Genomic DNA, 121,896 nt, shown 5'->3' with positions numbered 1-121,896 from the left:
GCTCTTGGGTTTCGGCTCAGGCCATGATCTCATGGGTGGTGGGAGCTCTGCAATGTGGGGGAGGGAGGTCAGCTTGAAGATTCGCTATGTGGGGGAGGGAGGTCAGCTTGAAGATTCGCTCCCTGTCCCTCCCCTTCCCCCTCACGCTCTCTGTAAAAACACACACACACACACACAAACACACAGTCTCTATGGAGGTCAGCTTGAATTTCGCTCCCTGTCCCTCCCCTTCCCCCTCATGCTCTCTGTAAACACACACACACACACACACACACACACACACACACACAGTCTCTATGGCCCATTCTAATTCTCCTAGTCAAACACCCTAGCTAGCTGAGCATTCTAGCCTTTAGCCCTATACCATCACTCTAATTTTTTTCTAGATTTTCCAAGAATCTACAGAGACAACACTCACATAGCACACATGTAGTTCCCTCTAAGGACTGGCAATGATCAAACAGGTGAAAGGCAAAAGCAATGCACAAGTAGGTGGAAGGTAACTTTCCTCCAGTTTATTTGCCTTCTGCCTTCCTCAATGGTGGTGTGACTCTACATTCTAGTTTGGAACCATAACCAGAAGACTGAACTTCAGAGATCCTAAAATTCCAGCGTTCAGCTTACAGTTTATCAAGCCTTTGGGTACTGGAAGAACAAGGTAACTGATCTTTCACATTCTTAACCTAGTTTAAAAAAAAATCTAGGGGACTGATAGAAGAGATGAAGACAAGTGAACAGATTCAAGAGACACATAGAAAGTAAAATCTATAGAATTTGGTAAGTGATTGGATCTGTGGTATGAAGAAAAAGACATCAAAGGTTACTTCTCATTTTCTATCCTGTGCAATGGTGTGATTATACATACTGTTTCCTGAGTAAAGGTCTGCGTTAAAGTTGTAGAAGTATATGAAGTGAATGCCCAAAGACAGATGAACACTTAAGAATATTACACTAAGACCATAGCTATTGAAGAATACAGTTGCTACTCTTGGGAAACTCCTCGTAATTTTGTTTTGTTTTGTTTTGTTTTTAAAGATTTTATTTATTTGACACAGACAGCAAAAGAGACAGAGCAAGCACAAGCAGGGGGAACAGCAGGCAGGGGAGAAGCAGGCTCCCTGCTGAGCAAGGAGCCCGATGCAGGCCTTGATCCCAGGACCCCGGGATCATGACCTGAGCCGAAGGCAGTCACTTAACTGAACTGAGCCACCCAGGCACCCCTCTCATAATTTTGATTGATAGCAAGGGAACCCTAAAGTGGAGAGAGGTAAAGTATTATTGAGGTCTTTGATGGAAAATATCACAGCAAAATCCAAGATGAGCAGGTAATAATTTTCCTAAATGGAACACATCATGATAGTAAAAATGTCAGCCATAGTTATAATAAACAGGGCTAACTGCGCTTGTTGGCATTGACTAAATTCTTTGGCAGCTTAACAAACACCCAACTCAGCAGTAGGGTCCTCTGGCTTCAAGTGGAATCTCAGAAGAGATTCAGTTATTGTGATCACCAAACATGCCCTGAGCTGGGGAAAAAAAAAAACAGTAGGAGCGTGTTTGCACCAACCTTTTAACAATTCATTTTCTTTCTTTCTTTTTTTTTTTTTTTTTTGAGAGGGACAACAAGCAGGGAGAGGGGCAGAGGCAGCAAATCTTAAGCAGGATCCAAGCTCAGGGCAGAGCCCTAGGTGGGGCTCGATCTCATGGCCCTGAGCCAAAATCAGGGATGCTTAAGTAACTGAGCGACCCAGGCGCCCCTTACCGATTCATTTTTTTTTTTTTTTTTTTTTAAAGATTTTATTTATTTATTTGAGACAGAGAATGAGAGAGAGAGAGCACATGAGAGGGGGGAAGAGTCAGAGGGAGAAGCAGACTCCCTGCCGAGCAGGGAGCCCGATGCGGGACTCGATCCTGGGACTCCAGGATCATGACCTGAGCCGAAGGCAGTCGCTTAACCAACTGAGCCACCCAGGCGCCCCCGATTCAGTTTCTAAGTGTGTGGGCAGGGATTACACACTCATTTGTGGGCGCTTACAAATAGCATGCATAGCTTCCTGAAGGAGTCTGACTGGGGAAAAGACCAGTAATTGTACTTAGTGTAGCTAAAGATTGAAGGTATCAAGTAAGTGTTGTGAAGGAGACACTGAGAAAGAAATCTAGGCACTGCCCAGCCAAGTGCCTCTCAGGGGAAGAGTAACTTCTAGTGTTGCTTCCACAGGACATTCCTAAAACCGAAATGATACCTCAGCTTGTCTCAGTTATGTCATTATTCAGTTAAGTACCTTCCGATTCCACATAGGTGTGCCGACAGGAAGAAATATGCTTTTGGTTTTTGTTCACAAGCATATCTTCAGTGCACAGCACAGTATCTGGAATGTGGTGTTGATGCAGTCTAGAAGAAATTCATCTTTCTCATCATACCATAAATTAGGCTTCTACGGAGCAAATTCAGTCAGCAACCATGCCAACGTGATTTCTCATGGGATATTTACCAACCTGTGTGATTTCTCATGGTATAGTTACAAACCGGTATTCCAGTGACCTTCGTTCATTGGAGTCCAGATGCAAGCTGAGCCTAAAAGGTCAGGACCCTCAACTTCAGTAAATTCAAGGAAAACTTCCACAACATGCTTTTGCCCCTGGTGCCGAAGAATACTCACTTGGTCCAAGAAACAGGAAGGGGCCCATCTAATTTCTGAAGGGATTTCCCCCTTCCCACTCCTCTGGCCCTGCAGAGGCAGGTGGCTAGAGCCAGAGCATGGAAGATTAGAGGACTTCTTAGATGATGCTTCTATGGAAAGAATGTTGTGATGTCAAATCCTACTCATAATGGGTTCCTATTATGAGGAGATTCTTTGGAGGAAGAAAAGCAATGAATCTTGCTTCAAAATCAGTTTCCCCAAGTCTTGTCTGAAAAAGCACACTTCTCAACCAACAGATTTGCCACCTCTCATTAGAAGACTAAGTCCATATCTACCCATTTAGGGGGAAGAGGTGGGTACATTTTGAGAAATAGCCATTCACATGTTTTAAGAGGCCAACTGCAAAAGGAATCAAGCAACAAATAATGACCACGATAAAGAGAGGAGGCTCAAAGTGTCACTGTCACAACTGGGCTCTATCATTTATTAATTTGTAATCTTTAACATGGCTCCCCCTCCATCATTCTGGATAAGAAAGTTATTTGCCTTCTCTTTGGCTATACTCAGCACATAAAGCTGTCTGACATTAAGATGAAAAACATCTGGGGCTCCTGGGTGGCTCAGTTGGTTAGGCATCTGCCTTTGGCTCAGGTCATGATGGGAATGAGCCCCACATCAGGCTCCCTGCTCAGCGGGGAGTCTGCTTCTCCTTCTGCCCCTCACCCTGCTAGTGCTCTCTCTCTCTTGCTCTCAAATTAAATCTTTTAAAAATTAAAAGTGAAAAAATCTGTAATTATGAAATATGTAAATATTGAATAAACTTGATTACTTTTAAAAACAACAGAGACTAGGCTTTTTCCAAATATATTTATTTACCACATTCTTCACATATGCAATATTTTGCCATTTTGTATGTAGATTTTAAGTTAACGCTAAGACAATGCATACTGAACAAAGTGATAGTACCAGTGATTAGATAAACAGGGCAGGGCGTGGGGGGGCAGGTCATGAATAGAAATTCTGGAAAAGAGCAAACACGACTGAATTAGAAAAGACATCTTTAATTATAGAGAAACTTTTAAAACCACCTCAGATGTCCATGACCCCTCTGCTGCGCTCAGAACACAATGGATTTAAAGCACAAGCTGGTCGAGTGTAGACACAGGAAGGAAGCAGCCACACGGGCCCAAATGGCGGAGCCATGGCTGGAGAGGGAGCGTTCTTCTCACCCAAGAACTGGCACATTTGGACACAGGAATTCAAACTGTATCCCTAAGTGACTGCATGCACAAACTGCCTCATGTCTCAGAGTTAGTTAGAACCATGAGAAAGCACACCTACCACTTCACTAAAACAAACGAACCCCACAGCACAGGGGATAACCTGCTAGCTTAAAGGTTAGCACTCCCTTGGGAGTGCTAGTAGAAAGAAGGAAGCATTTAGAAAAAAAGGAATACAGAAGAGGCAGCTTTAGTTGTTTGGTTTTTTTTTTTTTAAACTATCACTTCTGAGATTAACCCTTTTTCTCAAATCCAAATTAGCTATTAAAAAGTCTTTATGCGGGGCACCTTGGTGGCTCAGTCGTTAAGCATCTGCCTTCGGCTCAGGTCATGATCCTGGCCAGGGTCTTGGGATCGAGCCCCGCATCGGGCTACCTGCTCAGCGGGAAGCCTGCTTTTCCCCCTCCCACTCCCCCTGCTTGTGTTCTCCCTCTCGCTGTGTCTGTCTCTGTCATATAAAATCTTAAAAAAAAAAAAAAAGTCTTTATGCTTTACAGAAAAAAAGTGGGAACTTTATTAAAAGGACTTTGTAGATTATATAGATTGGACAGCTTTCCAGTTTTATCACTACTGATGTTCAAGCAGGGCATTAAATTTAGGGTGAGAAAGAGCATGGGCGGACCAAGCAAGAAGGACTCCATTCTCCCCATTTCAACCAGAGTTGAAGCCATGTTTTACCTCCTTTATAAACAGGGTTCCAAAATTCTACTACCTGATAGAAACTTTAGTGATGTTAGAAACTACTCAAATGCTTATATAAGCTTTACTAGTAATACTCATTTTATTCTTCAGAACCTTTACGTCCCAGTTTCTTCAATTTCTGAGCCATAAACATAAAGCTTACAGCTTAAGTAAAACGGTGACCAAGACAGATCCTTCTCCGATAGTATATATGCACACATATATAAACTGTATTATAAATCTATGTAAGTCACATAAAATTTTGCACAAGGTTAGTAAGCAAGTCCATTACACGTTATTAACAAAAGTATGAACTATCTTCCATTAAGACTATAAGCATTGTTTATACTGGCAAAATTAGGGCCTCATTAGTTTTTCCTCTTCATAAATTCTAAAATTTAACTATAAAGTATACACACTAGTTCTAACACTTAAATACCTAGGCAAAGGTAGACATGCTTTTCTTTTAGAAGCCTACCCTTATGCTAAACAGATAAATATGAAAGTAATTTTGGAGGTGGAAACATAAGTGCCTTTAATAATCCTGTTAAATTCTAGTTAGTTCCATTATGGGAGTCTTATTGTATCAGTCCAGGTACGATGGGCATTCACATCATCGCAAGTCTATTTAAAAGCACATAGTCTCAGGAGTGTGCATTTGAAACATTCACATTTTTAAAACATTCCAATGAGATAGTAAGGATTCAGAGTTAGAATTTATGGACGATAAGAAGATAATGAGGCCCTTTTCCTGCCAGGGCCAGCGTTTTCTAACAACCCTTTGAGGTAGCTATTGCCCCCATTTTACAGATGAGTAAAACTGTGGCTCTAATAAACAAAGCAACTGTGCCCATTGTCACACTGCTAGTAAGGATGGGGCCATCTTAAACATCTGTGCATGCCTTTTTGCTGCACCAGTGGTTTTCCGACTGCGTATTTGGAGATAGGAGAAAATGGGTGTCCCAAACAACAGGACTCCAGCCCTGCGTCCCAATCTCAACCAGAAGCAGCTATATTTTACCTGTTTTGCATGCTGGGCTTAAGTGTAACAATCTTTTTTTATGGTTTCATAACTAAAACATACTCATCAGGCAAACCCGGTTACTACAGTTGTGTTAGTTTACCTTCATTATTTTTCCCCATACAAAATAATGAACTTTACTCAAAATTACTCATGACCACAGAAAACAAACATCTTTTTGCATAAAAGACCTCAACAATTTATAAATTAAATCTTTTTAGGCTACATAACCCACATGACCAACCTTTAAAATACATAATGTTCTATTAGGCTTTCTATAAAGAATTCAGGATTCCATTTTTCATGCCAAGTATAATTTTAAAATTCAATGAAAACTGCCTACACTAAATCAATGACTTGTACAATATGATCTGTGTTTGCAATTATAGAGTATTTACCGTACCTTCTTCACCTGCCAATGTCACCCACTCTTACCCTACAACTAAAAGGAAAAAGCATTTCCCCCACTCCTCATGCTTCCAAAAGCAAAAAGTAGTTACTGAAAGGTTAAAAGCAACCTGAATTTTCTAATTAAATTCTAATGTAAAGCAAGTAATTTCACTTAGGCAATTTTAGGAGATTAATCCACCAAAAAAAACCAAACAGCTCCATTTTCCTTCACTATCCAGGACTGAGAATGAAACCATCTAACAGATTTAAAACAAAGTCTGAGATATAGCTGTTGTCTTAGAGAAAACACCCACAATAATGGCTACTATCATTAATACTTCTTACAGGAAAGAAGTTTTAAACTCTTTTCTTTTCAGAAGGAAAAAAAGTTATCATCCTGTAACTAATTTTCACCCCTATTAGCAAAAGAGGGGAAAAAATCAATAAATCTTCCTGAAACACATCAGAAGTTTTAATTTATTTAGGAGTGTAGGCAGTGGTTTAAATAAAACGATTTTTGCTAAGAGCGGCTAGCAGTAAGACCATGGCTATCAAACTAGTTTCTGTCACAGAAAGTAGCTATTCCTTTAAGTGTTTGTGAAAACTTCTTAGGGCAGTCTTATCATTCTAAAGAGTCCTTAGTTTTAAACATTTTTTGTTGTCACCTCAAGGTCTTGGGCAGGGGGAAAAAAAAAACACTAATAAAGGGAAGATGAGAGCTAAAACAAACAAAAAAACTCACCAGCCTTCATCAGTCCTACAAATATTCAGAATCAATACAGAGCAACAAAATCAATGAGCAATGAGAACGTAACATTTACAGCACTTAACAGAAATACAGATCAAAGAGTTCCATTCTCTCCCTTCAGTCGATGACTTATTCATAAAACAGTCTTAGACCAATCTGGTTTTCTTAACTCCCTCCTTATATTTAAAATGTAGTCCCATAAATTCAAGTGACTGAGTCATTCTGATTTTTAATAAAAATACCAGAGATTACAAGATGTACGAAAGCAGTCTCGTTTGGAGGTTATGACTCCATCACAATTACACCACCACTGTCCAGACAATTACTGCTGCGACCATGTGAACTACTTTTTAAGAAATGACCTCGTGTCACATGCACTTCTGTCTGTTAAAGTTGGATCTTATATTTGAAAATTGCCTAAACTCATCTGGATCAAAGGTACTAATGAAAGAAAATGGGTACTTGTGGTACAAATTAAGTTGTGACTACTAAGAAACTCGATTCTCCTCCTTGTGACACTCAAACTGACTTTAAAACAATTCTAAAAAGATGTCCCAAAACTTTTTGGATGGAAGTAGGGCTATTAGAATACCAACAAAGCTTCTCAAGTTGGCTACTCCAAATGAAAATCACCTTTTGGGTAATTCTTAAGTCTCACTTCTCTGGGTGGAAAATTCAACTCCACGGTCTCTGATAGGCCATTCAATGCTCCATCTTTACAAACATAATCACACCTCACACACACAAACAAAATAATTCCTGCACACCACACTGTATTAGCAATGGGCATCTTATAACATGGAAACATCACATATAGAGTACATTTTCTTGAAAATGATCACATATTAATTTGTTTCACCTAACGTATAATACCATTAAAAGTGTAATAATTGAGCAGTGCAGAAGCCAGCTTCCGGATCTTTAAAAATCACTTTAATATTAATGGAGGTGATTAATACTTATATGTTACAGACTTACTAGCCTGCCAACTATTTCAAGTCAGTATTTATTAAACAATAAGTTTACCAAAGGGTACTTCTAAATAACTTCCCAAAAGTTATTAAAGTTTAAACAACAAAAAAAAGTTATCCTCCATATAAGTTCCACGATAAAATAATTTAAACATACGATTGGCTCAGCAAGTCTTTTTTAAAAATTACTTTGGAAGTTGTAAAAGGAAATGTCTTTTCTTTGTCCTGTGCCACTTCTTTCTGTTCCCTCACTATGTAAGATTTCGGATGTAAACTCAAGAATTCAAGGTGAAAGATATAATCTTGCTTCACAAAAATCATGACCTACACTTTATAGAGAAAACAAGGTAAAAATTGAGTAGAACTGAACTTCTTTCCAAAAAAAAATACAATTAGGATGTATAACGAGATTATCTCTGGAAACGAGAGATTTTCGCTCTACTAGAGATAACAAAATGTTCCACATTATTTTCTTTTCTTTCCTAAGTACATAGTTAATTAGCATACATTCCAACAGTGTGCCTGAAAAAAATTTCTAAGCCTGAAATATTTAAATGATTTCTTCATAAGTGTTTTGGCTAAGTCAGTGGCCAAGGAAACATGCTGTTTAGTCACAATGTTTAGATGGGAGTCAAAAAACAAAAACCCAGCAAAAATCTGTCATTATGTCAGCTATGTAAGTCTCCCTTCTCCCAAAAAGGTAAAAAAAAAAAAAAAAAGTACTGCTTTAAGTGCACAAGATTCCAGTAAACTTGCAACATTTCAGCTGACCTAGGAATGGAGCAAGCCATCTGTAAAGCGCAGAGTGATCCAAATACCACAGATAACTTCAGTAACAGCTGGAAACAGATGCTGGCCCCAAATCAGGCAGAATACCCATCTTCAGTGTCAAGGAATGAAACAAAGTTCAAGCTTCTAAAACACGTAACGACAAGTCCAGGAACGTGGCCGGATATAATCCAGAAATGTGGGCTTCAATGGGGAAAGAAGAATGGAAGAGTAGTTTATTTGCACGCACGTGTGCACAAGGTGTCGGGGTAGACAGGGGGTGTTAATTTTATAAACTGCACACCTCTACAATGCCTCCCAGCATGTCGGTAACCTTTAAGCTATAAGCAGCTTGCTAATTCAAAAGATGTTCATTATTTTTATCTACAACACAGATTATAGTGATTTAGAAGTTTTACACAAAGCTTTCAAAGTCCTGTAAACTCTATACAATTACACGGACTTCTGACCAAATTCCAAACAGGCACTACCTCTCTTTTGGATCTTGCATTTTATTTTAGCACAGACCTACTGTTAGTGGCCTAACATCTAAATTGTAGTAGGGTAAAAGGATAATAAAATATATATACAAACTATAATACAAGGTTTAGAATTACTAAATTATCTAAATGAGAACAGATGAAGCACTATGAAAGTTCAGCAATAGGAAAAAACTGGAGCAAGAATCTGAAAAAGGTGGGGCGCCTGGGTGGCTCAGTCGTTAAGCGTCTGCCTTCGGCTCAGGTCATGATCCCAGGGTCCTGGGGTCGAGCCCCGCATTGGGCTCCCTGCTCAGCGGGAAGCCTGCTGCTCCCTCTCCCACTCCCCCTGCTTGTGTTCCCTCTGTGTCTCTCTCTGTCAAATAAATAAATAAAATCTTAAAAAAAAAAAAAAAAAGAATCTGAAAAAGCTGGAAGATGTTGCATCCAAAGTGGATTTTGAGAAAATAAAATCTGACAGGTGGAATCCGAGTGCAGAGAGCACCATAACCAGAGGCAGACCAAAGCAGCTAGCTCAGATGCACATAGAGGAAATAAGGAGGGGGCATTAGGGCAACATAAGAAAAACAGGATAGACAGTAGGAGAAGATTTGGGAGAGAAACATTAATTTGCCTATAGGTGTCTTCAGATACCTGTGGTACCTGTGAGAAATAGTCAGATATACCAAGAAGGCACCCCCTAAATATTTGGGAGTTATCCGTATGCAACTAAAAGTTTTAAAAATGAGACTCTTACATAATTACAAACAACCACAACAACAAAGATCAAGGGAAATGGGATCTTAGGCATATGAGTGTAGCTGGACATTTTTACGAAGAGTTTATTACTTTGGGAAGGAAGAGGTAAGAAATATATATCTGTGTAGGTGGTGGCAGGGAGGATACACATGCCACTGAGAAGACCCTGCAGAACATCTACATTTTCAGGACACAGGAAGGAAATTAGAAGATACTTCAAAAAAAAAAAAAAAGTGGAAAAGGAAAAAAAAAAAAAGAGAAAAAAGAAAACAAGAACTAGGAGCATTCAGTGTAAAGAAAACCAAAGAAAACTTTCAAAGCCAGTGCAGTAAGATCAGGTAATAAGCTAATCCTTTTACTCCTTATTTCCCTCCCCTTAACATTAATTCAGCATCATCTCTACTACTCTTCTTCTCCTTAATATTGCCTACCAAGCCTCATAATCAGGGAACAAAAACGTTACTTTTCCACTCCAGCCTAACCAAGGACTCACATTTTTGAGAGGACAATGCTGACGTGCATACCACTCTTGGGAATAAAAGCACAGGATGACTCCATGGCCCGCGAAAAGGGAAGTCCACATCATAACGTTCCAAATTGGCCTTTTCCAACTGTCATTGACAATGAAGTTGAAAGCCACTAAAGTTAGAATGATAAAAAAAAAATATATATATATATATATATATATATATATATATATATATAGTTATCAAAACATCATCTATCAGGAAACAAGGGGCCTTAGATATGTGCTGTAATTATGTAATTATCACAATGAGCATCAACTGTGGGTATACAGGTTTTATTCTGGCCACTGATTCTGTAAGTAAAAATGAAGCTTCAAGTGTTGAAATTTATCAATCGGTGATTAACTGGAAATCAGAGAATATCCAGAGCAGGTGAAAATATGTCATGGAATCATTCATATTTGAACTTGTCCCTCCCTCCACCCACCCAAACAAGGGTCCGCGTTTTTCAGGGGTGAACACTGACAGAGTGCGGAAGTTGTTTATAGTCTTCATGACCTCCCAAATCGGTGTTATCATTAGTCTTCAAGAGGCTATTTAAGTTCATTTCTCTACTTCAAAGGATGAGCATCCTGCGACAGAGCGTGGTTTAATTACTCAAAGTCAATGCTGTGACCATCTGATAAACACTGCCTTGAAATGGTATTGCTACAATCTAGCTGTCCACCCTGCCTTAGGCTTCATTTTCTATAAATTTCTCTTTTAGCCTGATGCTCGGTACTCACAGCACGCCAAGATACTTACTTCCAAAGAACATGAAGAGCACGAAAAGCACTGGATAGAAAAAGCTCAAGCAAACAGCCAGGGCATATTCATGCACTACGGCAGAAACAGCAAAGACTGCTAACATGGCAGCCCACTTGAATCTCTTAGTGAAAAACTAGGGTAAAAGGAGAATATGAAAAAGTAATTTTTTAAAAAGTAACTAAGCCCAAACTAGATACAGCTGACCCTTGAACAACAGGGGTTTGAACTGCATGGGTCCACTTATTCAATTAATATAGCACAGTACAGTAAATGTATTTCTCCTTATGATATTCTTATCAACATTTTCTTTTCTCTAGCTTACTTTATTGTAAGAATGCAGTATATAATACATAGAACACATAAATTGCGTGTTAACCAACTATTTACCTTATCAGTAAGGTTTCCAGTCAATTGTAGGTGATTAGTAGTTAAGTCTTGGGGAAGCCAAAAAATTATATGTAGATTTTTTTACTGCGTGGGAGGGTGAGCACCCTTACCCCCTTGTTCAAGAGTCAACTGTATAAAAGACTTATAATTATCACATGCTAAAGGCACCTATTTAATTATGTTTATATTTGATTTTTCCAATCTACTCCTTGGATTAATCCAAATGTAGTAAATAATTACAAAAAACATCTATGCTTTCAAATCCTTATTTTACTAAAATGAGGCATTGTCAAAACCATGAATGTTGAAAGAACTGGGCATATTTTCAAAAACCTATTTGTAACCTATGTCTGTAAGTCACTACAGTAGACAAAACAGTTTTCATATATAAATGGACAATCGAATCTCAACCTTTAGAGTAACACCGTATGGTGGATAAGGCAGGCATTCTCTCCATTTTCACTATGATTTAGAAAGAAGCAACAGGCCTTGTCCGTAAGTGACACTACACTTACAAATGAAAGAACACTCGACTACAGCACCATTTGCACCATGTCTTGCTATCACTTAGCCAAATAGTGACTTACTTAATAACTAAAACCTGCAATCCAGAGGGATAATCATTCATGACAGTCACCAGTCAACATACATTCTGTTCTAAAGAATGTCTCAAAGACACGTATCACCAGTTGGAAAGATATAAATCCAAACTTAAGTGTGTCCTACTTTAGCAAAGAAACCAAAAAAACAAAAAAGCTAGAGGGAGATTATTTACTGGCATTGAGAGTCATAAGAAATGATCCATTACTGGTGGATCATTTCACCTTCTCTGGATGCCTCCATGCGTTCTTACTTCGTAATCATGTAAAATACAGCCCGGAACACAACTGTGGTATTAGATCTCGTCACCGTACATACTGTTCAAAGCATAAGCTTTCTTAGGCAGAAATGGCCCAGAGAGAACTGAAGACCACTTCCAGCTGCACAATAATAATACTTTCTGGAAAAGGATCTCCATTTCTTGAACATCAACTTTATCTTGCCGCTTACCCAGAGAAAGTCCTTGTAAGCATAGTAATACAACCAGTCATGAACCACCACATTCCAGGTCCTGTAATAGTTAGAGTATGATGTAGAGTTCCACCAATCCTGAGGAAAAAAAGCAAAGATTTAGAACTACACATATACACATACACACACATATACACACAGAACCAATGCAAAACCCCCTGAGTATTCCTAAAGAACATACACACACAACATAATATCCAGAGTGTGTCATGATAATTTGTTAGTCCATACACTGAAGTCAGAAAAATCTTAAATGGCATTTTGGTTATTAATGCTCAATATATGACACGAATTTTGGATCTACAGATGATGAAATCTGTAACTTCATTCTGTCTCATTATCAAAAAAGTTATGATGGAAGATACAGAACATACAGAATCATTAAATCTAAGGTTCATCTAAATAGCAATCAGTAAATCCCCTCACCTTGCTAAAACACAGGGAGAGAAATCTAAAGTCCTATAGGCTTAACGTGCTAAGCCTAAAGAGCTGTCCCGCTGGTACCATAAACGACAAAATTTACACTGTACAATGAGTGAGACAATGGTTACCTGCAACAAATCCCTCCCTACTTTAGGATCAGACCCATGGAATCAGACAGCTAAAGTTTGCAACCCACACCCCCTGTTTCTCTGAGAAAGGAGTGGAAGGCTTTGGGTGTTGCCAGACCACCACAAACAAACAAAACCCTAGAGGGCTTTAGACAGGATTACAGAACACTATGAACACCCTGGCTCTTGTCTAGAACTTAATTCCAACTATTTTAAGTATACTTAATGCCTTTCAAAATAAAGGAGGGAAAAGTTATTTCCTGTATGAACTATTCAACAGTCTTAAATAATTTGCTAAGATCACTCCTATAGCACCAGACAGCCAATTTCAAATGAATGATCAGCAGAGTCTCATGATACCCTCTGGACACATGCTTTCCCACCAATACAGGATCCAGTAGAAACCATATGCTTTATTAAGGGAGCAGATATTAAGAGGTAGAAGGTAAGGCTATGAGGCTGTGCTAAGTATATCAACATCAGAATCTCAGACTTAATATTGATAAAACTCATGGAAAAAGAACTTTGCAATGTTTATGTTAAACATGCTCAACAATGCTCAAATACTTAACAATGAGGACATAAGTGCATAAATAAAATGTGAAAAGAAAGAGAAGGCCAAGTATACATCACCTTATAAAACATCCTGTCACCAAAGCGTAACATCTCAGCAAAGGCATTGAGCCAGCAGTGCAAAAAGGCAAAAAACATGAGAAACAGAATCAGCACACCTAAAAATAAGATTAACAATATTAAAGGCCTTTCCAAATAGCTCATGCAAAGCAGTTAATTTTATGTCATCATATGCTTAGCTGGAATTATTCTGTAAAATAAAAGTTACTGTTCCAGCTTACCCATTCAAGAGATGACACCATGTTCTTTTGAAAGTTATTTTAATTTTAGAAAGCACTAAATTCCTTCCAAGTGGGTTTTATTTTTTTTTTTTTTTAAGATTTTATTTATTTGACAGAGAGAGATATAGTGAGAGAGGGAACACAAGCAGGGGGAGTGGGAGAGGGAGAAGCAGGCTTCCCGCTGAGCAGGGAGCCCGTTGTGGGGCTCGATCCCAGGACCCTGGGATGGTGACCCTAGCCGAAGGCAGACGCTTAACGGACTGAGCCACCCAGGCGCCCCCTAGTGGGTTTTATAGATAACAAATGACCCAGCCTGTTTTTAATAGAAATGCCTAGCTATATGGCTTAACTTGGTACCCAAGGCCCTTTAAAATCTGGCCCTCATGCATTCCTCTAAACCAGTTGCTTAAAACTGTGGGAGATTTTGCCCCCTAGAGAACATCTGACAATTCTGGAGACATTTTTCGTTGTCACAACTCAAGGGGTAAGGGCTGTACTACTAGTATCTAGTTTTTAGAGGCAAGAAGATTGGTAAATATCCTATAATGCACAAGACAGCCCCCCAAAACACAGAGTTATCCAGCCCAAAATGTCCAGTGACAAAGTTAACTTATCTCTGACTCTATTCCCAGTGTTGTAAACATCATCCATAACTGGACTTCTGCCATTCGAAAATACTCTATGCCTCTGCTTCCATCCCACTACCTAGAAGCACGTTTCCACTACACTTCTCTGCCAAACACCTATTTTTCAATACCCAATATTAAATGTCATGTCCAATATGATACAAAGTTCATCAACACTTTGTTTATCCTACTTAAGTAGTATATACTATACTACATTGTAAATATCCATTTATATGCCTATCCCTTTCATTCACCTGTTTATTAAAAAAATATCAAAGAATATTTATGGAGCATCTACTATGTATTAGACAATATGGGAAAGACTGTGGTTGGCTGACTGGCTGTAACACACAATCCTTGATCTCAAGGAATTTGCAGCCTAGTGAGGAAGACATGCATTTAATATATATTCTATTAAAGGGACAGATAAAATAATTTATTGGAGTGAATCTTGGGGGGGCAATCAGGGAAGGTTACCTAGGAGTCTAGGAGAGAGGTTAAGGAAGAAAGAAGGTAACAGAAAACACGACCAACATTTGACAGGTAGAGAAAAAAGAAAGAATAAGTAAAGGAAACTAAACTAAACTGAAAGCCTCCAGAGAGTAGAGAGCATCTATGTCCTCTTCACTGCTAGGTCCTCAGCACCTGGCACATAATAGGTACTCATGTATCTCTAGAAAAAAGTAAGTGGAATGAATGAAGTTAGGAGACTGAGGTATGGCCAGAAAGACAGGAGAATGAGAATGAGTAGCAAGAGAGAGATTTCAAAATGCGGTCAACAGCATCCAAACAATGCTTCATGGAGATGAAATAGAATAAGGGCTAAACCATCTACCGGATTTAGAATCAGGAGGTTACCAGTGATTTCAATAAAGGCCACATTAGTGGCCTGGTCGGATTAGAAGCAAGATTACAATGAACTGAATAGTGAACAGGAAGATTAGTCATGAATATGGACTACCCACAGTCACAGAAAGCAAAACTTGGGTGAAAGTCAGAAGACAAACAGAAAGTTTGTCTGGGCTGAAACTGGAAGTATACTCACTTATGAAATAGATGGAAAGAAGTCGAGATGAGTATAGATGTAGAGATGACTTCAGAGCAAAAGGCAGGAAAATCAAAGGTGTGCATGTGCAACAGCTCTTTTTCCTTATAACTTCATGAATGGCCAAATTAACCAGTACCCATGTTACCTGGCAAGATGGAGTTAAATACACACAGGACCAGAACACGAGCGCTGAAGGGCTCTTGTTTGATATTCCGAAACAAGGGGGCACAGAGCCTTTCAAAGATGTAGTACACATAAAAAAAGCAACCAAAAACCTGGAATATAACAGAGATATAATTATAATACTGATGGCTTGATAAAGAAGATAGATATGTGACCCTTGGACTAATGTTCACATATATATTCCATTAATGCTAGTATATAAGATTGCCAAACTGCAATCCTTCAGAGATATTACACAAGCTAGTTTCTATCATACCTTCTTCTCTCCCAACCCTTTATCAAATGGCATACTAAAAGATGAGACTCTTGGAACCTGCTTTTCCTGCTACGTGAAACCCAGCACAAAAGAACTTATTTCATAAAGGGGTATTTGACTGGGACAAGAGTTTAAAATGAGATCTTCTGGGATTTATGATTCTGATGGGGCAAGGCAGTGGGTGGCGATGGGGAAGACATCAGACCATACCCACACATATGTATCCCAAAACAAAAAACCATAAGGAGAGGGGGAAATTAACATAGATGCTTACTAAAGTAACCAAATGGAATGACTTTAATTAAATTCTTTTACTGAAGGAAATTACTTTTGATGTTTGCAAGACAAATACCATCTACTGTACTGGTAAAGAGTTTAAAAGACTTCAGAAAGAGGTCTAGAGTTCCCAGTAGACATGAATTTACCAACACTTTAAATAGATTAAATTATTATTATAAATTTGAATCCCCATGTCCCACTAATCAACAAACCTTAGGTAAAGAAAAAATTCACCTGTAAAAACTGCACAGCAACATAACCCCACCTTACAGTGGGAGTCCTAAAAAGGAAGAAACAAAATAAGTTTTCTAAATAAAGTAAGTAATTGAACTTTAATAAAGACCCTCACAATATTCTCCCCACACAGAACATATCATTTTTGGCATATGGAATGCCTGTATAATTCTGTCAAGAATTACTGTAATCAAACTGGATTGCTAGAATCACCACTTGGGACTTTTCCGTGCCAGCAAGAAAGTTATAACTCATTTTATATTCTTTGTAACCCTATATGAACTGGCCCCTGCCTACCTATCCCACCACACTCATGCTACACTTCCGGTGCTCAACACATTTCTGCTTCACAGAACAATTACCTGGGATAGTTGTCACGGTAGATGAGGGTAGGTGCAAACAAAAAGTACAAGTACTGGTTGACTGTGGGTATTGGAATCGTCTCTGGAAAAGGAAAACTCTGGTTAGATCAGGCACTCTTCAATTTCTCCTGGCAAAACTAAAAGGGAGAAATAAGAAAGCACACAACAGGGAAGAGTAAAAGGACTTCACTTAGCCCATATCATTTCTTCCTGATCTCCCAGAGTGACTTCTTATCCTTATATTGATTCAGTATTACCAATCCCTCTAAACTAAGCTATTCCTGTGACTTAGAAATACCTTCTAGAGTTTGAAGCAGCAATTCAAAGAATAAGCACACATGGGGTAATGAGTCTATTAACATTACAAAAATAAGGCAAAGTTTTAAGACTCTGGCGATCAATGTTTTTAAATTGTAGGTACAAAGGCAAAACAGGAACAATCAGGAAACAGTGAGATAGTCTTCCAAATCAATATGGATCCTCCATATTTAAAATCAAATATAATGTCTATAGAATGTAAAACGCCATCCCACTAAAGACCAAAGGTTAAAATACGCTATTGAATAATCCTTGACCTAACGAATTTACATACTTGATTTCTCCTTAGCTGAATTTAGTACCCGAGGCACATTCTCTCTGACAAATGAATAGGACTTCATTATGAAACGAATCTACAAAAGGAGGGAGGGAAAAAAAGATGAATGTTCTACCATTGTCTTATAAGCAACCCCAGAACAGCACTGGATCATATAAAGAATTTCCTAATTTTGCATATACCAACTCAAGTTCACATTTATGGAATAAAACAAATGAAAAACAAACTGTAAAGAAGGACATGTTATTATTCAAATTATTTTGTATCTAACAGTATTATCTATTGCAAGTATATTACAGTAAGAAATTAAAAGCCTGTTGAAAGAGAGTCTCCTGAAACAGTCCTTCCCATTAGTCACACAGAGTAAATTAACAGACAGCCAACGTAAGTCAGAAAATTCTGAAGGCTGTATGAACAAAATAAATCCTTTATTCAGATGGGACCAGTTTATATGACAAAACAATGAATCTGATAACCTCAAGGGTAGAGTTTTTATTTTTTTTTATTTTTTTTAATTTTTTAAAGATTTTATTTATTTATTTGGCAGAGAGATAGCGAGAGCAGGAACACAAGCAGGGGAAGTGGGAGAGGGAGAAGCAGGCTTCCCGCGGAGCAGGGAGCCCGATGCGGGGCTCGATCCCAGGACCCTGGGACCATGACCTGAGCCGAAGGCAGACGCTTAACGACTGAGCCACCCAGGCGCCCAGGGTAGAATTTTTAATTACAAAAATATTTTATCTTTTAAATGACTTCTACAAAGTGTTCAAGAATAAAATCTGAATTCATCCTAAACAGCTCAATATAATTTCATTACCAAGAATCAGAGAACACTGAAGCTAGTATGAATTTTAAGACATGAGATGATCTATCTTAAAACTTCAATTTTATAAATAATAGCACAAAGAACCAGATAGAAAAATTGACCCAACTAATACAACTAAAAATAACAGAATGTCAGTATTATTATTTTAACAAAACATAGCATTGCATCGGGCAACCTTCAAAACCTTACCTGTTCAAGTATAACAATGCAGCGGGAAGCTGGTGGTAGGGTATATGCTAATACAACATATGTTGGTCCCAAACCTAGAACTCCAATCTGGAAGACCATGAAAAGGAAGCAATGGAAGAGAGAATAGACCACTGGATGAGAACTCTTGCTGTAGCCTCTGGCCCAACGTTGGAAGAGGAAATAGGGAACTACAAGTGTACTCAAGAACATAGTCCACCATGTCCACATAACAACGGGAAGTTTGCCAAAAGCATAAGACAAGAGATTGAACTCAAGCACCAGCCTAGGGAGAAAAAGCACAGAGAAAGAGCACAGAAGTGAATTTTTAATATGCACAGACTCATAGAACTGAAAACTTTTCACACCTAAAACTCTCAACCTTAGAAAACACAGCAACATTAATCCATTGTGGTCATGAGGGTAATAGTTGTGCAAGAGGGAGAGGTGCTTCTAAGCCTCTGCTTCACAATATATCCCAACAATAAATCTTCTAAAAGCCCTAAGATAATATAGTATTTGAACATAAGATACCCAAGATAACCTAAAATAATAAAACTTTAAACTTCGCAGTGATTAGATTCTAACATTAATAAATTTTAAACTCTAAGATACACTAATACATAAAGTATTCAAATAGCAATCACTGTTATGTCCAAAAGATGATTTTTCAGAAGAATAATTCAAAAATCTATTAATACAGTATGATACCATTATCTCAAAATGTAATTTGCTAATAATGCACATAAGTTGGTGTATGATTACCACACTGTCATTTATTTTATTTTATTTTTAAGATTTTATTTATTTATTTGACAGAGCACGAAAGAGGAAACACAAGCAGGAGGGAGTGGGAGAGGGAGGAGCAGGCTTCCCACTGAGCAGGTAGCCCGATGTAGGGCTCAATCCCAGGACCCTGGGATCATGATCTGAGCCGAAGGCAGATGCTTAACAACTGAGCCACCCAGGCACCTCACCACACTGTCATTTTTAAAGTTAAATTTCATTTTTATATTAAAAAGAAAAGTTTTCCAGGGCGCCTGGGTGGCTCAGTTGGTTGGGTGTCCGACTGTTTCCGCTCAGGTCATGATCTCGGGGTCCTGGGATCAAGCCCTGAGTCAGGCTCCACGGTCCGTGGGGAGTCTGCTTGAGACTCTCTCTCTCTTCCTCTCCCTCTGCCCCACGCCCCACTCATGCACACATGCTCGTGCTCTCTCTCTCCCTAAAAAATAAATCTTTTTAAAAAAAGTTTTTCAAGCATTAAATTCTAATAAGCTATTTATTTTCACTAACAACCTGAAATACACACCATAGTGGGAAAATTGGTAAATTGTATATACAAAATTCTCCCATTTAGGAAAATTACCTAGAAACTACCAATTATGGACTACTAAAATAGACCATTTTCAAAATAAAATGGGGGCGCCTGGGTGGCTCAGTCGTTAAGCGTCTGCCTTCAGCTCAGGTCATGATCCCAGGGTCCTGGGATCGAGCCCTGCATTGGGCTCCCTGCTCAGCGGGAAGCCAGCTTCTCCCTCTCCCACTCCCCCTGCTTGTGTTCCCTCTCTCGCTGTGTCTCTCTCTGTCAAATAAATAAAATTTTTAAAATAAATAATAAAATAAAAATAAAATGAAACTTCTAATATTCCTTTTAGTTGTGCTTTTAGGGAGAGGAGAATATCACCCTCCAATCAGCTGCTTTGGGATCTTCTGAAGCAAATTTACCCAAATCACCAAAATTTACCAAAATTTAAATACCATGAAAACTCCAACACCCTATTCATCAACTAGCCAAACATCCTTTCTCGTCTTACCTTCCTTCATCAATGTAATCTACAACAAGTGTGCTGAGGATAAAGAGAATGAGGAGGGCAATAAACATGTGATATATTGTTCTGATGTGGTCCACCTCAAACAGCTCACTGTAAATACAGTTCAAACAAATACAATTAATTATATTTCATTTTAAAACACCATATATTAAAGCCTTTAAGGCAGGTCAGCAGATGCAGACCCACCCTCAAATAGTAATCATGAGCAAACATCTCCAACAGGAATCCCAGAATATTAAACCTGAAGCACAGACCGTAAATGACATGACCAAGGTAAAAACTTAATGTAAAAGCTTAGGATAAGGCTCTTTCCAATAAAATGATACTGTCCCCTAGAAAACAGCATGGATATCAAACACTTAAAACAAATGGGGAGCATTCTTGAAAACCTGCCAAAAGTGATTGCTTCTTAGGTAGGCAAAAGGCACTGAAAACAGGAAACACAAAAGCTATCCCAAATGTTAACAAGGTTTTGTCTTTAATCCTATTACATTCTACTCCCTATACTTAACTACTATTAAGTGCTATTTCCAAGATGTTAAGATTCACATGTATGCTTTTCTATAATGCAACTACCACCCTACATGTCTATACACTTAAACATTTACAAATGTTTTTATTTTCTATCCTCACTGATCTTTATATTTGATTAAAACAGGGCTACTTCCAAAATATAGCAACAACTTTCCAGATGATGTTTTCTTAAAGAGGTATTTTTTTTTTATTTAACTAAAACAAGTTTTTTTAGCTTTGCTTTTGCAAAGATGTATGTTTACATCTTCTACATACCTTTTCAAGGATATCTTAGATTGCCCTGAATCAACGATCTTCAAATTCTAATAAAAACCAACCTGAGCCATAAAATATGTGTTTTATTTCCTTGGTTAAAAAAAATGTTTTGTGGGATGCCCAGATGGTTCAGTTGGTTAAGCATCCACCCAACTCTTGGTTTCAGCTCAGGTCATGATCTCAGGAGTTGTAGGATCTAGCCTTTCTTTTTAGCCATTCTTTTATTTTTTTTTTAATTTAAATTCAATTAGCCAACATATAGTGCATCATTAGTTTTTGATGTAGTGTTCAATGATTCATCAGTTGTGTATAACACCCAGTGCTCATCACTTCACTTGCCCTCCTTAATGGCCATCACCCAGTTACCCCATCCCCCCAACCCACCTCCCTTTCCACAACCCTCAGTTTGTTTCCTGGAGTCAAGATTCTGTCATGGTTTATCTCCCTCTCTGACTTCTTCCCATTCAGCTTCCCCTCCCTTCCCCTATCATCCTCTGCACTACTTCTTATATTTCACACATGAGTGAAACCATGTAATTGTCTTTCTCTGACTGACTTATTTCGCTCAGCATAATACCCTCCAGTTCTATCCATGTTGATGTGAATGTTAAGTATTCATCCTTTCTGATGGCTGAGTAATATTCCATTCTATATATGGACCACATCTTTATCCATTCATCTGTTGAAGGACATCTCAGCTCCTTCCAGTTTAGCTATTGTGGACATTGCTGCTAAGAACATTGGGGTGCAGGTACCCCTTCTTTTCACTACATCTGTATCTTTGGGGTAAATACCCAGTAGTGCAATTGTTGGGTCATAGGGTAGTTCTATTTTTAACGTCTTGAGGAACCTCCACACTGTTTTCCAGAGTGGCTGTACCAGCTTGCATTCCCACCAGCAATGTACGAGGGTTCCCCTTTCTCCACATCCTCGCCAACATTTGTTGTTCGCTGTCTTATCAATTTTAGCCATTCTGACTAGTATGAGGTGGTACCTTGTGGTTCCTTTTAGCCTTTCTTTTCAGCAGGGCCCAGGCAGGCCTCCGTGCTTAGCAGGGAGTCTGCTTCCCCCACTTCCTCTGCCCCTCCCCCAACTGGCACACACTCTCTCTCTCTAAAATAAATAAAATCCTTTTTAAAAAAGCTTTGTAATTAAAGTACACTTGAGGGGCGCCTGGGTGGCTCAGTCGGTTAAGCGTCTGCCTTCAGCTCAGGTCGTGGTCACAGGGTCCTGGGATAAAGCCCTGCATCGGGCTCTCTGCTCAGCGGGGAACCTGCTTCTCCCTCTCCTCCCTGCTCCTTCTCTATCTCTGTCTCTCTCGCCAATAAATAAATAAAATCTTTAAAAAAAAAAAAAAAGTACTTTTTTCATATAGTGCAATTCTATCATTAAAATCTTAATTATAATGTTCAAAATAATTTATTTTCCCCTGCCTGCATTTCCCCTCCCCACCAGATACAGATTTTAAAAGTTAAAATTTCTTCAAACAATAGTGTGGCAAAACACTAAAACTGTAGGATACAAGGTAATATGTTCAGAAAATTTTGGCCTTCTCATCGAATATAAAGTTGGCTCACAGAAAGTGAGTTTTGATAAGCATAAAATGTATTGTTTTAAAAAAGCACATTAAGACACTCAAGATAATTTTTCACCAGCCCAACTATTTCAGATGACCTATCCTAATGCAGGTGAAATTACAGCAGTATTCTGAGGAATGACTGAGTAAATAAATAAATGATCTACTCAGAGAACATCACAAAAGAAATATTCATTACCTACCTACAGCACACCTATTTCAGTTCACAAGTGAGGTCACCATAAGTAATTTACTGTGCCTAATTTTCTTCATAAAATTCACACAATCAGGGTTCTAAAATATGTAAATCTGAGAAAACTATCAAGTTTCTAAGCTGGCTAGCCAAAGAAGAGATGAAAAATATGTAATATACCAAGAAGGTAGCAACACCAAAACACTTGTGAAGGGGTTTACTTAATTAGAAAACTTTTGTTCTAGCTTTTTGGGTAATCAATTCTCTGCATTGCAACTTCAAGAAATTTATCAGAGGACAGATAACCATGCTCATTCTAACTCCTCCTTTGAAACTAGATATAGAACCAGAAGATCACAAAGGAGGACCAAGAGACAGCAAATGTACAAGAAGTTCCAAAACTAATGATTTCTATGAATTCAGAACTCATTAAACATGCATAAATTAAGCAGTGATTTTAGTAATCAGAACAGTTTTTAATTCAAACTAATAATTAATAAAAGCAACTAAAAATACTCACTCTAAGAGAGACTGCCTTAAAACAAAAATCTTTCCATGTTCTGGAGGTGCTCTCAAATCTCTGGGAAGAGCAAAAAAATAAAATATAAATACTTCAAGTATTTTAAGAAATTTAAACCTATGGATAAGAGAAAGAATATTACCAACTACAGCATATAACGTTAATAAAGCACCTCTCACTCTGACCCGGGTACTATGTGAAGGGTTTTGTGCATGTTATCTCATTTACTCCTGAACAATGCAATGAGGTAGATACATGCAGGTCTGGTGAGAAGGAAGAGGTGCTAGGCACACCTCGGGAGAGCAGCGCTCAAAGGTACTCCATAGCCCAGCCCCTCTGGAAATGCATTCCTGGCATCACACATTGACAACCCCTTTTCCTTCTCCTAAACATCGCTAAGGTCAGAGAGAGGCCTCTAGCCATACTCCAGTTCACATGCTGTTATTCGTCTGTCCTCTGCACTAAAATTTATGAGACCCTCACCCTCCCTAATGTCAAAGGACTTCCAACAACCCCCAAGAGCTTCCTGATCTTAAAGGTTGCCTCCAGTTCCTAATCTCTCGCATTCTAAACATCTAGCAGTATCATCATTTTTAGGGCTTTCTGCACAATCACCCACACTTCTGTCAACTATTAGTGGTCAAAACTGTCCTCCGGAATAGAAGTGACTGCCAGAGACCACTGGGGCATAAAACTGAAGAGAGCACAGAATGGCAAATTAGCACATATGGGCCTCTGATAGCTTTCCCTCTGCTGCTCCAGATGCCTGACCAATTAGAAACATAGACGCTAACTGTTGTGCTTTATTACAGGTATTGGATAGAGTACAACAGGGAGGCACTACAACGATGTGGTGAAGGGCATGAACTCTGGAGCAAGGCTCTGGGTTCCAATACCCACTGTGTGATCTTGGACACGTAACTGTCCCACACTTCAGTATCCTGATCTGTAGCATGAGACTGTTATGGTATCTACCTCACGGGGTCATTGGTTCAAATGCAGAGCACTCAACAAGTGTTGGCTCTTTTATTTTGTAAGTCAGCATAGTCTTAGATGAGGTACATGCTTGTTATAATCCTCATATTAAGATGAAGAAACCCACCTTTCAAGTGGCTAATTTGCCCAAGGCAACACAGAGCTAATAAAAAGTGGTGCCAGGGTGTGAATCCAGGCATTTTTACTGCAGTCCAGATTCTGACCGCTGAGCATTATCAGAGACATGTTTGCACTAAAAGAAACTAGTATCTATACTTACTTAGCTCTGTGGTTGTTCTCTCCTTCAAGAACGGAAAAGCTTGTGATAGCACACCCACCATTGTCTAATGATGCTGATTTTTCAATGAGATTGGTCACAAAATCATCAAAGTGACTGCCAACTTCCTTCATAAAAAATGGCTTCAATTCCTAGAATTTTAAAACAAAACAAAAAAACATTAGGAACACATGGATTATTAACATTTTTCCAAAGGATTCTCTTAAACGGAGCTAGATCAAAAGAAATCCACGTTAAGTCAGTTTACAGAAGTAAAAACAGAAAAATGATTTCTACAGCTAAGCTGCAGTTTCAGAAATGGCTACTGAAAAAGCAACATGCTGATTTAGGTCTTTTCAAGAATTTAGACCCTTTTATGCATAAATCAAAATATCAAAGTAATCTCCTACTAAATGAACTCCAGGAAAGATACATAAAAACAAAGTAACAAAAATGGTAAAACTGACAGTCTTATTTCTCTTCCAATTTTCATCCGGAAAAGAACAAAAAGAAAAAGGTATTATATCACCATTATATAACTGAAGTCCCTTTTCTTCTCAAGCCAACCCTACACCGCACCCCCCCCCCAAGTACCCACTATTTATATTTTAGGTCATGTCATTTCTGTATGATACCAACATTTACACAATGTTTACTGCTACCTCCACAGCTATATATTTATCTAGCCATAACACACACACACACACACACACACACACACTTTCAAAACATAAAATTATTATATTTTGGTCCCAACCTATTTGTAACATCTTAAAACTTATATAGCCACAGTTTTTTAAAAATGTGAAGCAAAAAAATTATTTCTTCAGGTTTTAACAGGCCACCTACTATAGGTATTCAAATTGTAAAGTTGAGTATTTTAGAATTGGTAGGACTCATCTACATAAAGGAAAACGAAGCCTTTCAAACGTTTTAAGAAATAAATGCTCATTTCTCTAAATTGTTTAGATTGAACCTAAACAGAACCTCTAGGTTCTGTTATACCAAGAGTTTGACTAAGTCTTTTAAAAAGTAAAGCCTAAAAATATCAATATAATTAATGGAACTACATGAAGGCTTTTCAAACTGAGACAAGGGAACTAAAGGACCCCATGAAAAACTGCTTTTTTGCTCTTTTTCCTGCTTCTGTTCTTGCAAGAACCCACATCCCTGCCTCACACATACCTTATAGAACAGATAATGTACGTCCTCCTTGTGTAGGTCAAGGAGTTAATGATTTCTTTGGAGTTTTCCAGCACAATAGATAACACCTAAGGAGTGACCTGGTGGGGTCGTCTACGAACATTTTTCCAAGACCATTGGGCTCCAGGGCATAAGTGACTTAGGACACCTAAACATGTGTTCCTGAAAGCCTGAGAAGATATGTCACCAGACCACAATCCTCAATAAAAACCCCAGGCCCCTGGGGCGCCTGGGTGGCTCAGTCGGTTAAGTGGCTGCCTTCGGCTCAGGTCATGATCCCGGGGTCCTGGGATCGAGCCCCGCGTCGGGCTCCCTGCTCAGTGGAGAGTCTGCTTCTCCCTCTCCCTCTGCCTGCCTCTCTGCCTACTTGTTCTCTCTATCTCTCTGTCAAATAAATAAATAAAATCTTTAAAAAAAAAAAAAAACCCCAGGCCCCAAGCAAAGACAAGACTCACTCCTTTTTCCTTTCGGAGTCTCCCAGACACTTTGTACCAACACTAGGAGATGACCAGAAGTGTCTTTTTTGAGCTGGGAGTTGAGCTGAAACCTCAAAAACACAGGAAGAATTAAGATTAAGTTAAAAGTGGTAGAAAGACACAATGTGATGAAAAGCAGAGATAGGAAAGTATTAGCTAAAACAGGAAATGTGAACATAGGTTGGTTTTAAGGACAAAATATAGAGGACCTATGTTCCCCAGAAGAAAGAATATAGAGTTTTTATAGTTACTTTTTCATATTAAGGTTACCTAGTAATATTTTATTTTACTTCTTTTGCCTGTTCCATTTCAATTATATGTCTATCCTCACATTTTGAAATTTTTCAACAGGATGCTTCCCCAACAAAAAAACAAAACAAAACCAAAAAAAAGTGACAAACAAAAAAAGGTGCGTTCTCATTTAATCTCTAGAGTTGGATGGATTAATAAAGCTCCCCCCCCCCCCCCCCCCACAGCTTGTTACGAAAACATTGTCCCACGTAGAGGGCAGTGCTAGTTCTGGGCACAGTTGTTCTAGGCACTAGAGATATAACAATGAACAAAACCAAGTCCCCGTCTTCATGGAACTTAAAATTCCAATGAGGGTAGATAGGACATACAGAATGCCAGAGGGTGTTACAGAAAGAAATAATGCAGAGGTATGGGGGGTGGGGAAGGTGTTTTTCACAGAGGTCAAAGGAAAGCCTCAAAGACAGCATGACACTGGAGATTTGAAGAAGATAGGAGGGTAAGTTAGTGGATATCTGTGGGAAAAGTACCAGGAAGGAAAAAAAGCATGAGTGTAAAAAGCCCTGAGGCAGGAACCCTGGACAGGTCTGACAAACTGTAAGGAAGGAGGATGTCAAAGCTGAAGAGGAGTGGTAAGAGCTGAGGTCGGAAAAGGAGGAGGGGATGTGGCACCCGGCTGGCTCATTTGGTAGAGCAAGTAACTTTTGATCTTGGGGTCGTGAGTTCAAACCCCACATTGGAAGTATAGCCTACTCTAAAAGAATAATTAAAAAATAATAAAAATAAAGAAGGAAGGGGTAGAAGGAGGGGGGGCTAAATCATGTAAGGTTTTAACACTTTGCTCCCTACTCCCATCAGTCCACTGAAATTTTACTCAGCATTAAAAAAGAGGCCTGGAGTCTTGAGACGTGGCAAAAGGATGTCAAACCTTTTCTTTTAGCTAGTATTCCTCATACTCTGCAACCAGTCTCCTTCCCAATTAAGTACTGGCTTAAGCAGACCAGAAGCACGAAAAAAAAAATCATAATGTTACACAGATGTCAGTAAAAGCTGTCAAAAATCAGGTCCTAATCCATCCAACTCCAGGTGAAGAGCACACAGCCAACATCTTCCGCACAAGCTCCTGGCCTTCCTCACTACTCACCTGCACAGGAGCCTTGGCCTTACACTCCAGAACTTGCAGCTTCCAGTCCTGTAGTGAGAACACCTACAACAACCTCCCCACCCTCACCCTCTTTATCAACTGTACCCTTTTCTCTTCCCCTTCCTTCTATTCCCTTCCTTTTGCTCCATATTCCAAAACTCCTATCTTTTCTTCTTTTCCGGTCACTCCACAAATAAAGAGTATCCGTTGTTATCCCAACCCACTATACAATCCCAGGAACCACACAGATCTGGACAACAAGGAGTATTTTTATTCAGCACCTACGGTGGTGACCAAGATACACACAGCCCTGCTCTCACTGAGCTCACCGCCCATCAATGAGGAAAGACAAATTATTCATGGTGCAGGGAATGCCACCAGGCATTCAGAGTGACAGAACGGAGAAAGAGAAGAGAGAAAGTAAAAGAATAAAAATTACAGGCGTCTCAATAGCATGAGGGACAGTATAAGGTGGTGCAGACGTCAACTCTCCTTGTAACTTCCTTTCACAACTGCCCCCCACCCCCCATCTATGACCCCAACCTCTCACACCCGGGACAGGACAGAACACTTCTCAAGGTCGCTGAGCTAAAAAGGGTTCTATTTTAATATGATTAATTTGTGTCTCCTTTTCCTGAAGTAAAATTTATATGCAGGAAGGAAAAAGATGTCTTTAGTGCTGAGTAATAAAGTAGTAATAAAAGAAATACAAGCTTTTGGGGCGCCTGGGTGGCTCAGTCGGTTAAGTGTCTGCCTTCTGCTCAGGTCATGATCCCAGGGTCCTGGGATCGAGCCTGCTTCTCCCTCTCCTCCCCACTCTTGCTCTCTCTCACTGTCTCTGTCGCGCTCTCTCTCTGTCTCTGTCTCAAATAAATAAATAAACCTTAAAAAAAAAAAAAAGGAAATACAAGCTTTCAGCCAGGCAGACCTGGGTTCAAATTCTACCTCCACCACTTGAGTGTGGCCTCAGGCAAGCTATTTCACTTTTATGAGCAGTTACTCATGTGCAAAGTTGAGATGGTAAAATCTAACTTACTAAACTGTTGTGCAAATTTTTTAAAAAGCCCCAAAACAAATGCCCTGCAAAAAATGCCCAGCACAGTACCTGACATAGTTATCACCTCATAGCTATCTGTTGCTCCAACCCAGTCAGAGCCAACCAATGAAGAAAAAACAATGTACAATAAAAGTCGTGCTATAACTATTTTTATGTATATTTTTATCTAAATTCCAGTTAGTGGGGGCATCTGAGTCGGGGGCTCAGTCGGTTAAGCGTCTGCCTTCGGCTCAGGTCATGATCCCAGGGTCCTGGGACTGAGCCCCGCCTCGGGCTCCCTGCTCAGCGGAGAGTCTGCTTCTCCCTCTCCCTCTGCCTGCCACTCCCCCTGCTTGTGCTCTCTCTGTCAAATAAATAAATCTTTAAAAATAAACAAATAAATTCCAGTAGTTAACATACAGTGTAATTAGTGTCAGGTATACAATATAATGATTCAACATCTCCATACAACACCTGGCGCTCATCATAAGCGCCCTCCTTAAACCCCATCACCTATTTAAACCACCCTCCACCCACATCCCCTCTGGTAACCATCTGTTAAGAGTCTGTTTCTTGGTTTGCCTCTCTCTCTTTTTCCCCCTATGCTCATTTGTTTTGTTTCTTAAATTCCACATAAATGAAATGCCTTTCTCTGACTTATTTTGCTTAGCATAATACTCCACCCATGTTAAAAGGTAACGATTCAAATCTACCATATTCCCGTACACAGCATTATACTAACTAGATGCCTGATATTCATTTCTTAACACTGAGATTTCTCCTCTTTTTCCAAGCAATTAAATGCCGGAGTCCAGCTCCAGCCGGGGTGGGTCTCTCGTAGGAAAGGACGGCGTTGGCGAATGAGGAGACACAGACACAGGATCAGGTTGCAAGCATCTCCTCCTGACAGCCTCGGAGGAACTTTATTTATATGTTAGGATATTTTTGTTTTTCCAAATCTTAGATCATTTTCTGGATTACAGCCATAGCCTTCTTTCATTTTTCCTTTGTAATGATTAACATGACCTTTATTGATTTCTGCTTATTGGCTTTCACTAAAACTAAAAAACAGTATGCAAAGAGAAAGGTGCTAGACAGAGCGTGACTGTCTTGTTATTTTGTTCTATAGAAACTAATTCTTCGTGGAATTAGTTTCATTATGATTGCTTAGATAGGCGTAACTAAGATGAGTAGTCACTTTATCATGAAACCCCAGAAATATTCCCACAATTATAAAGATTGCCATAAATAAAATGAAAAAGAATAGCAGGAGCCAGCCCAGAAATATTCCCACAATTATAAAGACTGCCATAAACAAAATGAAAGAGACTAGCAGGAGCCAGCTGTGGAGTCTCCTGTTTTCAGGATCGTCCCCCATACTTGGACTTTGTCAAACAGCATGAGTAGCTTGGCTCGCGCCAATTAAAGTGCACAGAGCTGCTGCCACTAGGACACAAGGAAGAACTCTGTTGTGGGCACCGAGTTTCCTTAGCTTCTCCTTTCATGTATCTAAATACTGATGAAAATAAAGAGTGACTGCTTATTGCTATCACTCCCCGTATAAGAGGAAATATAGAAAAATACAGGACAAACAGTGCTCCACTCCCCGTATAAGAGGAAATATAGAAAAATACAAGACAAACAGTGCTCCACTCCTGCCTTTGCAGTTCTTCCATTATATGAAACTGTCATTAATCAGAACTTCATACTGTGATCATTATAAATCTGAATAATCTGGTATTAGTCACCTGAAAAGGAGATTGGAGTGTTACAGGCTTTCTAATTTGCTTATCTTCTCTACCTTGTCTCTATTATTAATTTCATTCAGCCCATGGATTATGATTGTCCAAGCACGATGACAGATGGACAGAAGGACGACCAAAGGAAGGAGGCAGGCAGTTAATTAGAAACTAGAAAAGCAGGTGCTTAATCACTATATTTTAGAGCTCAAAGAAACCTCTGACACAGGGCTCCATTGCTCAACCCTGAAATCCTGAAACCATGAGCTGAGACAAAATCAAGAGTCAGACACCCAACTGACTGAGGCCACCCTGGCGCCCCAAGAAACCTCTTTAAAAAAAAAAAAATATATTTTATTTATTCATTTAAGAGAGAGAGAGCAGCGGGGAGGGACAAGCAGACTCCCCACTGAGCAGGAAGCCAGACGCCATCCCAGGACTCCAGGATCATGACCTGAGCCAAAGGTAGACGCTTAACTGACTGAGCCACCCAGGTGCCCCGAGAAACCTCATTTTAAAAAAAAATCTTTTTTGAGTAATGTTACATTAGTTTCAGGTATACAACATAGTGATTCAACAACTCTATACGTTATGCTGCCCTCACAAGGGTAGCTACCATCTGTCACCATACAACACTTCTACAATGTACCACTGACTCTATTCCCTACCCTGTGCCTTTTATTCCCATGACTTACTCATTCCATAAACTGGAAGCTGGCATCTCCCTCTCCCCTTCACCCATTTTGCCCATCGCCCCACCCTTCTCCGCTCTGAAAGAAACCCCATTTTTTAAATAAGCAGCTGAACTGGACAACCTCTAATATTCTAAGAATGGGGAACAATAACCATGAAGCAAAGATCCTACGGTCCAAACACTTAGTGAAGGCACTCACAAGTGATCAGAGATGAGGCTGAAGAAGCAAATGGGCTACAACATGACAGACCTTTAGGCCACTTTAAGAATTCTTCATTTTCTCCTAAAGGGCAACTGGAGACCAATGATGTTTTAAACACAAGTTTTATAAACATGCTCAGATCTGCATTTTAGAAAGATAATTCTTCTATAAAAAGCCTTCCAAGGAGAGGTTACCTTGAACTGAGTCTTAAAATGAGAAAAGAGGAGAGTCATTTATGAATAGATAAAATCATCCTTTCAAAGGCACAGAGGCATGAAAAAAAATAAAAAAGTAGATTGAGGGGGGAAAAAAGTAGACTGAGAGAAACACAAAGTAAAAACATATACTGAGTACAGTGTATAAAAATTTATACTCTGACTCCACAAGGTCATATTACTTGCTAGGCCATGAACTAACTACTTGTTCCTCTGACTCACTGCCTGGCTTTACACAGAGAATCTTTTAACCCCACAGTGGCATGGAACCAGAAACCAGACCTTTTTGGGCAAAACAGGTAACACAATAGAACAGGTAATACACTGTTTAGGTCTTAAACTAATTCAAGAGAGGTTTCCCCTAACAATTCACTCTAAAGCTACTGCATCTTATTCATTTCTTTCACTGCACCTAATACCATCTGAAATTCTATATATTTCTATTTTTTGATGTCTTAATGTCTGCCTCCCCCGCCTGACTTTAAACAGCATGTCTTTTTGTTAACCACTGTACATCTAGTTCTCAGCAAAGCAACTGGTAAGACCGTAGATGTTAAGTATATTTCAAAACAGCTTTTGAAACCAACCCCTGGCACTGAAACTCCTACTCACACTCCTGCTGACTTTACTCAACATCTATCATAAAGCGGAAAGTACTTGTCTAAAAGAACTCCCTAGCCCTGATTTCTTTCTAAAAGCTATGAAGGAAAAGAGCCTAAAAATCACTACTGTTGCCATTGTTGGTAATGGCTGGGATTTATTCAATGTCTGTGACTGCTAAATGCCTGTTTAGGGGCTTTTATATATTAGTGCTAGTCCTAAACAATCTTTGTGAAGTAGGCAACATAATTCCTGTTCTACCGAAGACAGATCCAAACTCGAACAAATCAAGTAATGTGACTTGCCCAAGGTCACAGAACTTGTAAGCTGTCTAACTAGGATGAGAACCCCCAGTCTAGATGACTCCAAGTTCACATAACATTATACTGCTTTCCACTGTACTTGATCCAAAATATTTTCTATATCATGAGTACCATAAGCAAAAAGTAAAACCTAAAAAAAAAAAAAAAAGTCAACAATGTACGTGTAGCCTGAAAATGGTAGGTAATCTAATAAATTAGTCCTATCACAAACATTTCATTTGAATGCATCAATGTAAAAGAGGTTTACAGTCATAAATAGTGCATTGTAATAAACTCCACATTTAAAAAAAAAAAAGACACACTTGTTTGGAAGTTAAGTCTTGAGCATAACTATTGCATAATCCTTAATACCCTTAATACAGAAACCCAAAGGTTCAAGATAACCCAGCGACTAACGAAATTAGAGCTCTAGGGGCGCCTGGGTGGCTCAGTCGTTAAGTATCTGCCTTTGGCTCAGGTCATGATCCCGGGGTCCTGGGATTGAGCCCCACATCGGGCTCCCTGCTCGGCAGGAAGCCTGCTTCTCCCTCTCCCACTCCCCCTGCTTGTGTTCCCTCTCTCGCTGTGTCTCTCTCTGTCAAATAAATAAATAAAATCTTAAAAAAAAAAAAATTAGAGCTCTAAATTATAATCCCTCTTTACTTAAAATAAAATTCATCCTGAGCTGTCTCCCAACTTAAGTTAGACTACGATATTCCTGTTATCATATTATTATCAACAAACTAAGCCAAAACACATTTATCTTCATCTATTCAGGAGCTTCCCCATCTTACCTAATTGATATATTCTGCCATTTCTCATCATCTTTACCAACCTCCTTCATTTAGCCATTGTTAAATGTTAGAAAACCAGGGAGTGGTAAAAATACATTCCTAGTAATTAACAAATGATACATTCATACAAATGATGATCATGAAACATTTTATATCACATTTTCAAAAAATATTTTAACACAAAAAAACCCCACAAAGTAATGTCTAAAAATATATAACTGAACATATAAATGGATGCTGATTTTGCCGATATACCTATGATATACAAGCCTACATGTGTCTACATTGTCCACGTGAATCTGTGTGTATGATGGAAGAAGGTAAACAAAATATTGGGGGTGGGGCAGAACCAAAATGTCCCTCAATCAGCGATATGCAGAGTATTACCATCTGACTAGTTTTGATGTTTTAGATTCTCGTTAATGTAAAATAGAGATTAACTATCACCTGTAAGGTTCTCGATAAAGCTCTAAAATTATGTAATTTCTTATCACTAATACCAAACTACACTGACATCACTTTTCAGCTTTTAAAGAACATTTTTAAAGTATCTAATTCAGTCGTTGTTCCTCTTGTTTATCCATTTTACACATGGTGGTCTCAGCTAGCATGAGGACAGAAACCGTAACTTCTTCAGAATCCCAGCACCTAACACAGTGCCTGACAAAGGAACCAAGTAGGTAATTCATGGAGCCAGATTACTGAACACTCCTAACAGGGCAATGTGACAGGCACCTTCCTGCATTTTATAAGTGATGAAATCATAAAGAACAATAAACTGATTTTCCCAAGGTTCATCGAAGGAGATTGGAGACTGATACATCTATGTATTTAGGCAAAATGAGAAAAGGCAGAAAGGGAAATATCAGAAGGATACAATCACACGGACACAGTCAAAAGAAGACTTGACCAGAATGCCAAGGGCAGGAAAGCAGAATGGACAGTTGTAGTAGAGGCTATTAGTTGTCAACCCACTTCTTTTCCTAACTCAATCCTGCTCCCTGAAACTCAGATGCAATGGCTGGAGTCATCTGGACAGTGAAAAGGACGATCACAGCCTACAAAATGTGAAGTACAGAGGTAGAAGGGACCAGGGTCCTGGGAGGACCACAAGAGTCACCATAACCGTTCTAGACTTCCCACTTCTAGATCATTTACATGGAAGGGCAACACACGTCTATTGTTTAAGCCACAATTATCTGTGTTCATCTTATATTTATCTACTCCAGCACAACCTAACCTCAATGTATACAGTAACCGAAGAATTTCTGGGCAGAAAAGACCTAGACTTATCTCTCCAGCAGTCTGCCAATAAATCAAATAGATTGGCACTCTCCAAACACTTTTTTAGAAGAGGTTACGTGGATGAGCAATAAACCATAAAGAGAAGTCCTCATTTGCAGACATGCCATCTGAGCCTTACTCATTACAGTTTGCTCATTTAATAGTTAGGCAACAGCATAAGGTACTGATGTGTAAAATAGGATTTTAAATGCTACATCAGAAGGAAATGAAATATGTTGCAATAAATCTGTGTTTTTAAGAAACAGAAATAGGAAGTAGTTTTTCATCCCCCTCACATGAGACCTAGCATTCCCTCTATAAAGTTGTGTGCATTAATAAAAGTTCTACAAATATTCACAGTATCAAGGCACTCCTTTTTAACTCTTCTCATACTCATTTTTCTCTGGAAACTGTCCTCAAAGGTTAAGGACAGGTACCCAGTGTTTAGGCCAGGGCTGTACTATATGGCCCTGCCCTTCTGGCCAAAATCCAATTCTCTCTCTCATAAATCTGAAACTCTGAACTTAAAACAAGGGACTGAAAATCTGATTAACTGAAAAATTCAGAAATACATGAACTCTGGGGCGCCTGGGTGGCTCAGTCGTTAAGCGTCTGCCTTCGGCTCAGGTCATGATCCCAGGGTCCTGGGATCGAGTCCCACATCAGGCTCCCTGCTCTGCGGGAAACCTGCTTCTCCCTCTCCCACTCCCCCTGCTTGTGTTCCCTCTCTCGCTGTGTCTCTCTCTGTCAAATAAATAAAACCTTAAAAAAAATAAAAACTTAAAAAAAAAAACTACATGAACTCTTGCTATTCAAGCGTTTCCATTTCCAAAGCTTAAGTGTTCAACTTCTGGGATTCTATGAGATAGACTAATATCTTTCAAATAGGTTTCCTTTTATACTTAAATAAGCCGAAGTAGGTGTCTTTTATTTGCAACCAAAGAAACTGTTTCAAATAGTTTCATTAACACAATGTTAAAACAAAGTTATTTATCTATTAACATAAGTTGGTTGGAATTTAATCACTTGAGTCTCCCCTGGACTGTTCCAAGAGCTTTTAAGTCTTGTTACAATACAATTCTAAGGATTTCAAAAGGTCCTAACTAAGGGTTACACAATGTGTATAATCCCACTAGCACTGGATTTTTTTTTTTTTTAGTTCAGTATTTAAAATTTTTTTTATGAGAGATAGCATTTGGACCTAGACATGACCTTAACAGACTCAGTTCAACCCACTGATCTCATCATCCGTCTCTCATTTGTTTTCCCCTCAGACTAAAGAGCTTGCTCAATACTTGACAACCTTTTCCACCATTCTTTAATATGAGCTCTTCTATCTATATATCTCAACTTTCAGGGAGTGCTTTGTTGGTTGCCAGATTTTGCAAATAAGCATACAGGACAAAAGTTAAATGTGAATTTGATAAACAAGTGACTTTTTTAGTCTAATTATATCTCAAATATTGCATGATGACTAAACAATTATTTGTTGTTTATCTGAAATTCAAATTTAACTACACATACTGTATTTTATCTGACAACTCCAGTTCTGTGGAGCCGAAAGAGTTGCCAATAAAATCTACAGATTACCCATTTCCTTTACACCAGGAAAAGAGTGAATTAGGAGCAAAAGTTTAGGTTAGTTACGCAATGACATAGACTACTGGAGCTGAACAGAACCCTGGAGATAGCTAGTCCCATGTTCTCCCCTTAAAGATCAGGGGAAGGTGGTCCAATGTAGTTGAGCGAACTAGTTCAGAGTGACTCCAAATTACAAATGACTAGATTGATTTTCATTTATTTTAAAAATTATTTCTAGGGGGCGCCTGGGTGGCTCAGTTGTTAAGCATCTACCTTTGGCTCAGTTCATGATCCCAGGGTCCTGGGATCGAGCCCCACATCAGGCTCCCTGCTCTGTGGGAAGCCTGCTTCTCCCTCTCCCACTCCCCCTGCTTGTGTTCCCTCTCTCGCTGTGTCTCTCTCTATCAAATAAATAAATAAAATCTTTAAAGAAAAAAAAAATTATTTCTAGGAGGGTTGCCTGGGTGGCTTAGTCGTTAAGCATGTCTTCGGCTCAGGTCATGATCCCAGGATCCTGGGATCGAGCCCCACATAGGGCTCCCTGCTCAGCAGGAAGCCTGCTTCTCCCTCTCCCACTCCCCCGCTTGTGTTCCCTCTCTCGCTGTGTCTCTCTCTGTCAAATAAATAAATAAAATCTTAAAAAAAAAAATTATTGGGCGCCTGGGTGGCTCAGATGGTTAAGCGTCTGCCTTCGGCTCAGGTCATGATCTCAGGTTCCTGGGATCGAGTCCCGCATCGGGTTCCCTGCTCAGTGCAGAGCCTGCTTCTCCCTCTCCCTCTGCCATTCCCTCTGCTTGTGCTCTTCTGTCTATCTCTCTGTCAAATAAATAAAATCTTAAAAAAAAAAAAAAAATTATTTCTAGGAGCAGCTGGATGGCTCAGTCTGTTAAGCAACCAACTCTTGATCTCAGCTCAAGTCATGATCTTAGGGTGTTAAGATCGAGCCCCGCCTTGGGGTCTTTGCCAGCACAAAGCCTGCTTAAGATTCTCTCTCTCCCTCTCCCCCGACCCTCCCTGCCCCTCTCCCTCTCTAAAAAACAATTATTTCTAAAAACCCACAAAAGAACAAGTAAATTTCATGGCTCCAAACAATATTCACATACCCATCAACCTCAATGGTCATTTCACATTAGTAAATATCAACCCATAAAACAACAACGAAATGTAACCACTTAGAGATCACTCTTGTAAATGGGATAATTTAATAAAATTACGTATGTAAAGCACCTAGTACATGGCCTAGTCCGTAATAGGACTTCTAAGTGTAGTTCTCTTCTCCTCCCTGCCCGTTTACCCTGTCTAGAATACTAAAATATTACAACAGCTTCCTATCTTGTCTCGTCTCCAAACTCTATACTTTATCTTCAACTTTGCTATCAAAATAGCGTTCCTAATATATCTCCCTCAAAAACATTCCAATTAATTAACAATGGCAAGATGTTCAATCTCATTAGATATCAAATTGCCAATTAAAACATTCCTAAGTCAAATCACCTATAAGTTCACAAGAATTTGTTATACACAGAAGCACTGTGTAATAAATACACAGTATATACTAAGAGTATATGCTAAGTTCTTAGAAGTATAAAGGAGGAAGGAAGGACATCATTTCAAGCTGAAATTTAGCAAATTGTAGAAGCAGGAGCATTTGAGCTACAACTTGATGGATATGCAGTATTTTGACTGGTGAAACAGGAAGTTCAAGTTTCAAGGAGAAAGAGCTTTATGAACAGGGCATAAAGGCAGAGAAAAAAATGCTTAACAATCTAGCCCTGGTTTTCCAACTGTATTTTTCTTTCTGTCATGCCCCAACAGGAGCAGAGATGCCCATCAAGTGAAGTGGCATTTCCAAGAGATAAGTCTTACGTTTCCTCTCTCCATACTTCTGCTCAAGCCATGTCCTCCCTAACAACAGGGATCTACTTTTAGATTTACTACTGAGCCATTATTCACTATGAACCACGACAGGTGGTGATATAACCTTCCATAAGGCACTTGCACAGACATTCAACTATATCAAGGTTCACTAAAACCAAATTCTGCTGGTATAAGCCAGAAAATAAAGGACACCTGGGTGGCTCAGTCAGTTAAGTGTCTGCCTTTGGCTCGGGGGTAATGGTCCCAGGGTCCTGGGATCAAGCCCCACATCAGGCTCTCTGCCTGGCGGGGAGTCTGCTTCCCCCCCCCCATCTCCCCCCCCCCCCCCCCGTTCATGTTCTCTCTTGCTCTCACTCACTCCCAAATAGATAAAAATCTTCTAAAAAAAATAAAAATAAAAGCCAGAAAATGAGAGTGGTGGACGGGATGGGAGAGAAAAAAGCAATGTGATTCTTACATGTAGGATGACAAAGTAGCAGGATAGTTTTTTTTTTTTTTAATTTTTTTATTGTTATGTTAATCCCCATACATTACATCATTAGTTTTAGATATAGTGTTCCATGATTCATTGTTTGTGCATAACACCCAGTGCTCCATGCAGAACGTGCCCTCCTCAATACCCATCACCAGGCTAACCCATCCTCCCACCCAAAGTGGCAGGATAGTGTCAACCGATAAGAAAGGTAAATTATTCTTTAAGAAACTGAGCATTAAAAATTTTACTAAACAGGGACACCTGGGTGGCTCAGCTGGTTAAGCGGCTGCCTTCAGCTCAGGTCATGATCTCAGGGTCCTGTGATCAAGTCCCACATCCGGCTCCTTGCTCAGCAGGGAGCCTGCTTCTCCCTCTGCCTGCCGTTCCCCCTGCTTTTCTCTCTCTCTGACAAATAAATAAATAAAATCTTAATTTTTTTTTTTTTACTAAACAAAATTCCTTACCCTAACTCTACATTCTTGTTTCTTGAACAGGAAGCTACTTACCTCTGCCTCAGCTGTCAACTGTATCTTCTTTGCCATCAACTGTTTTAGGTTAATCCTACCTAAGGAAAGAAAACAAGGTAACTTTTGAGTTGATGGATATGGCTACTAACCAGCACTATTTAAATCATGAATTTGAAAAACAAGCAAGAAGATGACTATGTGAATTATAATACAACCACAAAACATGACACAACTCTTAAAAAAGGAAGCATGGGCAATATCAACAGAAGGAAATTTATACATAAAAATGTTAAGAAGATAAAAACAAAACTACTGTATGTACACACAGTAATCACAACTGTATTAATCATATGATGCTGTAAGATCCAATTCTGACCATATGAGAAATTAGACTATCTGAATGGATCTTGCAACTGTGACTACAAAAATGCGCAAGCAACAATAGAAAACTTGAATACACTGGACTTCATCAAAATTTATTTTTAAACTTTTTTTCCTGCAAAGGACAACATGAGGAAAGTAAAAAGACAACCCACAGAACAAGAAAAAAAAAAATTGCAAATCTGATCAGAGACTTGTATATATAAAGAACTCTTACAACTCAATAATAAAGACAAGTAATCCAATTTAAACATAGGCAAAGTATCTGAACAGACACTGCTCTCCAAAATATATACAAATAGCCAGTACCACATGGAAAGATGCTCCACCTCCCTGGCCACCAGCGAAATACAAATCATAACCATGATGAAAACAGCACTTCACACCCATTAGATAACTATAATCAAAAATAACAAGTGTTGGCCATTGTACACCATAAATTTATACAATGTTAATGTGTCAATTTGATCTCAATAAAGCTGGGGGGGAGGAAAAAGAAGTTGTACATGCAGGAAACTTTGAGAAGAGTGTTATTTCAGGGACTGGATATGATAACTCTTTTGTGATACAATTAGTAAGTGTTTATAAACACCTGTAATAAGAATATTTAGAAGAATGGTATCCACTTGGTAAGAATAAAACAGAGGTTTTGCTTGTTTTTTGTTTGGGGGGGGGCGGGGAGTAAAAAAGGTGTTGGCCAGAACATGAAGAAATTAAAACCCTCCTACACTGCTAGTGGGAATGTAAAATGATGCTCTGAAAAACAGTCTGAAAGTTCTTCAAAAGGTTTAACACAGACCTACCACATGACCCAATCCCAGTCCTAGGTATACACACAAGGGAAATGAAACATGTCCAGCCAAAAGCCTGTATATCAATGTTTATAGCTGCAATATCCATAATAACAGAAGTGAAAACAACTCCAATATCCATTATCTGACAGATTAATAGAATGTTGTTGATCCATATAATGAAATATTATCCAGCAATAACAGGAGAAAAACACTGACACACACTTTAATATGGATGAAACTTGAAAACTGCTAAATTAAAGTCACAAAAGACAACATATTGTAGGATTCCATTTACATGAAATCCAAAATAGATGATCCTATACAGAAAGACAGAAGGTTGGTGGATGCCCAGGGATTGGGGGTAGAACTGTGAGGAATGGGGAATGACTGTTAATGGGTACAGACTTGTTTTTTGCTTTTTTGGGGGGGGCAGGTTACAAAAATATTCTAAAATTCATTTCGTTCTGGGATGCCTGGGTGATTCAGTGAGTTAAGCGTCTACCTCTGGCTCAGGTCATGCATTCCCGCGTTGGGCTCCCTGCTCAGCGGGGAGCCTGCTACGCCCCTTGCTTGTGCTCTCTGACAAATAAATAAATAAAATCTTTAAAAATAAATAAATAAAATCCATTTCGTTCTCATTTCCGTATTCTGAAAGATTCCTTTCTGTATACTAAGTCACATTAACGTAGCTTCCTAATGTTTAACTGAGGTTTAGAGTCAATTATTAACTAACATGAGCATCTTTTTCATGATTTTAAAGAAAAATTGATTTTCAAGATATTAAAATGTTTTTAATTAGAATTTGTTGCTCTGTTTGACTCCTATATACATTGTATATTTTGATTTATTACTGTCACAGATTTGCAGACAGTTCCTTATTTTCATACTGAATCATAGTACTATTATAATTTAAGCAAGCAGCTGATTGTCTGCCCTTTTAATATGGGTAGAGTTCATTTTGAATGAAATCTGCCTTCATTTATCAGTTTGTCTTCACACATAATATCTTGCATAACAGCCCAGCTAGATTTTAGTTTTTGATGTATTTATTAAAAAATTTTAGGGACGACTGGGTGGCTCGGTCGGTTAAGAGTCTGCCTTTTGGCTCAGGTCATGATCCCACGGTCCTGGGACTGGGTCTCGCATGGCTCCTTGCTCAGCGGGCCGCCTGCTTCTCCCTCTGCTTGTGCTCACGCTCTAACAAATAAGTAAAATCTTCAAAAACACTTTTTTTTAAAGTTTTGTTGGTAAAATTTCTAACTTGTATCCTTCCTACCTGGAGAAAGAAAGTAAAATTCTTTAAAAAAAAAAATTTAAGTTTTTCTTTGGCAAAACATTCACAGCTTAAAGCAATACCTTTAACATAATTGGACAATTATGTTAAAGGCAAAAGCTAATGTCCATCCTATTAAACATGGTGCCCATTAACAGCCACATACACTGCTCATTTTGCTTGCTAAAATAATCTGTTACTGGAGCTTTTTGTTAAGGTTAGATTTTTCTTTGAGTTAGAGTTTTACTGGAATTCATTTAAGTTCAACATAGACTTACTGATCTTGAAATAAAATGGTATATTTCATTTTATATTTTTTCAAAGCATATCTTCAAATATTAGAGTATCTTCTAGAAAAGGAATTTTATAATCTGACAGCAAATGTTATTTTATCTTTTTAAGTGAAATGTCAAGTTTCCTGTTATACTATGGGAACCAAGAATATCATCCACCATCCTGTGTAGAGACCTTCCACACAAATGAATGAATAAAACAGAACAGACTGAGTGTTGAAACACATGAAGCAGAAGACTACAACTTCTAGTTCCCAGTCTTTGTAAAAAGCTGTAAGGTAACTTGGTGTCATCTTAGTAATAATTTTTTAATGAGAATTTATATTTTCTCATCTATTCTCCTTGGCAAAATTTACTTGAGTATTTTTGTTTCAGTATCAACAATTGCTACTGAATATTATACTTACAAGGAAGAGTGAAGGGCACTCAAAGTTTTAAGTAATTTCCCAGAAATATTTACTTTGCCAGTGCTAAAAAGAAAACCACAGGCCCAAAATGGAGTTACATATGCTAGGACAAGTCACCAAAACCAGGAACCTAACCTAATTAAAGTTGCAACCACTTCCAGAAATGTACTTTTAACCAATCTGGAATTTTAGGGTCAGCATCAATGAGGTAATCTGTCACATGGCCCTCTCCAACCCCCTCCCTCAACCAAAGGAAAATAAGGTAATCCATCCTCAAAAGACCTTTCATTTAAGGGAAGGTGGCCTTGCCTGAAACTATCTTTTCTTTTCTTTTGCTAATTGTCCTGCCCTGTTTCTGCCTATAAAATCCTTCCATTTTGTACAGCTCCTCTGAACTCCCCTCTACTTGGTAGATGGGATGATTTCCAATTCACGACTCAATTAATAAGGCCAATTAGATCTTCAAGTTCTCCCAGGTGAATTTTTTTTTTTAATTATTTATTTATTTTATAAAGAGAAAGAGAGAAAACAAGCAGGGGGGAGGGGCAGAGGAAGAGGGAGAGAGTCCCAAGCAGACTCCACCTTAAGCACAGTGCCTGACGTGAGGCTCAATCTCATGAACCTGAGATCACTACCTGAGCTGAAACCAAGAGTTAAGAGTTGGTCACTTAACTGACTGAGCCACCCAGGCGCCCCCACCCAGTTGAATTTTTGTTAACACCAGAATGAACTCAAAATGAACTGCGGGGGCATCTTTGGGCTAATTTAAATTTAGTAACTCCCTCTCCCTATTCTAAAAGTAATCTTCATTACAGAAAATTAAAATCCCAAATGCCTTCCCTGAAAAGAACTCTAACAAAACCACCCATTATCCTATGGTATCCAAGTAACTAACATTAATATTTTGGTAAATATCATGTGTCCTTCTACTTTGGCAAATGTACATATTATAAATACACATATGACAAAAATGGACTCATACATGCAGTTTTGGAACTTGCTTTTTTCACTTAATGTATTGTGAATATCTTTCCATGTCATTACATACTCCTCTACATCATTTTTATTGGTCTGTTAGTCTGTTTTTATGGCTGAAATATAATTTATTTAATCCCCTATTGGACATTTGGACTATTTATATCCTTTCACAGTACTGCACTTGGGAAAAAAAAAAAAACATGGAGAATGAGAAGGTCCAAAAATGCATCCTATAATGAGAGACAAAAATAAGTGATAAGGGCTGAGATGTTTCCATAATTGTTGAAAGATGCCAATCCTCAAAGTTAAGGCCAAGCAGGATAAATAAAATCTACACTTAGATATATCACAGTGAAACTCTAACACACAGGTTTATTAAACACACACACACCTCTTAAAAGTAGCTAGAAAGCAAATACCACCTACAAAAAAAGTGCAATTATTCTGGGTACCTGACCTACCAAACCAACAACAGAAGCCAACAGATAGTGGAATAGTATCTTCAACTGCTGACGGTGGTGGAGCTGTCAACTGGAAAGGAGGCTAGAGGTCATATCATGAAGAGCCTGTTTATTCTAACAAGGGCTCTGAGGAAACTAAGAATTTTAAGCAGGAAAATAACTGATTTGATACCAGAAAGCCCACTCTGGCAGGATGAGAAGGACCATGAACAAGAGAAATGCAATAAATCCAGATAAGAAATGATGTCATAAAACCAAAACAAATAGCAGTGAGGATGAGCAGGAGAAGATAAATGTTGAAGATAATCACAAACTGGTAACTAAATAGGTAAGAAATAGAGTAAGACAAATATTAATTTGATATTTCTATAAACCGTAAGAACGCTTTTTTTTAGTTCTCTGTTATCTACGATAAGACCATGGTTTCATAAATAAGCTATTTCATAAATAAATGAACACTGAAGCTTCTTCCCTTCAACTAATTCAGTTACCATGGGGGATGGGAAAAGAATGATTGTAACAGATTAATTCTCGCTACTTGTGCATCACTTCCAAAAGGAATCTGTCTACCCATAAATAACATAACCAATGTTACAAATTGGCTTTAATGAATTGAGGACTGGAAAATAAGGAGAATTTTTGCTCACAGCTAGACTCATCTCTGAAGGCCTCACTCAAAATGACATCAAAGCTATATAGTGGAATGGGGCACCTGCCTGGCTAAACTGGTGGAGCGTGTGACTCTTGATTGATCTCGGGGTTTTGAGTTCTAGCCCCATGTTGGGTGTAGAGATTACTTAAAAAAAAAAAAAAAAAAATTAAGGGGTCCCTGGGTGGCTCAGCTGGTTAGGTATCCATCCGGCTCTTGGTTTCGGCTCGGGTCATGAGCTCATGGGTTGTGGGATCGAGCCCTGCATGGGGGCTCCTCGCTCTGCAGGAAGTCTGCTCTAAAGATTCTCCCCCTCTGCCCCTCCCCCTGTGTACCCATGCTCTCGCTCTGTCTTTCTCTAAAGATAAATAAACAAATCTTTAAAAATTTTTTTAAAAAGCAGCACTACAAAGCTATACAGTGGAAGAAAAATATATTAAGGGCACCTGGGTGGCTCAGTTGGTTAAGCGACTGCCTTCGGCTCAGGTCATGATCCTGGAGTCCCTGGATCGAGTCCCGCATCGGGCTCCCTGCTCAGCAGGGAGTCTGCTTCTCCCTCTGACCCTCCCCCCTCTCATGTGCTTGCTCTCTCTCATTCTCTCTCTCTCAAATAAATAAATAAATAATCTTTAAAAAAAAAAAAGAAAAATATATTAAAAAGCCAATTCTACTCATTTTCCTTCACCTTAAAATTAATTTCATGTAACATTCAAAAGAAAATTACTTTCTTACTACCCCAAAATTTAAAAATTAAATGTCATAAAAGCCAAAAGAATAATGCCCTAAAAGCTAACATCCAATGATTTAAAGAACAGACATCCAGGGGCACTTGGGTGGCTCAGTCAAGTGTCTGCCTTCGGCTCAGGTCATGATCCCAGGGTCCTGGGATCGAGCCCCGCATCGTGCTCCCTGCTTCTCCCTCTCCCATTCCCCCAGCTTGTGTTCCCTCTCTGTCTCTGTCAAATAAATAAATAAAATCTTAAAAAAAAAAAAAAAAAAGGACATCCAACCACGTAAGTCAACTCAAGGTTTCTAAGTTTCTAAAACATGACCCTGAAATAGTGATAAGCCAGGACTGAGAGTCATGCAATTTCTAAAAGATCTGCCTAGGTCTACTAATATCACTAACTGATAATATCTAATTAGTAGACCCAAGGATAAATCCATAGAAAAAGCTAATCTACATTTTGTTTTCTCCTAGCCCTCTCATCTCCAACAAATCAGGTGTACAACATTTACCTTTGTGAACATTACCTAACCCTTGTAAAGTCTACTATATTTATTTATTTTTTATTTTTTTTTTTTTTTAAAGATTTTATTTATTTATTTGAGACAGAGAGAATGAGAGAGAGAGAGCACATGAGAGGGGGGAGGGTCAGAGGGAGAAGCAGACTCCCCGCCGAGCAGGGAGCCCGATGTGGGACTCGATCCAGGGACTCCAGGATCATGACCTGAGCCGAAGGCAGTCGCCCAACCAACTGAGCCACCCAGGCGCCCAAGTCTACTATATTTAAATTGGAATATTTAAAATTTATTCCCTGAATTATCAAAAATCTTATTTTAACCAATTTTTTAAAAGATTTATTTATTTTAGAGAGAGAGAGAACACACACATGCACGCATGGCGGGGGCAGAGGGAGAGAGAGAGAAAATCCCAATTAGACTTCCCGCTGAACAAGGAGGTAGAATCGGGACCTGAGCCAGTATGGGGTGGGGGGGGCCTGCTCAGCGGGGAGTTTGCTTCTCCCTCTGCCTGCCGCTCCCCCTGCTTATGCTTGCGCACACACGCACACGCTCTCTCTCTCTGAAATAAATAAAATCTTAAAAAAAAAAAAAAAAAAGACTGTATCTTACATAATTTTTATGTGGAATAAAAGTGATCATTTACTGTACTGTGCTATCATAGCAATACCTTCAGTAAAACGGAAATGAAAGCAATCAGGACTACAATAAACAACTCCAAGGAGTTGTACCTTTCAACTTGGGCTACCTCTTCATGGCTTTGCACCAAATCTGCTTCCTGTAACAATCCCATATTTATACTACTCTGCCAAAGTCACCCAGAAGGATTTATTCATTCTATTATATATTCGACTCATTAAATAAAAACCCACTGAGTACTCAGTATATAGAGAGAGTAGTACACATGTATTCCAAACCCTTCCTTTAGGATCTCAGAAGAAATGTGCAAACATAGATAATTACAACATACAGAGGACTGTGGGTGGAGGCAGCTTTTGCAGAGTAAGTCAATATTTGAGCTGGGTCCCAGATGATAAAGGAAAATCATGGTGAACAGGTGCTAGAAAGATTATTTCAGGCAGAGGAAAGAAGACTAAGACTTGTAAAAACCTGGGCCAAATGTCTCTCTGGGTGCCATGCTTGCTTTGCTTTATAAAACTAATTTTAATAGGCTTTTGCCTAAGGTTAGCTTTTATCTACTTTTTTTTTTTTTTTAAGATTTATTTATTTGTCAGAGAGAGAGAGAGCACGTGCACACAAGCAGGGGGAGAGGAAGGCAGAGGGAGAAGCAAACTCCCCGCTGAGCAGGGAGGCCGATGCAAACTCGATCCCGGGACTCTGGAATCATGACCTGAGCCAAAGGCAGACCCTTAACTGACTGAGCCACCCAGGCATCCCATCTACTCACTTTCAAAGTGACCGGTCACTTAGATCAGTGCCGTCCCAGAGAGATATAATGTGAACCATATATGTAATTTTAAAGTTTCTAGGAGCCACATTAAAAAGTAAGAAGAGGAGCACCTGGATAGCTCAATGGGTTAAGCATCTGACTCTTGATTTCAGCTCAGATCATGAACTCAGTGTTATGAGATCGGGCACTGCCCTGAGCATCAGGCCTGCTGAATATTCTCTCTCTCCTTGTCCCTCTGCCCCTTCCAGCTCTCTAGTGCGCACTCTCTCTCTCAAAAAAACAAAAAGAAAGAAAGAAAGAAACGGGTACAAGTGAGTCCTTGAAATGTGATATGTATTTTATAATTATGTTATCTCAATTCAGACTAGCCACATTTCAAGCGCTTAGCTGGACCATATTGAAGTGTAGGTCTACTGGGTCCCATACTGAATGGTGTAGTTCTAAAATCAGGGGTCAACTAATTTTCCCTGTAATGGGCCAAATAGCAAGTATTTTAGGCTTTGCGGGCCATATGGTCCACTTACTACAAACACAACAAATGAACATACATGTCTGTGGTTGCCAACTCCTGTTCTAGATGGCAAACTAACTGTAAATTTGGCTGACAAAGCTGACAGATAAGTACACGTGACTTTTTACATACTAACACAACGATGGTGAACGCTGTTGGCTGCTTCCCCAGTAAGGGCATGTGTTTCATTCCCCTTGCCAGAGACTGATTTAAGAATGGGCACAGGGATCTCCCAGAGTGAGGGCAGCACAAAGATGACCCAGAGGAGCTAGTTTACTGAGAAGAGTTTAAAGATGGCCCTTTTATACATGTGTGGGCAGAATTTAAGAAAAGCAAAAAAGGACACTGTGGAATTCTATGGCTAGTAGCAAGTACCAGGAAAGCCGTTGCCACCCCTAGGCCTCAAAGGACAAAGGAGGGAAATGGTTACAGAAACCCAAAGAGAATCCCTTGGAGAACTGTTAGACAGGAGTGATGGTCCCCGGCACAGAGGAAACCAACCATATAAACACACTTCCCTTACTCTCTCTGCTGGCCCCTCCCCACCCCGCCCCAGCCCACCCCCCCATGACCACACCTTACTGATACAGTCCATTACAGTCAGTCTTCTGGGACACAAAATAGGGGAGAAGAGTAGAGAGACAAAAGGAAAATAGCTAGCATAACCTGTAATCCAATTATGGCCAAAGAGACATAAAAAGTCTCCTGGGGAGTTTCTAGTTAAAATTTCATTGCTCGAAAGAGAAACATACGGAAACAGTTTCTCTTCTTCTGATGAAAACTGTTTTTTATTTAGGTTGTTTGCCTACCAGTTTTCTCACCCAGCCTAGAGTTCTAACCCCAATCATTATGTCACCACCACCAATTTCCCGGACCCACCACGCCACAGCCCAATCCCAGATACTGCCTGCTATTTGCTTTCTCAAATTTCAAATTGTCGCACCTACGGAAGTAATTACCATGTAAATAAGTAAGAAAATGGGCCACTCTAAACTGATACTGTCAAGCCTTAACCAGTCCTGCAATAAAAAATGAAATCCGCATCTTGGCCTCTTGATTAATTTAACAATCCTCACAACTGTAGCTCCATATATTTTCCACCTTCCGCAAGCCCCAGCCCTAACAAGCAACCTTCGGTTGATCACCTTGGGTACTAACTCCTTAAGTGTCTTCTTTCTTAATTTTCACTATCTCCATGGTTCCTATGTCAGAGGAAGGCAGAGGCCATCTCATTTTCAATACTAACTCTTCAAACTACTGCCTTGATCCACATCCTTAGAGAAACTGTTCAAATTAGGATGCATGGGTGGCTCAGTCAGTTGAGCCTCTGCCTTCGGCTCAGGTCATGGTCCCACATCGAGCTCCCTGCTCAGCAAGGAGCCTGCTTCTCCCTCTGTCTGCTGCTTCCCCTGCTTGTGCGCTCTCCCTCTCTGACAAATAAATGGATAAAATCTTTAAAAAAGAAAAATAAGTAAGATTCAAAGAAATTAAACATCTGGCCCACAATCACATGGCCAGTAACTGAGCCTGAACTAATACCCATCTTCTAACCCCTATTCATGCAACAAGCAGCACAAAAATAAAACTTACATTAAAAAAAAAAAAATGAAAGCCTACTTATAGTGACTACATTCCTAAAGACAACTAAGTTCTAAGCAGTGACTAATAACCATTTTTTCAAGTTTCAGTTCTTTTAACAAACATTTTCTTCGTCTCTTTGTGGCAAGTACAGAATTAGCTACTGTGTAGGCACCGACTAGCAGGTTTTTATTGCCTAGAGAAATTCAAACTCATTTTAGAATCCTGGTTATTTTGCGGGGGAAAAAAAAAACCTCTCATTGACTATGCCTTACATCTTCATCCCAGCTTCACTTTGTTCTCCACAGAGAAGTAATCTAAAAGAGTAAGTCAAAGTCATTTCAAGTCCATAGGATGGTTATGGTTACAAGTATTCCTTGAAAGAAGCAATCATTTATCAATCTTTTTCTTTTAAAGATTTATTTATTTAGAGAGAAAGAGAGATTGCTTGAGGGGAAGGGGCAAAGGGAGAAGGAAAGAGGGAATCTCAAGCAGACTGCAGTAAACTTAGAGCCTGACATGGGGCTCAATTCCACGACCCTGAGATCATAACTCAAGACAAAATCAAGAGTCTCAAGAGTCAGATGCTTAACCAACTGAGCCACCCAGGCGCCCCAACCATTTATCAATCTTCAAAGCAAAAGGGGAGAGGGGCACCTGGGTGGCTCAGTTGATTAAGAGACTGCCTTCGGCTCAGGTCATGATCCTGGAGTCCTGGGATCAGTCCCACATCAGGCTCCCTGCTCAGTGGGGAGTCTGCTTCTCCCTCTGACCCTCCCCCCTCTCATGCGTTCTCTCTCCCTCTCTCTCTCAAATAAATAAAATCTTAAAAAAAAAAAAAGGCAAAAGGGGAGCTAAGATAGTATAATCCACCTATCACCTTTTCTACTGCTCCACTGACCTCAACAACCTTCTAAAATTCTCAACTAATTACATGTCTGTACTAACTGCACAGAAATGAAATATGAACTAGAAATGAGGATCAGTATATATTTATACAGAAAAGTGATTTAATAGATTAGATAATGTTGAAAACTGGCTAGCCATTTTGGAAAACTATAAAATTAGACCCCTAATTCATTTATTATTCAAAATAAATTTCATATGGATCAAATATTTAAGCATAAACCCCCCCCCAAAAAGTTTAAAAATTCATGTTTTCCTTCTTCATAATCTTGGATGACTTCTAAGCATGACAAGAAATCTAAAAGCAATAAAAGAATATTTGATAACATAAAAACTAAACATGGCAAGGCACACCATAAGCAAAGTCAAAAAACAAGTAGCTACTTTAAAAAATATTCACAGTACATGACAGTCAAAGGATTTATTTCCTTAAAATATAACTTATTTAAAAGAAGAAAAATAGGGGCACCTGGGTGGCTCAGTTGGTTAAGCGACTGCCTTCGGCTCAGGTCATGATCCTGGAGTCCCAGGATCCAGTCCCACATCAGGCTCCCTGCTCAGCAGGGAGTCTGCTTCTCCCTCTGACCCTCCCCCTTCTCATGTGTTCTCTCTCTCTCTCTCAAATAAATAAATAAAATCTTTAAAAAAAAGAAGAAGAAGAAGAAAAATAGGGGTGGGTGCCTGGGTGGCTCAGTCGTTAAGTGTCTACCTTCAATTCAGGTCATGATCCCAGGGCCTGGGATCGAGCCCCGCATCAGGCTCCCTGCTCGGCGGGAATCCTGCTTCTCCCTCTCCCACTCCCCCTGCTTGTGTTCCCTCTTTCGCTCTGTCTGTCTGTCAAATAAATAAATAGAATCTTTAGGAGGAAGAGGAGGAGGAAGAAGAGGAAGAAGAGGAAGAAGAGGAAGAAGAGGAAGAAGGAAGAAGGAAGAAGAAGGAAGAAGAAGAAAAAAAATGGGGCACCTGGGTAGCACAGCTGGTTAAGCGTCTGTCTTCAGCTCAGATCATGATCCCCAGGTCCTAGATCGGCCAGCATCCGGCTCCCTGCTCAGCGGGAGTCTGCTTCTCCCTCTGCCCCTCCCCCCTGCTCATGCTCTCTCTCTCTCTCTCTGCCTCTCTCTCAAATAAATAAAATCTTTGAAGGAAGGAAGGAAGGAAGGAAAATAATAGCCACCAGGTAGGGAACAAAAATGGGCAGAATATGAATAAGGTTTTTAAAGAAAAAAATAAAGTCAATAAATGTATGAAAAAAGTTCTCTACCTCACTTATAATTTATGAGAACAAATTTATGCTATACTGTTTGTCACCCATCAAACTAGCAAAGCTTAAAAAAAGACTGGTAAAGACATATTGGTAATTGTATGGGAAAACAATATACATGTGAACTGGTACAACGTTTTTAAAAAAAAATTTAATAAATTTTGAATTAAAAAACTCTTTGATCCAGAAATTTCACTTTTAAGTGTCCTACAAGCACACCAGCACAAGTAAGCAATGATATTGTTTCAAGAATGCTTCCTGCAGGGGGCCTGGGTGGCTCAGTCAGGTAAGCATCTGTCTTTGGCTCAGGTAGTGATCCCAGGGTCCTGGGAACAAGTCCTGCATTAGGTTCCTTGCTCAGTGGGGAGTCTGCTTCTCCCTCGGCCTTTCTCTCTCCTTCTCTCATGAATAAATAAAATCTTTAAAAAAAAAAAAAAAGAATGCTTCCTACAGCACTGTTTATGATATTGAAATGCTGGATGCAACTGAAATGCCCATCAATAAAGGATAAGTTAAATAAATTACCAAGCATTTGTGCAACAGAAATACCCACATACATACTCTCAAAAACTTATACTTACGTATACTAAATAAAAAGACATCTAAGATTTATTAAGTTTAAAAAATGCAAACTGCAAGAGAGATCCCAAATATGATCCTACATGCAGGAAAAAGAAAATGATCACTTAAAGGAAAGAGAATTATTACTTTATAACAGTCTCCAATGTTTGAATTTTTTCACATATTACTTTAAATTTAAAATTTTATAAGCATATTCCAGCAATTTGTTTTTTAATGAAACCAAACAATCTTGTATTTCGAATGGAAGACTAATAGCCCCAAATTATTTAGCATGGGGACAAAAGATTGAGATTTTAAAGATGTATTCTGGCCAATCTACAAAAGCAATAAATGGACATACCAATCACAATTGGTCTGTAATTTTTTTAAAGCTATAAACTGGTTTCTATTCTATAATCAAAATAATCTAGAAACTCTATTCCTCAACTAGAGTTAACTTTGGTTTATTTTTCTTTTATCACCATACCTGTTATCAACCGTGTGGGTGGGTTGCCACACACAATAAGAGAATTGGGTGGGTTGCCACACACAATAAGAGAATTCGCCTGCTTATCATTATACTTTTACAATGCCATATCTTATTTTAAAATCAGGAGATAATTTGTGGTTAAAAAAAAGAAAAGATTTCACGTAGATTACAATTCTCAGCTGATGTATTATATAATGATGAATTACAAAGCTTCCTTAGGACCTGGGACAGAAGAGTCCGCAGCATCATGGAGAAGGTAAGATACTTTAATGAACCTAATGCTATTTGCTCTCCATGGTTTTGCATGAGGGAAAAGTTAAGCACTGACAGGCAGTCTGTCAATGACTGAATACAGAGTAAGACTTAAAGCCCCACTTTGACTTCCTCCTGCCTTTCCAATTCTCTTCATATCCATGAAAACAAACCACAAACCCGTCTATACTACCTCCCCGACCCTCACCTCACCAATCCTCTCTAAAAGTAAACAAAACACCAAGCACTTAACAGTTTACTGTCTTCAACTCCATGCCTTTGCAAACTCATTCCCTTCTTCTGGCTTGAAGCCCTCTCCCAGTCTCTTCTTCAAAGGCCAAACACAAATTCTACTTCTGTAAGACACTTCCCTCCATTTTAGAGCAAGCCTCTTCCCCAACCCCATTAGTGTCCTATATCGTTTAGTTACTATTAATTTACTTAACTATTATTTATAACATGGAACTTTCTGTTTTAGTATTTTATTCACCCAAACCCCCCTACTAACAAACCTGGTACAATGCCTTATTTATACATCAAAGGTACTTAACTGACATCTGATTAACCTGCTGGCTAGAGGGCAATAAACCAGACTTTAATCTCAGATATATATGTGGATAGGAGGGCATAATTAAATGACTGCTAAGAGCAATTCTTTTTTTTTTTTTTTTTTTGAGAGAGAGAGAGAACGGGGAGGAGCAGAGGGAGAGGGAGAGAGAGAATCTCCCGCAGACCCCACACTGAGCACAGAGCCCCAGATGGGGCTTGATCCCATGGCCCTGAGAACATGACCTGAGCCGAAACTAAGTCAGGTGCTTAACCAACCGAGCCAACCAGGTGCCCCTTGCCAACAGCAATTCTTACTCTAAGAACTTTGAATTCCAAGATTGAAACTTCTGATAAAATTATTAAAATTATTTAGATTCCAGAATGTTCTTGATAGAACAAAGATTTAAAAATGCAAGCTTTGAGTGCCTGGCTGTCTCAGTCAGTAGAGCATGTGACTTGATCTCAGGATTATGAGTTGAAGCCCCACGTTGGGTGTAGAGATTACTTAAAAATAAAATCATAGGGAAAAAAAAAAAAGCAAGCTCTTCCCTCAAACTTTTCATCTCTACACATTTCTAGCAAGTACACCTTAAAAACTGTCAAAGTTGATTGTTTTATTTTCCCCATCAGTACATTGTTACAATTTGCAGTTCTATTCCAGTTCCAGGGCTTGACAACAAATTTCATTAAAAGCAAAAGACAAATGACCTTATTTTTCAAAATAGTTAAGTTGTACTTCATACCCCATTATTTAAAAATGAATGGCTCAGTTGGTTAAGCGACTGCCTTCGGCTCAGGTCATGATCCTGGAGTCCTGGGATGGAGTCCCGCATCGGGCTCCCTGCTCAGCAGGAGTCTGCTTCTCCCTGTCCCGCTCCCCCTTCTTGTGCTCTCTCTCTCAAATAAATAAAATCTTAAAAATAAATAAATAAATAGATAGATAGATAGATAGATAAATAAAAATGAGTGTACCTGGGACGCCTGGGTAGCTCAGTCGGTTGAGCAACCAACTCTTTTTTTTTTTTTTTTTTTTTAGAGAATGAGACAGAGAGCATGAGAGGGTCAGAGGGAGAAGCAGACTCCCTGCCGAGCAGGGAGCCCGATGCGGGACTCGATCCAGGGACTCCAGGATCATGACCTGAGCCGAAGGCAGTCGCTTAACCAACTGAGCCACCCAGGCGCCCCAAGCAACCAACTCTTGATTTTGGCTCTGGTCTTGATCTCGGGGTAATGGGATCAGCCCCATGTCCCACTCCACCCTCAGCACTCAGAGTCTGCTTGCGCCTCTCCCTCCGCCCCCCCCCACATGCTGTTTTCTCTCTTTCTCTCTCAAATAAATGAATAAATAAAATCTTTTAAAAAAAATAAAAATAGGGGCTCCTGGTGGCTCGGTCAGTTAAGCGTCTGCCTTTGGCTCAGGTCATGATCTCAGGGTCCTGGGACCCAGTCCTGCATCGGGCTCCCTGCTCAGCAGGAAGCCTGCTCCTCCCTCTCCCTCTGCTCCTCCCTGCAGCTTGTGCTCTCTCTCTCTTGCTCTATCTCAAATAAGTAAATAAAATATTTTTAAAAAATAAATAAAAATGAATGTTCCTGTTATGTCCAGGCAAAACTGTATTCAAATGATTTTTACCAATTGTTCTCAAACACAAACTTGCCTAAGCTACATTACAACTCAGAAAAGAATGATCATTAACAATATTTTGTTTGCCCTCTTAGAATCTGAAACCTTTTCAGGATTATTTTTAGCATGATTTTTTTTTTTATGTTAAAAAGTTGTCAAAGTCTCAGCTAGTATTTTCCATTTCTTTTGACTAATCTTCATGTAATGAACTAAGATATTCAAACTTACTCTTTTGACCTTAAAAGCTATTTTAAAAGTACTAATTAATATTCAATAAATTTATTGCTGCCAGCAATTGTTATGTCTCATTGTACAAAACATTTTTCAAGTAAGTGGAATTTTCCATCTCTCAAAACACCATATAACTTATTTAAAAATTCCTATCATCTATGATGGGAAAAAGTTCAAAGTAACTGGCACTCACATACGCTACTACGAGTGCATTATTTCCAGAGAGCAATTTGGCAATTCCTACCCAAAAAACCCTCAGAAATATGTATTCCTTTGGCCTAAAACAATTTCTAGGAATGTACCCAAAGAAGAACTGTAAACACTTGAACTTTTGCTTATCTGCATTTTCTAAAGTAAACATGTTTTGCTTTTACCTTAACGAAAAAAAAATGTGCTCTCAACCTACTGAGTTGTTCAAAGCTCTGTGTGGACTGGCCAGTTTTAGGATTAGATGCTTATATTGAACAAAGAGGAATGATTATAGAATAACAATATTCAAAACTTTTTTTCATATATTTTTGCCAAAGGATTCTCAAAATCTGTTAAAAAAGGCATGTTCTCCCAATATTCAGATAGATATATGGATCAAAAATACTGAAACTGAATAGAACTAACATATGTCGACTGAGCTGTTATTTGTAAAACACTTAAAACAGTGCCTGGCATATGATAAAACCTGATGCTAGTGATTAGTAGTAGTAGTATATTGGTAAGTTATGCAAGTGAACAAAACAGCAAAATAAAAGGTAGTCAAGAATAAGCACTACCTGTAAATTGGAAGAAAGGTAGAGAACTTCCTCACCTGATAAAAAACCCCACAGCTATCATAATTCATGGAAAGACTTAAAGCTTACTCCCTAAGATCAGCAACAGGTCAAGTTTGTTTACTCTTGCCAATTCTATTCAATATTGTACTGGAATTTTAGCAAGTGCAAATAGGCAACAAAATGAAAAGGCATGCAGACTGGAAATGAAGAAGTAAAACTAACTCTTCTTTGCAGGTGGCATGATCTTGTACATAATAAATACTACAAAAACCACATAGGCAAAAAACTATTAGAGCTAACAAATGAATTCAGCAAGGCTGCAGGATACAATATCAATATACAAAACTAGCTGCATTTCTATACAGTAGCAACAATCAGAAAACGAAACTAAGAAAAAGAATCCCCATTTACTTTCAGAAAAAAAAAAAAAAACGAAAAACGAAAACAACTCCTCTTACAATAGCATCAAAAGACCAATATACTTAGGAATAAATTTAACAAAAAAAAAAGTGCAAAACTTACATTCTGAAAACTATAAAATACTGTTTTAAGAAATTAAACAAATGGATATTTAGAAGTCAAATTCACAAAAACAGGGCGCCTGGGTGGCTCAGTCATTAAGCGTCTGCCTTCGGCTCAGGATCCCAGAGTCCTGGGATCGAGCCCCGCATCGGGCTTTTGCTCTGCAGGGAGCCCGCTTCTCCCTCTCCTCCCCGCTTGTACTCTCTGTCTCTCCTTCTTTCTCTCTCTTTCTCTCAAATAAAGAAATAAAATCTTAAAAAAAAAAATTCACAAAAACAGAAAATACAGAACGATGGTTACTAGGGACTGAGGGAATGAGAAGTTATTTAATGGATATAGTTTCAGTTTTATAAGATGAAAAAGTTCTAGAGATCTGTTGCCTAACAATGTGAATACACTTCATGCTACTGAATTGTACACTTAAAAATGGGTAAGATGGGAAATACTGTTAGGTACATTCTTACCACAATTATAAATTTAAAATAGAATAAATAATTTTTAAATAGGCAAAACACTTAACAGACATTTCTCCAAATCAGATATATAAATGGCCAACAGCACATGAAAAAATGCATTACACATTATTCATCATCAGGGAAATGCAAATCAAAACCACAGTGAGAGACCACCTCACACCTGTTAGGATGGCTACTATCAAACAAGCAGAAAATAACAAGGGTGCTGAGGATGTAAAGAGATAGAACCCTTATGAGAACCCTACTGGGGAGAATGTAAAATGTTGTAGCTGCTGTGGAAAACACTATGGCTGTTCCTCAGAAAATTAAAAATAGAATTACCATATGGTCTCACAATTCCACTTCTGGATATATACCCATAAAAAATGAAAGCGGGGGGGTGCCTGGGTGGTTCGGTCGTTAGGCGTCTGCCTTCGGCTCAGGTCATGATCCCAGGCTGCATCGGGCTCCCTGCTCAGCGGGAAGCCTGCTTCTCCCTCTCCCACTCCCACTCCCCCTGCTTGTGTTCCCTCTCTAGCTATCTCTCTCTGTCAAATAAATAAGTAAAATATCTAAAAAAAAAAAAAAAAATGAAAGCAGGGGCTCAAATAGATATTTGTACACATGTTCCCAACAGCCAAAAAGTTAGAAGCTACCCGGCTGCCCATCAATGGACGAATAAAGAAAAGGTAGTATATACATGCAAGAGAATATTCTTCAGCCTTCAAATGGGAATTTTTATTTTCTTTATTGTGATAAAACACTTCACATGAGGGTAATGAGAGTTACCCTCTTAAATTTTTAAGTATAACAGTACTGTTAACTATGTAAGCACAGGGCACCTGGGTGGCTCAGTCGGTTAAGCGTCTGCCTTCAGCTCAAGTCATGATCCCAGGGCCCTGGGATAGAGTCCCGCATCCAGCTCCCTGCTCAGTGTGGAGTCTGCTTCTCCCTCTACGCCTCCCCCTTGCTCATGTACAGGCGCACTCTCTCTCTCTCTAATAAATAAATCTTTAAAAAAAAACACAACTATGTAAGCACAATGCTATACGTCAATCTCTACAGCTTATTCATTTTTCATAACTGAAATTTCCTACCCTTTAAACAAGAACTCCCCATTTCCTCTAGACTCTAACCATCATTCCTACTGTTTCCATGAGTTTGACTACTTTAGGTACTTCATGTTAAGTGGAATCATACAGTATTCGTTCTTCTTTAACTGGCTTATTGCACTTAGTACAATGTCCTCTAGGTTCATCCGTGTTGTCCTAGATGGCAGGATTCCCTTCTTTTTTAAGGCTGAATAATACTCTGTTGTATATACATGCCACATTTTCTTTATCCATTCATCCATCAGTGGATACCTATCTTGGCAATTGTAAATAACGCCACACTGAACACACAAGTGCAGATACCTCAGAGATCCCGATTCCAATTCTTTTGGGTATGTACCCAGAGGTAGGATAACTGGATCATACAGTAATTTTATGTTTAAATTTTAGAGGAACCACCATACACTTTTCCTTAGCAGATGCATCATTTTATAGTCCCATCAACAGAGTGTAAGGGTTCCAAATTCTCCACATCCTGGCTAGCACTTATCTTTTGTTTGTTTTAACAGGTGTAAGTGGTATCACTGTGGATTTGCACTGCCCTGATGATTAGTGATGCTGAGTGCCTTTCATATACCCACATTGGCCATTTGTAGCTCTTCTCTGAAGAAATGTCTATTCAAGTCCTTTGCCCATTTTTAAAATCTGGTTGTTATTCTGCTATTGAATTATAGGAGTTCCTCATATATTGTGAGTATCAATTCCTTTTTTTTTTTTAAAGATTTTTTTTTTTAATTCATTTATTTGAGAGAGTGAGAGAGAGAGAGAGAGAGCACATGAGAGGGGGGAGGGTCAGAGGGAGAAGCAGACTCCCTGCCGAGCAGGGAGCCCGATGCGGGACTCGATCCCGGGACTCCAGGATCATGACCTGAGCCGAAGGCAGTCGCTTAACCAACTGCGCCACCCAGGCACCCGTGAGTATCAATTCTTAATCAAATACATATCTGGCAAATACTTTCTCCCATTCTACAGGTTGCCTTTTCACTCTGATTGTTTTGTTTGCTGTGCAGAAACTTTTCAATTTAATGTAGTCCCACTTGTGTAAATTTGCTTTTGTTGCATATACTTTTGATGTCATATTCAAGAAATCATTGCCAAACCCAATGTCCTGAAGCTTCTCTTCTATGTTTTCTTCTAGTAGTTTTACAGTTTCAAGTCTTACATTTAAGTCTGCAACGCTTTCTGAATAGATTTTTGTGTGTAATATAAAATAAGGGTCAAGAAATTCTGACATATAGGGGCTCCTGTGTGGCTCAGTCGTTAAGCATCTGCCTTCGGCTCGGGTCATGATCCCAGTCCTGGGATCGAGCCCCACATCAGGCTCTCTGCTCCGCAGGAAGCCTGCTTCTCCCTCTCCCACTCCCTCTGCTTGTGTTCCCTCTCTCGCTGTCTCTCTCTGTCAAATAAGTAAAATCTAAAAAAAAAAAAAAAAAAAGAAATTCTGACACATACATTTAACATGGGTGAACCTTGAGGACATTATGCTAAATAAACTAAGGCAGTCACAAAAAGCCAAATACTTTTTCCAAGGGATTCCATTTATATGAGAAACTTAGAACAGTCAAAAATCACAGAGACAGAAAGTAGAATGATGGTTGCCAGGGGTTGGGAATGAAAAGTTTTAGAGATGGATGGTGGTGACAGCTGCACAACAATGTCAGTGTATGAAATACTACTGAACTGTGGATTTAAAAATGGTTAAGCTAGTAAGTTTTACGTTGTATTGTACCATGATGAAAAATAAAACCATTTTTAAATATCTGTATGACCTTGGATTAGGCAATGATTTTCTTAGGACGTCTAAAGTACAAGCAACCAAAGAAAAAAATAAATCAGATTCATCAACATTTTTAAAGATTTTATTTATTTATTTATTTAGAGAGGGAGTGTGCAAAAGCGGGGAGGGGCAGAGGGAGAAGGAGAGAGAAAATCTCAAGCAGACTCCACACCAAGTACCGAGCCTGATGCAGGGTCCCATCTCACCACCCTGAGATCATGACCTGAGCTGAAATCAAGAGTTGGACGCCCAACTGACTGAGCCACCCAGGCACCCCAGATTCATCAACATTTTTAAACTTTGTACTGGAAGGGATACCATCAAGAAAGTAAAAAGACAACCCCCAAAATGGGAGTAATTATTTGCAAATCATTTATCTGATAAGGGTCTGGTATCCAGAATAAAAAACTCTAACAACTCTATAAAAGGCCAAATTAAAAAATGGGCAAGGGGTATGAACAGGCATGTCTCAAAAAAGTGCAAATGGCCAATAAGCACACGAAAAAGCATCCAATATCATTAGCCATCAGGTAAATGCAGTTCAAAACCACAAAAGATACCACTTCACACCCACTAGGATGTTATCATCAAAAGACAGATAATAACAAGTACTGGTGAGGAAGTAGAGAAACAAACCCTAACACATTGCTGGTAGGAATATAAAATGGTATAGCTGCTTTGGAAAAGTTCAGCAAGTTTTCATAAAGTTAAACATTAGAGGTACGGTACCTAGGTGGCACAGTAAGTTAAGCATCCAACTCTTGGTTTTGGCTCAGGTCATGATCTCAGGGTCTTGAGATGGAGCCCCACATCAGGCTCTTGCTTAGCGCTGACTCTGCTCGAGATTCTCTCTCCCTCTCCCTCTGCCCCTCCCCACCACCATGCACATGCACGTGCTCTCTCAAACAAATAAATAAATCTTTTTTAAAAAGTTAAACATTAACATACCATATAACTCAACAACCCCACTTCTAAGTATATACCCAAGAGAAGTAAAAACATTAGTTTACACAAAGCTTATACATGAATATTCATAGCAATATTATTCCTAAGAGCCAAAAACTGTAAACAACCCAAACAATCAAATATTCATCAGCTAATAAACAGATGAATAAAGGTTTATTCCAATACAATGGAATATTGTTCAGCCTTCCAAAAGAATGAAGTATTAATACATGCTAAAACATGGAAAGCTTTATGCTAAGTGAGAAGCCAGACATAAAACATCACATATGCTATAATTCCTTTTATATGAAATGCCCAGAACAGGCAAATCCAAAGTGACAGGAAGTAGATTAGTAGTTGCCAGGGCTGAGAGAAGGGGAGAATGGAGAGTGACTATTATGTGCACAGAGTTCCTTTCTGGGGTGATAAAAATGTTCTAGAAGCAAGCAGCGATGCTGGCTGTGCAGCCTTGTAAATATACTTGCAACCACTGAATTGTATCCTTTAAACTATTAGTGAATTTTATGGTATATGAATTATACCAATAAAAAATTAGGAGGAATAGAAGGAAAAAAGAAAGAGGAAAAAGAGCTATAAGGGGGAGGAGGGAGTAGGAAAATAAAAGAGAAGAAAATGAGGAGGAGAAAAAGAAAAAGAACCTAGACCAAGCTCTACTCAAATCATGTTTCCACATTCAGCATAAAGACAGAACTGGTGGGCACACGGCTGGCTCAATCAGTTGAGGTCCCGACTCTTGGTTTCGGCTCAGGTCATGATCTTGGGGTCATGGGATCGAGCCCCACGCCAGGCTCCAAGCTCAGCAGTAAGTCTGCTTGAGATTCTCTCTCCCTCCTCCCCAGTACTGCCCCCACTCATGTGCACATGCACACTCTCTAATAAATACACAAACCTTAAAAAAAAAAAAAAATAGAACTGGTAACTGGCAGAGCTAATACTGGGTCTGGATAAGACTCTAAATGTTATTAGCTTTTTCTCTTAAGTTATACAGAGCTGTCATTTCTCTGTACTTCTAGAAGTGAACCATTCCACAGCATATTACAACAATGCAAATCAGAAAGTAAAAGCAGAAACAAACAGCTGCGGATACGGTCATGAAAAGAGATAGTAAGGGAGAAATAGGTTTTTTTTTAATTTAGACATAGTAACAGCTATGTAACAGGGAAGGATAAGTTTACAGAGTATAAGGTAAATGCTGCAACCCAGTACAATATATCAAAAAAAATTTTTTTAAATAACAACTTTGACCCTGCAATTGTACCTTAGGCATCTGAGGAATATGTAAAAATGTTCATTACCATTTGTTTATAGCAGAAAAAAATATTCATCAGGGAAACAAGTAAACATGACACATATAAAATACTTTGTAGCCACTCATCTACTACTTGACAATGGAAAGAGGTCTATCATGGGGTACTTGGAATCCCAGTTACTAAACAACTTATAAAACTATTCTATTTATGTGAGACATTAATAATTTATGGGAATGAAATGTCTGGACAACATATACTCATTTTTTAAAATTTTTTATTGTTATGTTAATCACCATACATTACATCATTAGTTTTTGATAACACATACTCATTTTTCCATGACAGAATTTTGAGTCACTTCTGCTTTCTTATTTATCCTTTTCCGTATTTTTGAACTGAACACTTTAACTGCAGGTACATCATGGCACAATAACAACTTTTTTTTAGATGATGTATTACTTTTAAAATCAGGTAATGTTAACATTTTTTCAATTTAGACAGAAAGTTGTTACCTTCAGAACTGGTATTTCAAACAAATGCCACAAAATACAAGAAAGCTAATTAATCGTAATTTCACCTAATAGGCCCTGGATAAACTAAAGATACTTTTGTGAAAATGTGAATACTATAAAGTCACAGTAATGGTCAGTATTAATTCAATAACCCAAAAGTTGGGTGACACTTTATCAAACTGGTTCACCTCTGAAAATGCAAGGGGGCACTATATAAAGAATTAGGCTGGACACAGGTAACCTGTGAGACTAAACTGAGCAAATTAGGGCATAAAAGTCATCACATCCATAGCTTACTAGATTCTGAACTGCAGAGTAAGAATTCAAGAGGGGAGATGAACCATGAGAGACTATGGACTCTGAGAAACAAACTGACGGTTCTAGAGGGGAGGGGGTGGGGGGATGGGTTAGCCTGGTGATGGGTATTAAAGAGGGCACGTTCTGCATGGAGCACTGGGTGTTATACGCAAACAATGAATCATGGAACACTACATCAAAAACTAATGATGTAATGTATGGTGATTAACATAACATAATAATAAAAAAAGAATTCAAGAATTTACGCCAAGTTGAGGGTAATAAATCTTTAGAGCAATGTCAAAATGATGTGTTACAAGACAGTTAGGTGTGAGTTCTTGGTAACAGTGGGTCTCAAGTGGCGACACCAGTCAATATTATCCAGCAAACTTTCAAACCTAACATTCCTGGGACCCTTCCTTTGAGATTCTGATTGAGTAGATCTATAATGGGGTCTAATAAGCTGTTTTTGTTGAATGATTTCTTTTCATTCTACAAGTTAATTTTATGTGTCAACTTGACTGGGCTAAGGAATGCCCAGACAGCTGATTATTTCTAGGTGTGAGGGTGTTTCCAGAAGAGATAAGCATTTGAATCAGGCTGAGTAAGAAAGACCCCCCCTCCCCAGTGCTGGAGGGCCTGAGTAGAACAAAAGGCAGAGGAAGGGCAAATTTGTGCACCGGATTAAACTGGGGCATCCGTCTTCTCTCTCCTTCCCTGGTTCTCAGGCCTCAGAGTAAGACTACGCCATCGGCCCCTGGTTGTCAGGCCTCTGAAAACTTTGGATTCGGACTGGTACTACACACTGGCTTCCCTGGGACTCCCACCTGTAGACGGAAGATTGTGGGACTTCTCAGCCTCCACTTGATAGAATACCTCATAATAAATCTTTCTATGTATCTATATATATCCTATTGGTTCCACTCTTCTGGAGGACTCCAATGCACACACCAATTGAGAACTGCCCCTCTAAGAACTGCCCCTCAGACTTGAACCTACATATCACCTGGAAATCTTATTAAAATAAAACCTTATTCGGGGCGCCTGGGTGGCTCAGTCGGTTAAGCGTCTGCCTTCAGCTCAGGTCATGATCCCAGGGTCCTGGGATCGAGCCCCTCATCAGGCTCCTTGCTCAGCGGGAAGCCCGCTTCTCCCTCTCCTTCTACTGCTTCCCCTGCTTGTGCTTTCTCACTCTCTCTGTCAAATAAATAAAAATCTTTAAAAAATAAAATAAAATAAAACCTTATTCAGTAAAGGTGAGGTGAGGCATTTCTAACAAGTTCCCAGTGGTGCAGATGACCCTAGTCCTGGTTGGTAGGCCACACTGATTGGCCTGGCTTACTCGCAAAGGCCACATTTTACCCATCCGCTTCTTCCCCAAAGTGAACAAATGTTAAATCAAGTGGAGAAACACATTCTATTTTCTGATCAGCATTACAACCAAGGAGGTAATACTTCTTAAGCTAAACAATTCAATTTTTAATATCTGCATTAGAACATGGAATGTTTAAAATTTAAATTAACTAAGACAATAAGAAGTACTGAAAATATGCAGAAATTAGAGTAATTTAAAAGCTTTTTACAAATTGTAACATAAAGAGAAAAATCGTATCTGGCGACAGAAAGTTTCAATAAAAAGGGATTTTTCTGTCTCCAAGACTGACAACATGGATTATCACCCCATCCCAGGATCATAGAAGGAGAAGGTTTCTACTCAATGCTGACTCACCCTTGTGTACAAATTTCACATTTTAGGACACCTAGGTGGCTCGTGGCTCAGTTGGTTAAGCAACTGCCTTCGGCTCAGGTCATGATCCTGGAGTCCCAGGATCAAGTCCCACATCAGGCTCCCTGCTTGGCAGGGAGTCTGCTTCTCCCTCTGACCCTCCCCCCTCTTGTGCTCTCTCTCTCTCATTCTCTCGCTCTCTCAAATAAATAAATAAAATCTTCAAAAAGAAATTTTCACATTTTATATCACATTAAAACAATACACAAAATAAATACTTCATAAATAGCTAATGAAGAACCTAACAATCGATAAACTTCATCATGCAAAAATAAGCAGCAACATTTATATTCCTATATATAGCTGCTGTATTTACAATTAGATTTAAATAGGAAAAGCAAAAGAATGTTTCTCTATGAAAGAAGTCTCACGATGCCAAAGACAACCTGTCTCAGAAAGTTCCATCCCTATTTGTTAACCAAACAAGGCTCAAATTTCAAATCCTTCTTGAAATCAAACCTATACAAATGTCATTGCAAAAATAGGCTGATGCAACAGATGACATCAGCTGGAGTTGTGTTTACAGGTCTATCAATCTTAAGCATTAAGCCTTGACCTTAACATCAAGCACTGTGTCGTACTCTTTGTATTTGTGTGTTAAGCAAATTTGGATAGAACTAATAAAACTCCCTAATCTCTCCCTCCCCCAAGATTTATAGCCCTGTACTGAACTAAGTTAGGTACCCTGCTAATTAGTCTCACTATGCTCATTACATCCACCAGGAGTAATTAGTAGCACTTATTTGTAATAATCTAATTACGTTATTTTTTTTTTTTTTTAAGATTTTATTTATTTATTTGACAGAGAGAGACACAGTGAGAGAGGGAACACAAGCAGGGGGAGTGGGAGAGGGAGAAGCAGGCTTCCCGCGGAGCAGAGAGCCCGATATGGGACTCGATCCCAGGACCCTGGGACCATGACCCGAGCCGAAGGCAGTTGCCTAACAACTGAGCCACCCAGGCGCCCTAATCTAATTACGTTATTTGGGGGAGGGATTCTCATTCACTTAACATGGAACTCCATAAGGGCAAACACACACGTACTGATCACTGCGGTAGCCCCAGTGCCTAGCAGGGCACCAATAATTATTAATAGGTTAGGTGGCTGAAGGAATAAATATATGGATGGTGTCTAAAACACAGTACATAATGTTCACTGAATTCATTAACAAGAAAGGGCTTATTTTCTCATTTCTTTGTTACCAGATACAAGAAACTCTACGTAACATAAATCCTGAAGTAGACACTGCTAATTCCACTTGCATCAATAAAGCTCACCTCTGACATGTGCAGCAATTTACACACCAGTGTCACCAGTATAATGCGGCTGTGACCGGCACTTAAATCACAATGTTCCTTTCTATTCTCCTTATCAATTTATTTTTTACCTCTGTACCTTCACAATACCAGCATACGCACTTATAATAAAGAGAGCTAAAGAGATGGCAGTCCCTTCTCTAAAACACTGCATTTGTTATTGCATTAACTCACCTCAAAAATATTACAAGTCCAGGGCGCCTGGGTCTGTCAGTCATTAAGCGTCTGCCTTCGGCTCAGGTCATGATCCCAGGGTCTTGGGATCGAGCCCCGCATCGGGCTCCCTGCTTCTCCCTCTCCCACTCCCCCTGCTTGTGTTCCCTCTCTCACTGTGTCTCTCTCTGTCAAATAAATAAATAACATCTTTAAAAAAAAAAAGTATTACAAGTCTCTCTCACAGCTGCTGTAGCTCTTACTGATCTCTGAATCAAGTTAGCTGCTTTTTCTTTAGAGCACTGACTAATGAACCTATCGCATGGGCAAAGACCCTATCAATATCGTCGTCCTTAGCCACGTGGACTCTGGCAAGTCCACCCCCGCCAGGCATCTAGCTCATCTACAAGCTGGGGAGCACTGATGAAAGAACCACTGAGACGTTCAAGGAGGAGGCAGGAGTGATGAGCAAGGGCTCCTTCAAATATGCCCAGGTGCGGGACAAGCTGAAGGTGGAGGGACAGTGTGGCATCACCACTCCCATCTCCCTATGGAAGTCAGACTAGCCACCATGCCATCACCATCATCAGTGCCCCAGGCCCCGGGGACTTCATCAAGAATGTGACCACTGGACATCCGAGGCCAACTGTGCCGTGCTCATCATGGCGGCAGCATGCTCAAGTTCAAAGCCGGCATCTCCAAGAAAGGCACATCTGCGAACACGCACTGGGGCCTACACGCTGCGCCTGAAGCAGCTTGCAGCTCATGGCGGCCGTCAATGAGAGCGATGTTGCCGAGCCTACCTCAGCACCATGCACTTCCAGATCACTAAGAAGTGAGCAACTGCCTGAAGAAGATCGGCTACAACCTGGCCGCCGTGGCCTTTGTGCCCATCTCAGGCTGGCACAGCAACAATGTGCCCTGGCTGGAAGGTCAAGAGGACAAATGAAACGTCACCAGGGTGACTCTGCTGGAAGTCTCTGGACTCTACCCTCCCACCCAGTCGACAAGCCCCTGAGGCTGCCTCTGCACCTGGGATGGTGGTCACCTTCGTCCCCACCAGTGTCACCTGAGCTCAAGTCTGTGGAGATGCCCCACGACGCCTGTCGGAGGCCCCGCCTGGTTGACAATGTGGGCTCCGACATGAAGCATGTGTCCGAGAAGTGGCCGGAGACAGCAGGAACGACTGCGGAGGCTGGCCGGGCTCTGGCACAGGTGATGGTCCTCAACCACCCCAGGCAGACCCACGCTGGCTACGGCCCAGTGCTGGACTGCCACACGGCTCACATCCCCCGAACGGAGGGAAAACACTAACCAGCACTCGGCCAAGAGGCTGGAGGACAACCCAAAGCCCTGAGGCCTGGGGAGGTGGCCCCTGTGCAGACGGCCCCCAGCAAGGCCGTGCGTGTGTGAAGACCTTCTCTGAGTACCACGTCTAGGCCATTTTGCTGTGCAGGACATGACACAAACGGCGGTCCTTGGAGTTATCAAGGCAGCAGATAAGAAGTCATCCCCTGCCAGCAAGGTCCCCGAGTCCATAGTAGTGAAACATGTCCTCCGCAGTGTCCTCCGCAATCTTCACTAAAAAATTACTCCACATCCTACATATTTACTGAGTAAGGTTAATAAAACTTAAATAGCTAAAAAAAAAAAAAATTAAAAGCCTCACCATTACTAGGTGTCTCTAGGGACTCCTTTGAAGGGCTTCTCTCGTCTTGCTTTTCCTCCGAATTTTCCCTGGACTTTGACAGCCGTTTTCTTAGAGACGTCTTCTCTTCACCCACCATCGTGTTATCTAGGAAGTAAGACATAAAAAGCTTTTGTGGGAGAGGAAAACTTCTCCTTTCTTCCCTTCATACTGGGCTGGTCTGATAATCATACTGACGTTAAGACGGATTAACTGGAGAAAAACACATTTAATTTCATATGTAGGGGAGCCCATAAAAATATGGGACCAAAGCAGGCAACGCTGTATCTTTTCAGACAAAGAAACAATAAACATGTGAAGAATTGCTAAAACAAAGGGATTTGGAGTTGGGGTAGTAGTAAATCACTGAAGAAGTTACAAGGTTTGTTAAACCCAGCCTTCTCAGCCCTAAATTCCTTCTGTCTGGTGATAGGGATGTCTTCTACCCTCCTGGTACAGGGAGGGTATATTTCACATGGGAGATTTACTTCCTGTTTTCAGGAAGACAAAGGAGGCTCAGAGGGTCCTCCCTGCACTGGATGTTCTTAAGTAACCTTGATTCAAAATAATCAATATGCCAAAGTACATTTTTGGGTGGCATATTTTGCGCCCCTTCACTGTGAAGTATCTGACTTAGGCAAATGTCACAATATCACCATATTTAGGGGAGGTGAAAAACGACATATCCTGTTCCTTTTGTTTTACTTTAATCATGTTTAAGCATTTTCTGAGTACAATATACTATAACAAATTCAAAGAAATTAGTCCTTATAAAACAATTGGTTTCAAAGGTCCTTATTTAAACAAAGCCCCCATCCTAAAAGAACAATTTAGTTGAACAAGGCATAAGTATATGAAAAATTCAGAATTAAATAACAGGGGGCGTCTGGGGGGCACAGTTGTTTGAGCGTCCAACTCTTGGTTTTGGCTCAGGTCATGATCTCAGAGTCGTGAGACTGAGCCCCAAACAGGGCTCCATGCTCAACAGGAAGTCTGCTTGAGTCTCTCTCTCTTTCTCCCCCCGCCAATAAATAAATAAATCTTTAAAAAGAAATAATTAGATAATAGAAGGTAAGTACAAAGATGCTACAAAGTAGGGTAGAATTAACAGTCAAGTCAATGGTAAAAACAATACCTGAAGTTCAGAGATAAAAGAGCTCATGAAGAGATGCAAGGTTTCATAGAAAAGAAGGTATTTGAACTGAGTCCTGAAGGATGAGAGCAGAGCACTCCACGGATGAGACAGGGTTAAAACAAGGTCCTTCCAAGCCCTGTCAGGGGACCATGACTAATCAGACTACTTTAGTAGAGGACAAAAAACAAGCTTTTGTTGAGTAGCTAAAAGTTAGAGGACTCCACTGGGTGCTTTACATTTTCTCATCTAATCTTCGTAACTCTGCAAAAAAAGATGTTATTAATGGCAGTTCATATATTAAAAAAAGGCTCAAACTGTACTGTCAATGCCCTCTGCCCACACACCAGGAACATACCTATAGTTGAACAAGTTGAATTTATTAAGAACACGCACCAAGGGAAACTATGGGGAATCTCAGAATATCAAAAATGACTTACTTAGGATTTGGGAATTGGCTAGGTGATTTTTTGGAAGAGTTCAAAGAAGAAGGGGTTCACTCTAGTTGGGTACTGTCAGAAAGTGGGAACAATTCTATGACTGGGTATATCAACAAATCTCTTTAGGGAGGCTAAAGCTGTAACCAGTAGAACAGCAATAATCATTCACATTATAGCCTGGAGAAAGGGATATTGGCTATTTTGTGACTTGGACAATGTTCATGTTTTATCTAGGTCAAGACATGATTATGGCATGTTATTTTTGTCTTGATCCATTTTGGTCACAGAGTAGCCTTGTCTGATGCTGATATTCAATGAAATTGTTCATGTTCAACCCAGGAACACCAGGCTAGCTCACAACATCAAGGCCAGCTGACGGTACCAGCACAGCTCCAGGATGCCAAGGGCTGTTCTTCTCCTGACAGTAACTTGCCCAAGACCACACAGGGCCAGATTTGGACCTGGCTCAGATCCAAACCACAAACACCATTAACTCTCTGAATTTTTTTTAAGTTGGTAACAGAGAAATGGGAAAGGGGAAAAGACTAGAAAGGAGAGCCAGAGTTAAACTATAAAGGTCTAAGAAAGGAGGATTTTTTTTCAGCTAGGCAGTGGTGAGCCATTCTAAGCACTGAAAAATAGGATCACAGTCAAATTTTAGGCAGATCAATATCAACACAGCACAAGGTTGACTCCAAAGCAGTGTACGACTATGTTTTCATTAGTCTGAGGCAAAAAGAAAAATAATGAAGTCCTCATACATAATTTTTAAAGCTACATATTCTTAAATTCTAATATTATGGTCTTTCTAAACTTTTAAAATGTCCTTTCCAGTATGAAATGTAGTACATGGTGAGTTTGTTTTCTTAAGTATCCCTCCTTAGCAATGTAAACATCTGACTAATCTAGATCATTTCCCTTCTAATTTTTTCAGAAATCAAACAAATGAAACAGAATTATGGATCAGGTTGAAATTTTAGGAGACCAGTAAGATCCAATTCAGAGGAACCTAGGAAAGAGGTCAGGGCAACTGATGAAGTTAAAAGTGCTTTGTTAACAGTGGCAGAAGCCAGAAGAGCATCTAACCTCTCCAACAGAAAAGAGAAGTGACAACAGACAACTAAACTCTGGGGGATGCGCTCAAAGAAAGACATCAAGAAGTAGAGAAGAAATCAGGGAAGAAAACAATAGAGATACAAAGATGCACAAAAGAACCAAGATGTTCCAGGAGGCCTGGGGTGGTTCAGTCGGTTGTCTGCCTTTGGCTCAGGTCATGATCGCAGGGTCCTGGGATCGAGTCCCGCATCGGGCTCCCTGCTCAGCGGGGAGCCTGCTTCTCCCTCTGCCTGCCGCTCCCCCTACTCATTCTCTCTGACAAATAAATAAAATCTTTAAAAAAAAAAAAAAAAAAAGAGCCAAGATGTTTCAAAAAGGAAGGAATTATACAGGGGATAATGAGGAATTAAAAAATGATTGTACTTTTTTTTTTTTGCATCTGAAAAGGGACATGACGGGGACTATACTTTTGCATGTTTATGTGCTTCATGTGTATTTTAATCTCAATATAATCTGTAAGGCAGATATGTTATTTTATTCCCCAAATACGGTCTTTGGTCACCATGTCTCTCCCTATAGTCTTTCCCATCTCTAGAAGGCCGTTTCCCCTGTGCCCTTTATCTAGCTAACCCAACCCGCCCAGCAAAGTAAGGGTCACAGCTGCAGCAGTAGGAACACCAGTAACAACACAGCTTTGATTTAATGAGCAGCTATTACGTACCTACCAGATACTGCACTGCCAAGTCCTTTACGCTGTCAATCTTTACAACCGTAGGTGGCAGGTATTAGCCTCATTTTACAGGTGAGAGAAATAAAGTTTAGAGGGAATTTAACTTGCCCGAATCATATAATTCTCCAACAGCAGAACTGAGATCCAACACCAAACCCAGGGATTCCACAGCCTAGCCTGTAATCAGCAGATGACCTCAAATGACCTCCCATGCTGAGGTTTCTCTGACCACCATCTCTCACGTCACCCCCTCCTCTGCGGTCCCACTACACTCAGCGACACTATCTGCCTCTTACACTAAGCATAAGCTTCTCCAAGACCAGGACGAAATGGCATTTTCTCTTTGAAACCCTCAAATCCAGTGGGGGAGTATCTGGAGCATGACAGGCATGCAGTAGTACAGAGCTATCAGTTAATACGACCAGTTATTCTGACAGGATACAGTGCTCCTCACAGAGAATCAGGAGGAAAACATATGCTGGGGGGATGATAACAAGCATCATCTTTACTGTGAACAGCTTTCTACATCCTACTCATCAAGATCTATGACAACTGTTTTTTTTTTTTTTAAGATTTTATTTATTTATTTGACAGAGAGAGAGAGAGAGAGAGCGCGCACAAGTAGGCAGAATGGCAGGCAGAGGGAGAGGAGAAGCAGACTCTCCCCTGAGCAGGGAGCCAGACGTGGGGCTCAAACCCAGGACCCCAGGATCATGACCTGAGCCGAAGGCAGCCGCTTAACCAACTGAGCCACCCAGGCACCCCTATGACAACTGTTCTTAATCGGGGGTGGGGAGGGGTCCCCTAGACTTCTAAGGGTATGCAAAAACTTCAAATATTTCAGTAATTGAAATAATTACATATTTTATCACATAAAACAAGTTGTACAGGCTGACTAAAACAATGTTACTTTGCTTTTGGCTGATACTATATCATGCTGATTACATGTCGATTAAAAGCACTATATCAACATGATTACACGTTGATTAAAAGCACTAATTAATGGGGCGCCTGGGTGGCTCAATCAGTTGAACATTCGACCCTTGGCCTCAGCTTAGGTCTTGATCTCAGGGTCATGATTCAGGCCCCGCCGTAAGCTTCACGCTAGTTGTGGAGCCTACTTTAAAAAAGGTGAAAAAAAAATACTTAATAAAAGGGGCGCCTGGGTTGCTCAGTCTGTTAAGTGTCTGCCTTTGGCTCAGGTCATGATCCCAGGGTCCTGGGATCAAGTCCCACGTCGGGCTCCCTGCTCCGCGGGGAGTCTGCTTCTCTCTCTCCCTCTGCTCCTCCCTCTGCTCGTGCTCTCGTTCTCTAAAAAAAAATACTTAATAAAACAAGTTTGACAAATAAATGCTGTTTAACAGGCAAAAAAAAAAATTTAAGCCTGGATACCCTATAGAATGAAAACATTAAGAGAGTTCTTGGTGATGAGACTAGGAGCCAACAACCCAGTCTAGAGAAGAAAGCCTTCTTTCAAAAGCTAAAACACAGGTACTGAGCCTGCACAATTACACTGCCATAGTTTAATATCATTTTTTTTTAAGATTTTATTTATTTATTTGAGAGAGAGAGAATGAGAGACAGATAGCAAGAGAGGGAAGAGGGTCAGAGGGAGAAGCAGACGCCCCGCCGAGCAGGGAGCCCGATGTGGGACTCGATCCCGGGACTCCAAGATCATGACCTGAGCGGAAGGCAGTCGCTTAACTAACTGAGCCACCCAGGCGACCACACTGCCATAGTTTAAATCTACTTATTTTAGAAGTGAATACTAACTTCTTTGGCCTCAATATCCTCTACTTTGCAGGGAGTGAGAATTTCGAAGGCACAGGATTTGGTATCCCAACACTAAGAGGTAGTTTACACCCCTGCTCCGTCACATCGCTGTGTCCTCGGTAAATCCTCCAACCTCTCTGCGTCGGTTTCCTCATCTAGAACATGAAGATAAATACTACTGCACCGAGCTACAACAAAAGAAGACAATATACACTAAAGTGCCATCGTTATTAATAACCAAGTTTGCAAAATTAACCAAGTAATCTGATACCTACATATCTATCTCCTATATGATAAATGGCAGTCAAACAAACCATATCATCCCTCAAATTCTACTGTGTTTGCTTTTATGATGTACTAGATGAGGACAAATAAAGGGCCGTATTTATATACTTTCTCAAATGCAGCTCAAACACCATGTGGCTTCCAAGAAAATATTAACAAATTTTATTATTGTCATATATACAGACGTTAGGAAGGACAAATTACTTAAAATGGTTCACCTCAGGGCACCTGAGTGGCACACTTGGTTAGGCGTCTGCCTCTTGGTTTCAGCTTAGGTCATGATCTCAGGGTCGTGAAATCGAACCCTACAGCAGGCTCCTTGCTCAGTGCAGAATCTACTTGGGGGTTCTCTCTCTCTCTCCCTCTGCCCTTCCACCCCATGCTCTCACACTTGCTATCTCTCTCTCTCTCTCTGGAGTAAATAAATCTTAAAAAAAAATAGCTCACCTCAATTTTGATCAAATCCTCAGATCATGTGAATCATAAGATTATGAGGGTACATCTGAACCTCACTCACTTCCCCCCCACCACCACTAATTTTTCTACACTTAACTTCAACATCCATGTACAAAGATCCATCCAATACCCTGGGGCCTCCCAGCTCCTTGACTTTCTGTCTCCAAAAAGCTGTCCTTATGTTCCAGTCATACCTTCCCCTAGAACTTACTGTTAACCAACAATGGCACCATGTCCATAATTCTGATTCCCAGCAACTGAACCACTGATGTTCCCTCCAATTCCATTCTCGCAGTCTTCCCCATCTCAGATCATGGGACTAGCAGTCACTCTGCCCAGATTTGAAAAAAAACCTAGGAGTCATTCTTAATTCTTGACTTCCCTTTATCCAATCCAAAAGCAAATCCATCTTACTCTGCCTTCAAACTAAATCCCCAACTGTGAGGTCTTCTCACCACATCCACCACGTTCACCAGTCTAAGCACAGTCCTCTCTCACTGTAGTAGCCTCCTAACTGGTCCGTCTTCATTTTCTCCCTTCTGCTCTATTTTTTAACACAGCACCCAGACTAATCCTTCTAAGATAAGTCAGAGCAAATCATCCCCCTGATCAAAACCCTCCAAACAGTGGATTTTAAGTCCTCACCATTGTCTAGTAACTCTTCCATGATCCGCCACTCACCTCCGTGCCCCTCCCCCAGCACCCTCCACTTCCCACAACTCTCTCACTTGCTCTGCTCTAATTACTTTGGCCTTCTGCTGTTTCTTGGACAAGCCAAGCTCATTCCTACTCACAGGTCTTTGCCATTTCCTCTGTCTAGAGTATCTCCCCCCAGATACTGTCAAGGCTCTCTCCTTCACTTCATCCAAGTTCTCTGCTCAAACATCCCCTCCTCGGGGACTCCCCTCTCTACCATGACTAAACACTCTTGCACCCTCTTACCCTCTTATCCCTTACTTTGCTTTATTTTTCTTCAGAGCACTTACTGCCCAGCACCTTATAGCATTTATTGTTTATCAACCCCACAAGACTAGAATCCCCCAAGAAAAGTAGAATTTTGTCTTGTTCATTATTTTCTCCAAGTATCTAGAACCATGCCTGGAACACCCTGCACTTAATACACCTTTATTAAGTGGATAAAGTATTACCAAGCATTTTCACATATGTTAAGGGAATGAAACAATGGTCCTTCACGCGTCCGTGAAGAACATGAGAGTCGAAATGATGTTCACTTTTATTTCTACCTTCACCTATTAACACTAAAAGATAAATATAAAACAGTTTATGAGGACATTTACCCAGCTTGGGATTTAAATTATCTATATACACACACATAAAAATGCTCTGTTCTAGAGCTTCAGACTTCTCATCAGCATCTGCTTTCAGGACCCAATTCTAAACTTAGGTTGCCTAAGAGACTCTGAAAAACCATTTTCTGACAAATGCCAGGCTCTTTACTCCACTAGAAAATCTCTCAAACTTGAGAGATTATTCTCCTGAAATGATTCAAATAATTAGAAAAACATTAAGAATTGTGAGTTCCCTTTAGTGGGTACTTACTATTTGCTATACTCTCTGATAAAACCTTTGTGTACATTTGTGTACATTCCCTCCTTTAATCCTAACAATAACCCTATGAGGGAGGTAATCCTGTCTGGCATCTTCAAACAGAAAAAGGCAGTGACTGCCAGAGGCATAACTCTAGACGACAGTAAAGAAAGAAAACTTTATATATTTTTTTAAGATTTTATTTATTTGTCAGAGAGAGAGAGAGAGAGAGAGAGAGAGAGAGAGAGCACAAGCAGGGGGAGGGGCAGAAGGAGAGGTAGGCTCCCTGCTGAGCAGGGAGCCCAATGAGGGACTCAACCCCAAGACCCTGGGATCAAGACCTAAGCCAAAGGCAGCCACTTAAACAACCGAGCCACCCTGGCATCAGAAGAAAGAAAACTTTAAAAGTAGGAATCAACATTAAAAAGACAGAGCAAGAGCAGGTCTTTTAGTGAAGGACCGAAAGGGTTATGTTTCCTATAAGGCCCATAAAACATCACTGTATCAAATCAGACCTTAAAAGTTCATGCTCCAATGACCCTGGCACCTTAAAAAGGTTATGCTAGTTTAAACTTAGAAGGCAGGAAAAAACTTTTTAATTTGCAATGAAAAAATTTTTTAAGTTCTGACACTTAAAAGGTATATGCCAAGTATCTGAAAATTCATGTAGATTAAGCATCTCTTTCTACTATATTAGATAAATGTGTTGCAATAATACAGAGGTCTACCCCATTACACTGTTCACATGCACACGCACGTGCATGAGCACACACATACAGATATACACACCCTGTATCCAAAGAAGGTATAACATACCATTTAGGGAAGTCAAACAGGTCCTCATGGAGGAGGTGATATTAGAGTCAGAGTTCAAAGAAGAAACAGAAGTTTCTAGATATCAAAACAGGATGGGAAGGAGAGCACTCTATGAAAAACGTAAGTTCAGACCTTGGTGATGGATTCACTATTTCAAATATTTTATTGAGGTCTACTACAGTACCAAGCCCTGGGATGCAAAAATGACTACATAACAGCCTGTGCCCTCAAAGAGTGAAAACCTAGTGGGCAAAAGACATAAAAACATAATTATAACACCTAGCAGTATTACAGAACAGTAACTGAGATGTACAGGGTATTAAAGAAATACAGGCCTGGCGCCCAACAGAACTTAGGGGCAATTAAGAAAGGTTTCCTGAAGAAAGTAAAATCTAGGGGCACCTGGGTGGTTCAGTTGTTAAGCGGCTGCCTTCAGCTCAGGTCATGATCCCAGGGTCCTGGGATCGAGCCCCACATCGGGCTCCCCCTGCTTCTCCCTCTCCCACTCCCCCTGCTTGTGTTCCTGCTCTCGCTGTCTCTCTCAAATAAATAAAATCTTTAAAAAAAAAAGTAAAATCTAGGTTAAATCTTAAACGAAGAGAAGGTGTAAGGTTGGAGAACAGGGTACATGGAAGGGCATGAACAAAAGGTCAAGGACCCTCAGGGACTGATTAAAAGGAGTTTGCAATTTAACACACAAACAAGGAGCTACAGAGGTTTTTAAACAAGAGGCTGGGGGCGCCTGGCAGGCTCAGTCGGTGCAGTATGCGACTCTTGATCTCGGGTTATGAGTTCAAGCTCCACGTTTGGGTGCTGAGATTACTTAAAAAAAAAAAAAACTTTTAAAAAATTTAGAAAAAATAAACAAGAGGGTGACTTGATATTTGTCTTTTAGTAACATAATTGAGGCAACAATGTGGAGGATGAGAGATTGGCAAGGACAATTAGCACACACACAAAAAAGATAAGGGCCTGAAATTAGGCCCAATCGGCATATGATTATTAAATGAACAAATGATTTCACAAATTAGAGATAAGGGAGATAAATTTACAAGCATTAGCTGAGGCATCTAGGATATTCAGGTGGCTATATCCAGAAGGCATCTGGAAATATAGATCGAGTTTTCTAACTCAGCTGACTAAGGTTATGGGTGTGCCATTAAGCTAAGTAACTACAGGTGGAAAAAGGTGTAGATAAGATCAGTATGATGTGCCTGTGGGTCAGCCAAGTGATGATGAAAAAGCAGACAGGTGAACGTACAAGTCTGGACTAGAGACAAAGAACTGGATTCATCAGTGGCAGCAGCTATGGCCAAGGCACAGGAAGGAAATCTCCCGGGGAGAGACCATATATCAAGAAATAACTTAGGAAGTAATAAAGCTAACATTTCCCTAGTACTTACTATGGCTCCATTCAATCCTCACAACAATCTATGCAGTAGATACTATTATCCCATATTACAGGTTAAGTGATTTTCCCAATATTACAAGACACTTAAAGAACAGTGAAAAAGCAAGGCCTAGGAGAGATTGGAGGAGAACTGGGAGCAAGCAATGTTAGAAATCCAGTTAAGGGGCGCCTGGGTGGCTCAGTCGTTAAGCGTCTGCCTTCGGCTCAGGTCATGATCCCGGGGTCCTGGGATCGAGCCCCGCATCGGGCTCCCTGCTCCGCGGGAGGCCTGCTTCTCCCTCTCCCACTCCCCCTGCTGTGTTCCCTCTCTTGCTGTGTCTCTCTCTGTCAAATAAATAAATAAAATCTTAAAAAAAAAAAAAGAAATCCAGTTAAAAGATTCAAGAAGTTATCTGATCAATATCATGGAAAATTCAAGAAAGACAAAAAAAAAAGAAGAAAATAAAGGAGGGTGAGACCTAGAATATTTCACAATTTGGGGACATTAATAGTTACAATTTACTTTACTTGTACAATTTGTTTCAGGAAGGACAAAGAAATATACTGGATTAGGTTGCAAAATGAGTTGAGGAAGTAAAAACAGTGATCATAAGACTAGTCTCTCAAAAGGGCCCAGCAATAAAGGAAGCAGGAACTAATGTTTACTAAGCCATAACATTTACAGTGCTGGGCAGCAGGGCAGGTGCACCACATATCTCATCTAACATTTGCATTTTAAAAGATGCAAAAGATTCGGAAACACTATAAAGCCTGTTCAAAGTCACACAGCCAGTAAGTGGCAATGGAAACATTTATACTCAAGGTGACGTAAAGCTGACCAGAGACCTATTTTAAAATACAACATACAGACTGGAAAATTATTTAAGATTCCAATCTGTGCATTGGTTTTGTAATGTTTGGTGTGATAGTATCTAATTTGCCTTAAGAAAGCAACACAAGGGGCACCTGGGTGGCTTGGTCCAGTAAGCATCTGCCTTCAGCTCCGGTCATGATCCTGGGGTCCTGGGATCGAGCCCAGCATCGGGCTCCCTGCTCAGCGGGGAGCCTGCTTCTCCCTCTCTGCCTCTCTCGCTCTGTCAAATAAATAAAATCTTTATTTAAGATTTTATTTATTTGACAGAGCGAGAGCGAGAGTGCACAAGCAGGGGGAGTGGCAGGCAGAGGGAGAAGCAGGCTCCCCGCTGAGCAAGGAGCCCGATGTGGAACTCGATCCCAGGACCCCGGGGATCATGACCTGAGCCGAAGGCAGATGCGTTTAACCGACTGAGCCACCCAGGCATCCCTAAATAAAAAAAAGAAAGCAACACAAAATTGACTTGAGAACAAATGAACCATGTTGGAAAGAATGTCAACTTTAGCCTACCCACAGTGTACCTATTAAAAAAGCTTTCAGGGGTGCCTGGGTGGCTCAGTTGGTTAAGCAACTGCCTTCGGCTCAGGTCACGATCCTGAAGTCCCAGGATCGAGTCCCGCAGCAGGCTCCCTGCTCAGCAGGGAGTCTGCTTCTCCCTCTGACCCTCCCCCCTCTTGTGCTCTCTCTCATTCTCTCTCAAATAAAAATAGATAGGTAGATAAACAAACAAGCAAGCAAGCAAGCAAGCTTTCAGGGATGCCTGGGTGGCTCAGTGAGTTAAGCGTCTGCCTTGGGCTCAGGTCAGGATCCCAGGGTCCTAGGATCGAGTTCCACATCGGGCTCCTTGCTCAGCGGGGAGCCTGCTTCTCCCTCTGCCTGCCACTCCCCCTGCTTTGTGCTCTCTCTCTCTCTGACAAATTTAAAAAAGCTTAAAAAAAAAAACTTTCAAAAGAACCTATAAATCTATAAAACAAATAGAGTAACCAACTTACTCTCAGTGACCAACTTTGCTATGTCACTCTCACCTTCAGTGAAGGAAAAGAGAACAATTGCCGATGAATTTACAATTCAAAAGATAAAGTTTCTCCCCTTCCCTTCCAAGCAAAGACTTAACCAAGTACAACCCTACACTTATATATCATTATATCATTAAGTCATTAAATCAATTAGCTAAACTAAAGAACCCAAAATTTCATTCACATCTGTATGGTCAATATAATTATTTACCCTATGTGATAAATTTCAAAAAAAAAAAGATGTCATTAACTGGCTTTTGTTAAAAACTTTTTTCCATTTCCTTCCCAAAAGGAACAGGCACTCTTTCCTAGTTAACATTTTCCAGTCAAACAAGTTCCTTCCTCTGTTCTCCAACTCATTCATTCTTTCATTGTGCCAGGTGCTAGGCCAGACTGCAGTAATTAAGACATAAATAAGATGCACTAGCCCAGCCTTCATGAAATGTACATGCTAGCAGAAGAAACAATTAAAGCATCTAAGTGACATTACACTGCTGCTAAGGAAAACCAAGTACTAGGAGGGCTTCACAGAGACAGGTTGGATTTCCTACAGTGATATTTGAGGAATGTGTTGGATTTGGGTAAAGGAGAGAATGGTGCATTACAGGTGGAGGAAACACCTAAAGACCGTGAGATAGTAAAGAGGCTTTCTTAGAACAAAAATAAAACCAATGTGGCTTGAGCCTAGAGAGCCAGGAGGAAAGTGGCCCAAAATGAAATGGAGAAGAGGGGCAGCAGTATTTTGGTCTTTATTCGAGGAGAATGTGAAATGTTTTGAGAGTTCTAAGCATGTGAGGCATTGAGACACATGCATTTTTAAATGATTACTCTTGAATATATCAGAGCTCCTCCCAAAAGCCATTCTCATGCCTAGACAACACACAAACTTCCCTAACAAGTCATTCATGGAGATTACCCACATAAAGGGGTACAAAAAACCGCTTCAAGTTGAATTCTATGTCAAAGGAAGATACTCTGGGGAAAAAAAGAGTAGTTTAAACGATGGCAGTGACTTAGAAAGTGACCTGTGAACTTCATCTACATATAAATACGAAAAATAGCGTTTACAGTTGTTTCTCGGTTACAAATATCTTCCAAATACACGTATCAGAGAAACTGAATGGCTATTAACATTTAACAGTGACAGAAAATTACACTTTAATATTTAAAAATAAAATAATGAGCCTGATTAAAGGCTTTGGTGCCCAGACAGCTTTCTATATCTTGAGGTGCCATCTATCCCTTCACACACTTTTTTCCTAAATCAATTCCAGACTTCCTGAGCCCATTTTTGGTTTCGCTTTTTAAAGAATAAAATGTCTTCTGATTCATAACTTTCTTTACTACCAGCTTGAGAGATGCCACAGGATCTGGGGGGCACGTAACAAACCCCCAAGGTTTAAAGGGCTGCCAGCCATGCGGGCGCCCCACGGTAACTTTCCCGCCCTCCCCATCCCCCAAACTCCCCAGGACTCGCGGAGCCTCCCCCTCCCGCGGCTCCCGGCCGCCTCCTCCGCCCTTTGGCCCAGGGCAGCGCCAGGCCCGCCGGGCCGGAGATGCAGCCGCCACTTCTTTCCCCTTCCTCTCCGGCTGAGGCGGGTGGACCCAGGCGGGAAGTGAGGAGCGGATCCGGGAGCATGAGCATTACCTGGGGCCGGAGCCCGATAGCGCGGACCTAGTCAAGAAAGGCAAAGCCGGGTAGCCCCCACGGCGCGGCTGGTAAAAACGTGGGCGTCGGGGAGCTCTCCGGGTGCCCAAAGCCAGCAGCGCAGCCAGCCAGCCCCGCAGCCAGCGAAGATAAAGCTCCCCACTCCCCGGCCTCTCCGCCCCCAGCCTTGCAGCCCGCTACGCAGCGTCACGCGCACGGCCAGCGCCGGCTCGGGATTTCATTGGCGGTCCCTGTCGCCACCAGGCTCCGCCCACCGCCCACGGCCGCCCGCCCCTTCCCGGGCCCGCGGGTACCCAGAACGTAACGCCTACCTGGCCCCGGTGCCCAGAGCCGGGAGCTACGCGCGAGAGGGTAGTGACACCGTTTTGCGCCAGCGATCCAAGGTGCGGCAGAGAGGAGCCCGAGATAACTTCCTACAAGTCCGAAACGGCACCCGGCGTGATAGCTCCGGACCGGCGAGTCTGGAGCCTCTTCCAGAGACTCTCAGAAGCCGCCTCTAGAACCGTGGATCTTTGAAGTTGGAACTGACCCTCTAGGAACAAAATTGAAGCACTAGCCAGCAGCGTTCATCATGGGTTGCTTTAATGCTTTGTAAACTATACTTGACTGTGTCCTTCAGCACAGGCGAACTAGACAAGCAACCAGTGAAATGATGGGGCAATTAAGAAATTAAAAAGGAGACTTCGTAATCAAAGGAAAAATAATGATGCAGAGAGATTTAGGACGTAGATTAGTTGCAACAGTTAATCCGATTTTGCGAAGGCAAAGATGTAGGTGAATTTAAAGTAAAGGTAGGTGAAAAGGGAATGATGAGAGCAGCAGAGACTGAAGGGTCACACTCAGAGCCTGCAAACCAATGCGAGCTAACCTAGCCTGCCTAATGACTGCGACCCTACTCCAAACAAGCTGAGAGGGCCACCCAGGACCCTGTCAAGCTACCCTGAACAAATGGATCACCTATGCTTGAACTGACTACTCTGTGAACCTTTAAACAAAGAGGATTTGTACAAGTTACCCTTGCAGCACTGTTCACCCCAAAGCGGAACTGGCCTCAACAGTCAGTCAGATTCAGAACTGGCAATCATTGGCGGACTTTACAGTTTGCCTCATGTACCATTGTGACTCCTGCCTGCCAACTAGATGGCAAAAGGAGCTGGTAGATCCCGTGGCCTCTGTGCTTCACCTCTTCCCTCCCACCAGTTAAAGAGCAGTAGGAACAGAGGGATTCATACCTGATCGGACTGCTGGCCACTTCATATATACGCCTATAAGACTGTTGTCTTTTCCTTTATTTCCTTTATTTATTTTTTTATTCCAAAAAACATGTGTACAGAACTTGTTCTGGTTGCTAAGGATATAAAGATGAATAAGAACAACTATCTATTAGGGAGATAAATAGTAACTAAGCCATTTCAAAACAATGGGACAAGTGTTGAGGCACCTGAGTGGCTTAGTCAGTTAAAGCCAATGGCTCTTGGTTTCAGCTCAGGTCATGGTCTCGGGGTCCTGGGATCCAGCCCCACATAGGGCTCCACGCTCAGCACAGGGTCGGCTTGTCCCTCTCCCCACCCCACCCCACCCCATCCCTCCCCCGACTCGTGCTCTCTCTCAAATGAATAAATAAAAAAAGGACAACAGGCCAAGTGTCATAATAAAAAGAAGTAATAAAAAGGCCTACCTAACAGGGCCATTGTGAGGATTAAATGAGTTGTTAATACCCAAGAAGCTCCAAGCACAGATACTGGCATATAGAAGTGCTCAATAAATATTAACAGTTATTTTACACTTTCTACCCCGAGATTTGTCATTATTGTTGATGTTGCTATCTTCTGGATACAGTGGGAGCAGTTGGAATGATTATCACAGCCTGCAGCTCTAGGAAAGGGAAGGCTGAATAGAGGGCCAACTCCAGCTTTCAAAACCAGAAGGGGGAGGGGCACCTGGGTGGCTCAGTCGTTAAGCGTCTGCCTTCGGCTCAGGTCATGATCCCAGGGTCCTGGGATCGAGCCCCGCATCGGGCTCCCTGCTTGGCGGGAAGCCTGCTTCTCTCTCTCCCACTCCCCCTGCTTGTGTTCCCTCTCTCACTGTGTCTCTCTCTGTCAAATAAATAAATAAAATCTTTAAAAAAAAAAAAAAAAAACCAGAAGGGGGAGAAGTTTAGTTGGCAGGCAAGGGAAGAGGGACATCCCAACCAAAGGAAAAAACAAAGTCAAAGGCCAACAGACAAGAGGGAGCCAGAACCATCTAGGAAAAAGGAAGGCAGTTTGAGTGTTGTTGAATGAGAAGCGGCAGGTGATAAAGTTGGTGTTAGGGCTTAAGAAGTTTGTAGGTCATACTGGGACAATCTGACTTAGACTCCCACAGACAGTGGGGAGCCAGTGTAGGATCTTCCGTAGGGAAGAGACACTATTTATGAGACTGAACTCAAGGGAAATGCAACTGGACGTGAAGAGCTCAATTAGAAGGGCATTACAGTAACATAGGATGTATCTAGGATATCTAGCTTAGCAAACTGAATTGCTGTTTTTTTAATTTTTTTTTTTAAAGATTTTATTTATTTGTCAGAGAGAAAGAGAGTGAGAGAGAGAGCACAAGCAGGGGGAGTGGCAGGCAAAGGGAGAAGCAGGCTCCCTGCTGAACAAGGAGCCCGATGTGGGACTCCATCGCAGGACCCTGGCATCATGACCTGAGTCCAAGGCAGACGCTTAACCAACTGAGCCACCCTGGTGTCCCTGAATGGCTAAGTTAATGAGTTAGCCAACTTAATGCTAACTGAGGTAAGAAAATATATCCTAGACAAAGAGCAAGAATAGCTTTACTTGCCATATCATCTGAACTAATCCATCTCCTATTGAGACCTAAAGGAACTAAACAAGAAGTAATCAAGTTTTGTTTTGGTTTCAGAATAAAATCCCTTCAACATTTTTTTTTCTGGTTGTGTCGATAATGCCTACTTACTGCAGGAAATAAAATCAAAGGTAGAAAAGGACACAGTTAAAAGCCATCTAACATCCGACCACCCAGAGATATACCTAAATTTTGATGTGGGGAAGGAAAAGAACAATGGTCTGAGCCTGGGACTGAGCAAGAAGGCACTGGGTTCTACGGGGAACCAGAAAGCAAAACTGAAAAGGAACCAAACCAGGGTTTAAAATGCAAACATCTCAGGGCACCTGGATAGTACAGTCAGTTGAGCATCCAACTCTTGGTTTCGTCTGGGGTCATGATCTCAAGGTCGTGGAATCAAGCCCCGAATCGGGCTCCACACTCAGCAGAGTCTGTTGAGATTCTCTCTTTACCTCTCCGTCTGCCCCCCCCCCACTCATGCTCTCTCTCTCTCTAAACAAATAAATAAAAATAAAATAAAATACAAACATCTGAATTCTTCAAAGGCTCACATCTCCCTTGATGATACCAAACAAGCAATAAATATCCCATCCCAAGTTTGTGTAATTTCTTCATTGGCACTTAGGCATAGCAAAACATAGATTCAACTGGAGTTGAAGTTTTGTGACTAAGCTAAGGACAATGAGTCAAGAGTGTAAATGAGAATGACCTGGACTGGTATGTCCCTGAAAACTCTGGGAGAGCTGGAATCCTGCTTTGTTTATGTATTCCAGAAGCACCCAGCACAGTATTCCAGAGCCACCTGATAAATACATTGAATGTGTTAATGAAGCCCACTGAAGGCATAAGTCCCTAGATTATGGGCAGATCCCAAACAAAATAGATGTCAGGCACAATTTCATTCCTTCTCTTAGGGTTTCAGTCATCTTGCATGCTATGTCATCATCACTTGTTTTTCTACAAACAGAAGGGTTTATGTATAAAAGGTGAGCACCCGGAGGCGTCTGGGTGGCTCAGTCGTTAAGTGTCTGCCTTCAGCTCAGGTCCGAGTCCCGCATCGGGCTCCCTGCTCAGCGGGAAGCCTGCTTCTCCCTCTCCCCCTTCCCCTGCTTGTGTTCCCTCTCTCGCTGTGTCTCTCTCTGCCAAATAAATAAATAAAATCTTAAAAAAAAAAAAAAAAGGTGAGCACCCTCCATCCCAGTTAAATAGGCAGCCAACTTGACTCCATTGATTCTCTCTAGATCAAAACAGCAAAGCACATTTTGGGCGCTGCCATAAATATAATAATAGTTTGAGGGATATATACATAAGAGGAAACACCCTCAAGAGTTCCTGAATCACCACAGATGATTTTTTTATCTCACTGAAATTAAGTGGATATAAATCTAAAGAAGATTATGATCATTTAGGACACTATGTTAAGCCCTAGAGGAATCACTAAGAAAATGACTCTTTAAAAAGTGAAAAAAAATAACTAAAGGAATTTAAATGTTACACTAGAATATATTCACTTAATGAAAACAAAAAACAATAAAGAAGGAAGAGAACAAAAAGGACGTGAGACATAGAAAAGAAAAACCTAAATGGCAGATAGAAGTTCAACTACATCCATAGTAGTAACATTAAATGTGAATGAACTGAGCAATCCAATCAAAAGGCAGATTGTCAGATTACATTAATAAACAAGATCCAGCTGTATGCTATCTTTAGGAGACACTATTTTTTAAAAAGATTTTATTTATTTATTTGAGAGAGAGAGAGAACGAGTGGGGGGAGGGACAGAGGGAGAAGCAGACACTGCCGAGCAGGGAGCCGGCTGCAGGACTCCATCCCAGGACTCTGGGATCATGACCTGAGCCCCAGGCAGACGCTTAACCAACTGAGCCACCCAGGCGCCCTAGGAGACACTTCAGATTGAAAGATACACATAGGTTGAAATTTAAAAAACAGAAAAAGATATATCATGCAAAAAGCAACCATAAGCAAGATGGAGTGTCTGTGTTAATATCAGACAAAATAGACTTCAAGGCAAAAACGTTTAAACGCAGTAACCACTTTGCAAAACAGTCTGAAAGTTAAACATAGAGTTGATGAAGGATAGTTGGAAGGCAGGCAGTCAGGGAAAAGGGCTCCGCCCCTGCCTTAAGAGGAAACCACCCTTAAAAGGATTTTACACCCACTCTGGAAGGAGCCCTCCACCCTTTCCCACATGATAGATAGATGACAACAACCTGATTGGATGACAGGTGCAGGGAGGGTTAATTAGATTAAAACAGCTCACCAACAAGCCCAAAAACCCTCTTGGGTCCCTTCCCTCTGCAAGAGCTTTGTGCTATCACTTTTCTATGGCTCAATAAACTTTGCTTTGCAGCCCACCACTCTTCGTTTGGTCTACCTCTTCATTCTTCAAAGTGGCATGACCAAGAAATGTGGGCACCAAAGGAGAAGGAAATCCTGTAACAGAGTTACCATATGACCCAGCAATTCTACTCTAAGGTATATACCCAAGAGAAATGAAAATCTATGTCCACAAAAATCTTGTCCCAAAATGTCCATAGCAGTCATTCATAATGGCTAAAAAGTGAAAACAACCTAAATGTTCACCAACTAATGAATGGATAAATAAAATGTGATATGTCCATATAATGGAATATTATTGAGCCATAAAAAGAAATGAAGTACAGGGCACCATGGTGGCTCAGTCAGTTGGGCATCTGCCTTCAGCGCAGGTCATGATCTCAGGGTCCTGGGATCGAGCCCCACATCAGACTTCCTGCTCAGCAGGAAGCCTGCTTCTCCCTCTCCCTCTGCCCCTTCCCCCCTGCTTGTGCTCACCCTCTCTCTCTCTCTCTCTGTCAAGTAAAAAAATAAAAATTAAAAAAAAAAGAAACGAAGTACTGATACATACTACAACATGGATTAAACTCAGAAACATTCTACTAAGGAAAAAAAAGGCTGTCACAAAGGACCACATATTATATGATTCCATTCATATGAAATGTCCAGAATGGGTAAATCCATAGAGACAAAAGGTAGTTTGGTGGTTACATACAGCTGGAAGAATTGGAGGGAAATTAAGAGTAATGCTAATAGGGCTAATAGGGGCACCTGGCTGGCCCAATCTGTGGAACATAAAACTCTTGGTCTCTGCATTGTGAGTTCGAGCCCCACGTTAGGGGTAGAGTTTACTTTAAAAAAAAAAAAGAGTAACTGCTAATAGATAACAGAGTTTCTTTGGGGGGTGATAATAATGTATTAAAATTAATTGTGGTAATGGGCGCACAACTGTATGAATACACTCAAAACCATTGAACTGTAAACTTTAACTGGCTGGATCATAAGGTATGTGAGTTATATTTCAAAAAAACTTATTTTTAAAAACAGGCCATACTAATATAGAGGTCTGAATGGTGGTTACCTTTTGCTATGTTATCAATTGAAAGAAGGCATGAGGAAGGCTGCCGATGTATTAGAAATGTTTAATATCAGGACACCTGGGTGGCTCAGTCGGTTGTACATCTGCTTTCGGCTCAGGTCATGATCCCAGGGTCCTGGGATGGAGCTCCGAGTCAGGCTCCCTGCCCAGCAGGGAGTCTGCTTCACCCTCTCCCTCTTACTGCCCCACCCCCCGCTTGTGCTCTCTCTCACTATCTCTCTCTCTAATAAATAAATAAAATCTTTAAAAAATGTGTAATATCTTAATCGGGGTGATGATTACATGGTGTACACAAATGTGAAAGTTTTTCAAACTGTACACTTAAGATTTGTGTACTTTACTATATATAATACTGCAGGCAAAAAAGAAAAACATTTTTAAAAGTCTTTATTTAGTGGCGCCTGGGTGGCTCAGATGATTGGGCGTCTGCCTTCGGCTCAGGTCGTGGTCTCAGGGTCCTGGGATCGAGCCCCGCATCGGGCTCCCTGCTTGGCGGGGAGCCTGCTTCTCCCTCTCCCTCTACTGTTCCCCCTGCTTGCGCTCTCTCGCTCTCTCTGTCAAATAAATAAATAAAATCTTAAAAAAAAAAAGTATTTATTTACATAATTTTGGCTTAAAATATTAATATTCATTAGTTACATTTTTCTGTGTAATTTAAAAACCTATATTAATTTTTATTTTACATTTATTTTTTTTAAGATTTTATTTATTTGACGGAGAGAGACACAGCGAGAGAGGGAACATAAGCAGGGGGAGTGGGAGAGGGAGAAGCAGGCTTCCTGCTGAGCAAGGAGCCAGATATGGGACTCGATCCCAGGACCCTGAGATCATGACCTGAGCCAAAGACAGATGCTTAACGACTGAGTCACCCAGGCACCCCCTTACATTTACTTTCTTTCTTTCTTTTTTTTTTTAAGTAGGCTCCACACCCAGCATGGAGCCCAATGCAGGGCTTGACCTCACAACCCTGGGATCAAGACCTGAGCTGAGACTGAGTTTGACACTTAACTGACTGAGCCACCCAGGTGCCCCTACATTTACTTTCTTAGTGAAACTATATTCAACACATTAAATTTGCAAACATTTTTAAATACTGCTACATTTTGTGTACTAATACTTTAGATGATTACTGTAGATAGAACATAAATAAATGAAAATCTTAAATATTTCTAATAATTAATGATTTTGTTCAAATAATAGCAAGATAGGGGCGCCTGGGTGGCTCAGTCATTGGGCATCTGCCTTTGGCTCGGGTCATGATCCTGGGGTCCTGGGATCAAGCCGCGCATCGGGTTCCCTGCTCAGCAGGAGGCCTGCTTCTCCCTCTCCCACTCCCCCTGTTTGTGTTCCCTCCCTCGCTGTGTCTCTCTCTGTCAAATAAATAAATAGAAATAAAATCTTTAAAAATAAAAATAATAATAATAGCAAGATAAAAGTTATGGAATAAATACATGATGATATATAAATAGCATATGTTTTAATTTTATCCCTCATCCAAACATCATTAGATCATCAGCAAAAAATCTAGACAAATGCAATAATATTTAAATTGTCATTTTTGACCTTTCACTTCTTCACTCATATAAAAAGCCATAGCATTACACGCATTCTCCTATTTTATTCTTATAAAAGTAGGAGGATATATTTTGATAGTCTATGTAAACTTGATTTATAACTTTTAAAGGATTAAAACTTAAGGCATGTGGGCTTCAATTTGTTCTTTTGTCCTCTATCCTACAAATGTTACTGCTGGGCCTACAAACAGCTGCCTTGTTTACAGATATCTATATACTTTTTAAACGCCTTCTCCAACTTGCCACATATACCACACACACACACGCACACACACACACACACACACGCACGCAATTCTGTATTGCTTCTGAAGATCAGAGATGGTCTTAACCAATTCTTGATTCCCCTGTATGGTGTCTATCACAGTGATTATAGGCACCAATAAGTAGGTTTTGAATTTACCTGGATCACATGTATAGGAAGTAGGAGGTACACTTCTAGAGATTTCTCTAGATATGGTGGATTTAAGAAATCCAAAAGCAGGAGGGAGTGATAGGTATGAAGAGTCAAGTCCTTTGCCCTCGGGACATGTAAAGCATAAGCAATACAGAAAAAATTTACCCAATCCTCGTCACTACCGTGCATCCTTTGGCACAGTGAGTAACTTCTATAGGTGAAAAGTTCACTGACTCAGAGTTGGACTGACCAATGAGTAGTAATGAGACATGGGCTTCTTGGTATGTTACTTTAGAAGGAGAGGCAGGAAAACATTAAACCTCATCATCAGGGATTTAAAAAAAAAAACAACACTCTCTCTAGAGCTATAAGATCCGCTATGCAATATTCTAACTGTCCAGCTTTTATTTTCATTGGAATCTAACTCTGTACAAATTACCAGTAAAAATTCAAGCAATAATTGTGGTGGTTTTAGCAATATATTGAATAGCCATCTACTACAAATTTGACTAAGATTTCCTAATAGGTTGTTGGGGCTGAATTTATTTGTTTTTTAATTTAATTTAATTTTATTTTATTTTGGGGGCACCTGGGTGTCTCAGTCAGTTAAGCGTCTGCCTTCTGCTCAGGTCATGATCTCAAGGTCCTGGGATCAAGCCCCATGTCAGTCTCCCAGCTCAGCGGGGAGCCTGCTTCTCCCTCTCCCTCTGTAGTTCCCCCGGCTTGTGCTCTCTCTCTGTCAAATAAATAAATAAAATCTTTAAAAATATATATTTTTTAAAAGTAATCTCTACACCTAGTGTGGAGCTTGAACTCACTATCCCAAATCAAGAGCCACACAGTCTACCAACTGAGCCAGCCAGGCACCTTGGGGCCGAGCTCATTTTAAATAACAAAACTAAGGGGTGCGTCGGTGGCTCAGTCGTTAAGCGTCTGCCTTCGCCTCAGGTCATGATCCTGGGGTCCTGGGATTGAGCCCCACATCGGGCTCCCTGCTCAGCGGGAAGCCTGCTTCTCCCTCTCCCTCACTTGTGTTCCCTCTCTCGCTGTGTCTCTCTCTGTCAAATAAATAAATAAAATCCTTAAAAACAAATAAATAAATAAATAAATAACAAAAATAAGATGAAGCAACAGTTAATTTCACTGAATACCTCTCAGTTCATGCTGTTCCAGGATTAGTATGAACCAACGGATGCAGGCTTTACATTTCAGGTCATAAGGCAGACTTGCACAAACACTAGAGGATTGTCTCCTTTCTACAGCAACATAGAATGTAAATTAAAAATTGTGCTGGGTCTGGGCAAGAACAAGTTGGCTTGTCATCTCCTCCATCTCACCAAGTAAATTTTGTGATTTGAAAGGTTTATATTAGAGACAATGGTGGGAGCAAAAGCATAGAAGTCAGAAGATACAGTATGTGTTGAAATAATGAGTAATCAGGTTGGCCAGGAGACCCAGTGCTTCTCAAACTTTTCTGTCGAAATATCTTACAGAGGAAGAATAAACTTGAATGCCCCACTCACCAAGAAATCTAAGCATTTGTCCCTGTATCTCCACCCAATGTCTCTGATGTCTTATGTTTTATCTTTAAAATGAATGCAGGATGCCTGGGTGGCTTAGTGGGTTGAATGTCTGCCTTCAGCTCAGGTCATGATCCTGGGGTCCTGGGATCAAGTCCTGCATCTGGCTCCCTGCTTGGTGGGGAGCCTGCCTCTCCCTCTCCCTTTGCCACTCCCCCTGCTTGTGCTTTTTCTCTGTCAAATAAGTAAATGAAATCTTTTTTTTTTTTTTTTTTAAAGATTTTATTTATTTATTTGACAGAGAGAGAGATAGCGAGAGCAGGAACACAAGCAGGGGACTGGGAGAGGGAGAAGCAGGCTTCCTGCCGAGCAGGGAGCCCGATGTGGGACTCGATCCCAGGACCCTGGGATCATGACCTGAGCCGAAGGCAGACGCTTAACGACTGAGCCACCCAGGCGCCCAAGTAAATGAAATCTTAAAAAAATAAATAAAAATAATAAAATGAATGCAAATTTTGTATACCAGTCCACCATATGAGTGGTATCATATAAAAATAATGTTTTAGGGGTGCCTGGGTGGCTCAGATGGTTAAGCATCTACCTTTGGCTCAGGTCATGATCTGAGTCCTGGGATGGAGTCCCACATCTGGCTCCCAGCTCAGCAGGGAGTCTGCTTTTCCCTCTCCCCCTGCTCATGCTTTCTCTCTCTCTCTCTGTATCTCTCTGTCTCAAATGAATGAACAAAACCTTTAAAAAAAATGTTTTAAAGATCTATTGTCAGGGCACCTGGGTGCTCAGTCGGTTAAGTGGCTGCCTTTGGCTCAGGTTGTGATATCAAGGTTTCGAGATGGACCTGGCATCTGGCTCCTTTCTCGGTGGGGAGCCCGCTTCTCCCTCTCCCTCTGCCTGCCACTCCCCCTGCTTGTGCACTCTGTGTCAAATAAATAAATAAAATTTTTAAATAAATAAATAAATGAATATTGTCAGAGGAAAAACAGGATTCCTATTTCTATCTTTGGCTAATACACTTTCCTACTGGTTTTATTCCATCATACATATGACAAAGCCTTTTATATAAATGTATATTTTTCAAAGTTTGTGAGAATTATCATAACTACAAAGGTATATTCAGTATATGCATATGTTTTAAAGATTAATAATAGACCGGGGCGCCTGGGTGGCACAGTCGATTAAGGTCCGACTGTTGGTTTTGGCTCAGGTCATGATCCTCATGGTTGTGGGATTGATCCCTGAGTCGGGCTCTATGCTCAGTGCAGAGTCTGCTTGAGATACCCTCTCCCTCTGCCCCTCCCGCTCATGCTCTCTCTCACTCAAATACATAAATAAATCTTTTTTTTTTTTTAAGATTTTATTTATTTGACAGAGAGAGAGACAGTGAGAGAGGGAACACAAGCAGGGGGAGTGGGAGAGGGAGAAGCAGGTTCCTGGCCGAGCAGGGAGCCCAATGCAGGACTCGATCCCAGGACCCTGGGATCATGACCTGAGCTGAAGGCAGACGCTTAACGACTGAGCCACCCAGGCGCCCCTAAATACATAAATAAATCTTTAAAAAATAAAAGATTGGGGGCGCCTGGTAGGCTCGGTCCTTAAGCATCTGCCTTCGGCTCAGGTCATGATCCCAGGGTCCTGGGATCGAGCCCAGCGTTGGGCTCCCTGCTCAGCGGGAAGCCTGCTTCTCCCTCTCCCACTCCCCTTGCTTGTGTTCCCTCTCTCACTGTCTCTCTTTCTCTGTCAAATAAATAAATAAAATCTTTAAAAAATAAATAAAAGATTAATAATAAACCAAACGCTAAACAACTACCACTAACTTAAGAAATGGAACATCCCAGAATCTTAAATCTTCTAATATGCCCCTTCCAGATTGCTTCTCTTTCCACTTGTTCTCTATTCCTGAAACCACTATCTTGACTTTTATGTTAATCACTCCTCTGTTTTTCTCTGTAATTTGCTAGTTTAACACAAATGTAGATATTCCTAAATAGTATAACAAAGTAGCATAAACAACTTTATTTGTGACAGTAATATAAATGATATGTATTCCATAATTTGCTTTTTCAGTTCCACATTGTTTTTGTGATTTGTCCATGTCAATTGTGTGGCTAAAATTCATTCATTTTCATTTACAAAATAATATCTTTTTTTATGTATCCATTCCAGTATTGCTGGACATTTTGATTATTTTCGGTTTTCTGTGATTACAAGGTGATATGTCTCCAGATGCACATGGAAAGGAATTTCTCTAGGGTAAACATCCAGGAGTGAAATCGTGAGTCATAAGGTACCCACCTTCTTATTTAGTAAATAGTGCCCATGGCAGATAGTATTTTCTAAAGGTGCCTACAAAAATATCTTCCATTTGAGGCACCTGGCTGGCTCAGTCGGTGGAGTGTGCCACTCTTGATCTCAAGATTGTGAGTTTGAGCCCCACATTGGGTGTAGAGATTACTTTAAAAAAAACTTCCATCCACATGTTCTTTTTATAATGTGACCTTGACATACCTCCCATTAAGAGGTAGAGTCGATGTCCCCTTCCTTTGATAGTGGGTGAGCTTTTTTAACTGTTTCAACCAATAGAGTATGGCAGAAGTTACTCTATATGGGATGCCTGGTTGGCTCAGTCAGGTAAGCGTCTGCCCTCAGCTCAGGTCATGATCCCGGGGTCCTGGGATCAAGTCCTGCATCATGCTTCTTGCTCAAGTGGGGAGCCGGCTTCTCCATCTGCTTGCAGCTCTCTCTCTCTCTCTTTATGACAAATAAATAAATAAAATCTTAAAAAGAAAAAGAAGTTACTCTATATGACTTGAAATCTAGTATATAAAAGGCCATACACCTACATTGTTAGCTCAAATATTTGCTCCTAAAAGATGTTAGCTTCCATATAGGCACTCTGGCCACCCTGAGGCCAGAGGCCACCATGCTCTGAGCTCAACCTAGCCACATGTGTAGAGATCATAAGGAGGGACCCTGAGACAACGTGAAGGGAGAGCCAAGCCAGCTCCCAGCAGCCCCAGTCCGCAGATACCCCACTATAACTGAAGGAATGATTCCAGAGCTGCCCAGCCAAGACCTTTCCAATTTGCTGACCCATAGAGCCTTTGGAATGTTTTTTTTTTAAGTCACTAAGTTTGGGGTGATTCGTATGCAGCAACAGAACACAAGAAAAATAACAAATTATCTTCCAAAGTGGTACCAATTTACACTAGTAGTTAATGGGAGTGCCTTTTCTACATCTTCACCACCGTTTAGTTTTTGCATGTCTACTACATGTGATATGACATATGATTATGGTTTAGTTTAAGTTTCTGTAATTACCAGAGAATTTGAGCATTTTCATTTGTTTAGTGGCCATTGTGTTTTTTCTAACATAACATCAAGGCTTTTGCTTCTATTTCTGTTAGATTTTCTTTGTAAGACTTAAAAATATTATGAATACTGGAAACAATCAACAAAACAAAAAGACAATTTACTGAATGGGAGCAGAGATTTACAAATTACATATCCAATAAAGGATTAGTATCCAAAATACATAAAGAACTTATACAACTCAACACTCAAAAAATAAATAATCCAATTAAAAAAAGGGCAGAAGACATGAACAGACATTCTCCAAAGGAGACATCCAGATGGTCAACAGACACATGAAAAGATGCTCAACATCACTAATCATTAGGGAAATGCAAATCAAAACAACAATGAGATATCACCTCACACCTATCAGAATGACCCAAATCAAAAACACAAGAAACAATAAGTGTTGGTGAGGATGTAAAGAAAAAGGAACTCTCATACACTGTTGGTGGGAATGCAAACTGGTACAGTCACTGTGGAAGACAGTATGGAGAACTATCCTATGATCCAATAATTGCACTACTGGATATTTACCCCAAAAATATAAAAACACTAATTCAAAGGGATGCATGCACCTCTATATTTATTGCAGCAGTTTTACAATAGCCAAATTATGGAAGCAGCCCAAGTTTCCATCAAGAGATGAATGGATAAAGAAGATGTGGTATATATACACAATGGAATATTACTCAATCATAAAAAAGAATGAAATCTTGACGTTTGCAACAACATGGATGGAGCTAGAGAGTATAATGCTAAGTGAAATAAGTCAGTCAGAGAAAGATGAATACCATATGATTGCATACATATGTGGAATTTAAGAAACAAAACAAATGAACAAAGGGGGAGGGGAGAAACAAGACAAACCAAGACCCTTAACTATAGAGAACAAATTGATGGTTACCAGAGGGGAGGTGGGTGGGGGGGATGGGTGAAATAGGTGATGGGAATTAAAGAGTCCACTTGCCATGATGGTCACTGAGTAATGTAAAGAATTTTGGAATTACTATATTGTACACCTGAAACTAAATATAACACTTTATGTTAACTATATTAGAATTAAAATTAAAAACTTAATAAAAAATATTATGAGTACTAGCACTTTGTCAGTCATATACATTACAAATATCACTTCTGGTTGTTTCTTGTCCTTTCCATTCTTTTTATATCATATTTAGATGAACAGGGGCTAGCAATATTTTCCTTAATGCTTTGAGCATTTTGTCTTAAATTCTTCCATCATAAAATCACAGAGAAGTTCTATAATTTATCTTAAAAGTTTTAGAAATTTTGATTTTCACATTTAAGTCTTTAATCATCTGCTTGGAATTTAATTTTGTTTGATATGAGGTAAATTTTTAATTTTTTTTATTTTAAGTAAACTCTACACCACACGTGGGGCTCAAACTCACAACTCCAAGATCAAGAGTCACATGTTCTATTGACTCAGCCAGCCAGGCACCCTAATGTGAGGTAAATTTGTAAAAATAAGTCCCATTGAGCATCTTTTCTCAACTGAAAGCCCTATTGTATATCAAGTTGCCATAGCATGGTCTGTTTCTGTGCTTTCTTATATATATATATATATATATATATATATATATATATATATATATACACACACATATGCCTTTGTCTTTTTTTAAATTTTATTTTATTATGTTATGTTAGTCACCATACATTACATGATTAGTTTTTGATGTAGTGTTCCATGATTCATTGTTTGTGTACAACACCCAGTGCTCCATGCAATACATGCCCTCCTTAATACCCATCACCAGGCTAACCCATCCCCCCACCCCCCTCCCCTCTAGAACCCTCAGTTTGTTTCTCAGAGTCCATAGTCTCTCATGGTTCATCTCCCCCTCCGATTTCCCCCCTTCATTTTTCCCTTCCTACTATCTTCTTTTTTTTTTTTAACATATAGTGTATTATTTGTTTCAGAGGTACAGACCTGTGATTCATCAGTCTTACACAATTCACAGCGCTCACCATAGCACATACCCTCCCCAATGTCTATCACCCAGCCACCCCATCCCTCCCACCCCCCACCACTCCAGCAACCCTCAGTTTGTTTCCTGAGATTAAGAATTCCTCATATCAGTGAGATCATATGATACTTGTCTTTCTCTGATTGACTTATTTCGCTTAGCATAATACCCTCTAGTTCCATCCATGTCATTGCAAATGGCAAGATTTTGGTTCTTTTGATGGCTGCATAATATTCCATTGTATATATATACCACATCTTCTTTATCCATTCATCTGTCAATGGACATCTTGGCTCTTTCCATAGTTTGGCTATTGTGGGCATTGCTGCTATAAACATCGGGGTGCGTATATCCCTTTGGATCACTACATTTGTATATAACTTTCTTTCTTTCTTTCTTTCTTTCTTTCTTTCTTTCTTTCTTTCTTTCTTTCTTTCATTCTTTTTTAAAGATTTTATTTATTTGAGAAGGAGAGAGAGAGAGCAAGCGAGAGCACAACAGCAGGGGGAGGGAGAAGCAGACTCCTCACTAAGCAGGGAGCCCAATTCAGGGCTGAATGCCAGGATCATGACCTGAGCCGAAGGCAGCTGCTTAACCGACTGAGGCACCCAGGTGACGCTATATATACCTTTTTCTTGTAATTTTTAATTTTTTTTTTTTTTAGGTAATCTCTACACCCAATGTGGGGTTTGAGGTCACAACCCAGGATCAAGAGTCACATACTCCACGGACTGAGCCAGTCCAGTGCCCCTGTTTCTGTGCTTTTTTGTCGGTTCCATTCATTTATTTGTTAATCCTTTTGTCAGTGCCACATTGTTTCAATTATTATAACTGAATAATATATATATATATTTTTTTTTTATCTAAGTAGGGCATGACTCTATTGTCTGATTTTTCTTATTCGTGATCGGATCTATCTCCCTATTTATTTTGTCTATAAATTGCTTTATGAAGATCTTGTACATTTTTGCCAGATTTATTCCTGAATATTTTACACTTTTTTGTTGCTACAATGACAATAGAGTCATGAGTCCTTCCTAATAGAGAGAGAATCCCGAGCGGACTTCCTGCCGAGAGTGGAGCCCAACCCAGGGCTCAATCCCATGACCCCAAGATCACAACCTGAGCCAAAATCAAGAGTCAGATGCTCAACTGACTGAGCCACCCAGGCACCCGAAGAGAAAGAATCTTAAGCAGTCTCAATGCCCACTGCGGAGCCCGATGGGGGGCTCAGTCTCACAACCCTGAGATCACAACCTGAGCAGAAATCAAGAGTCAGTTACTTAACCGACTGAGCCCCCCAGGCGTCCCTCATGTAGAAAATATATTATCTCCAAAGAATTACAGTCATATCTTCCTTTCAAATTCTTACATTATTTCTTGCCTTGCCTTATTACAAGGCTAAAGCATATAATACAACAGTGACTAAGAATGGGCAAAGTTGATATATCTGCCTTATTCCTGGTTTTAAACGGAAGACTTTTAATGTTTCACCATTAAATGTGATATTTAGGGTATTTTGAAACTAACTTTTTTTCAGATTTAAAAGTCCTCTTGTGTTACTAAATTGCTAAGAGCATATTTTTTTCTGTATATGTCTAGGTAATTATATGGTTATTGTTATTTGGTACCTAGCTTCCAAGATGGCCCCAAATTATTCTTGTCTCCTGTTATTCACACACTTACATAGTTTTTCCCATATTGTACCAGGGATGATCTGTATAATCAACAGAACATGGCAGAAGTGGTAATATGCCATTAGATTACATTATTAAAGATACTGTGACATAAATTTAGATACATAAGTCAAAGGAATAAAATTGAGAGTCCAGAAATAAAGTTTACATTTGTGATCAGTTGGTCTCAAGAAGGGTGTCAAATCATTTAAATGAGAAAGGAATAGTCTTTTTCTTTTCTTTTCTTTTTAAAAGATTTATTTATTTTTTGACAGAGAGAGAGACAGCAAGAGAGGGAACACAAGCAGGGGGAGTGGGAGAGGGAGAAGCAGACTTCCCACTGAGCAGGGAGCCCGATGTGGGGCTCGATCCCAGGACCCTGGGATCATGACCTGAGCCAAAGGCAGACACTCAACGACTGAGCCACCCAGGTGCCCCTCCTTTTTTTTTTTAATTTATCATTAAATATTCTTTTTTTCTTTTTAATTTTTATTTTATAATTTTTTTATTAAGTAACCTCTACACCCAACGTGGAGCTTGAATCATGACCTCAAGATCAAGAGTTAGATGGTCTACTAACTGAACCAGACAGGAGCCCCAAGGAATAGTCTTTTTCAACAAATGATGCTGAGACAACTGGACATCCACATGCAAAAGAATGAAGTTGAACATCTACTTCACATCATGTACAAAAACACAACTCAAAATGGATCAAAACCTAAATGTAAGGGCGCCTGGGTGGCTCAGTTGGTTAAGCGACTGCCTTCGGCTCAGGTCATGATCCTGGAGTCCCTGGATCGAGTCCCACATCGGGCTCCCTGCTCGGCAGGGAGTCTGCTTCTCCCTCTGACCCTCCCCCCTCTCATGTGTTCTCTCTCATTCTCTCTCTCTCAAATAAATAAATAAAATCTAAAAAAAAAAAAAAAAAAAAAAACCTAAATGTAAGAGGAAAAGTATAAAACTCCTAGAAACAAACAGGGGCCTAAATCTCTGTGACCTTACATTCTGCAATGATTTCTTAAATAGGGCACCAAAAGCACAAACAGCAATAGAAAAAAATAGGTAAGTTGTACTTTATCAGAAAGTAATCGTTTTTAGAATATCTAAAGAACTTTTAATGCAACCATAAAAAGAAAAATAACCCAATTTAAAAATGGGCCAAGGATTTGAATAGACACTTCCCCAAAGCCAAATAAACAGCCAACAACACATGAAAAGATGCTCAACATCATTAGTCATTATGGAAATGCAAATCAAAACCACAATGTGATACTATTTCACACTGACTAAGGTGTCTATAATTAAAAAAAATAATAATAATAACAGCTGTTGGCAAAGGTGCAGAGAAACTGTCATCCTGCCACATTGTTGGAAGGGATGTAAAATGGCGTAGCCCCTTTGGAAAACAGTTTGGCGGTTCCCCGAAAAGTTAAACATAGAGTTACCGTACGTACACTCGTATTCTTTGGGAAATCTCTGAGGCCCCGGTTTATTTTTGTTGTTGTTGTTTGTTTTTTTTGAGGCCCCGGTTTAAAGGGCATCCTTCCTGAGAGGGTTTAAATTTGCTCTTTGGGCGCCTGGGTGGCTCAGATGGTTAAGCGTCTGCCTTCGGCTCAGGTCATGATCCCGGGGTCCTGGGATCGAGTCCCACATCTGGCTCCCTGCTCCTTGGGAGCCTGCTTCTCCCTCTGCCTCTCTCTCTCTCTCTGTCTCTCATGAATAAATAAGTGCTTCTGCCAAATGGAGCAGCAACAATTCGAGACCAGTTTAAACTACATTTTCAGCTAGAGTCTGTTCATTTTGTTTTTCGAATGGTTGGAAAATTCTCCAGAGTCATGTTTTCCCTCCAACAACGCTGAGGTGGAGACCGACAAGAGTCACTAACAAATCCTCTGTGGAATTTTTTTTCCTGGTTTATATGCTGAAGAAAAGTAGCTTTGGGGGGGGGATTTCCAGATTCATGTAGGGGTTTCTAACCAATGTTCCATCATAACAAGACAAGTCTTAATTTTCTCCCCTGCTCACTACACCTTTTGTAACTCAAACATTAGGCCACCTGTGTAGACAGATGCCCGGAGAGCAAACACTGACGTCTGACTGCATTGATGATTTCAAGGTTTCCAACAATTCAGCCATACATCTTATTTATTTGTTTGTTTGTTTATTTATTTAAAAAAGATTTTATTTATTTATTTGACAGAGAGGGACACAGCGAGAGGGAACACAAGCAGGGGGAGTGGGAGAGGGAGAAGCAGGCTTCCTGCAGAGCGGGGAGCCCAATGCGGGGCTGAATCCCAGGACCCTGGGATCATGACCTGAGCCGAAGGCAGACGCTTAACGACTGAGCCACCCAGGCGCCCCTCAGCCATACATCTTAAAGCTATACACACACACACACACACATATACACAACTGTGTGTGTGTATATATGTGTGTTTTATTGTTTTAGGTATGCCATACCAGGATTTCTCTAGACAATTAATCTGCCATAAGACCCAAAATGAAAAATCTGACAAAATATGTTTGTGCAGTTCACACTCCCCATTCTACCCCCACTCTCAAAAAAAAAAAAAAATCTTTAAATAAACACTAGTCTCTGGAAAAATGTACCATGTTCATTCTGTGATTTCTTTGACCCTGGACATTCTTGCATCAATCATGGCTGAAGTAACAAGGAGTGAAAGATTCAATTGAAAAGGTAAGTTGAGGTCATATTGAAAGCCGTCTTCAATGCAAATGTAAGAATATTTGATTTCCAAATTGTCACTTTTGTGATTCAATAGAATGAAATTCCAAGTGGCAAGAGTTGTTTGGGGTTTTTTCTTTCTAAATAGATTCTTTCATTCAAACTGTTAAGTGGTTCCTGTGTGACTGACACTTGTTTCTTGCTGTGTGGAGTAAAAGAAATCATGAAAGACAAATTCTGCTCTTACGTAATTTATAAGCAAATCTGGGAAACATTTCTTGTATACAAATGATTACCATGCAAAGCAAAACGTGGCAAGTGCCAAATAAACGATGAGAGTTGAGATAGCTAAAGAAGTTCAAGGTAAGGACCAGTACTTCTAGCTTGGAATGTGGGTAGGTTGATCAACTGTCCTGGTTTGCTGGAAACTGAGGGGCTTCCTGGGATGCAGAACCTTCAGAGAGAAAACCAGGATAGTCCTGGGCAAGCAGGACATTGGTTACCTCAACAAAAGCAATGCTGTAGGGGGAGTCAGAGTAGGCCTCATAGAAGACAGAAGATGAAAGTTGAAAAGGACCCTATAAAAAATTATTTGGGGGGCACCTGGGTGGCTCAGCTGGTCAAGTGTCTCCTTTCGGCTCAGATCATGGTCTCCGGCTCCTGGGATGGAGCCCCACATTGAGCTCCCTGCTCAGTAGGGGGTCTGCTTCTCTCTCTCCCTCTGCCCCTCCCCCCCCACTCATGTTCTCTCTCTCTCTCTCTCAAATGAATAAATAAAATATTTAAAGAGCAGGCTGCAGGGGTAGAGAGGGATGGAGAAGCAGGCTCCCCACTGAGCAGGAAGCCTCACCCAGGCATCCCTAACTAAAATCCTTAAAAAAAATTAGTTGGAGGGATGCCTGGGTGGCTCAGTCAGTTAAGCGTCTGCCTTCGGCTCAGGTCATGATCCCAGGGTTCTGGGATCGAGCCCCACATTGGGTTCCCTGCTCCATGGGAGCCTGCTTCTCCCTCTGCCTGCTGCTCCCCCTGTTTGTGCTCTCTCTCTCTGTCAAATAAATAAATAAAATCTTTAAAAAAAATTAGTTGGATTGGATTGGTTGCCTTCATCAACTGATACCTGTAACATACATAAGAGCTGTCTTCTCCACTCTAGCCAATAGCAATCCTAGCAATTGTGTCGTGATTGTGTTCCTGGGAATACTTTGTTTTGGTTGCCATATGAATGGAAATCTTTCAGTCAACCATTGGCTTCCATGTTCACTACTCCAACTTGAGTATCCTACCTGCTTTCCTAATTTCTGGTTTCTATACTTCCTTCCAATGTTGTGTTAAATGAGAGCTTTTTGTAATGCCTACTCCTCTCCAAATGTATTAAATTTCAATGGAATCTGTATTTGTGGCAATAGTGTCTTTGGATCAATAATCAGAATGAAGCCTGCTTAGAAACATAAAATGGATCTTCACTTGAATGAAGTAATAGTTGGCCGACTTTTTTTTTTTTTTTAAAGATTTTATTTATTTATTTAATCGGCAGAGAGAGAGAGAGACAGCGAGAGAGGGAACACAAGCAGGAGGAGTGGGAGAGGAAGAAGCAGACTCCCCGCTGAGCAGGAAGCCTGATGCGGGGCTCGATCCCAGGGCCCTGGGATCCTGACCTGAGCCAAAGGCATACGCTTAACCAGCTGAGCCACCCAGGCGCCCCTAGTTGGCTGACTTTAAAGTAGAGAGGGGAGAGGGTGTTCACTTATGTGGAATACTGTAAACCAGTGTTTCTCAAACTGTACTGTACATATGAACTACCACCACCTCTCCGTCTCTTGTTAAAAAGGCAGATTCTGACTAGTAGGGCGGAGAGGGCCTGAGATTCTGAATTTCTAACAAGCTCCCAGTGGATTCTATTGCTATTGCTCCTAGGACGATACTTCAAGTAAGAAAGCCCTTTCTGCCACTTGTATTTTCCCAAATTGCCCCTCCATTCCCTAAAATTCTTTTATTTTGCTGCTGAATCAGAAATTCCACCAACTATACTCTTCTGAAACAAGTTGCAGATTTATGTATAACTTAATATTGACTCTTTTTTTCCCCCCAAGATTTTACTTATTTATTTGAAATAGGGAGAGCATGAGTGGGGGGCAGGGGCAGAGGGAGAGGGAGAAGCAGACTCTCCACTGAACAGGATGCAGGGCTCAATCCCAGGACCCTGGGATCATGACCTGAGCCAAAGGCAGACACTTAACCGACCGAGCCACCGAGGTGCCCCCTGATTCTTTCTTTCATTCAGATAGTTTTCCTCAATGTATCCACTGAATTAGGAACTTTAAGAATGGACATTGGTTTTTGTGGGTAAGTATGACAAAATTTTAATAATGAGGTACAATATTAAAGGATAAACTCAAAGGTAGGGCATGAGGAGGTGAGGAAGAGGAGGGTAGGTGGGAGTTGGCAGCTGCTGAGTAATTGTGAAAGCAGGAACACCTGGGCCAAAGGCAACATTACGAGTAGGAGGAGGTGAAGAAAAGGAGGTGAGAGGCTACCAGTAACAAACCTCATGGTTTTAAAAGCCCCACTTCAGGCCAGTCTGAGGAAACATGATCCTATTAAAAATAGTTAATCTATCATAGAAAGATAACGTGACACCTGTGTAGGTTAGTATGATTCACTGTTGTTTTTTTTTTTCTTTTTTTAAAGAGAGAGAGGAGTGCACACAAGCAAGGGGAGCAGCAGAGGGAGAGAGAGAAGCAGGCTCTCTGCTGAGTAGGGAGCCCAACGCGGGGCCTCAATCCCAGAACCCTGGGGTCACGACCCGAGCCGAAGACAGACACTTAACCAACTGAGCCACCCAGTTGCCCTTCACTGTTATTTCTTAATTTGTATCACGGTTGTGAAATGCAAGGAGTCCTTTTGCTAACTGCCCATGCCAGTCAAGACTGTAGGAAATGTCTTTAATCAATATCAAAGATTCTAAGATAGAATTTAGAGCTAAAGATATGACCCATTACTGACAACACAGAAGGATAGCACTTAAGTGAGTCAGAGATCACTCAGTCTTTTTCACTCTATGAGGAAACTGGAAACAAACAGGTTTAATTAGCTTGCTCAATTTCATTCAGGCTGTTAATGAAGGAGGCTAGTTTTGAATACCGGGACTCTTGATTCTTAATCAAGCACTTTCTATAATACTATTTATTAGTTGAAAACCCAGGTGAACATTTCCCTAAGGGCTTTGCATTTTAATTTCAGTAAGTTCTTTTTTTTTAATTTGAGAGAGAGAGAGACAGAATGCTCGAGCAAGGGGCTACAGAGGGAGAGGGAGAGGGAGAATCTCAAGCCGACTCCACACTGAGTGCAGAGCCCATCACAGGGCTCCATCTCATGACTCTGAGATCATGACCTGAGCTGAAATGAAGAGTCAGATAACAAAGTGAACCACACAGGTGCCCCAGTAAGTTCTTTTTTTTTTTTAATGTAAAGATGCATTTTTGGGACACCTGGGTGGCTCAGTCAGTTAAGCGTCTGCCTTTGGCTCAGGTCATGATCCCAGGGTCCTGGGATCGAGTCCCGCATCGGGTTCCTACTCAGTGGGGAGCCTGCCACTCCCCCATTTGTGCTCTCTCTCTCTGACAAATAAATAAATAAAATCTTTAAAAAAAAAAGATGCATTTTTGTGCTTAATGATCTTGTATTTAATGCTTCAACTAATTTTGACTAACTTCCTTTTTTCTTTCTCTACTTTTTAATTTGTCCTTTATATTTCTCTTCCTTTCCTTCTTTCTTGTTTGTTTATAAATCCTTCTGTCAAGGACTCCATTCTTTTTTAGTGGGGTCTGTTTTCATTTCTAGGAGACCCATACTATCTATTCTTTCTTTTTTTTTTTTTTTAAGATTTTATTTATTTGAGAAAGAGAGCACGAGTGGGGGAGGAGCAGAGGGAGAGAGACAAGCAGACTCCTCACTGAGCCCAGAGCCTGACACAGGGCTCAATCACAGCACTCAGAGACCACGACCCGAGCCAAAATCAAGGGTTGAACGCTCAACCAACTGAGCCCCACAGGCGCCCCTACGATCAATTCTTTTTTTTTTTTTTTTTTTTAAGATTTTATTTATTTATTTGCCAGAGAGAGACACAGCGAGAGAGGGAACACAAGCAGGGGGAGTGGGAGAGGGAGAAGCAGGCTTTCCCGCTGAGCAGGGAGCCCGATGCAGGGCTCGATCCCAGGACCCTGGGATCATGACCTGAGCCGAAGGCAGACGCTTAACGACTGAGCCACCCAGGCGCCCCGATCAATTCTTTATATAAGGCTCAAACTGAGATAAATCCATTTATTTTCTGAACATATTCCAGGTGTCACCAAGAGCCCTCCTTTTGATAAAATAATGAAACCTATATTCCTATCTTGAAAATAAGCCTGGTTTTCTTCTGAAATTTCTCCACCTGCTATACACATATGCCACAACTGGATTGGGGATGGCCAAAGGTAGATGTGAAATAGAAGTTAGAGCCAAATGAGACACTTGTGAGTCCTGATCTCTGACATTGCTCCACCTAGCAGTTTGGCCTACTTGGCCAGGACACGCCTTGAAGCCTTTGAAAGGTGAATATTAAACAAATAAAAGGTGAGACTATTTCACCATGAAGGTTATAAAACAGTGAAATTTATGACCAGAAATGACACAAACTAATGTGTTACTTTCCCAGGCTCCGTATTCCTCCTTATAAAAAAGGCATTATGATATCAGACTTTTACACTCATATGTGAATTTTAACTCAACTTATTGCATTTTCTAAAACAATTTGGGGGGTGCCTGGGTGGTTCAGTTGGTTAAGTGTCTGCCTTCGGCTCGGGTCATGGTTCCAGGGTCCTGGGATCGAGTCCCACGTTGGGCTCCTTGCTCAGTAGAGAGCCTGCTTCTCTCTCTCCCTCTCCCTCCTGCTCCCCCCTGCTTGTGCTCTCTCTGTCAAATAAATAAATAAAATATTTTTAAAAATGTAAAAGGGAGTTTTGTTGAATAACTTAAAAGAAAATTTACTTCATGATATTTTAATGACTTATTAAGAGAATTAGAATCTCAGAATCAAATCACCTTCTTATAGTTGAAGTTAGGAAAGAAATCTGCTCACAAAACATCCTTTGGTGTCAGTATTAGAATCAAAGCCAGCCTGAATGAGTCACAAATGTTTCCCATGATGGCAAATAAAATCATAGAATCATAGAGATTACCTAGTATAAACTTGTGTTTTATAGATGAGGAAATTAATCCTTATGTTCTCATATATGTAATGTCCTACCATTAATGAAATAAAGAGGGGGAAAAGTAAAATCTACAGAAACCATAAGAGAGAAAAAGAAGTCAGAACCCAGAGAAATATTTCAGTTACTGTATTCCTTGTTTACTTCCCTATAATCCTTTTCTACATCCTTTTCTATAATCCTAATGTATACCATGTTACTTCTCTATAATCCTTTTCAGCCTATAAATTTCCAGATAATTTTATAACCATTTAATTGCAAAGACCATTTTAAGTCTTTTTTTTTTAAGATTTTTTAAAAATTTATTTGAGAGAGAGCACATGAGCAGGGGGGTGGGGGGGCAGAGGGAGAGGGAGAAACAGATTCCCCACTGAGCAAGGGAGCCCAACGTGGGGCTCAATCCCAGGACCCCGAGATTATGACCTGAGCCGAGGGTAGATGCTGAACCAACTGAGCCACCCAGACACCACCATTTTCAGTCTTTTTTGGAATTTAGCTTCAGCTGAGTTAATACACCTTAAAACAGAATTTGCTACACAGGACTCAATTGTGCTTCATTGTAGCTTAAATGGAGCATAAATAAAGAAAATAATCATATGCATGTGCAGGTGCTGGGGCAAATAAGAGAAGCTATAAATACCGTTCACATTGAAATTCATCATCCCAATACAGATAAATGCATTGTTTCCTAAGAAATCACAAAGCATAGGATGAGCCAAAGTGTTCAATAAAAAGTAAAAAAGAACAGATTTGAGGAAAATTCATCACGTTTAGAAATCCATGCTATTTTTGCCTTATAAAGGATAAAAATCACTTCTTTCCTCTCTTCTGCAAGTACTCCCTTTAATCAGTGTTTAAGTACTGCTTGTAGTTCAGAGAGTCCAAACCCCAGGAATCCTATACTTCAGACACAGAGTTCAAATGGAAAAGAAAAATGCAGAGTGCTTGCCAATTTCTAGGTGAATTTTCAGTTTTGATTTCCAGGTACATTGATATATTTCATGCTGATTGAATACATGGGATTTATTATAAAGATTTTTCCTGAATAATTCAAAAGGAAAAAAAGAGTTGCTAATTTCTAGAGATTAGTTTCTCTTTATTTGATCAAATCCCCATGTAGCAAAATAATTTGCACTCCCCAACTGTGCAGAGCATTATAATAATGGCTCCCATAGTATCATGAGTCCCTGTCTTCATAATCCTTTGCAAAGTGGTGTTGCCTCTCCTTCCATCAAAAGGTAGTCTTTCTTTGTACCCTCTAGAATCTGAACAGGACTTGTGACTTGCTCTGACCAATAGAACACAGTGGAAATGGCATGTGAGTTCTGGAGCCTATGCTTTTAGATGCTTGCTGCTTCTGCCTTCATTCTGGAACAAGGCTGCCATGTAAAGAAGCTTAAGCAGGCGACTGAATGATAAGAAGCAACTGGAAGAGAAATGGTCCAGCCTTCCTGCTACCTCATCAAGATCAAGGACCAAATCCTGTAATGAGCCACGATCATAAATGATTTTTATGTTACATTTCTTGCTAAATGTGAAATAAATATATTGAAGAATCTATATGAAATAAAGAACAGATTTTTTCCCCCATTCTCTTCTAGAGAATGTCCATAGTATATTAATAAGCCTGGAGATTTTACTGTAAAATGAACAGAGGGTAAAAGTCAATATTGTAACAGCATCATTTAAAATTGGCTAATTTAATACAGACAAGGTATAGCCAGGCATAAAAGAGCTGACCTTTGACAACTCCAAAAAGAGACCAGAAAAGCTAATTAGGTAGCTGGGGTGACAATCGTGCATGTAAGTGACGTAAGAAGCTAGTTTGGAAATAATATCTAAACGTAGGCATCCCAGTGAAGAGAAAATAGAAAATAGATCTATTGAAAGTTATGGTATTTGTGGAGGGCACTTGGAGCAATGAGCACTGGGTGTTATGCGCAACTGATGAATCACTAAATTCTACCTCTGAAACTAATAATACAGTATATGTTAATTAAATTGAATGTAAATAAAAAAATTTTAACATTATGGTATTTGTTTTCTGGCTAGATTTAATTATTTTGTTTGTGACATCAATTATTTTGTTTGTGACGTCAATTGAGAATAAGAAGATAAATACTGGGAAATCAGATCTTATGGATAAGGCCATGCCAAAGTGAAAATTAAAGAATACAGTCATTCGATGTTAGTGATGTTCTTTACCTATTTCTTTCAAAGTTTGGCTATAAACCAAGTGACTGTGCCTGAAGGTTAGTTCTTGCGTAATCAAGCAAAGTTCACTACAGTTCACCTATAAGGTGAATGCAAAATATTAGGTGCTTTTTCTGAAAACAAGAGCATATCTTTTTTTTATTTTTAAAGATTTTATTTATTTATTTGACAGAGAGAGTTAGCGAGAGCAGGAACACAAGCAGGGGGAGTGGGAGAGGGAGAAGCAGGCTTCCTATCAGCAGGGAGCCCGATGCGGGACTCAATCCCAGGACTCTGGGATCATGACCTGAGCCGAAGGCAGACGCTTAACGACTGAGCCACCCAGGCGCCCAAGAGTGTATCTTTTTTACAGGAGTCCCTCAAACATAATAGTGAGGTTTATGTGATACCAGCAGGACTTTCTTTTTAGTACTCTATTCAATGGAATTTTACTTGGAATACTTCTGGATGGTGATTTATAATGCCTTCAGGATTCACATTTATATTGCATAATTTTTTTAAATAGATTACCTTAGAGGCTGATGGGTCAGGATAATAGAAATATGTACATTCATTTCTCAGAGGAAAGACATTAGATAAACCCAAAGTAGTGTTGTTCTTGTTTTGTTTTTTTAGAGAGGGAAATGGGTGGGGCGGGTGGTAGGGAAAGAGGGAGAGGGAGAATCTTAAGCAGGCTCCATGTCCAGATTTATTTATTTGGGGGGGGCAGAGGGAGAGGGACAGAATCTCCAGCAGACTCCCCACTGAGCACAGAGCCTGACTAGGGGCTTGAAACCACGACCCTGAGATCATGACCTGAGCTGAAATCAAGAGTCAGACACTTAACTGACTGAGCCATCCAGGCACCCTGTTCTTGTTTTTTTAAGCTTGCTTTTTCTTTTCCTAGCTCAAGAAAATTTATAATTTTCTGAATCTCTCAAAAAGTTTGGGTATAATTTCTCTGTGTTGAAATTTTAAGTCAGTTTTATGAGATTTATTTTATATATAGCAAAACTCATCCTTTTTGGGTATAGAGCTTGATGAGCTGTGACAAATACAAAGAATAATCACCATCACAACAGAAATATAAAATAGCCTACAACTTCAAACAAGTCTCTCCTTCCCCTTTGCAGTCAGTCCTCCACCCCAAGCCCTGGTAACTACTGATCTGATTTCTGTATCTATAGTTTCTCTTTTTCTAGAATGTCTTATAAATGACACAGCTTTTTTTAACATCATAAAATACTCTTGAGATTAATCATATTGTTTCATACATCCGTTCATTCCATTTTATTTCCCAGTATGTATGTGTGTGTGTGTGTGTGTGTATGTATACATATATATATACACATATATATTTGTACGGTTATGTCCCAGTTTGTTTAACCTTTCACAAGTTAATAGATTACTCTTTTTTTTAAAATTGTGGTAAATATACATACACATATAAATATACATATACATACACATATAAATATACATATACATATACATTTTAACCATTTTATTTTTTTGTAAGTTTATTTATTTTTTAAAGATTTTACTTATTTATTTGACAGAGAGGGACACAGCAAGAGAGGGAACACAAGCAGGGGAAGTGGGAGAGGGAGAAGCAGGCTTCCCGCTGAGCAGGCAGCCCAACGCAGGGCTCCATCCCAGGACCCTGAGATCATGACCTGAGCCGAAGGCAGACGCTTAACGACTGAACCACCCAGGTGCCCCCATTTTAACCATTTTAAAGCGTACAGTTCAGTGCCATTTAATACATTCGGAATGTCATGTAACAATCACTACTATCTAATTCCAGAATATTTTCACCACCACAAAGGAAACTCTCTACCGATTAAGCAGTCACTCCCCATTCTTTGCTCCCCTTAGTCCCTTGCAATCACTAATCTGCTGTGTATTTCCATGAATTTGCCTATTTTTGATATTTTATATAAATGAAATCATACAATATGTGACTTTCTGTGTCTGGCTTATTTAACTTAGCATAATGTTTTCAAGGTCTGTCTATGTTGTAGTATGTATCAGTACTTCGTTCCTTTTTTATGGCTAAATAATATTCCATTATATGGAGATACCATATTATCTATTCATCAGTTGATAGACATTTGATTACTTCCACCTTTTGACTGTTATGAATGGTGCTACTAAGAGCATTCTTGTGTAAGCTTTTATTTGAACATGTGTTTTGAATTCTTTTGGGTATATAACTAGGAGTGGAATTGGTGTGTCACATGTAATCCAATGTTCAACTTCTTGATGAACTGCCAAACCTTTTTTCCATAGAAATCACACCATTTTACATTCCTACCAGCAATGTATGAAGATTCCAATTTCTCCACATCCTCACCCAAACTTGTTATTTTCCCTTGTTTTGTTGTTGTTGTCCTGGTTGTTTTTAAGTGTTCCGAGTGGTCTGAAGTAATATCTCAATGTGGTTATAGTTTGCATTTTCCTAATGACATTGAGAATCTTTTCATGTACTTATTAGCCATTTGTATATCTTCTTTGGAGAAATGTCTATTCAAGTCCTTTGCTCAGTTTTAAGTTGTTTGTCTTTCATTTTGGAGTTGTAAGTTTTGTTTTGTTTTTTTTTTAATTGGACAGAGAGGGACACCGAGAGAGGGAACAGAAGCAGGGGGAAAGGGAGAGGGAGAAGCAGGCTCCCCACTGAGCAGGGAGCCCCATCTGGGGCTCAATCCCAGGACCCTGGGATCATGACCTGAGCCAAAGGCAGATGCTCAACGACTGAGCCACCCAGGCGCAACCTGGAGTTGTAAGTATTTTTTACATACTCTGGATACAAGTTGTTATAAGGTATATGATTTGAAAATATTTTCTCCCCTTTTCTGGGTTGTCTTTTCACTCTTTTCAATAGTATCCTATGATACACAAATGTTTCTAATTTTGATGAAGTCCAGTGTATCCATTTCTTTTCTTTTGTTGCATGTGTTTTTAGTGTCATATTTAAGAAGCCGTTGACAAATTCATGGTCATGAAGATGTAGTCCTATGTTTTTTTCTAAAAAGTTTTATAGTTTTAGCTAATATATTTAGGTCTTTGATCCATTTTGAGTTAACTTTTTTCTCTGATGGGAGGTAAAGGGTCCAACTTCATTCTTTTGCATGTGCTCATCCAGTTGTCCCAACAAACACAGAGCAATGTTTTGTTTATATATTTATTCCATTATTTTTTTATTCATTCATTCATGTTATTAAGTGAAGAATTTATGGTAACTTTATATCAAAACATATTAAATAACAGTAATAATATATACAAATAGAAGTAGAGAGTCAGGACCAAAAAAATGAACACATACACGTTTGATTTAGCCAGTATCAAATTTGATTTACACATTTATAGTAGCCAGTATCCCTGAAAATCAAATTTGACTTCTAAACTTTTTGGCAGTCAAGGAGACAAGAAAAAGTGGTCTTCTTACTGTCAGTAATTCACTTAAACTACATTTAAACCCATCTGTTTATTAAAATAATATTCAGAGCCTAAAATATCTTTGGCTATGGTTATTTAGAAAAAAAGAATTAAGAGAGAAAGATGTATTTTCCATCCATTCAAATTCTTTATAGACCAAAAAAAAAAAGAAAAATCAACCCAAGTTTGTTTTTGTTGTTGTTTTTAAGATTTTATTTATTTATTTGACAGAGAGAGACACAGCGAGAGAGAAAGCACAAGCAGGGGGAGTGGGAGAGGGAGAAGCAGGCTTCCCGCTGAGCAGGGAGCCCGATGCGGGGCTCGATCCCAGGACCCTGGGATCATGACCTGAGCTGAAGGAGGACGCCCAACCAACTAAGCCACCCAGGCACCCCTCAATCCAAGTTTAAAATACCGTTGCATTGCAAGAAAGAGCATTTACAGTACTAATTCTTTATAAACCTTACATAGTCCCTCCGTAATAGAGCATCCCCAAACCAAACCATGAAGTAGATGTGATTTGTCTTTAGTATCTCCTCCCACCTCTTTGGTTCCCCCCCCTCCTGGTCTAAGAAGCAAAAGCTTTCCCAAGGGTCCCTCATTTTCCTAACCCAGCACTTTAGAGATATTTAATTGTCTTGTAAATTGATCTGATAAACTAATCATTGCTAATGTTTTAAGAGGTCTGATTTATCAATATGTTCTCTAGGAGAATTGCACTCTGGGAACTTTCTGAAGCAGTATCTTATCCAAAGTCAAGATTCTACTGGAAGTGATTCCAAGGACATTGGCAAATCTGTGATCAGGGTATTTTGGAGCAGGCAGTTCTCAAAGAAATCTTACCACATAGACCCTTACTTAATTGCCTCTACAAAAAGTTTTTCTCATAATTAGAAAGGTAAATGAGAATTCTCCTTTCTGAGAGCATATGACCCTTTCACAAGTCAAGAATGAAAAAGCATAGAATCAATCCCTTCAGTGTGAGAGCCAGACCATAGTATGTTGAAATCTGTGGAGATTTCCTTTTTAAATAACCAGCAGATGCTTTTACCAGAATATCTTCAAATACAATCATTTGGTAAATGAACAAATATTTACTAAGTACTTACTATATGCCAAACCCTGTGCTATATGGTTTCAAATGTGCATGAGCACATTTCCTTATTCTTACTGTATCCACTTTCCCTTTTATAAAGCCAATTCAGTGCTTAAAGTATTCATAATCAAAACTCTAAATTTCATATATGTAAATATAGATAAAATGGTTGTATGATATATACCCATTAGACTGTATTCCTTGAAGTAAAGGCTACCTGTTCACTTTTCTATCCTCTGACCCTCTGTACTGCTCCAATGCCTGGCACTTAGTGCATAGGATCTTGTTAAATCTTTTTTGAATAATTTTTTTAAGTTTTATTTATTTAAGTAATCTTTACACCCAATGTGGGGCTTGAACTTAGAACCTGAGACCAAGCGTTGCATGCTCTTCCAACTGAGCCATCCAGATGCCCTATCTTTTTAAATAATTCTTAAAGAAATTATGGATAGGGCCCCTGGGTGGCTCAGTCGGTTGAGCGTCTGCCTTCAGCTCAGGTCATGATCCCAGGGTCCTGGGATCGAGCCCCGCATCGAGCTCCTTGCTCAGTGAGGAGCCTGCTTCTCCCTCTCCCTCTGCCTGCCACTCTGTCTACTTGTGCTCTCTATCTCTCTGTCAAATAAATAAATAAAATCTTAAAAACAAAAAAAAAGAAATTATGGACAGATCATTGTGATTAGTACTTCATAAGTACATCTACTGATAGTATCAGTGTTTCAAGTTACCAGGGCAAAGGGGATTAATACGTGAACTTGACCTCCCCCAACAGAGCTTTGTACATAATAGGCACTCAACAAAGATTTAATTCAATGAAAAATTTTAAGAAGCATTGCGAGGGATACAGAGCTATATATGACAAAGTTTTCGGAAAGTATATGTAACCAGGGACACCTGGGTGTCTCAGTCGGTTGAGCATCTGACTCTTCGTTTCAGCTCAGGTCATGATCTCAGAATCATGGGATCGAGCCCAGGAGCCCCTTGTCAGGCTTCACGCTCAGCCAGGAATCTGCTGGAGATTCTCTCCCCCTCCCCCTCCCCCACTCTAAAAATAAATACATAAATCTTAAAAAAAAACAAAACAAAAACAGTATATGTAACCAGACACTCCATTCTCCTAGTCTCCACGAGTGGGGTTTGCTCATGCCCTAGTTTTTCCTCATAGTGTGCACACTGGGTCCCTGTAGTCTAGGATCTTGGAGAATCCAGGGTAATCAGTATACAGAATTTCTTGCTGCTATCATGAAATAGAATACTGACAACAACAAGGCAGCTGGCCTATACAGAGTGCTGGGCTTTGTTCTGGTTTCTGCCAAGGCACCAGTAGGATGTCTGTTTATAAAAATCTCCTCCATCCATGTGCACTGCTGCCTTATGGACCATAAACTGGCCCTGGACCCAGAATCGGGATGTGTTCAGGTATCAGGTGGCACCTCATGAACCCAAGGCTCTGGCTAATTGTTCTCTTTTCCTCTTTGGGAACCTGGCACATTACTTTCAAATTCAGCTCTAAACAGAAAGATACATTGATTTTCTAGCCTGAATATCCAGCCGAGCCTTCTTCATCCTCAGACTAATGACCACTGCCTAAGTCTCTGGGCCCAACAGAAGGGAAGAAACATCTCCTTCTTTATATTTATGGGCACTCTTCCAGACTTTTCTTGGTTCCTGCCATGGGATTCAAAGAATGGATAGTAACTACCGTTTAGGCAGCCAAATAGGAGGGGATCTGGCTGGGATGGGGCTAGCCCCCATATTTTCTATTATTTTGTGAACATTTGAGCCTCTGCCTTCTCTCTGTCTTGGACCCTTTGCTACCCATGAAGGGAGAGAGAGCTGGTATCAGCTTTGGGATCCTCCTTTCTCTGGGTTCACTCTTGTTTTCTAAAAATTCCAAAACATGCCTTAGCTTTCATGGGTCTCCTTTGTGCAGTTCTCTATAAATACCCATCTTGGGGCACCTGGGTGGCTCAGTTGGTTAAGCATCTGCCTTCAGCTCAGGTCATGATCCTGGGAGTCCTGGGATGGAGCCACATGTCACATGTTGGGTTCCCTGCTCAGTGGGGAGTCTACTTCTCCCTCTCCCTCTGCCCCTTCCCCTGCTCGTGTGCTCTCTCTCTCTCAAATAAATAAATAAAAATCTTTAAGAAAAAATACCCATCTTTTCCAGAGTGAATAAAAACATGGACAGAACTGCAAAGTTCCTTCTGGCTTTAAGAGTCTTTGATGATGACTCCCAAAGTTTTGAGTTGTAGTTAACATTCCTTCCCAATTGGCTGCTAAGACCCTAGAGTGGGTCTTGATGACTCTTTCAAAAGGATTAGGTCTTCTTTTCCTCTTTCAGAATTAGCCTCCTTAATTCCAGAAATCTTGGAGGCAGTTTTCACAGCGTTAGCTTTCATCTGTGCTCTTCATTGAGAACAGTGTCTGTGATGACGATTTTTCTGTGGGAACCATTGCGGATAAATTTTTGGAGCAAACCCTCTAAATGTGTATGATGTCTTAATATTTTTTAATTTAGGGATTCTCCTTTCTCTGGAGTCTAGTCTTGAAATTTTTGACTAAAGGTCTGATGATTCTTTTTTTTTTTTTTTTAAGATTTTATTTATTTGACAGAGAGAGAGATAGCGAGAGCAGGAACACAAGCAGGGGGAGTGGGAGAGGGAGAAGCAGGCTTCCCGCCGAGCAGGGAGCCCGATGTGGGACTCGATCCCGGGACCCCGGGATCATGACCTGAGCCGAAGGCAGACGCGTAACGACTGAGCCACCCAGGCGCCCAGGTCTGATGATTCTTTGAGGTGCCTGAGTGGCTCAGTTGGTTAAGTGTCTGCTTTCAGCTCAGGTCATGGTCCCAGAGTCCTGGGATCGAGCCCACATCAGGCTCTTTGCTCAGCGGGGAGTCTGCTTTTCCTTCCTCCTGCTCCTGCACTCTCTCTCTCCTTCTCAAATAAATAAATAAAATCTTAAAAAAAAAAAGAAGGACTGATGATTCTTTATATTCTAAAAAAAACCACTTTTTTAAAGTTTTAAGGTCCCAAATCCTAATACATGCAACAACATGAATGAATCTCAAAAGCATTCTCCTAAGTGAAACAAGTCAGACTCACAAAGTTACATACTATGTGATTCCATTAATGTGACATCCTGAAAAAGGCAAAACCAGAGCAAAATAAAAGAGATCAGTGGATGCCAGAGATTGGGGTTGGGGGCAGAGGGCAGTGTTTTGGGGAGATGGAACTGTTACATATCTTGATTTTGGTGGAAGTTAAATGACTCAAAACTCACAGAACTGTATTTCATGTACAGTTTTAGTAAAGGGTGTTTTACTATATCTATAAATCATAATTTTTAGAAATGGAAAAAATTATTTTGCCCAAATATTTTTAATACTTTACCACAGCCATGAAGGTATTTTCTATCAAAGGGTCATCAATAACTTTTAGAGCACCACCATTAAAGCGCTGTATTGATATCTGTCTATTTTGTAGGACTTCTGCAATTTGTCCTAACTTCTAATATCTTCTATTATCTGCCTCTTTTATAGGACTTCAACAATATGTCCTAATTAAAATTTTATTTGTGTCTTTCCCGGGGCTGGAAAAGGTCATTCCAGATAATAGCCTCAGATTCTGGGAAACATTTTCCCCCAGACTACTGCAATATAATATGTTGGGCATGTCTTTGATTGACTTGTTCAGGCAGGCTTGGGGTAATTAGGGTTTTCTTTTTTTTTTTTTTAAAGATTTTATTTATTTATTCATAAGAGACAGAGAGAGAGAGGCAGAGGGAGAAGCAGGCTCCCTACTGAGCAGGGAGCCCGATGTGGGACTCAATCCCAGGACCCTGGGATCATGACCTGAGTTGAAGGCAGATGCTTAACCATCTGAGCCACCCAGGCACCCTAGGGTTTTCTTATACACCAAGACTTGCCACAGTCCATGCTTTAAGGAAGAGTGCTGGTATTTTTAGAAGTTTATCTAGAGTCTGAGTTAGGAATTTTGGAAACTATCTACCTTAGACAAAATTCTCCAGGGATAGGGATTACAAACAAGAAATTAATATCATCATGTTTTCTCTCCTGCATAGTCTGCCAGCTGATGAGGGAGCAGAAGGCAAGCTGAGGGCAAAGCACAAACTGACACCCCACAGTCTCCCCACCACTCCCCCCCCCCACACACACACACTCCCAGGTGGGATGTCTGTGAAATTCCTCAGGCACTCCTGGCTGCCCTAAAGCTAAGGAAAGGTTAATTTATGGAGATCACAGTCCTGCAGGACAGGAGCCTCTCTCAGTTTACAAATGTCTTAGTGATTTACAAGAAAAAAGCATTCTTATCAATAGTCTAACTTCCAGAAGGAAACTCCCAACTGTCTTAATGTTAATGCTTTGCTAGAGGGAAAAACAACCTTAGTTTGACAATGGCAAGGTCTCCAATATCTTGCGGGTCCTCTTTAACATATGAAAATTCTTTTGAAAACTTCCCTTTTTCCTTACCCTCAACTGCCAAGTATATAATCAGCCACTCCTCAGCCCAGTGCAGCAGCTCTTTCTGCCCACGGGTTCTGTCCCCGGACCTCAAGAATTTTTTCTTGGCCTTCAGCTCCGGACCTCACCTACCTTCAAAAACTACATCACCAAACCACTCTGTATCTGCCTGGTTTGAAAGCATAGTGTTGAATCCTTCAAGCTCAGGCTCACCACAGACCACTAGTGTCTATCCCCTACATTAGCAGAGATTTTAAGTATCTACATCCACCCATGTGTTCTAGCCGTCTGCAACATCATAGCCACTATCTAAAAAATATCAAATACTTCCCATTTGGGGAGTTTTCTGTAGTCCTTAACACAAGTATGTGCTAGATGGAAATTCATAAATATCCTGGGATAAGACCCTTGGTAATGTAACTTATTCCCTCTGTGAATACATGATACAAATACTGTCCCATCTCTTTATCTTCCCAAGTAAATTGCACTAGTCCCAATCCTACTTATCAGGAAGTCTAAAATCTCTCCCTGCAGGCTTCCTTCTCACCAGGAATTTACAATTAACTCGAGGCCTTAAACTGTTCAACAGTCTGTAACAGGGATTGTTAGCTGATACTGAAGTAGAATTGCTAGATTCAACATATAAAAATACAGGATGTTCAACTATTACACAGGACATACTTATACTAAAAAAAAAATTTGTTACTTATCTTAAATTTAAATTTAACTGGAGTCCTCTATTTTATCTGGCCACTCCCACATCAGACTCATTTCTTCTCTCTGAGCTGTACTATATTTCCCAGATCCTCTTGCAGTTTGGTGGGGTCATGTGACTGAGTTCTAGCTATAAAAATCTCTCAAGCACATTCTTCCTTGCTCTCTTCCTTTCTAGCTGGCAAGGAATCCATGTGGTGAGGATGACAGAGGCATAAGGTAGAAGGAACCAGGTACCTAGATCACCACCTGGATGGGAGATGCCCAGGAGAATGACCCAGGAGAGTCGTGTACTATGAACCATACATGAACTGTTATTTGAGTAAGAAATAGATTTCTATTGTGGCAAGTTACTAGGTTAGGGGTTTATTTATTACAGCAGATAGCTTCACCTTAACTGATATAGAACATTAGTATCTTGAAGTAGAGTGCTACTGCCTTAGTCTATTTGGGCTGCTCTAACAGAATACCACAGCCTGGGTGGCTTATAGACAACACATTTATTTCTCGCAGTTCTGGAGGCTGGAAAGTCCAACATCAAGGCTCTGGCAGATACAGTGTCTGGTGAGGGCCTGCTTCCTGGTCCATGGATGGCCATCTTTTTGCTGTGTCCTCAAAGAGCAGAAGGGACCTGGGATTTCTCTGGGGACTCTTTAGAAGGGGATGAATCACTTCCATGAGGACTCCACTCTCATGACCTAATCACCTCTCAAGGACCCCATCTACAAATACCATCACACTGGAGATTAGCTTTCTTTCTTTCTTTTTTTTTTTTAAGATTTTATTTGTTTATTCATAAGAGACAGAGAGAGAGAGAGAGAGGCAGAGGGAGAAGCAGGCTCCCCACTGAGCAGGGAGCCCAATGCGGGACTCGATCCTAGGACCCTGGGATCATGACCTGAGCCGACGGCAGACGCTTAACCATCTGAGCCACCCAGGCGCCCCGGAGATTAGGTTTCAACATATGAACGGAGGGGATGGGGAGGGACACAAACATTTAGTCTATCGCAGCTGCCTAACAAAAACCTAATATTTGTGACATCAGCAGCAGGAGGAGGTAAGGAAACAGCCATCCAAACCTAGAGAAATGGAGACACATATTATGCACTCACAAAACACTTGATGTCACTTGACATAACTTAGAAGGATGATTGTGTGCCTAAATGAATTTATAGCTCTAGGGCAGAGAGGTTGAACTTTTCTTTCTCCCTTCCTTTCTTTTTTTCTTGATGCCATGTAACCCTTTGGCAGGTTGATGAAGCTTATGGACTCCATTCCAGGATATTGTTTTTAAATGTATAAAATAAAAAAAAAAAAAAAAAAGAGACTACAGGGGAAACGATTGTATCGACAAATGCTTAGCCAAATACTCTTAAAAAGCAGATCTGTGATACAGGAATATATTTGCATCTTTATTAATTCATCAAATAATCTAGGAGTGTGTGATAGTTTATATTATGTGTTAACTTGACCAGGTAACCCGTTGCCCAGATATTTGGTTAAACATTATTCTGGGTGTATCTGTGAGGGTGATTCTGGATGAGATTAGCATTTTAATGGGTAGACTGAGTGAAGCAGACTGCCTTCTGCAATAGATATGGGCCTTACCCAATCTGTTGAAGGCCTGAATAGAACAAAAATGCCTAGTAAGGGAGAGTTTCTTCATTCTCTGCCTGTCTTCCAGCTGGAACATCAATTTTCTCCTGACCTGGGACTTAGACCAAGACTGGAGCCTTATGTCATCAGCTCTCCTGGGTCTCAGGCTGATGAGGGAGCAGAAGGCTAGCTGAGGACAAAGCACAAGCTGACACCCGGCCATGCCCCCACCCCCCCACCGGCCCCCTTCCTGGGTGGGATATGTGTGATATTCCTCCAGGAAACTTCCAACTATCTTAATGTTCATGCTTTGCTAGAGGAAAAAACAACCTCAGCTTGAGAAGAGTAAGGCCTCCAGTATCCTGAGGGTCTTCTTTAGCGTATGAAAATCCTTTTGGACATCTTCCTTTGTCCTTACCTCCCCCATCTCCCAAGCATATAATCAGCCACCTCTCACAATCCTGGTGCAGCAGCTCTTTCCGCCCACGGGTCCCGTCCCCATGCTTTAATAAAATCACCTTTATTGCAGCAAAGACATCTCAAGAACTCTTTCGTGGCTGTTGGCTCCGGACCTCATCAACATTCCAAAACCACATTAAGGCCGTCAGGCTGAGACTAGAACTACATCATCAGCTCTCCAGGGTCTTCAGTTTGCTGACTACAGATCTTGGGACTAACATAATTTCAAAGCAGTGTTGAGGGATGAGTGTACATGATATCTTGAGATATGTTGCAACATGTGTGCAACTATAATATGATGGAAATACCTGTGACTTACAGTTTCGCAGGAATGGCTCATACTACTGTGATTTGTTGCCTTCATTCAAAACTGAGTGAAGTAAATGCTAAATTTCAGTTGGGGGAGGTGGTAAAAACAAAAAGCTAATTTATTCCCCCATACTGGTGAACACTGTTGGTATTCTGCCTGATGCCCTCAGATCCTTTTTAGGGGTTCCATGTGCTAATCCTACAGCTTCTATTACCTTTTCTTTAGCAGCTCCCACCTGAGCCTTATTTCAGAGGCCTATCCCTGGGCTACTGCAGCCCTTTGTCTGATCAGAAAGTTGGAAATGCGTGTCCCAAAGGGCAACCCATAGCCAATGACTGACTGGTGAGCATATATGAAAACCCAGCTTCCTTGCCTTGAGATGAGGCTGAGCTTGGGAATTTGCCTAAAATTGCATCCTATCATTATTCTGCTTTTTCCTCATTCCTGGTTACTCCTTAATAAATCACTTGTACATGAATCCTCATTTCAGGGTCTGCTTCCAGAGAACTTGACTTAATATGCCATCCAAGTTACAGAACGCTTTCTCCAAGAATCCCTGTTCTAGGGGAAGTGGTTGGAAAGAATTTGAGTGCTAGTGTGCTTGAGGTTTAACTTTCTGCTCTCCAGCAAGTTGTTATTGAGAGAGAGAAATTCAGGCTACAGTTGAGGTGGACTCAATTTAAGCAGAGATTAGAGGGGATGAAGAAAACCCAGAGAACATGAGTTTTAGAGGGCTGGAAAATCCTCCTGCTTCTAGAATCCAAAATTAAGGGATTAGATAGAGAAAGTTTTGAGTGACAAAGGCTCAGTAAGATTACTAAGTAGACAAAATAACAGCTGTGTGGCAATTAGATTAAGGATATTCCCTTGTCTGCCAAGCCTTCAGGTAACCAACCATCTTTTAGGTGAAAGGGTAAATCATGGGGTAAAGAAGAGAATAAATAAGACAGCCTTTAGAACTGGGCCTAGATATGATTGTCAAATTTAGCCAATAAGGGATGCTTGGGTGGCTCAGTTGGTTAGAGATCTACCTTTGGCTTAGGTCATGATCCCAGGATCCTGGGATCGAGTCCCACATCAGGCTCCTTGATCAGCAGGGAGCCTGCTTCTCCCTCTGCCTGCCGCTCCCCCAGCTTGTGCTCTCTCTCTCTGACAAATAAATAAAATCCTTTTGAAAAATTTATCCAATAAAAATATGGAATGCCCAATATTTTTTCTGGTAATCCTACATCTAAAAAAATAACTTTGGGAGTATTTACTAGCACTTGAGTCTTTCTGAAAGCAAATAGATCAGAAACATCCAAGTTTTTTCTTTTTTTTTAAGATTTTATTTATTTATTTGTCAGAGACAGAGAGAGAGCACAAACAGGGGAAGAGGGAGAAGCAGGCTCCCTGCTGAGTAGGGAGCCCGATGTGGGGCTCCATCCCAGGACCCTGGGATCATGACCTGAGCCAAAGGCAGACGGTTAACTGACTGAGCCACCCAGGCATCCCAGAAACATCCAAGTTTTTTTTTGAGGAAACGGCATCGGCAAAGATACCAGGAGCCTAGTCTATAAAAGCTTTTGTATATCCAAAACTTTAAAAAACAACCATCAAGCTATAATGAGCCCCAGTGTTGTATAGAAGTGTTGAATCACTATATCGTACACCTGAAACTAATATTGCACTGTATCTTAACTAACTGGAATTTATTTTTTCTTAAGATTTTATTTCTTTATTTGTTTGACAGAGAGAGAGACAGTGAGAGAGGGAACACAAGCAGGGGGAGAGGGAGAGGGAGAAGCAGACTCCCTGAGGAGCAGGGAGCCCAACGCAGGGGCTCTATCCCAGGACCCTGAGATCACGACCCGAGTCGAAGGCAGACACCCAAAGACTGAGCCACCCAGGCACCCCAACTAACTGGAATTTAAATAAAAACTTTAAAAAATGAATAAAACCAAGCCTCCAAATTTGCATGGGCAGGAAGCACACTATGAAAAGTCCTCAAAGTTGACATGCTCTGCAGTGCCAACTTCACATGTAGCCATGAAGGATAATGAAAAAGGAAGAGCCTTTGAAAAGATGGAGCCAGGGACTCCAGAGGAAAATGGTAACAGGAATTCTTCCCAAAGGGCAGGACAGGATCTAATGAAGGAGATTCTCCCATCCCAAGACGGAGGTCTTCACAAAGCCTGCCCAGCTGTTTTTCACAATTGCTAAGGACTAGCAACTGTGTCTATCTCCTGTTCTTCCTTTTCCTAACTGGGAGTTTTTGT

General features: G+C 40.3%; 1 protein-coding gene across 2 annotated transcripts; it reads right to left on the bottom strand.

Annotated features, from left to right (window-relative positions):
• Positions 1 to 4,354: 4,354 nt before the first annotated feature.
• Positions 4,355 to 80,787, bottom strand: SOAT1 (sterol O-acyltransferase 1). Of its 2 annotated transcripts, XM_032393412.1 has the most exons (16): positions 80,584 to 80,787; positions 67,402 to 67,527; positions 39,009 to 39,067; positions 24,634 to 24,782; positions 23,379 to 23,438; positions 20,283 to 20,390; positions 18,472 to 18,754; positions 17,457 to 17,535; positions 16,865 to 16,946; positions 16,503 to 16,548; positions 15,696 to 15,825; positions 13,656 to 13,753; positions 12,451 to 12,549; positions 11,011 to 11,146; positions 10,233 to 10,378; positions 4,355 to 8,705 (listed from the first exon to the last, which is right to left on the bottom strand). In XM_032393412.1, exons 2-16 carry the CDS (start codon positions 67,517 to 67,519, stop codon positions 8,649 to 8,651), a joined length of 1,650 nt encoding a protein of 549 aa, XP_032249303.1. In that variant the 5' UTR covers positions 67,520 to 67,527; positions 80,584 to 80,787; the 3' UTR covers positions 4,355 to 8,648. The 2 variants fall into 2 exon arrangements, with proteins under 2 accessions (XP_032249303.1, XP_032249305.1); XM_032393414.1 differs by lacking the exon at positions 20,283 to 20,390.
• Positions 80,788 to 121,896: the final 41,109 nt, after the last annotated feature.

This window comes from Phoca vitulina, unplaced genomic scaffold, assembly GCF_004348235.1.
Source record: "Phoca vitulina isolate PV1807 unplaced genomic scaffold, GSC_HSeal_1.0 scaffold73, whole genome shotgun sequence".
Classification (NCBI taxonomy): domain Eukaryota; kingdom Metazoa; phylum Chordata; class Mammalia; order Carnivora; family Phocidae; genus Phoca; species Phoca vitulina.
This window is presented reverse-complemented; position numbering and strand designations above follow the sequence as displayed.

Bases quoted from the DNA above. Each gene is read 5' to 3' on its own strand.
- SOAT1 (XM_032393412.1), bottom strand. From the start codon at position 67,519: ATGGTGGGTGAAGAGAAGACGTCTCTAAGAAAACGGCTGTCAAAGTCC. The intron at 17,536-18,471 runs GTAAGGTTTTGA...CTCCTTTTGTAG, and splicing joins GCATTGTTATACTTGAACAG to ATTCGTTTCATAATGAAGTC. The intron at 16,549-16,864 runs GTAATTGTTCTG...CTTCCTTTTTAG, and splicing joins TACCGTGACAACTATCCCAG to GACTCCCACTGTAAGGTGGG.